Source organism: Loxodonta africana, chromosome 11 (assembly GCF_030014295.1).
Source record: "Loxodonta africana isolate mLoxAfr1 chromosome 11, mLoxAfr1.hap2, whole genome shotgun sequence".
NCBI lineage: Eukaryota > Metazoa > Chordata > Mammalia > Proboscidea > Elephantidae > Loxodonta > Loxodonta africana.
In genome coordinates, this window is record NC_087352.1 from 45,565,091 (window position 1) to 45,709,269 (window position 144,179).

The window sequence follows — 144,179 nt, forward strand, 5'->3', positions numbered from 1 at the left end:
AAACATTGCCGTCGAGTCAATTCTGACTCATAGTGACCCTATAGGACAGAGTAGAACTGCTGCATACGGCTTCCAGGAGCGCCTGGTAGATTCAAACTGCCAACGACTTGGTTAGCAGCCATAGCTCTTAACCACTTTTTATTTCATTACCCAACATTTACTCATCACTTTGTGTTGCCAGGAATTGTGTTAGGTTTGGGTGAGACACTGCTTTAGACCATCTCTCCTCTGTTCATACCTCTTAGGCAGCTTACTGCTTGTTATTTACATACATATCTGCCTCCCCAACAGACTGTGGGTTCCCTGACTCTGGGATCTGATTCAAATCTGTTACGCTCCATATATGCTAAACACATAAGAGGCACTCCACAGATCATAGTCAGGCACCTACTTCAGCTTTGCAGAATAAGGGGAGGCTGAACACCACAGGTTTGGGGTATAGAAGAGCACATTGAGCCACACGACTTAGGTAGAGTACATAGAGTGAGAAAAAAACTAAGATGGGGCCGTAGAAGCCACTGTTATTTAAGGGCTGAGGACAAGAACTGTGGAAATGAGACTGAAAGAAGAGGCCAGAAGGTATAATAAACTATAGAGACCAAAGTTTATTAATGGTTACCAAGGGTGGGCACAGGAGGGAGTGGAAAGGAGAAGTCAATGCTTTGGGACACTAAGCTTGTTAAAGGTGATGGTATAATTTGGGAATGGAAAAGTGTGATTGTTGAACAATATGAACATATTTATGTCACAGAACTTACATCTGAAGATTGTTAAAATGTCAACAACAAAAAACTTGTTCTAAAATAGGTATTCTGATGATAATAAATATCAATTATGTATTAAAAAAAAAAAAGTGGCCAGAAAGGCAGAAGAAATCAAGAGAGAATAGTACTGTGGAAATGAGAACAGCATCTCAGGAAAGAGGGAGGTCATACAGTATCAGATGTTACAGAGACATTGTATGAGAAAAGACATAAAAGTATCCATAGGATTGAGCAGCAATAGTCACCATGAGGAGCCCTGGTGGTGCAGTGGTTAAGAGCTATGGCTGCTAACCAAAAGGTTGGCAGTTCAAATCCACCAGCTGCTCCTTGGGAACCGTATGGGACAGTTCTACTCTGTCCTATTGGGTTGCTATAAGATGGAAACCACTCAACGGCAATGGGCTTGGCTCGGCTTTTGGTTTAGTCACTGTGAGCTTGGTTAGGAAAATTGCAGATGTGTGTGGTAGGACCCAGTATCAGATTGCTGCACTGAATCAGATCCACCGATTTCTAGGTCAGAACAGCAGACCAAAGATAATAATGTCTCCTCTCTCCCAAGACTCCAATAAAATAAACAAAACTAATGAAAGTAAAAAGAATAGGAGAAGGACCATCAGCAAATGTGACCTCAACAAATTATCAGAAGGTGGATAATCAGACAGTAAGCAGCAGCCCAGAGTCTAAAGGCTGGCACTGCCAAAAGAAAGAGAAAGCAGGACCCCAGAGGCTCCAGACTGTCAGTAATGTAGAGGGTAGGAGTGAGGAAGGGAAAACCAGATGGGATTAAGTGAATGTCTCTACTGAATGTGATAGTGTCAGTAGGCTGCCCAAGCCTCTCTCCTATCCTCCTTAATCCCCATGCAGAAAATGCTATAAAGCATTTTCACATGCTGTAAATTACTGAGAGATGAATGGGACTGCCTCTTTCACTTAGTGATGCTCTATTCCTGGAGATAGATAATGATTTTGTTAGAAAATTGCTTAGGCATTTTAAGCACATTTTTTTTCCTATTACCATTGCCATCAAGTAGATTCTGACTCATAGCAACCCTATAGGACTGAGTGGAACTGCCTGCCCCTTAGGGTTTACCAAGGAGCGGCTGTTGGATTCGAACTGTTGACCTTTCTGGTTAGCAGCTGAGCTCTTAACCACTGTGCCACCAGGGCTTCCAAGCACTGAATTCAAGGTTCTAATATATAACTTGTAAGGAACACTCCAACCCTGGAATTATGAGGCATGGCCTTTGCATTGAGAGATAATGGTCTAACATAGGATATAAGACATAATAACTGTAATACAAGGTAGCATGTAAGAGAGGACATCTGAATATGAAGACAGGCAGCTTCACTTCAAGCTTCAATGACTAAGGAAAGATTGTACAAGGTCTGGCATTTGAGCTGGCCCTTGAAAACAGGTCATAATTTCAATTAGAGGTCTTAGTGGATAGGAGAGAGAATGGACATGAGCAAAGCTAGTAAGGTGAAAAAGCACAGTGCATATGCATACGGAGTGTGATAAATATTTTGGATTTGAGAAACTCATAGGTTTCACATAAGACATTTCTAGAAAGATAACCTTAACTTGAATGTGGAATTCAAAGCTACAGCATAAATTCTATTGACATATGAGGATCTGTACTCTTTATTTTACTTGAGCTTTAGTATATCAAATATTACCTTCTACAAGTGGTCCATTGTCTAGAGATTAAGTCTTCATTGTCTTTTATATACAAATTTATCCAGTGGGGTGAATGGGTGGGATGGGTGTGTGCCTGGAAGTGGAGACACTAACCAAATCAGCCCTGTTGGGGTCATTCCAACATTGTCCTTGTGGAATGTGTTCCTGGCATTATACCTTGGCCATGAGAGTAACAGTAGTGTAAGGACTGCCACTAGATCTTGTGGATTAATGCATTATTAAGGAATTACATACAGTCAGCCCTCCGTATCCATGGGTTTGGCATCCGAGGATTCAACAAACCACAGATCAAAATATAGGGGGTGGGGGGAGTTTTCAAAAAACAAAACTTGAATTTGCCAGGTGCCGAGTACTACACTGAATCCATGAGGATGATGTGATGTGTAGGCATACCCTGCTGTAGCCTCCCGCCATTTCACTGATCCTCAGGCTCTCTCCAAGACTTGTTGTTTGAGCATTTTTCATCTACGGTCCTGTTTTTTCATTTGGTACTTGTGTTAATGTTATCCCGTTTCTGTAAAAAAATGGTTCCTAAAAAACAATGAACTAGTCAAAGCAGTCCCTCAAAGGCTAAGTGTGAGTTGCCTGAGGAGAACAAAAGGAAGGAGTTCCAAGCTAGTAAGAGATAGCTGGCTAGCTCTGTAAAACAGTAAAGCCTTCAGAACTGAAAGATCATGGGAGAATTGGCATCAGCTGATGCCCAGGCAGCATCCACATTCCCAGAAGAGCTCAAGAAACTCAAAGAGGGAGGCTACCTTACAGAGCAAGGCTTCAACTGTAATACTACTACTTATATAACATTTATATTGTATTAGATATTAGAAGTAATCTAGAGATGATTTAAAGTACATGGGGCGATGTGTGCAGGTGATATGCAAATACTACGCCATTTTATGTAATAGACTTGTGCATCCTTAAATTTTGGTATCTGTGGGTGGGGGGAACCCTAGAATGGATCCCTTTCAGATATCGAGGAATGACTGTATATTAATATATCACAAATTTGTTTAAAATGTTATCAGTATCACTTGTATTCTTGTATATTTTAAATATTATGCATTTCCAAATATTATTTATAACTGGACTTGCAGGTTTCACCACACTGCCAAAGAGGTTATGGCACAAAAAGGGTTAAGATTTTCTGCTCTATGTAATATTCTTACAGTGGTTAACAAAAACTGTCTTGTAGACTTAAAATGTTACTGAGATAATCCTTTGTTAATGGGTATAGGATTATTTTATGCTTTTCCTCTTAGATGTTCTCTCAGTTTTCAACATGTTTCTTTTTCCCGTTTTGCAGCATTACCAACTATGCAATGGTCCTGTTCATGACCATCTTCCTGGGATTGGTCAGTGGCCTGGCACAGCTGCTCACAACAAAGAAACTCAAACTATGGGAAAAACCCAAAATCCGTCTCATGTGATGTTGCTGAAGCTGCCATTCAGCACGTGTATCCCATTTCTTACTCTTTTTAAACTCTAAATGGATTGGTATGCCATACAGTCCCATTAGGGACTCAATAAACTTTAAGATGGATATTGATGTATAGCATTTTCTGCACCGTAAGGGAAATTACACTTGGAATTTTGAATTTACAGATTAAACTAGGAATAAAAGAATTTCCTTTTTGTGTTTTGCATGCAGGAAATAGTGATTAAGTCTGGAGCAGAGCATAGTAAAGCATTTCCGTTACCTGGCAGCTCTTCTCACTGATGTTTCATAGTTTCACCAGCAACAATCTATTCCCCACTGTACAGCTTCCCATGTACCACGAGAAGAATGTGGTCCTGTGGGGGCGGTATGACGCATCCCAAATCAGGGCTCTGGCTGAGCTTGAAGGGAATCTCCAGGTGGCGTCAGGAATATTCATCAACTCTCAGCACTAGATCTGCAAGTAGCTGTAACTACTAAACTCTATCACTAGAAAGACAACCAAGATTTATTTAAATTTACTAACGCTTCAGTAGAAAAATACTTGCAGGTGTTTGTCATTTTCTTCAGTATGCAATAATACTATCTTAGGCATCTTAGTTTTTTTTAAACCAAAACAAATTTAAAACAACACAAAATTTGCATCCCCTCTATCTGCGAGAACTTTATCCAAAGGGAATTATCTTTTCTCCCATTGCTAGGTGAAAACACAGAGGTTCTGCTTGTGAGGTCTGCTCACAGCAGGTATTAGCACGTTAAAAAAAGACCTTAAGTTGTAAACAGTGTCAGTAAGTCTATTCCAAGAATGTGAAATTTATACTTAATTGAGTGATAAGTTGTATTTACAATCTGCTCCAGGCTAGAAGCAGCTAGCGTTGGGAATCACAGATACGGGTGGCATCTCTTTAACCACTCTAGATTGTTGGCCAGTTTCTGACCCTCCAGGGCTCAAGGCAAGTGGAGAAGACTTATTAGTGATTTTATTGTTTATTGCGTTTTCACAGTCAGCAAACTAAATGCTCTACTATTTTTTTTTTCATTACTGAAATCTCATGGAATTCCTGGCAATATAAAAGTAGCAATTGCTGGATATTTTGTCTTGCTGATGGAAAACATTAACCAGGAGTGTTTTTTTTTTTAATTGTAGACTCATGTTATGCTTAATAGCTTATTTCTGAAGGTTGAATTGTTTTGACAGAAGTTAAGCCTAGGGTTAAACTTTCTCACACTATCATAATTAGCGTGAAACGTGCTACGTTTCTGACTGTGAGAGTCTAGCTCAAAGCACCAAAGTCCTCTCATTAAATTTAGATCCCTATTTGTAAACCAATTCGAAAGGACAAAATATTTTCAAATTTTTATTTATATTTTCCAGTAAGTGACCTTTACATACCAATATAGACTTGGCTTTTTGCCCTGGACATTATCTAGTAGAATCCATTTCATCTGATAATGAAAAATAAAAAAAGCCGTCGATTCTGACTCATAGCAACCCTGTAGAACAGAGTAGAACTGCCCCATAGGGTTTCCAAGGAGTGCCTGGTGGATTTGAACTAGCCGACCCTTTGGTTAGCAGCTGTAGCACCTATCCACTATGCCACCAGGGTTTCTGAAAGATAAATAGCTTTGCTTTTTCCCTTGTCTGACTATTTACAACTGAATTCTGCCTACTATCTTCAGAGTCTTTGTGGGAAGACTGATCCAAAGCAGGTTGAACAGAATCACAAATTACTGAGATGGCAAAATGTTCGTTTTTTAGCAAAATGTTGTGGATTGAATTGTGTCCCCCTAAAATGTGTGTCAACTTGGCTAGGCCATGATTCCCAGTATTGTGTGATAGTCCTCCATTTTGTGATCTAATGTGATTATCCTGTATGTTGTAAGTCTTTGAGGCAGGATTAGAAGCAGTTATGTTAACAAGGCAATATTCAATGGACAGGGTTAGGTCTTATCTTGAGTCAATCTCTTTTGAGATATAAAAAAAAAGAACCAGCAGAGAGAGGGCCATCATTACCATCAAGAAAGAAGAGCCAGTAGCAGAGTGTGTCCTTTGGACCTGAGGTCCTGGACTGAGGAAGCTCCTAGACCAGGGGAAGATTTATGACAAGGACCTTCCCCCAGAGCTGACAAAGACAAAACCTTCCCCTGGAGCTTGCACCATGAATTTGGACTTCTAGCCTTCTGGTGGCATAGTGGTTAAGAGATAAGCTGCTAACCAAAAGACTGGCAGTTCAAATCCACCAGCTGCTCCACGGAAACCCTATGAGGCAGTTCCGCTTTTTCCTATAGGGTCACTATGAGTCTGAACCGACTCCATGGCACCTAACAACGGCCTCCTACACTGTGAGAGAATAAATTTCTGTTTGCTAAAGCCATCTACTTATGGTATTTCTGTTATAGCAGCACTAGAAAACTGAGAAGTCCATTTCCCTGTAGAAAGAAAAATTACTGTATTTTTAAAACATTGGCAATAGTATAAATCTCAATGGGTTTAATGTTTTAAAAATTGTAACACGTTAATAGAAAATGCTTTGGCGACAATTAATTTTTTCTGTATCACATTCACTTTTGCTTCATATACATAGCTACAAACTCTTACCAATGAAGCATACAAATGGCCTTTTATTATATATGCTGTTTTGGATTAATGGTAGTTACTTTTCCATAATAAGATCATATCCAATAAAACAATTTAGATTTTAACACTTTTCCTTGTCTTCATTTGCAAAATGGGGATAATTCCATTTAATCCAAAGACTCATTGTAAATATTAAATGAAATAATGAACAGGAAACATGCACGACACTGATATGAAGGAGTTATTGATACTGACACAACTCAGGGGAAGTCAAAATATCTTATTCCTTGTTTCCAAAACAATCAATTGTAAGATCACTTTAATAATTTAATCCTTTCTTGGGAAAGAAAAAGAATTCCTATTACATTAAATATGTAAATCAACTATAAAACCTTCACTTTTACAATTAAAATGTGTAAAAATTGTGTCTTACAATTAAAATATTTATATAATCTGCCAATTTGAAAACTTTAAGGTTTTTGTTTTGAAATGATGATCGAGTACTTACAAATCTGACTTGCTCCATCAAAGACCATTTCTCATGATTTAATAAACTAATTTTATCCTCTAATTTCTGTACTAGAAAAGGAGGTTTAAAATCAAAATGTGAGAAAAACCAACTCAAGATCTCACATTACATATGCTTTTACATAAATACTTTTTATGGACATAACCAGTTAGCTATCTCTCACCTCTATAAACCGAGGAGTTTCAAAGTTTAGAGGAAGGTTGCCTAATTGGTTTAAGGGCCTCTAATTCATCTTCTTCTACTCCACTGGGCACATCCACAAGATCTTTACCAGTCACTCCAAACTCTCAGTAAAGTTGCATAAACCTGGAGGTTTTGAAGTGTTTAATATGACATTCCATAATTCAAAATCCTAAATGACAAAAATATTTAAAAAATCTAAAGCAATTTTATCCTGTATTTTTGAGATCGATGTTATTCATCACTAATATTTTTAATACACGACACAATATTGTTGGCATGTCAAAGTGTACATATGAATGTTCCAAGTGAGTAAGCATCATTCTTATTTTGTATTTCCCCGTCCAATATTCTTGAAAGTTGCAGGTCCACCTAAATTTTCTGATATTCTAAGTAAACAGGTTTAACGCTCTTAGATGTCAAGATAGAGACCGGCAGTCTGCCCCACATCTTCAATAGGCAAAGGGCTGTGTCTGCCATCTTCTATGAGTTAGGAACTAACTGCCTGTCTTTAACCTATCACCTTATTTAGGTATGCTTCCAGTTTCTGGCCAAGTTGAGGAAAACAAGACTGGGGTTGCAGAACCAGCTGAAACTGGCAAGAACTAGATCTGGCCTGTCTGACATGCACAGAAACATCTACCCTGTCCTCCGGGTGACCCCGGAATTCTCCCACTGGAGGGAACCAAACTTTAGCGACCCAAGATTAGGGAGAGGCTTTCAGAAGCGAGGGGTCGAAGCCCAAGATCGGATCCTAAGATCTGGTTTGAGAGGCTCCCCCCTTTTTAGGCTGAGCAAGTGCAGAAAGGCCAGACTGCTCTGGGAACGCCTTTTTGGGCCAGACCAATCAGCAAGCCGGCCCCACCTGGAGGCGCTCGTCCAGACCCTAGATCCGATTTGCTTCACACATACAAACTCCTTGGGCTATTGTTCTAGGAGCCTTCTTGGCGATGTCCCAGTGTGCTCCTTTGCTTGGCCAACCAAATAAAGCTTCTTCTTTTGCTTTCACCCATTTCGAGTCTCTATGGCCCCACCAAGCAGATCTGGAACAGTCCGGTTACAAGATGTTACAAGAAATATAAACTCTTTAAGGCTTGTATTAAAGCTTGTAAAACATGCTTAAATATTTGTATGAAGTAATAGAATATGTCTAGACAAGGAAAGTCATAATTCATAAATTGTACCTATTACAGGTTATAAATGCGCTCTGTGATAACATTAACTTTGTTTTACCTTTCTTTATATCCCAACCTATATATTTGGTGTCCCTGGGTGGCTCAAATGCTTAAATGTTCCACTACTAACAGAAAGGTTGGTGGTTAGAACCCATCCAGAAGCGCCTCGGAAGAAAGGCCTGGTGATCTGCTTCGGAAAGGTCGCAGCCTTGAAAGGCGTATGGAGTTCTACTCTGATACACATGGGGTTATCAAGAGTCTGAATCGACTGGAAGGCAACTGACGCCTGAAAGGCAACAAAGGGCAGCTACTCCCCGGAAACACGGCTCTCCCACCCTAGGCGGGGTCCCGCTCTGCCTCTGGAAGTTGCCCGGTTTGGAGAAAGAGTCGCGCAGCCGAGGCAGCTCACGGCCGCTCTCTAACAGCTCGGTGTGCAGCTCGAGGGCCGTCAGCAAGTATGATCGCGCAACACCTGAGCCGCGATCGCATCAATGGACAGTCGGGCCCGGGTCTCCCCAGAGCTCCCCAGCGCCGCCCTAAAGCCACGGATCTTGCGGCGACAGGGAGCCCACAGAGCTAGGATCCAGGGCACCCCCAGAACCCAGCCGAAGTCCTAACCGCCGCTCCTCAGTCGCCACTACCTCGTCGTTATCCTCGGCCGAATCGCTGAGGAATGGATTCACGCCGCCGGCACAACCACCTCCAGGCGCCATCGCTGTCATCTTATCCTGTTCCTGTCAGGAGTGTGGGTGCCTCCCTGACTTGGCTCTGACAGGCCGTGGCCTGAATCTCCCCTAAACCACAGCGGGCACTGCGCGCCTCCACAGGCCGGGCCTGGCCGGGTCCCGCCTCCCCAACTGGAGACCAGACTTGGCTCAGATGCAGAATATCCCGAAATACCATCTCCCGCGGCCTTAGCCGCGTCTAAACAGGCATCGTCCTGGTCTCCAGTCTCGCGAGATATCGTGCGTGTCCTCCCCCTCTCGCGGCCCCACCTCTCTCGGAGCCCCGCCTCAGTCCTGCCCATTCTCAGCACCAGAGCGCAAGGATTGAAGGCCCCGCTCCCTGCTCAAAAGAAAAACCCCGCCCCCAACTCCTAACTGATTGGTGGATGGAGGAGGGAGGGTGGAGCGAAGGGGGCTTCGTTCTAGAAGTATCGCGAGAGCAGCTGCGGAACCGGTAGGAGTTGGGGGCGTTCAGTGGTGGAGGGACGGTTGTGTGGTGTCTTGGGAGACCTTATTGGCTAGCGTTTAGGGGGTGAGAAGGGGCGCTGCCCGAGAGCTTTAATGGCCTTCGACTCTGAGGATGCCCCATTCCCGAGTCAGGCCTGACCCGGGTGAGCCCCAGGTAAAATCCAGGGGCTGAAGTGCCGAGACACCGAAACTGCAGCCTCGCTCCCGCGGGAGCTTCACCTTTCTCAGCGTTTGCTGCCAGTTGGTGACGTTTCTCGGCCCAGGTAGCAAGCGTCCAGGGCAGGAGTCAGGGCTTGGCTTCCTTTTCCTTACCTCCTGCCATGTGCCTGCTGCCCCTAGGGGCCTGGCGACAGCACCCAGTGCTTGCACCGCAGGGAGAGCGCCTTCCTGGGGTCAGTCCTCCACCAGTGGGACAAGGCGCTCAACGGCAAGTGGGGCCCTGAGGTCTGGAGTTTCCCGCACCTGTGAACACTCTGATAACCTCGACTGGGCTAACACACTCTTAGGTGCTCAATAAACACTTAGGGTTTAATACACCTTGAAAATCAGTTTCCACCCCATCCCTAGAGAGGTAAGTAAACTGAAGTCTAAAGACGTTCAGTGACCTGGTCAAGTCAACTGAACTAATCTGTGTTGAAAGGCCCTGCAGCCTTTCTGATGGCGTACATTTAGGCGAGAATCTAGGGTTTTATTATTTTAAAAGCTGGACGCTTTGGAGAAAGTTATTTGCTTTATCAAGCGTTATCAAATTTAGAAGCTCAGCGTTTTATCTTTTGTGTGGTTCCTTGATTATAGTCAGGTGGTTTAGGGGATGTTTTCCACTCAACAGTATTTGAGTGTTTTTCTTGATACCTTGTTTTCAACACATACACACTGACAAATTGTCACTTTTACAGATTTTAGATTCCCTTTCCTAGAGCTGCCAATAAGCACCAAAATAAATAGGTAGAAGTATCAGGTAAGTTACATATCACACTGTAGCAATAAAGTATCTCCTTCATTTTGTGGAAAAATTAGAGCATTGTATAGAACCTTAGATCAGCTTCTTGGTTTAGATGTAAAGGTACAGTTAAACATATGCTTTAGTTTCAGTTTACCAAGACTTAATAAACTGGAATTTGCATTTGGATGAGGTTCCCCCTCTCCCAGAAGCTTTTTTAAAAACAGTGTTGGCATCAAGGAGCCCTGGTGGTGCAGTGGTTAAGACCTTAGCTGCAAACGAAAAGGTCAGCAGTCTGAATCCACCAGCTGCTCCTTGGAAACCCAGTGGGGCAGTTCTACTCTGTCCTATAGGGTTGCTATGAGTCAGGATCTATTTGAAGGCAAGGCCTTTTTTTTAAGTATCAAGAATTCAAAGTAATATTTCATAGAGATTATAGAGCATTTTTTTTTTTGTCCCATATATTGAAGAAAATCTATGGGAAAAAAATCCCTAATAACAGGAAAATAGCATCAAAATAGTCAGCCCTGTATTATGTTAGATATTTGTTAGGAAAAGGGATTGCTGATTTTTATTTTAGTTGAGTTTGCCAGAAGGAACGGAGTAATGGGAGGGATTCGTGAATGGCAGGAAGCGCCATGAGTAGAAGTGGGTTGTTTGTACATATATTTCCATCTCTCTTAAAAAGAAGATTGGCAGTTCATATCCACCAACTGCTTCTTGGAAACACTATGGAGCAGTTCTACTCTATCCTATTGGGTCAGTATGAATCTGAATCAACTCAACAGCAATGGGTTTTTAATGGGAAATTTTAGAAATCTCCTACACTTAGAGTCCCTTAGTGCACTGAAGAATTATTAATAATTGCTGATGTCTAAAAAATTGCTGATCTCTACTTATAATTTATTCTTACTATTGTCGGAAAATGTTCTTTCTACTTTGTAAGATTTACATTGAACTAAGCTTTTACAGTTAATGTTTTAGCTGAATATTATGAATAGTAATTTAAGTTTACACCTTAGTGGTGAAAAAGATTTCCTTTTTTCCCAAGTACTCCAAATGTTTTATTGGTTAAAAAAATAATTTTTAAATTTTACTCGTCCTAAAATAATCACAGTAACATTTTAAATTCATGTGTCTGGTTCGCTTTAAGCTTTAGTAAGTGCTTAATGATTTACTGTTTCTCAGTGTGTGGTAAACATTCCACAAGTGTATGCTTGATAATTTTTCTTGGTACAGGGATATGTGTCTGTTTTAATTTTAATAATTACGCATTTATTTTGGAGGTTTCTTTTCTGATGGCAAGCAATTCAAAGTTTTCTTTTTAAATACATCTAAACCGAAATGCCATTTTATTTAAAAGAAAAATAGTAATAATATTGTTTAATATACATGTTCTTGGCAATAATAAAACAAATAGTATGTGAATGCTGACATTTGAAGATCACTGCAATTGTATTTATATTAAATGACTGCGATCACTTAAGAATAAAAGTTTTTTTTCGTTCAAGTCCCCCAACTCTTCACTGGTCCTGTATATGTTACGGAGGAACGGAAAAGAGAAGCTAGGCAACCTCTAGTGGCTACAGTTGCATGGTGCATGTACCTTAAAAAACAAAAAAAAATCCCACAGTTGCTACGGAGTCAATTCCAACGCACCTTAGAAATGATAATTTTAAATAATTTATGCACCAACACTTACATTCTTATTGAATGCCTAGGTATAGATAGATGCTGTGTTGTAGTTCTAGGAGAAAAAGGATACAAGCACCATCCGACTGTCGTGGAACTATGGTGAAGTGACAGAGACAGGCATTAATCGAAATGTAATTACAAACTCTACAAGTAAAGGTTTTGGTTTCTATCTTGGACTGCATTGAAGACTTCTCTGAAGAAGTGGTGCTTGAAAGCTTAAGGAGATTTTAGGAGTCAATGGGATTAGAGAGAGCAGAGGCCAGGTTGTAGACCGCATTGTACAGAGAGGAATCGCACCTATGAATATTTTCTAGGAGGTAAGGGCATAGGATATTTGAAATGAAAGAAAATCAATATGGTGTGATATAATAAAGCAAGAGGGAGATCTATAAGAAGAGGCTAGAAAGGGAGGCAGAGCCCAGTCTTTGTGATAAAGATTTTGATATCGGTTAAGATGAGGCTGGGGAGAACCATGGAAGGGTTTTATACAAGGAGTAAAAGGATCACATTTACATTTTGAAAAAAGGAAAACAGAACAAAAAAGCAATACTCTTGCTACACTGGAGGAAAGGATCACTGAATAACCAGAATGGATATGAAGAGATCTATTAGTGTATTGGAGCTCTGGTGGCACAGTAGTTAAGAGCTTGGCTGTTAACCAAAAGGATGGTAGTTCGAATCCAGCAGCTGCTGCTTGGAAACCCTATGGGGCAGTTCTATTCTGTCCTGAGTCAGAAATGACTCAACGGCAATGGGTTTGGGTGGCAGTGGGGATAAAGACAAATGAATGGATTCATGAAACATAAAATAATATTGCTGGATTAAGTATGGAAAGAAAAGGAGAGTACAGAGAATGGCTCCTGCTTCTTTGACTTACATACGTGGGTGGAAAGTGGTGCTATCACATGAGATTATGAACACTAAGGAAGTTAGGAGGGTAGTAGACAAAGGTTAGAGGGAACATAGTGAGTTTGGTTTTTGACATACTCAATTGGAGAGTCTTTGAAATATCTGTTGCACAGGTAATAACTGACATTCAAGGTTATGAACTAAACTGCTTGGAAGTCAAGAGTGAGATGACAAGAGGACATAAGAACAAACTTTGAGTAACTCCAAAATTGAATGACCAGAGACCCTTCTACATAGGTCAGAGTAGTAGAAGGAAAACTGAAGGAGTGATGTTCACAGAAACCAAGGGATGAGAGCTACTAGAAAAAGTAAGTGTGGTCAACAAGGACAAATTGAATGGAGAACTCAAGAGGAAAACTAAAAAATGGCCATTGAATTTTACAGTATTGGCTATCTTAGTGAAAGCCTTCTCTCTGAATTTTTATTGTGCTTTAAGTGAAAGTTTACAGTTCAAGTTAGTTTCTCATACAAAAATTTTTACACACATTGTTATGTGACCCTAGTTGCTCTCCCTATAATGTGACAGCACAGTCCTCCTTTCCACCCGGATTTCCCGTGTCCATTCAACCAGCTCCTATCTGTTTCTGCCTTCTCATCTCACCTCCAGACAGGAGCTGCCCATTTAGTCTCATGTACCTACTTGAGCTAAGAAGCATACTCTTAAGAGTATCATTTTATGTTTTACAGTCCAGTCTAATCTTTGTCTGAAGAGTTGGCTTCAGGAGTGGTTTCAGTTTTGGGCTAACAGTCCAGGGGCCATGCCTTCTGGGGTCCCTCCAGTCTCAGACCATTAAGCCTGGTCTTACGAGACTTCGAGTTCTGCACCCCACTTTTCTCCTGCTCCGTCAGGGACTCTTCTTGTGTTCCCTGTCAGGGCAGTCATTGGTGGTAGCTGGGCACCATCTAGTTCTTCCGGTCTCAGGCCGATGGAGTCTCTGGTTTAGCCCTTTCTGTCTCTTGGGCTAATAGTTTTCTTGTTGCTTTGGTGTTCTTCATTCCGCTTTGCTCCAGGTGGGTTGGGACCAATTGATGCATCTTAGATGACCACTTGCTGGCTTTTAAGACCCCAGATGCCACTTACCAAAGTGGGATGCAAAATGTTTTCTTAATACACTTTGTTTTGCCAGTTGACCTAGATGTCCCCTGAAATCATGGTCCCTAGACCCCTGCCCCTGCTACTCTGACCTTTGAAGTGTTTGGCTGTTTTCAGGAACCTTCTAAGCTTTTGGTTTAGACCAGTTGTGCTGACTTTCCCGGTATTGTGTGTTGTCCTTCCCTTCACCTAAGATAATTCTTGTCTGCTACCTAGTAAGTGAATACCCCTCTCCCTCCCTACTCGGGTAAACATCAAAGTATGTTTTCTTCTGTGTTTAAACCTTTTCTTGAGTTCTTGTGTTAGTGGTCTCATACAATATTTGTACTTTTGCGACTGACTTAATTCACTCAGTGTAATGTCTTCCAGATTCATCCATGTTATGAGATGCTTCGTGGATTCATCTTTGTTCTTTATCATTGCCTAGTATTCCATTGTGTGAATATACCATAATTTTTTTATTCATTTGTCTGTTGATGGGCCTCTAGGTTATTTCCATCTTTTTGCTTTTGTAAACAGTGCTGCAGTGAACATGGGTGTGCATATATCTATTTGTGTGAGGGCTCTTATTTCTCTAGGATATATTCCAAGGAGTGGGATTGCTGGATCTATGGTAGTTCTATTTCTAGCTTTTTAAGGGAGTGCCAAATCCATTTCTAAAGTGATTATACCATTTTACATTCTCACCAGGAGCGTATTAGTGTTCCAGTCTCTCCACGATCTCTGTGAAGATATTTTTTAATTACTTCATGGTTAAATGAAAATATTAAAAATACTTCCTGGGCTTGAGATTGTACTTTTAGAAGGTGTTCTACTCAATGCCTCATTTTCCATTCATCATATTTAGTTTGTTATGCTGGGATTATTTTCCCTGATTTTTTTTTTGCTAGTGGTGGAGTGGGGAGGAGAGGGGCCGAGGTGAGGGAATGGGAGATTAGGATACCTTTATGAAACAATAAAAAAGAGAAACACATATTGGCAAGTTCCTTCATTTATTTATCATTCCAAACCAAAAAACCAAACCTGTTGCTGTCAGGTCAGTTCTGACTCTTAGCGACCTTACAGGACAGAGTAGAAGTTCCCCTTAGGTTTTCCAAGGCTGTCATCTTTATGGAAGCAGACTGCCACATCTTTCTCTGAGGAGGGGCTGGTGGATTCAAACTCCTGACCTTTTGGTTAGCAGCTGAGTGCTGAAAAAGAATTTGTTTCAGCTGACAAAAGATTGATTCCATATGTATCAGAAGCCTTAAAGATGCTCATAGCCTTTGACTAACTGCATTCTATAGGCAGTATCATAGACAAATAATATGAAATGTCTAAAAAGTTAGCACATAAAATTTACACAAATTCATTTCATTGATGCTTTTAATAGTGAATGATTGGAAACAGCTTCAGTGCTTAAAAAGATGGAACTGAGTAGCAAAAGTATGATGGTTTCCATAGAATACAGTATTATATAGCCATTACTAACATGTATGAAGAGTTTTTGTTTTACTCACAGGGAAATACTAATGTTTGTTAAAAATCGATATATAAAATTGTGAACCTCTGTAAAAATGTAGGTAGGATGAAACTAAGAAAATATTAACAGAGTTTAGGTACTAGAATTATGAGGAAATTATACTTTTCTGTATTTCCTAATTTTACCACGTTAATGTTTTATTTTTATATTCAGAATACCATTATTAAGACGTGGTTTAATGTGTATTTGAATCTCATATATTACTAGAAAAGAAGCAGAATATTATGAAAATCCTGCTTAGATTGTAGAATTTTATATCCTATTTAAGGAATTTTTATACTTAGTGGAATATCTTTGATATTTAGTTGACCCTTGGTTCTCAGAAAAAAAAAGTGGTCTATAGTATGACCTTTGCTCTGTTGTATTTTTTTTTTATGATGTGCTTGCCTTTAATAAAAGTTTTACCAGAGTTTCATTTTTCGCAGGGTATTTTGCCATGGTGCTATTTTTCATGATATGATTTTTCAGGTCAGCATGAATAAGATGTGTCTGTAATTATAATACCTCATCTTCAGTGGTTCTCAGCAAAGGGGCACTGTATATAACTAATGCTACTACATTATGAATAAGGCAAGTTATTTTTATTTTTTCTTCTTTGTAGAGATATATTTACAACTAAATGCAAATCTTTAATTTGTGTTTTGAAAAGTGCTCCCACAAACAGCTTACTTGTGACAATTAATTGCTTACTGTATTAATAGTATTATTTAATGTTTCATATTAGTTAGCTTTTCCCTCCTAAGTACTTGTAGCCCGTTGCTGTTGAGTCGATTCCAACTCATAGTGGCCCTATAGGACAGGGTAGAAGTGCCCAATAGGGTTTCCAAGGAGCAACTGGTGGATTCAAACTGCCGACCTTTTGGATAGCAGCCAAGCTCTTAACTGCTGCACCGCTAGGGCTCCTGGCTATGAGCCAGAATTAATGCGACTGCATGCAACAACAAGTGCTTGTAACCTAATCAGATTTGTGACTGTGTCTTTTTGGTGTTCTCTGTGTAGTACCCCAGCACAGAATTACGCACATAGTATATGCACAGTATATTTTTGTGAATGAAAAAATATACAATCTTGTTCTTCTTTATGTTAGTTCAGGAAACTAAAAATAAGTGATTTCTTTATGAGTGTAAATTTTTGAAGTGCAGATAAAGCTTAACTGCTTTTTTTCTTCATAAGATTTAGCTAAATGAAAGAGCAAAATGCACATTATTAGCTCAAGTTAGTGATAGTCAAAAGAAGGCTGGATAATGTCTACCCACTGGGACCACCAGAGCCCTTAGATCTGTTTACCAAGAGTTAATCCACAAATATTTAAATGATTTTAAATTCCTTAGCATAGCAACGATTGCCATATGAGCAACCAAGAATACCATGAATTATGTTTTCTATTTTATATAGGATTTAATTTGACTGAAGTCTTACTTATTTTAAGAAAACAAACCAAATCAGTTACCATTGAGTTGATTTCAACCATGACAACCCCATGGAAATGTGCTCCATAGGGTTTTCAAGACTGTGACCTTTCAGAAGCAGATCACCAGACCATTCTTCCAAGGTGCCTCTGGATGGGTTTGAACCACTAGCCTTTCATTTAATAGTTAAGAGCTTAGCCTTTTGTGCCCCCTAGTTTCTCTATTTACTTATGTTAGGACTGACTTAATTCTTTCTTAGTTCTTTGATCCTATGCTAATTTTTACAACCTTCATATGCGTTTCTGTTTATCGCAAATAGTTTGTTATTCCTACTTGCTTACATATACTGGAACTTTTTTTTTCTCTTTTGAGCAGCTGCATATTTTATCATTTCAGTATTATCTTTTACTATTAAACAATGTTTATTCTTACCACAGTAAATGAAAGTAAAGTTGTAAATTATGTATGTATTAAAATATAAGGTCAAGCTATGTCATCAAAATATGTGAAAATATATATAATTGCTTTAAGATTTACCCAAATTTAATTTTGCTTTCTCTTTCAGTTTTTTTTCTTGAATGTTAATTAGTAACACTGGATATGCTGCTGTTTTTTATTTTGGGATTACTTGTGCATTTTGTGTTCTTCGCCTCCATCTTTGACATTTATTTTACGTCTCCTTTGGTTCATGGGATGACTCCTCAGTTTACACCATTGCCTCCTCCAGCGAGAAGGTTAGTGTTATTTGTTGCTGATGGCCTGCGAGCAGATGCACTTTATGAATTAGATGAAGATGGAAATTCCAGAGCACCATTTATCAGGTGAGCATGTCAGCTAGTGCAAAGCTGTCTCTTAAAAATGTTTTCCTGAGTTCAAGTAAACAGCAAAATATTTTACCGTTTCTGTCACATTGGGCACAGGAATGATGACGAGAAAGAGAATAGGGCACACATGTAGGTCTCATGAGTTAGCATTGTACTGCCACTTTATTTCCCCTAAGCATTATTTTTACAATTTTGGTAGCTGATAGGTGAATTGAAATGTATGGCTTTAGCTACTTGGTCTGATTTGTCCTAAACTTGGTCAGAATTCACTATATTATTTTTCTCTTAAAAAATAAGGCTATTAAAATTTTTAAATAATAACAAACATAAAAATTAACCACTAATTACCATTGATTGTGTAATCGGAAAAGATACTCAAAATACAACCTTCTGTAAAATAACAGAAAGTCCTTACTAGGTATACATTATTGTTTAATGTAACTTTGCTCGTGCTAAGTAACTAACAAAAGAAAATTTGGTATTTCAGACTTATGGTTCCCCTACAAGTGATTATTCTTCTGGTTAGAAGCAAATCCCTGAAAACCTAAATCTCCTCATGTGCCTCTGCCAATGTTGTGGTGGGGACATTAAAACTGAAATTTATATGGAAATTTATCTAAAACACTCTACAGCAAGCTACTCTTCCCTTTTTTTACCCACCACCACTGCTTTCTATACTGTAACTTTTATTTTTCTTTATAGCACTTATCACTTTGTGATATCATGTGATGTTCTTACTCATTCATGTGTAAATTCCATGAGGGCTGGAACGTTGACTGTTTTATGCACCACTTTATCCCTAGCTCTTAGAACATAATAAATGTTTAACAAATATTTGTTGACTGATAGAAGAATGAGTGAATGGCTAATGCTACATTGAATTTTCAGAAAATAGATTGTAATGGCTTAAAGAAATGCATGATGTACAGAATAAAAACAAATGAACAAATCAGGAAAATTGAAAAATAGAATAGGAAAGTAAAATCAAGCCAAGGTTCAGGTTAAGGTTAGTACACAAAAATTCATAACATAAACTTCCACAAATATATAAGATGTTTGGGTGAAACATTTGGATGTGGCCTAAAAAAAATGTAGTTCATTGTAGAATTAATAAAAATATACTGGCTCTTAAGGAAAAACCAAACTGCTTTGGTACTTAGCAGTTGTTTCTCCTTCAGGAGGGAGCCCTAGTGGTGTAGTGGTTAAGCGCTTGGGTGCTAACCTAAAGGTTGGCAGTTCCACCTCATCAGCCATTCCATGGGAGAAAGATGTGGGATTCTGCTTCTGGAAAGATTTTCAACCTCGGAAACCCTATGAGACAGTTCTAACCTGTCCTGTCGGGTCACTATGAGTTGGAATTGACTCGAAGGCAAGGGGTTTGGTTTTTCTCCTTTGAGCCTTACTAAAGGACATAACGTGTCATGTAGAGGATGGGGAGCTCAAACAGTTGATGTGCTTTGTGTTGTGTACCAGTGTATACTGACAATTTCAAAAATTGTATTTATTACAAAGTAAGTATTAAGAGGAGCTAAACTGGTACTTACACTTTTCTAAAGATGTACTGAGTCAAGCATTTATCTTGAAAATGTCATTGATGCATTCATTGTTTCATTCTCAGCCCTAACGGCCTTTCACTTACAGTTGCTTTCCTTCCAAAACTTTGAGAATCATTTTGTAAATCAATTGAAAGAATGTTGATACATTTTAACCAAAGAAACATTTTGCATGTTTTAATCTCAAATTTACAAATATAACTTCTAATCAGGAAAGTAGCTGTTTCTGCCCCTCTCAATTTTTTATTTTGAGAATTTTCCAATTACATAGAAGGTGAGGGAATTTTATGATAAACATCGGTATACCCTTAACCTAGGTATACCAATTTTTAACTTTTTCTGTTTGTGTTCCCTCTGTGTACATGCATGTACGTGAGCACACGCACATACTCTTTCACTTATTTTTTGCTAAACAGTTTGAAATCAAGTCATGACACTTGAACCCTGAACACTTTAGCATGTGTATCCTAAGAACAAGAGCATTCTCCGACATGAACACAATACCATTGTCACATCTAATAAATTTAAAATTGAGATAATAATATCATGTATATCAGTGACCTGTATGTGACAAACCACGTCAGTAGTTCGTGGCTTAAAACAGAAGTGGTGTTGGTGTGGTGTTTGGGAGGGTCTTTGCTGGTGTCACCTGGACCACTGCATTCAGCTGGTGGGAAGGCTAGGACTGGGCTCAGGATTTGAAAGATTCCTTTCTTCTTAAATTTTAACTCTTTTTGGTTTTGATTCCTTCTGTGATGATCTTATTTTTCTGAAGCCATATGAGAGCATTTAATTGTAGTCTGTGTTAACTATTCATCTTAATATCTTTTAGGAATATCATAGTGCATGAAGGCAGCTGGGGGGTCTCTCATACACGTGTGCCAACGGAATCTAGACCAGGGCACGTAGCCCTGATTGCCGGATTTTATGAAGATGTCAGTGCTGTTGCCAAAGGTATAGTCTATTTAGACAAGTTTATTACATGAAAAATTTAATGCTGAATCGTGTCACGAAGTAAGAAGTGTGCTCTGAAGTACTTTTGACAAGAATTTTTGCATGCCTTGCTTACATGAACACACAGTTGTATTCATTTTGGAATTAAGCTTTAGTGTTTTATCATCCTGTGGTATTGAAAGACTGTGATTGGTCTAACCCAAGGATCCGTGGTTTTCCTAGGTGTTACCCTCAAGAGTTCAAAAGTGATTCTGTATTTTTGTAAGGAGTAACTGCTCTGTTAATAGCTTTTAATCTATTATTAGTTTTATATCTGTTCTGTGACTATTTTTTGGTTGTTATTATTTGAAGAATACTTCTTTAGGGGTTTACTTCACCGTGTATAGATTACTATTGTTATATGTGCCTTTTTCCCCTCTATTATCTGAAGGATGGAAGGAAAATCCTGTAGAATTTGATTCTCTTTTTAATGAAAGCAAGTATACATGGAGCTGGGGAAGCCCAGATATCTTACCTATGTTTGCCAAAGGTAAGAGTCATTTATTGTATTCCCTTGTGTAGTAAATAGGCAACAAATTAGTATGCTAATTTGTAAAACAGTAGCTAATTACTGTCTTTTATTGATTTCGAGACACCTGTTTTCACATTTTAACATCTCTGAAATAGAGATCTTTATCATAATGGATAGATATGTCAATTTAATTGGCAGTATTTTTTCCTTCTTAGTTGTAATTGAATTATAGGACATCATACAGTTGCTAGTATCATGGATTCAGTGAAACAGTATATGGCTCTACCACGTATTAGCTGTATAATCTTGGACAAGTTAGATAACCTCTCTGAGCTTCAGTTTTCCTTTTTATAAAATATGATGACAATAATAATGTCTATCCCATAGGTTTGTTTTGAGGATTAAATTAGATGGACCATGTAAACATTTGCATAATACACTATTTAAGAAGTTAGCAGATAGTTGCATAAAGACATAAAAATTATATTTATAATTTCTATTTTAACATATTCAGGGTTTTTTCATTTGGATTTATTGTTTATGTGTGTGAATCTGCAAGTATTAGGACATACCTTGGTTAGGAAATTTATATTATTTTCTATAATCAGTTGGATTCCATTTCAGTTTTATGACATTAATTACTCTTTTAGTGGGAGCAGAATTAGTGGTTATTTCACTTAATGGAAAGGTTTTGTAACATTATACTTAGCCATGGATAATGCTTATGAGTAATTGGAATCATTGGAGAGTACTCAGGCTGAAAAACCTCAAATGGCTTTCCATTTTTGGAAAGCAGTTTAGCTTTGTGGGGGCTGATGCTGATAGGGAGGCATGAAGTTTCTATGGCTTGCCTTAACACCCTTCCTACTTCTGTCTACAATTGGTGGGACAAGAGTAATACCTGAATCAGAATCAACAGGAATGTTCCTTTTTTATGGTAACCGACATACCCACACAGATCTTCTTTACTGGGGATATGGGAAGAAGAATAGCTAAACCCAAACCAAACCTGTTGCCATTGGGTTGATTCCAACTCATAACAACCCTATAGGACAGAATAGAAGTGCCCCATAGGGTTTCCAGGAGCTGTGGTGGTGCAGTGGTTAAGAGCTATGGCTGCTTACCAAAAAGTTGGCAGTTTGAATCTACCATCCGCTCCTCGGGTTTAGTTTTTTTTAATAGAGTTTCCAGGGAGTAAGTAGATGGTGGATTCGAATGGCTGACCTTTTTGACTGGCAGTCTGAACTTTTAACCACTGCACCACCAGGGCTCCAGAGAATAGCTAAGCAGTAGAGTACTTGTTTGAGCTGAGCTGATGTTATGACAGCTTGTCGTCACTTCACTATTATCTCTTCCTTGTGACTTACAAGAAACTATCTAATCCAGAAATCCACTAAATTGATTAGTTTCTTAATAATATCTTGCAAATGTATATATATTTATTGACCCCTTCAATCTGTTTGGCAATAAAAAAAAATAAAAAAAAAAACCAAACCATCGAGTCAATTCCGACTCATAGCAACCCTATAGGACAGAGTAGAACAGCCCCATAGAGTTTCCAGAGAGCACCTGGTGGATTTAAACTGCTGACCTCTTGGTTAGCATCTGTAGCACTGTATTTATTCCCCTTAAAAAAAAAAAAAAAAAACCGTTGCCATTCAGTCAATTCCAACTTACAGCGATCCTGTAGGATAGAGTTGAACTGCCCCACAGGCTTTCCAAGGCTGTAAATCTTTATGGAAGTGGATTGCCACATCTTTCTCCTGCAAAGAGGCTGATGGATTCCCACTGTCAACCTTTCAGTTAGCAGCTGAGCATATTAACCACTGTGCCTTATTCCCTTGTGTTAAGAAAAATGCATATTTTTATGCATTTTCAGTGGATAAGAGAAGTGAAATATTTGAGTTCTTCTTGCTTTAGGAAGTTTTATAAAACAAATAACTTCATCTATTTTAGTTTATAATATCCTAAGAGACACAGATTCTTTGAGTAGTTTATTTTTTTTCTTTGGGTAGTTTGATCCAGGGAGACAAACCTTGATGCTTATTTTTGTTCTGTCAGTTATCAGCAGTGTGACTTTGCCAAGTTAGTTAACTTACATGTGCTTTGGCTGTAAAATTAGAATATGTTATTGTGAGGATGAAAAGCAGCAGTATATGTTAAAAGTACGTGGCCTGATCCATGACCCACAGTAGGCACTAAATGACTATTGGTTATTCTCCCTATCTTTCTCCTCCCCATCATAATGCAAAGTGCTTTGTGAAAAATTCTGGTTACTCACAAAACTCTTTAACTGACTATCTCGTATTTTATGACAGTTAAAAAAAAATTTTTTTTTTAAATTTTTTCCAAATTTTCAGGTGCTAGTGGAGACCATGTTTATACACACAGTTATAGTGCTGAAAGAGAGGATTTTGGTGCCCGTGATGCAACAAAACTGGATACCTGGGTTTTTGATAATGTTAAGGTGAGTGTTATTGTGTGGTATTCACAACACACATATTTGTGCCTAAAGTATCAAAAATTGATTTGTTAGTTAATATATCTTAAGTGTTTTTCTGTTTGCCTTAATGTGAAAGTTCTGTATTGCAGCAGGCTATTTTAAAAATATGAATTCTAAGAAATTATACATTCCATAGTAACCAATTGTAGAATAATTTTTCAAAGATACTTTTTAAAATACCTGTTTACATACAACATTGTCTACATACACACAGTTTAAATACTGTTTAATACAACAGTAGAAAGAAACCTACACTAGGAGTCAGGAAACCTGCATTCCATTCCTGTTTTGTTTAGTCACTGTAGGTAAACCTTCTTGATTCTTAATTGACTTATAGAAACAGCGTCTTGCAGTAGTGGGGCCATGTGAGATGTGCGAAAACCCTTTGAAAAGTGCTGTTCAAATGTAATGCATTTACAACAACATAAAGTAGATGATGTTTTTAAAAGAATTCTTATTCTAAAGAAAAAGATTAGACAAGCAGAATCACTGAATTGTACATGTAGAATACATGTAGAAATTGTTGAGATGATGTATGTTTTGTTACGTATTATCTCACAACACATACATACAAAAATCAAGTTAGCAAGTTAGTCATAATAAAACTTCTATGAGTTTAAGTAATAGAGATTTTTGAATTATTTGATAGTGACAGTTATCATATTTTCGCCAGGAATACAGTAGAATTTATGTTTTTGAAAATCCTGTGATAACCTCAATTGTAAATATTGGCCTTCTTCTTTCTAGCAATCCATTGTTCCTCATCTCCAAATTACAATGTATAATTCATCCACTGTAAAAAGCTTCCCGTGATTTACCCTTAATGCCTTTTTATCAGTAGTGCCTTTTGAACGCACGTTGTAACTTCTCCATAATACAGTCATTTTTGTTAATTTGTAAATGTACTTCTCAGTATATGTTTATGTTTCTCTTTATATTCACTTAGCATGAATTAAATGCTCAATAAATTTTTTGATATACTGTATTTCTATTATTAGGGATATTTCCCCTCAAAATTTTCTTTTTTCTCATAACAATTTTATCAACAGGAAAATGAAATGTCTTTAAGAAAATAATTAGCAAATTATTTTGCTAATTATTGCTTCTTTTTTTTTTTTTAAATATAAACATCGAGGATTTATTTAGCCTATCATTTGACACGTATTTTAAATATTACAATATTGTAGGGAGTACATAATATGGCTGGTGGAGTGAAAGTTGGAACAACTTATAATTATCACTTAATATGATCTACTGTGTTAACATCTGGTTAAAAAGCCTTGGTTTCTAATTTCATATACATAGACAAAAACTCACGAATCCCAAAATCATGGAGTTCATACCTTGTGGTTGAGCAGGGTAGGTGATATAGCTGTCTGACTAACCTGATATTCATGTTTTTTTTTCTTTCTTTCTGTATTTTAACACTGCTTGCATTGGGGACCCTGGTGGTGTAGTGGTTAAGTGCTACAGCTGTTAACCAAAGGGTTGGCAGTTCAAATCTGCCAGGCGCTCCCTGGAAACTCTATGGGGCAGTTCTACTCTGTCCTATAGGATTGCTGTGAGTCGGAATCAATTCGATGGCACTGGGTTTTTTTTTTTTTTTTTGGTTTTGCACTGGGGATGGAAACCCTGGTGAAGTAGTGGTTAAGTGCTGTGGCTGCTCACCAAAATATCGGCAGTTTGAATCCACCAGGCGCTCCTTGGAAACTCTATGGGGCAGTTCTGCTCTGTCCTACAGGGTCACTATGAGTCGGAATCAACTCAGCGGTGGTGGGTTTGTGTATGTTTGTGTGTGTTGAGGGTACACAGTGAACAAAAATATATTTAAAAATGATAAACCATTTTTATGCTTTTACCACTATTATTGTTTTATTTTTGGTTCTTGCAAAATAGTTTTTCTTTTCTGCTCCATTTTATTAAGTTAGATATGGGGTGAACAATATTATGAGATCAAGATCCCCTTTCTATAGCTTTTCTTAAGCCTAGTGATAACACAGAAAATAGCTCACTAATTGAGCACAAACATCTGAACTAAAAACAAGGGCTTTGAGTTTGGTAGGTCCTGAGGACAAATTTAAGCAATGTAAGGTAATTTAATTTTATAGTTATGTATAATTTAAATTAAATGTTTTCATCAATATCATTATTTTAAAAAATAAACTAATTTCTGAACTGTTCGTTACATTTAGGACTTCTTTCATGCTGCCAGAAACAACCAGTCTTTGTTTTCTAAGATAAATGAAGAGAAAATAGTTTTTTTCTTGCATTTATTAGGAATAGATACAAATGGGCATGCTCATAGACCCTACTCAAGGTAATTATAATGTTGCATTTAATTTGATTTTTTGAGGGACACAGCTGTTCTGTTTGAATTTTTTAAAAAATATTTATGATGTTTTCTTTGTAATTATAAAAATAGAACTAATATTTTAAATAACTGCTATAATGTAGAGTAAGTTCTCAGTTATATAAGATATAGTAGGATATGGAGCCCTCGTGATGCAGTGGTTAAAGAGCTTAACTACTTACCAGAAGGTCAGCAGTTTGAATCCACTGATTGCTCCTTGGAAACCCTATGGGACAGTTCTACTTTGTCCTTTAGTGTTGCTGTGAGTTGGAGTCTACTCGGTGGCAATGGGTTTGTTTTGTTTTTTTGGTAGATAGTTTTTAAAATCACATCTATTGAAGCCAAACTACATGTTAATATAAGTAAAATTTATTCTGTACATATATCCAATATTCTTCATTTATCAAGGTAGAAAGAAAATCTATGTATTTTTAGTAAATCTTGAAATAAAAAGCATTTTTATGATGTTAACCTTTATATCACATGCAATGTAGTTAGTGCTTCCATATAATTATTATTGTATCTAGCACATACTTGTATAAAATTTTGTATATTTATTTCAATAGCACTCCTTATGTATAATAGCAAGTATTTTTCTTACTTTTGCAACCTGTAAGTAAAAGGAAGAATCCATATTATACATTTATTCTTTGTTTTGCATTTTGTTTAGATCAGCCTGATTGTAATTGTAAAGCCCATTGGAGTAGCTGTCAGTGTTAGTAATGAGTACCTCATCCTCCCCTTTTTTAACATTATGCACTGTCTCCATTGATGGAATTCATACTGAACCAACCTTGTTCAACTGTATGGAAAGCTTAAATATAATTTGTTCAAAACTCTTACTACATTTCATATCGCAATTTAAGGGATAAAAATATCCTGTACTTGAAACAATGGTAGTTACCTATTAATATGTCAGATCAATATAGTTTGTGTTGTGAAAGATGTGAACCTGAAAGTCATCATATTATTACATTCGGAACTTAAAAGGGTTCATTAAAATGTGTTTGCTAATCCATACCCTCCTCTTTGCCTATCTCTGAAAGCTATATTAAATTCTTTTGTTTCTTTAAAAGGAGGAAAAAACTATTGTCAACAGTCTAAAGACTTCTGATTTTGAAATATTAAAGACGAAATTTAAAAGCATTTTAGGAGTGATTGAATTTGATGAGTTCATGTTGAATAAATGTGATTTCTATAAATCATTGTTATTCAATTTGCTCTTCTCTTTTTAAACAGGGAATACAAAGACAATATTAAAAAAGTAGATGATGGAGTGAAAGAAATCGTGTCCATATTTAAGCATTTTTATGGAAATGATGGGAAAACCACATTTATCTTTACCTCTGATCATGGAATGACAAACTGGGGTTAGTTTGTCTCTATATGATATGTAGTAAATTAAGCGTGCAAAGATCTTATAATGTTGAAACGATTAAATGACAGTATATGCAAACTGTCTAGCATATAATAATTGTATACTTATAAAATGTTAGCTTAAAAAAACTGATCTGTTAACAGTCTTTTTCTAACTATACCCAGCCCAATTTCTAACTATAAGAGGAATATATTCTCATTTAGAAAATGAGAAAGATAAAAGTGTGGAGAAGAAAATAAAAGTACCTAGAATTTATCTACCTAGAGTTAACTGTAAGTAATGGCAAAAGGGGGTGATGTTAAGATGGTATTACTGAGAGGGGTACCGAAATTCTATACTACATGAACCTGTTCTGCATGTAAGATTCCCAAGGCAAATACAGTGTGTGCAGAGAGAGCAAAGTAAGACAAAGGTGAGATTTGGGTTCCCAGATCACCATGCAGAATTTTAATGATCTAGGCTCTACCTTATAATGGGCTTTTGGCTGCAGTACAGTGGCCTGAAAGAAAGGACCTGGAGACCCTGCCTTCTTCTCCAGAACAGACCTGGCCTAGACTGCTTGCCCCAAGCATGGGTGGTTACTCTCCCAAAAGAGCTCTCCCCTATTCTTTCTACTTTGGGTGCTATTCTGACAGTGGTGGCATCTCCTCCATGTCTCCCACTCATGCCAAATAGGCCCCCCTGGTTCTAGCTTCTGCCAGGCCCCACAGTTTTTAGACTCCTGTAACTCCATTTTGTTGAATACATTCTACATAAGTCAGGCAGCCAGGCTTCTTTCCCTCCTTCCTTTGAGGAAAAGAAAGAGTATGCAGGCTTTAAGCTTCCTGGAAGTCTGCATGTTAGTTTAGTTGGTGTTATCAGGTTTTTTTCTTTTGTATTTTGATCATTTCACTATGTTATCAAATAACCATGAAACCATAATTTTAATGTTTATATTACAGTGTATTTGTCCTCTCTACAAATATTCTAAAAATTCTTTTCCTATTGTTAATTATGGTATATGTTAATCAGGATCCAGTAGTTGATGCCTTTGAGTGGCAGGCAACTCACAATATCAGTGGCTTAACACCATGAACATTTATTTCTCACTCATTCCACTTTACTCAGAATGAGTGGGCACAGGGCTGGCTCGTTGGAGTCAGCCAGGCACCGAGACTGACAGAGGCTCCATTTCAGTACATGCTCTCACAGTGACTGCAGCAGTGGAGAGCATGTGGCCCAGAGTGCATGGGCTCCTACAAATATCACTTCTGCTCGCACTCCACTGGCCACACCAAATCACGAGCCTGACTTCAAATCGGTGGGGTCCATGCAACCCTCCCCTGTGCCTGAAAGGCAGGGAACAGAAAGAGTTGGTGAATGTCACTAATGACTACAATAGTTAGGTGGTTTGCTGTTTTTCATTGTTATAGATAATATAATAAATGTCCTTGCACATACATTTTTGACCATATGTAGTGTTATTTTTAGGAAAGACTCCTAGAGTTAGAATTATCTATTTAAAGTATATGAATATTCTGAACTGTTTTCATAGTTACGTGGCTTAACTTAAAGACTGAAGCAGTTTATAGTCCAGTCTCCTGTTTAACAGTGGTGGCCATCTTATTGTACCTTTTTGAACAATGAATATTATCACGTTTAATCCTTGTCATTTTGATAAGGGAAAACAAATCTCTTTGGTTTAATTTACATTTTAATTAACGATGAAGTTGAATGCTTATTTTAAATATTTTTTTCTCTATATTGCCTTTTTGTGTCTTTTCCCTACTTTTTAAATTAAGGAATTAGCATTTTTCTTACTGATACTTAAGAATTTTTCACCATAGATTCAGCCTGTTAACCATTTGCTATGGTTTTTGTATTTCCTTTACTCTTTTAGTTTTGTTTATTTTTTTTTTTTGACACAACGTCATTCTGAATTTTTACATAGTCAACTTATTGAGCTCTTCTGTGATGGGCTCTGGTGTTAAATGTCTTCTAATCTTGTGAATATGTATTCACTTATAGTCTCATAATTTTATTTTCGTATTAACTTTTTAGCCCATCTGGAATTAACTTTGATATTTTCTCAGAGATGAGGATCAAGTGTAATTATTTTCCAAATATTTAACCATTTATATACAACAATAATTTTTTTGATACTGATTTTATCACTATATTCTTTTACTTAACAGGGACTTTTGATGGACTATCTTATTCTTCCTGATTTTTCAGGCATTTCTTATACCACTCTGTTTTGATTATTATAGCTTTAAAGTGCATGCTCACATCTAGTAGGACAACATCTCTCATTATTCATCTTTTTAAAACAAATATTTGATATTCTTGGTTATGTCTTTGTCTGGAATAAATTTAAAATCGCTATCAACTCTTTCCCTGACATTTTCCATCTGGAATTTTTTAATTGGGATTTAAAAAGCTGTAAATTTGAGGAAAAGTGACATCTTTATACTATAGAGTCTTTCAATCTAGAAATATGGAATACCAAAACCAAACCAAACCTGTTTCCATCAAGTTGATTCTGACTCATAGCAACCCTATAGGACAGAGTAGAACTGCCCCATAGGGTTTCCAAGGCTATAATCCTTATGGAAGCAGACTGCCACATCTTTCTCCTGCAGAGCAGCTGGTGGGTTTGAACCACCAACCTTTCAGTTGGCAGCCAAGTGCTTAACCACTGTACCACTATGGCTCCAGAAATGTGGAACAGCCCTTTGTAAATATGCATCAGTACAGTTTTTTGGTGTTTTATCTATCCCGAAAAAATTTTCAAGATCTTTTTGCTTTAAAAGAATAGAAACAACTTTCCACATGTTAGCAGAGGGAAGAGACCTGTATGATTCATATATCTATATATTACTACTGCTTTCTTACTCACTTGAGTGTGTTGCTCATAAAGTTGGTTTGGTAGTTATAGCTACTCACATTTACAAATCAGGTGAGATATATGTAAAGATTCTATTTTTGTTGTTCTTATTTTTTTTTCAGCCAGAGGAACTCAGCAGACATTCTCCTTTTTTTTGTTCTTGTTTTTGCCTGTTTGATGCTCTGATTTGCTTTCCAGGAATATTTTCAAAGTAATTGTTGCACAGAGTTGTAAGCATTTGGAAGCGTAGTGTCCAGGATTGGCTAAATATGGATCAACTGTTTAAAACATTTTAAAAAATGGATAAGGAGTATTTACCTGTAAGTTAATTTTTATTTTCTTTGTCTTATTCCTCGTGGTGTCTTATTCTTAGGTTCCCACGGGGCTGGTCATCCTTCGGAGACTTTAACTCCTTTAGTCACGTGGGGAGCTGGAATCAAGTATCCCCAAAGAGTGTCAGCTCAGCAATTTGATGATACATTTTTGAAAGGTATAAATACTTGTCTGTTTTTATAATGTATAAAAACAAAACCAAATAGTTTAATTTTAAATAATCACTTTTTAAGTTATAGTTTTAAATTTTTCATTTTGACATTTATGTCATTACTAGTTCTATGTATTGTTCTGTTGTTAGGTGCTGTGGAGTTGGTTCTGACTCATAGTGACCCTATGTTCAACAGAACAAAACACTGCCCAGGCCTGTGCCATCCTCAGTTCTTGCTATGTTTGAGCCCATTGTTACAGCCACTGTGTCAGTCCTTCTCGTTGAGTGTCTTCTTCCTTTTCGCTGACCCTCTACATTTTCTGTGTATTACTTTTACATATTTTATATTATACAGTGTTAGTTATTTGTCTTATAGAAGTTCTAGTATAAATTACACTATTGCTTTTCTTTACAAGTCTTATTATTCCTGGAATTTAGATAAAACCCTTGAGTCAAATCTAACCTGCAAAGAATATCAATCTGATAAATCACATATATGTCACTATTGATATTTCACAATGGAAATCAAGTTTTGCCCTGTTTCTGGTATTTTCTAACGCTCTCTGTGTCACCCAAACATCCCTTGCTTCACAATATATAAAGAAAAGGAATTCCTTTATTCTGGGGCTCTGTTTATTTTGTAAGGTTTGTTCAGAGTTCCTAAATTTTTGTTAATGAAACAAATCCCGCTCCAGTGCTGTTCTCTGAATTAGTTGCACTGCAGTCATCTAAAACACTTGTTAAGAGTACAGATTCTCAGACCTTGTCATGGAGATTTTGATTCCATGAGGCTCGGTGGGACCTAGGAAATTTCTTTCTAAAGCCTTCTCCAGGGATTTTGACACACACCTGGGTTTAGGAATCACCACCATAGAGAACTTTTTTTTGGTTTGTATTATAAAATTTCCTTAGATTCTTTTTTAATTTAATTTTTGATGGAGATATAATTCACGTACCCATAAAATTAATGTTTTTAAATTATACAGTTCAGTGGTTTTTAGTATATCCACTGAATTCTAGAACATTTTCATTACCCCAGTTCAGCAGTCACTCCCTGCCCCCAGTCCCTGGCAGCCATTAATCTACTTTGTATTTATATGTATTTACTTATTCTGAACATTGCACATAAATGGAATCATATACTATGTGGCCTTTTTGTGTCTGGCTTCTTTCACTTAGCACAGTGTCTTCAAGGTTCATTATGTTATAGCATGTATCAGTAGTTTATTCTGTTTTATGGCTAAATAATATGCCATTGTGTATATATATATACACCACATTTTATTTTTCCATTCATCAGTTGGTGAATGTCTTAGTTATCAAGTACTGCTATAACAGAAATACCACAAGTGTGTAGCTTTAACAAAGAGAAATTTATTCTCTCACAGTCTAGGAGGCCAGAAGTCCAAATTTAGGACGCTAGTTCCAGGGGAAGGCTTTCTCTCTCTTTTGGCTCTGGGGGAAGGTCGTTTTCGTCAATCTCCCCTTAGTCTAGGAGCTTCTCTGTGCAGGAACCCCAGGTCCAAAGGATGCGCTCTGCTCCCGGTGCCGCTTTCATGATGGTATGAGGTCCCTATGTCTTTCTGCTTGCTTCCCTCTTTTATATCTCAAAAGAGATTGATTTAAGACACAATCTAATCTTGTAGATTGAGCCCTGCCACATTAACATAACTGCTGCTCATCCCATGTCATCAACATCACAGAGATAGGATTTACAACTCATAGGAAAATCACATCAGATGACAAAATGGCAGACAGTCACACAATAATGGGAATCATGGCCCAGCCAAGTTGATACACATATTTTTTGGGGACACAATTTAATCCATGACATTCTACCCTTTGGCCCTGCAAAATTCATGTCCTAGTGACATGTAAAGCACATTCATCCCATCATGTCATAGCAAAAGTCTTAAATCAACTCCAAGTCCAAAATCTAAAAATTATTCCTCATCTGTGAAATCTAGAATACAGGTTATCTGCGTCTGAACTATAATGGTGGAACAGGCACAAGATAGACATTTCCATTACAAATGGAAGAAATTAGAGGGGAAGAAGGGTAACAGGCACCAAACAAGTCAGCAGAGCACCTTACATTAGTCCTCAAGGCTTTGAAAATAATCCTTTGTTCTCTGAGACCACTCACACAATGGCCCTGTCCTCCAGACTCTAGGTAGTGGCCACATTCTCCGAATTCTGAGTGGAGACACCTCGGCCCTGGGCTTCACCCCCGCCTTCCAGGCCCACTGGAACGCCAACTCTGCTCCTTCGGCTTTAGGCACACCCATCTCCAAGTCCATCTGAGTGGGGACTGCACCCTTTGAGACCCCAGAGGCCATGGCTTCACCCTTTGAGACACTAGAAGTCATGGGCATACCCTTTGAGACTGAGGCAGCTTGGATTCCTGTGTTCCTTGTCTCTTCAGCTTCTGCTTCCTGGTTGCTTGGCCTCTTGGCCCCTTGTGCCTCTGTACTGGGGCAAGTGTTCCAAAGCTCTATAGCTCCACCAGTAAGTGCCTGGAGGCACCCCACCCCACCAATAAACTTCCACCAGAAGGCACTCATCTCTCTTGCTCTGTGGGTTGACTCCAGCACTCTCTCCTGGTTCTGCTGCTGCTCATTCTCTGTGGCTTCTGGTTCTCTGCTGCTGCCAGTTCTTTGCTGCTGTTTCTTGCCATCTGCACAGTCACCAGTGTAACAGCTCTCCTTGTTTCCTTCTGAGCCCTCACCAGATTTGTCTGATGTCTGTAATGCCACCAACAGCCTCTTCAAGGCAGCTACTTCTACATTATTTTAGGTATCTGTTAGAGCAGCAGCCCACTTTCAGCACCAAATTTTGTCTTATTTAGTGGACATGTGAGTTGTTTCTACATTTGGCTATCATGAATAATGCTGCTTTGAATATTCATATACAAATTTTTATGTGGACATAAGTTTTCATTTCTCTTGGGTAGATACTGAGGAATAGAATTGTTGGGTCGTATGGTAACTCAGTTTAACTTTTTGAAAACTGCCCAGATGTTTTCCACAGCAGCTGTACCATTAAATCAAGCAGCAGTGTTTGAGGGTTACAGTTTCTCCCATTCTCACTAGCACTGGTTGTCTTTGTTCTGTTTTATTTTATCTATCCTAGTTTTTTTTAGTAGGTGTAAAGTGGTGTGTGTTGTCTTTCACTTTCTTGATAGTTTGTAAATTTGTTTAAGTCCAATTTATTTATTTTTCTTTAGGTTATTTATAGTTTTGGTGTCATATCTAAGTGAGATTGCCTAATGCAAGGTCAAAGGTTTACACTTATGGTTTCTTTTAGAGTTTTTTTTTTTTTAAAAAATAATTTTTATTGTGCTTTAAGTGAAAGCTTACAAATCAAGTCAGTCTCTCACATAAAAACTTATATACACCTTGCTACATACCCCCAATTACCCTCCCCCTAATGAGACAGCCTGCTCTCTCCCTCCACTCTCTCATTTCGTGTCATTTCGCCAGCTTCTAACTCCCTCCACCCTCTCATCTCCCCTCCAGGCAGGAGATGCCAACATAGTCTCAAGTGTCCACCTGATCCAAGAAGCTCACTCCTTACCAGCATCCCTCTCCAACCCACTGTCCAGTCCAATCCATGTCTGAAGAGTTGGCTTCGGGAATGGTTCCTGTCCTGGGGCAACAGAAGGTCTGGGGACCGTGGCCACTGGGGTCCTTCCAGTCTCAGTCAGACCATTAAGTCTGGTCTTTTTATGAGACTTTAGGGTCTGCATCTCCTGCTCCCTCAGGGGTTCTCTGTTGTGTTCCCTGTCAGGGCAGTCATCGGTTGTAGCCAGGTACCATTTAGTTCTTCTGGTCTCAGGATGATGTAGTCTCTGGTTCATGTGGCCCTTTCTGTCTCTTGGGCTCGTGATTACCTTGTGTCCTTGGTGTTCTTCATTCTCCTTTGATCCAGGTGTCTTTTAGAGTTTTATAGTTTTAGCTCTTATATTTAAGTCTTTGATCCATTTTGAGTTAATTTTTATATATCAAGATAGGGATTCATCTTCATTCTTTTAGTTGTGGATATTCAGTTGTCCCAGCACCATTTTTGAAAATACTATTCATCCCTCATTGAATTGTCTTGGTACCCTTGTTGTGAATCAGTTGACCATAAATGTATGGTTTTATTTCTGGACTTTGAGTAGGTTCCTTCTTAGGTCAGTACAGAACCACAGAATGTTTTTATTTGTATTCTTATTTTCTTTGATTTGTTTATTAGAACACTTTTTATTAATAGAAACATTGAAGAATTTTCATGACTCTTTAAAAGAATTATTGGAAGGTACTTAACTCATATCATTATGACATCACAGTCTTTTTTTTTTTTTGCCTAATACAATGTTTTTAACACTTTGGTTATTTTTGTATTCTTGAATATTGAAAATAAGTTCATTTTCTCTTTAGTGGTAGAATAGTAACTTCTTTGAATTTTGCTTATTTCTCAAAAGTAATTAATAGTAGTGTGCTTGAACCAATTCATTCTGACTCACATGAGCCAACTGGTAAATATTCAATAAATGGCACTTGGTGGGAGTGTTTCACATACAGAAATAGGCAGATGGTACAAATTAAGGTTATTGTGTTTGTTTTTTCTCTTCTTTGAGAATCAGTTGTTAAACATTTACCAGCATAGTACTGCTCATAACTATTGAGACCTTTCTAAATATCTGGCAAACAATTTTAAATCTTGTTGTATTGAATTAATTAATTAATTAAAATAGAGGTAGAGTAACCAAAGATATAAATAAGAAATCTAAGGTTTCTTAAAAGTAAATCATAAGTTTAAGCACGATTTTCCAAACCAAACAAAAGCATAAGTTATAAAATTCACAGTATCCACAAGATATAGCTGTTAGATAAAAAACTAGCTGCAGTACTAAGATATTTCTGCCTTGGGCCCTCATGAAGGCAGAAGGGCACAATAACATGTGTTCAATAAATAACAGTGAATTTTTCATAGGGCTCTTTCTTATAAATTTGCCAGTACTAGCAGAGCATCATGCCAAATCGCAGGTCTGTAGGAGGCATTTGACAACGGACCAGAATAATGCAGCCAGTATGCTGTCATGATATGTCCAGATTTATTTAAGCATAAAGTGGAAAGAATCTAGAGGACCCTTTTCATCTGCTGTACGTCTTTGGGATAGTCCTTGCTTTCACAGAGCTTCACATTCTAGTGAGAGACTTAAAAAATTATAAAGAACAGTTACAGATTATGATAACTGTTATTAAGGAAATTGGGGTGATGTGATCAAAACGTAGTGGAGGTAGGATTGGACTCCTTTTCCTCCCACATTTTTGTTGAGATATTCAGTAAAGTAGGTTATTGTTGTTGTTAGCTGCCATCAAGTTGATTTAGACTCATAGTGACCCCATGTGACAGAGTAGAACTGCCCCATAGGATTTTCTAGGCCGTAATCTTTACAGAAGCAGATCTCTAGGTCTTTCTTCCATGTAGCCACAGGAAGGGTTCAGACCACGAACTTTTCAATTAGCACTCGAGCACATAACCGTTGTGCCTCCAAGGCTCCTTAGTAAAGTAGGCAAAGTGCACTAATCTTAAATGTATGGATGGATGAATTTTCCATGTGTATGCACTGTGGGGAGTCCCTGGGTGGTCTAAACCAGTTAGTGTGCTTGATTGCTAACCAAAAGGTTGGAGGTTGGAGTCTACCAACGTATTGTTTTAGCACTCTTGGGTTAATGACTGTAGGAGCATCACAGCTACAGTTTTAAGTATTTTATGAGTAACTGCCATTAGAGAAAAAAAAGTTCCTTCAGCTGACTTAAAAGACTATCAGTCGCCTTAATAACTGTGTATAGCAGGATTGTAGTTGCTTGTAGTCATACTGACAGTTGTTACTATCGTGCCATTTACTTCTATCTTCCTCTCCATTAACCTTTTGATGCTGTTATGGATTGGGTTGTGTCCCCCCAAAATATGTGTTGTAAATCCCAGCTTCTGTGCCTGTGGCCATAATCCCATCTGGGATTGGGTTGCCTTTGTTATATTAATGAGATAGGATTAGTGTACGGTGTATCTTGAGTCAGTCTCTTTTGAGATATAAAAGAGATTAAACAAGCAAGCAAGAGAAGCAGAGATGGGGGAAGATTGATGCCAAGCCACATGGAGATCCCCAGGGAACCAGGAAATAAACTAAGGAAACAATGACCTTCCTTCAGAGATGACAGAGAGAGAAAGTCTTCCCCTAGGTCAGTGTCCTGAATTCAGACTTCTAGCCTCCTAAACTGTAAGAAAATAAATTGCTATTTGTTAAAGCCATCCACTTGTGGTATTTCTTTTATAGCAGTAATAGTAAGACAGATGCTTATGAGCATTTTAAAATGAGCATTTTAAAAGTTTTAATGAATCACCACAGAAAACATCAAATAATTACTTTCTGGCTGTTCTTTTAAAATTTGATTTAAAAAATGTACACCTCTGCACTTTTAAGTACCTTTTATATTCAATTGGAAACCCTGGTGGTGTAGTGGTTAAGTGCTATGGCTGCTAACCAAAGGGTCAGCAGCTTGAATCTGCCAGGTGCTCCTTGGAAACGCTATGGGGCAGTTCTGCTCTGTCCTGTAGGGTCGCTATGAGTCGGAATCGACTCGACAGCACTGGGTTTGGTTTTGTTTGGTTTTTTATATTCAATTAAAAAAAAAAAAATTTTTTTTTTTTTTGCTTAAGTTACAGAAACATTTCTAATACTTGGATTTTTCATTATGTATTGACCAGTCGCTAATAATCAAATGATTTCTTTTTAAAATCCTTATTAGCAGATCTTGTGTCTTTCAGAATGGAAATTGGAGAACTGGAAGAGGCTCGATGTCAATCAGGTATCCGTGTCCAGTGTAATTGCTTTGAAGTTTAATTTTATCTCCTATAAGAAGTTTAGACAAGGAAACTGATGGTCTAGGTGTGTTAATAATATTAATAAAGGATTTTCTAAAACATTTCAGTTACCCAGGAAATACTTCTAAAACATTTTACTCAAATAATCTTTCTTGTGTCAAAATAAAATCTCAAGTGAAGCTAAGAGGAGAAGACTCCTCCAGATAACACTGAATAATTAAAGACTTGTTATGTGATTTGAAATCTGCATGCTTAGTAGATTTCTGTGATTTCTTGTCATGGTTGCCTTGCTTAGTTACTTTAAGCACAGATCAAAATCAACCCCTGCTATTTTCTTACCTGTAGTATGTCAGTTATTGTTTCTTTTTCATTAACATACATTTTTACTTTTAATTCCATCCATCAGCCTTACAGTTGCAATGGGAAAAGTGACAATATAGATTAATTAGCTAGAAACTTTACTTTTGGAAAATGCATGGTGAACCTAGTAAACTTAGATCAGTAGCAGTAATTGAAGAAGCACAAAATTGTCATTGTTGAAGATATGCTAGTTAAGCACAAATAATCTTCACATCTATAGAAGGCACAGCTTCGTTGAGATGTGGCTTCCAAAGTGACCAGAGTATCCTGCCTTCTTCAGGCCACCACACTAGCTGGCATTCCTTACTGTGGTGGATAAGCCACAGTCTACGGTCATACCTTCTCAGGATAACAAAAACAAATTTTTCTCCCATGATGGATGTGTATTAGCCAAGTAAAGGAAAATGTATAAAAATCATAATACGGATCCAATTTATTAATTTACAATAAGAAATCAATGTTAAAGGACAGGAATAACTGAAGTCTACATCACAAGAACATCTTTTACTAATAGGGAGACTGGATCATAATAAGATAATTATTTACTGAACATGAATTCAGCTATTGCTACCTAAACACCCAAAGTCTATTGGCTAATACCCCTGCATTCAGATCTGCATTAAAAAAAAAAAAAAAAACCATTGCCATCAAGTTGATTCCAACTCAAAGTTACCTTAGAGGACAGAGTAGAACTCCCCTATAGGGTTTCCAAGGAGTGGCTGGTGGATTTGAACTGCTGACCTTTTGGTTAGCACTCTTAACCACTGTGCCACCAAGGTTAAGGAGATCTGTATTTAGAGATGAGAATTTCTTACTCATTTTTTTTAGCAATATTGTCATGTGTCTGCAGTGTGTCAGTGCCTGTGCTAAGTATAAGGGATATAATATGAGTAAAAGCAGACACAGTCCCCGCCCTGGGGAGCTTATAGTTTAGGGGTGAGATTCACTAATCAAATAATCAAAAAATGTAAAATGATAACTGTGATAAGTACTACAGGAGAGGCTTATGAAGCTATGAGAGTGTGGACTGGATGTATCTGACAGACTGCATCGTTGGGAAAGGCCAGCCAAGAAATGGAGGATGGAGTTGAGATTGAAGAGTAAGAAGGAATAAACCAGGTTAAGGTAGTAGAGGAAGGCTTTCCAGGCAGAAAGAGTGGTATGTGGCACAGGAAAGGATCTTAAAGAAAGCTGGTGTAAAGAGTAGCAGAGACTGTGGTGTGGTGTGAAGCAGAAGGCAGCACCAGACCATGCAGGGCCTTATGGGTCTTGCGGACTTCACGCTAAGAGCTCAGGAAGCCCTCGACATGTTTGAATCCTGGAGAGTGACATGATCAGATCTTTTTTGGAAATATTCCTCTAGCTGCTGTGTGGAGAACAGATTGTTGTTGTTGTTTTTAGGTGCTGTTGAGTTGGTTCCAACTCAGCAACCCTGTATACAACAGAATGAAACATTGCCCAGTCCTGTGCCATCCTCAAAATTGTTGCTGTGTTTAAACCCATTGTTGTAGCCATTGTGTCAGTCCATCTCGTTGAGGGTCTTCCTCTTTTTCACTGACCTTCTACTTTACCAAGCATTATGCCTTTCTCCAAGGACTGGTCCCTTCTGATAAAATGTCTAAAATACGTGAGACGCAGTCTCGCTGTCCTTGCTTCAAAGAAGTATTCTGGCTGCACTTCTTCACCAGCACTGCAATTCAAATGTATCGATTCTTGTTTGGTTTTCCTTATTCGTTGTCCAGCTTTTGCATGCATATGAGGTAATTGAAAATATCATGGCTTGGGTCAGGCACACTTTAGTGCTCAAAGTGACATCTTTGCTTTATAACACTTTAAAGAGGAGAACAGATTTGAGGAGGCCAACAGTGGATTTGAGGAAGGGGAGCAGGCTGTGGGAGTTACCCAGTTTTCTGGGGGATAGTACTTAGTAAAGATAGTTCGGATGGTAAAAAATGAGGATTGAGAGCCTAGGACCAAACTTGACAAATTCCAACTTTAAATGAGGGATGAGAGATGATATCTGGAAAGAAACCAGTGAAATTGAAGAAGGTCAGCAGAGGCCAAGAGAAGAGAAGGTTTCAAAAAGGAGTGGTCTGCACAGTGCTGCTGAGAGTTCAAGTGTCAACAACTACAACAATGGTAGCAAACATTTATTGCCTGTTTATTATGTGTCAGGTACTTTGTAAGTTGTATCCCATTTAATCCTGCTAAAACTATGTAAGGGAGAAACTTTAACCTTTTTTTAACTGATAAAGAAACTGAGACGTTGGAGAAGTTAAATAACTTGCCCAAAGGTGTCAGAAATTGAAGCAAAGGCATTCTGACTTGCAAACTCTTCACTACCTGTAAAATTATAAGGGCTATCAAACAATGAAGAAAGTTGATCCAACAGAATGTGAAAATTACCAAACAACATCATTAATACCGTATGCAAGTAAAATTTTGCTGAAGATAATTCGAAAGCATTTGCAGCAGTGCATCTGCAGCAGTACATGAACAGGGAACTGCCGGAAATTCAAGCCAGATTCAGAAGAGGACATGGAATGAGGGATATCATTGCTGAGGTCACATGGATCCTGGCTGAAAGCAGGGAGTACCAGAAAGATGTTCACCTGTGTTATATTGGCTATTGAAAGGCATTCGACCGTGTGGATCATGACAAATTGTGGTTAACATTGCAAAGAACAGAAATTCCAGAATACTTAACTGTGCTCATGAGGAACCTGTACATAGACCAAGAGGCAGTCGTTCAGACAGAACAAGGGGAAACTGCGTGGTTTAAAGTCAGGAAGAATGTGTGTCAGGGTTGTATCTGTTAACTGTACTTATTCAGCCTGTACTCTGAGCAAATAATCCAAGAAGGTAGACTATATCAAGAAGAATGTGGCATCGGGATTGGAGGAAAACTCATTAACAACCTGCGATATGCAGATGACACAACCTTGGTCGCTCAAAGTGAAGAGGACTTGAAGCACTGGTGAAGATCAAAGGCTACAGCCTTCAGTATGGATTACGTCTCAACATAAAGAAAACAAAAGTCCTCACAACTGGGCCAATAAGCAACATCATGATAAACGGAGAAAATACTGAAGTTGTCAAGGATTTCATTTTGCCTGGATCTACAGTCAACACCTATGGAAGTGCAGTCAAGAAACCAAACGACGTATTGCATCGGGCAAAGTGTTAAAAAGCAAAGTTGCACTTTGAGGACTAAGGGGCGCTTGACTCAAACCCTGGTATTTACAGTTGCTTTCATGTGCATGTGAAAGCTGGACAATGAATAAGGAAGACTGAAGAAGAATTGATGCCTTTGAACTGTGATTTGGCAAAGAATATTGAATATACCATGAAGCCAGAAGAACAAAATCTGTCTTGAAAGGAGCATAGCCAGAATTTTCCTTAGAAGCGAGGCTGGTGAGACTTCATCCTACGTACTTTGTACATGTTATCAGGAGAAGCCAGTCCCTGGAGAAGGACATCATGCTTGGGAAAGTGGAGGGTCAGTGAAAAGGGAAAGACCCTCAGTGAGTTGAAATGACACTGTGGTTGTAACAATGGGCTTAAACATAGCAACGATTGTGAGGATGGGGCAGTACTGGGCAGTGTATCGTTCTGTTGTACGTTGGGCCGCTATGATTTAGAAAAATGGAGGTTGTTAGCTTTCTTAGGGACAGCCCCTATGGAGCGATAAGGAATTAAGGCAAGTTTACGGTGGCATGAGGAGTAGTGAAGACATGAGGAAGTGGAGACAGAAAGCCTGAACAACTCTTCTGAGAAGTTGGGCTCTGAAGGGGAGATGTCTAAATGGAATTTGGGGTCTGCTGGCTAAAGAACCTCTTTTCTGAATTATATCTTTCCCAGACTTGATTGGCTGACCTAGTCTTCATATACACATTTTTTTCCTTCAGTTAACATGTACTGTTTTTTTGTTTGTTTGTTTTCTGTCTAGTTAGGGTATCTTTTTGCATAATACTGAAAAAAAGCTGTTACATAAGGTAGTCATGTTCTTAGCTGACAGACTACATAACTCTTTTCTGTAGTATTTAGTTTTGGGACTCTTAATCATTTCTTTCAAAATTATTTTTCCTAAATTCATGTACTTCTAGCAAATGGCATTTTTAGAGATCAGTGTTTAGTGTATATTAAATGTTTTAAAGATAATTGATTATAACAAGTGTTATGGTTATGCTCAAAAATATAGTTGGATTAAATTGTTTACTTTTCTTATTGGCATCTGTAAGCTTCTTAGAATTGAACTTTTTTTTCTGTTTGTAGGCTGATATTGCACCATTGATGGCTTCCCTTATTGGAGTTCCCTTTCCCCTTAATTCAGTGGTAAGGAATAAAATGTTTAAAAGTTTTAAAAAATGTATTGCCTAGTAAAATTTATACTTTTATACATGTTTGTTTCAGTATAAATTTTGATTGCATTTAGAACTGTATTTTCTTGTATATGTTTTTCCAAATATATAATGCTTCTTAATTATGGATTGTTTATTATTTACAGGGTACTCTTCCTGTGGATTACCTGAACAACACTGATCTGTTCAAAGCAGAGAGCATGTTTACAAATGCAGTCCAGATTCTTGAACAGTTCAAGGTATAGAAAAAATCTCACACACAAAAGCAGGCAGTGCTGCAATTTTATAATCAAATGTATTAAATGAAAATATTTTGTGTTTTAATAAATGATTTTCCGTAACAAATTACTTTAAATTTTGTATATAAACTGATACATTTCTAAGGTGCAGATTCCATGAGTCAGTTTTTAGGTATAGAATTACCTTTGAGGAGTGCCCCTAATTGTAAGATTACCACATATTTTTATGAAGACTAGCAGCCACATCTGTGTGGGACTTGCCCCATAGAAATAGAATTAGAGATTGTAACATTTCTTATTATTCCATGTGCATTTGTGTATACATTAGGGAGTTAAAAAGGTGGACCTTTACAATTGACATAACAAAATGTATTAAGAAAACGTCCTGCATCCCACCTTGGTGAGAGGCATCTGGGGTCTTAAACGCTAGCAAGTGGCTATCTAAGATGCATCATTTGGTCTCCATGCACCTGGAGCAAAGCAGAATGAAGAACACCAAAGATACAAGGAAAATATTAGCCCAAGAGACAGAAAGGACAACATAAACCAGAGACTCCATTAGCCTGAGACAAGAAGAACTAGATGGTGCCTGGCTACCACCAATCCCTGCCCTGACAGGGAACACAACAGAGAATCCCTGATGGAGCAAGAGAACAGTGGGATGCAAATCTCAAATTCTTGTAAAAAGACCAGGATTAATGGTCTGACTGAGACTAGCGGGACCCTGGAGGTCATGGTCCCTGGACCCTTTGTTAGCCCAAGACTGGAACCATTCCTGAAGCCAACTCTTCAGACAGGGATTGGACTGGACTATAAGATAGATAATGATACTGGTGAGGAGTGAACTTCTTGGCTCAGGTAGACAAATGAGACTATGTGGGTAACTTCTGTCTGGAGGGGAGATGAGAAGGCAGAGGGGGACAGGAGCTGGTTGAAGGGACACAGGGAATACAGGAAGGAGAGGAGGAATGTGTTGTCTCATTAGGGGGAGAGCAGCTAGGAGTACATAGCATGGTATGTATAACTTTTTGTACAAGAGACTGACTTGATTTGTAAACTTTCACTGAAAGCACAATAAATAAATAAAAAGGTGGACCTTTAACCGAAACTCTCCGTTAACCTTAACGCTGTTAATTCAGATTGATTTCTTTGTTTTTTAAGAGTTATGAGAAATACAGTTTTAGTTACATTACGGTATATTATTTTACAGACTTGGCATGCTAGTGTTAAATATTTTTAATATTGATAATATAGTAACACAAAATTCCATTTATTTTCAAAGTACTTAGCCGTCCCTGAAGAATGATTGTAATGGATCTTTGTATTCAAAATCAAATCAATTAATTTTTTTCTCATTTATAATATATTAAAATGTTTTCATTCTTGGTTTCTAGGTGAAAATGACTCAGAAGAAAGAAGTTACGTTATCGTTTTTTTTTACTCCATTTAAGTAAGTCTTTTACATTTTTTGATTAACTTGAGGGAAAGTATTTATCATTGAGTTAGTTGCAGATAGGATAGATTACTTAAAACTTTATCTTTTTGTATATATTACTACCAGCTCCAACTGGAAACTTTTGTCCCAAAAGTAAAACATACTACAGAAAAGAATTATATATTCTATTAGCTAAGAACTTGACCACCTTATGTTTTTGTTAAATAATGAGTCAGATGCTAGATACCTTTGAATAGCTGATAGAGGGGATGGAGAGATTTGGAGAGTTATGAGAATAGTAAGGAGATGAATTCAACAGGTCTTGACTGGTTGGCTGGGAAGGTGTGGGGCAATAAGGAAGAAGAGTACCACTCCCTGGCTCTTGGCTTGGTTGATTGGGAAGATAATGGTATATTTTGTATGACAGAAAGAAGAGCTGGTTTGAGAGGCAAGGATGAATGTTACTGAGTCCAACTTACATTTGAAGTTATCACTTGGTTGAGTAGAAAGCTCTGATCTCAGGATAGAGGTTTCAGTTGTTCATGAAGATTTTAGAGGCATCAGCATAAAGATGGTGGTTGAACCTGTAAGACATAGAAATCACAAAACGATTTTTCATAAAACACGGGAACATGATTCTAAAACTTATGTGGAAGAATAAATGCTCAAAAATGGTTTAACTAGCATCAAGAAAGAAGAACATGACAGAAGATTTGCTCTGTTATATAGTAAAAACAGTCTATAGCTATCATAATTACAATGAAGTAGTCTTAATATTGAAGACTGAACATTTAGTGGAACAGATTAGAGAGCTTAAAGATTTAGTTATGATTAAAGATGACATTTCAAATCAGTGAAACAGAGTTGCATTGGGAAAATTAACTATTTATTTGGAAGAAATAGGGCTAGACTGCCCTACCTTACATCATTTGCAAAACTAAATTTCACATTGATTAAAGAACTAAATATTTAAAAGTGTTAAATATTTAGATAAAACAGAAAATGCAGAAGTCTTTAAGAAAGATGAATAATTTGATTACTTTAAAATTAAATACTTCAATAAAATAAACCATACAACTCTTAAGCAAGTGCTAAATTAAGAAAAATGTTTGCAAAATATATAACAAATATTATGTAATTAGAATATGTAATCTTAGATATCAATAAGAAAAAAATTAATGACTTGTTGGAAATGGTCAAATGATAACTGAAAATTCACAAATGAGAGAACATAAATGGTCCGTAAATTATGAAAAGAAGATCTACCTCACAAGTTAATAACAGACATTTATTCAGTATTTACTGCTCACAATGATGAAGAAATTGAAGTTGTCAAGGATTTCATTCTACCTGGATCAACAATAAATGCCTATGGAGGCAGCAGTCAGGAAATCAAATGACATATTGCATTAGGAAAACCTGCTGCAACAGACCTCTTTAAAGTCTTAAAAAACAAAGACGTCACTCTGATGACTAAGGTGTGCCTGACCCAAGCAATGTTTTTTCAGTTGCCTTATATGCATTTGAAATCTGGACAATAAAATGAGAAGACCGAAGAAGTGATGCATTTGAATGTTGGTGAAAAATATTCAGTATACCATAAACTTCCAGAAGAAGAAACATCCTTCTTGGAGGAAGTACAGCCAGAATGCTACTTAAAAGTGAGGATGGTGAGACCTGTCTTGCTTACTTTTCAGTAGGAAAGACCAGTCACCAGAAAAGGACATCATGTTTGGTGAAGTAGAGGGTCTGCAAAAATGAGAGAAACCCTCCATAAGATGGATTAACATAGTGGCTACAACAGCGGGTTCAAACATACCAAAGAAAGTGAGGATGGTACAGGACCGGGCAATGTTTCATTCTGTGATACATAAGGTTGCCATGAGTTAGAGCTGACTTAATGGCAACTAACAGTACTACTTAAAAGGAACTGTTTTGTATGCTTCATGTGTATTAAATAAGTTATTCTTCAACCCTAAGAGGTAGTTGGTATCACTACCCCATTTCACAGGTAACAAAACTAAGACATGGAGAAGTTAAGTAATTTTCCTGAAATTATATACTGTTATTTTTACACAAATAATATGTGCATTCTACGTTTGCCAGCCGCACCCTCCCCCCACAAGGTATTTTTGTAAGCACCACTATGCCAATTTTATTTTTACATGTTGCTGTTAAAAAAAAAAATTAGCATAGCATGCTTACGAAAATACCTCATGAAAGGGCATGGTTGCCAAACAAACGCAGAGGATGCATGTTATTTGCATAAAAATTCAATAGCCTATAAATAGCAAAGCGAGGCTTTGAAACAAGCAATGAATTAACTCTTAATTGGTACAACTACTTTGCAGAGTAGTTTCATAGACCCCCCCCAAACCATGTGCTGAAGGAAATCCATGTCTCAAAAGTCTGTTTCCACAGAAATACTTGTATGTGTGCAGTATTGTTTATTACAGTGATAACTGGGAACAGCTTAAATGCCTGTTGTTACAGGAGAATGGTTACCTTAACAATGGTAACAGCCATACTGTGAATTGGCATGTGACAGCTTAAGAAGAATGAGGTATAACCTATACATGCTTCCATGGGGAAGTTTATAAGATGGATTGTTGACTGAAAAAAGCAAGTACATAAATATACATATCATATCATTAACCTTAATCTTAAAAATACGGGATAATATTATTGGTACACATGTGTGACTATTTAGAAAAGATCTGTAAGGCCACGTGCCTAATGGATAGAGTGCTAGCTAGCATTATAATAACTTATTAATTAATTTATTGTATAATTGAATAAAATAGGTAAAGAACTCCAAAACCAAGTGAGATAGTAAATTGAAAATTAATTTGCTATCATTTGGGGAGATGTGAATGGCTTAAAATTGTTGTGTTAAATTATTTTAAAAAGTATTTACTTTTACCCACAAAAAACTTTATTCCTCCTTTGCGATATTTTGAAATAGAAATATTTGGGAGCATCGATTAAATGTCAACTCTGCATTACAACTCTTTAATCTTCGATATATTGGGAGAAACAGTTATCACCATTTATCGTCTGAGTACAGTGGACCCTTTTTATTTCTCCAGTCCAATGAATTTTGTTCATTTCTACATCATCTGTTTCCTTCTAATCACTTTATATCTACACCTAAGTCCGCATTGTCTGCTTATAAACTGTATCAAGTAAATGTTGGCACATAAACAGCATAAGAGATGGAAGAATACCGTCACACATCCTTTTAGCAGGACAGCACAGATTCTTGCCAGACTATTGTGTGAAGTCCTTCCCTCTTGAATGAGTAACTGGTTAAGAATATCATACTTACTTTTTGTTCTTGGAAATATATTATTCATTCATCAATTCTTAAGTTTGAGAAAATTTATTAGAATATTGCCATCTAAAGATTCATAGTTTGAGATTTTATTGATAGGAACTATTTTACCATCATCACTAGATTTTATATTAATATTATCTCTTCATTATTCTTTCATTGTCTTATTTAGTCTTTTTTAGACATAGTTGTGGATAATTAAATGAATGATAAAATAATCCCTAGGGTGATGAAATAACAAATATTTCAGCATATAGAAAAAAATAAGATCACTAAAATGCTATTATGTTGGTACAGCCGTTGTGGAAGACAATTTGGTGATTCCTCAAAAAGTTAAACTACTATATGACCCAGCAATCCCAATCTTAGGTATATAACCAAAAGAATTGAAAGCAGGAACGCAAACAGAAACTTATATACCAATGTTCATTGCAGCAATATTCACAAAAGCCAAAAAGTGGAAGCAACCTAAATGTCTATCAACAGATGAATGGATAAACAAAATGTGGTACATAAATACTATGGAATATTACTTAGCCTTAAAAAGAAAAGAAGTCCGTTCTACGACATAGATGAACCTTGAAAACATGCTGAGGGAATTAAGTCAATCACAAAAGGACAAATATTGTGTGAGTCCATAAATACGAAATAGGCAAATATATACAAAATTTGTTAGTGTTACCAGAGATGGGAGGGAAGGGGAAAAGGGGGAGTTATTGGCTAGGGAGCACTGAGTTTCTATTAACGGTGGTGGAATAATTTGGAAAAGGATAGTGGTGATGGTTGGTTGCATGGCATGGTGAATGTAATCAGTATCATTGGATTCTACATTTAAAATTGTTGAGTGGCAAATGTTTTGTAATATATATATTTACCAAAATTGAAAAAAAATCCTATTATGTATCTCAGATTTGTAAACAGTTCCAGTGGATCCATATGGTAATTGCATATCTATTTATTTTAATAAGTAAATTGTGCCTTTGATATTTTGAAGTCCTCTAAGAAAGAATAAAAGTCATGAAATATTCATTCTGACAAACAGTTACAACTACTCAAAAAAAACAAATGCTAAAATTGAATTCTATGGACTCTGAAAGGAACCCTAGTGGCACAATTGTTGAACACTGAGCTCCTAACTGAACAGCTGATGGTTCGAACCTACCCAGTGGCTCAGTGGGAGAAAAGACTTGGTGATCAGCTGCCATAAAGATTACAGCCTAGAAACCCTGTGAGACAGCTCTACTATGTCGTGCAGAGTTGCTATGAGTCGGAGTCGACTCCAAGGCACACAGCATCAACCACAAATGAACCTTGATGGTGTGCCAAGGAATGACCACCAGGTGGAGCTGGAAGACTAGGAGAAGCATAAAAGGTTTGACTACATGTGAAAAAACCTTTTAAATGGAAGAAAAACACTTTATACTGGAAAAGTGTGTACTCTGGATATCAAAGTGGAACAAGAAAACATTTAAAACAAATAACTTTCTATGTTAATGAGAAAAAAAGAAGCAGTATTAAAAAAAAGAAATAGGAAGCAGATATTAAACCTTGTTAATAGAACTTTTATTTGAACATCGTTATGTAAATTCAGGAAACAGAGAAATTGTAACAAAAAAGTTTTTAATCTATTTTTTACTAAAATGACCAAAGATATTTTGGTTCCTTTTAAGTTCTTCCCTTAGGCCAAATTTAAACATTGGATTTAATGTGAATCTTTTCTACCACTTTAACAGTGAATTGTTTAAAAGAAATGTAATTTTCTGCTTCAAAACTAAAACTCATAAAAAAAAGAAGCTTTATAGATCCCATGTATACATAGGAAAACATTGTTATTCATTTATGGAGTTATGACATGAAGATGATAGTCCTATAAGATTCTACGTCATTGATGAGGGTAGAGGAATGTAAATTATTCCAGAAATAATTTTTTATCCTAGTTTCTCTCTCTATATCTTCTTGAAATAATTTTTCTCTTCAATCTAAATAGGCATTCTAGATTGAAATGGGTAGATTTTATCATTAAAATAGCAAGTCATATGTATATTCAAGTGGAATATTCTTTGTAATACAAATCAGAGCAAGGAAGATGTAATACTTCTCATAGAGTAGCAGTTGAAGGAGATCTTGGAACTATGGTGGTGTAGTGGTTAAGAGCTTAGCTGCTAACCACAAGGTCAGCAGTTCAAATCCACCAGCTGCTGCTTGGAAACCCTATGGGCAGTTCTACTCGGTCCTATAGGGTCACTGAGTTAGAATCAGCTCAACGGCAGTGGATTTTGTTTGGTTTGACCTTGTTCCCCAAACACTAGTTTACCCTGAAGAATTGATGAAAATTCTTGATAACCTCAAAACATGGTTTACTTTCTTCTTCAGTGTTTATGTAGCCATAAAAGCAGGTGGAATAATAGCAATGAAATCAAAGTACACAATTAAGATCACACATACTTGTTTCTCTTTTTGTTTTTACTTAAGCATAGTGTCCTGATTAGGGATTCTTTAAAAACTTGATGTTTTCAACATAAAAGATTTAGTCAACAAAGGAAATTTTTCCTCACGAATTACTATGTAGGTAAGTTGTATTTCAAGCACATTACCTTTGAAATCAGCAATTTATTTGTTTATTCATATCTGTAACCGTGCATAGATTAAGGGGAAAACTAACATTGGAAAAACCTTGACTTTTCCTTTTGGGCAACCTGCGTGTATATTACCATCCTAGGGCTGCTGTGACACATTACTGCAAAGCCGGTGGCTTAATACAACAGAAATTTATTCTCTCACAGTTCTGGAGGGTAGAAGTCTAAAATCAAGGTGTCAGTACGACTGTGCTCCATCTGAAATCTCTAGGGAAGGATCCTTCTTTGCCTCTTCCTAGCTTCTGGTAGTTGCCAGCAATCCTTGGCATTCCTTGTCTTGTAGCTGCATCACTCCCATGTCTGCCTCCATCACCACGTGGCTTTCTTCCCTGTGTATCTGTTTCCAAATCTGCCTCCTCTAATAAGGACATTGGTCTTTGGATTTAAAGCCCACGCTAATCCAGTATGACATCGCCTTAACTTGAATATATATATATAAAAACCCTATTTCTGAATAATGTCACATTCACAGGTACCGTGGGTTAGGTTCAACATATCTTTTTGGAGAACACAGTTCAACCCACAAAAGAGGGTAATAGTTGACATTTGTCATCACTTTAGCCATCACAGAGAAATTATCAGCAATGCTTCATTTATTCACTTAACCAATATTTATTGTGTTCCTGCTGTGTGCCAAGCACCCTGCTGGATATTAGAAAATAAGATAGACACAGTGCCTGCCCTAATGAGAAAATACACAGAGTTTAACAATAATTACAATGCAGTGTAATAAGGGATAGTTCAATGTGGCATGAGTGACAATTTGTTTTTATAAAAACACACAAGAGGAATATCAAACCCACTGATGAGAGATGCAAATTTATAGTGTCAGAGAAGAAAATCTCGTAGTCTGTTAGGAGTGAAAGAAAAGGAGTTTTATTGAGGATTAATACAGCTCAAGCTCACTCAGTTGTCTCTACGGAGTTTGAGGTTTTTGTGCATAGAGAACAAGGGAAAGGTAGGGGTTTAATGATTGATTCAGCCTCAGCTTTGGAGTCCTTTGAAATGTAAAGGTTGGCCATTTAGCTGCAGGAGAATGAGTTTTACCTTCTAGATGAGTAGCACCAGCAGGCTCGGCAATACACATCGTTCGGCAATACACATTGTTCGCAGGAACAAATTGTTTATATCCTGACCTTTTTGCTTCCTGGGAATGTATGTTGATTCTGCCATTTCTGTCCTGAGATGAGCACCTCCATGTTTGAAAATTTCATCTGCAGTAGAAACCGGAAAAGTTAACGCAAGACAACGCCAGTGAAGACAGTGTTGGGAAGAGGGCTTTTGTTTTGCTGTGGCTTCCTCAGAGAAAAATATGAGATAACAGGCAAGAAGTCTTCATTCACCTCAGCACATGTCTGAGGCAGTAACAGCCAATTACCTGCTCATGTTTATTTGACACTAATTGCTATGGACTGTAGTGGGTCTGAGGTAGGTAATAATATGGGCCATATAGTAGAAAATCATGGCAATGCTACGCTGGTAAATGTTTAACAAGGGGCTTGGTTCTCTAAGGAAAAAGGTCTGATTTGTAGCATTTGCCGATCTCTGTGTTATAAATACTCTGTTGTTGTTAGGTACCATTGAATCATTTCCGATTCATAATGACCTGTGTACAACAGAACTTAACACTGCCTGGTCCTGAGCCATCCTCACAGTCATTGTTATGTTTGAGCCCATTGTTGTAGCCACGGGTGTCGGTCCATCTTATTGAGGGTCTTCTACTTTTTCACTGACCCTCTGCTTTACCAAGCATGATGTCCTTCTCCAGGGACTGGTCCTTCCTGATAACATGTCCAAAGTATGTGATGTCTCGCTATCCTTGCTTCTAAGGAGCATTCTAAGTACTTTGACCATGGCCAGTTTCAAGCTACCGAAGTGATGTCACTAGGAGTTGGGAAGACTTGTGCACAGTCAATTCTTGTGAGGCAGTGTAAGTACCCCACTGATGGAGGGGCAGAGGGAAGGGAAAAGTTGAGGTATGAGGAGAGAATGCATGGGGTGGGGAGCTAGTAGGAAATGCTTTTCAGTGTTGGTTTTGAATTGCCCTTTAAATAATAATATTGCGGGGAATGGGATAAATCTGCATTTTAAATGAAACACCTTGGTGTACTTATGTTTTAATAATATTTATTGATGATGACTTCCTGTTTTAAAGCTACTTGGAAAAAATTTAGCAGCTTTTTTTGCCTTATGTTTTTTCGTATTAAATATATTAAAGTATTTTAGTCAAGGGGACAGCAGGTCAAGATGCAATAATGAAATATTGTAACCTTCTAGAAATAATGGGGCTTACAGATTTTAGTGAATATGTTAAACATTTTATTAAAATATTTTAATGATTCAAAACCCACCTTGGTTGGTAATGCAGGAACAAAGGAGAATCCCCCCCACCCATCAACCTAAATGAACTCTTCTACCCTTTCCTTTTTTTCTCCTTCTCAACTGCCCCAGGGTGTGCCTCCAGCTGACCCTGACCTGTATTCTGTAAGGACTATGCACTGATTCCTGAGTTGGGTACTTTTCCTCCCTACCAGTCTCTTATGGAACCCATCTGTTCTAAAGTTCCGTGTTTAAATATAAAATGCCTTGTGTGGTCCAGTGGTTTTAATTATGTTTCTAGCTCTTTGATCTGATCATTTAGGAGTTTCTTTGGCATTCCTCCTGCCTGGCTTCCTGCCACTTCTTTATTTACATGCTTTTTGCCACAAGCAAATCTCTTTATCTCCATAGATGGTTTCTCTGAAAGCCTTCAGTTTGCCAGAGCATTCAAAGTGTCTGATAGAAGAGGGAGAAAACACACACACACACACAAATTTCAAAATTCAGATATATTACATTTTTGCTGAGTTGTCCTGGATTATATAGTGTTTTTTTTTTATGTATAATGATCTTTATTTGTGATTAAAAAAAAAAAAACAACTTCTGGAGGAGTTACTTTAAAAGAATAATGAAATATTTTTGACATTTAGAAAATCGATTAAAAATATTTTAGAAGATAAATCTTTTAACCCAAGAGTTAGAAATTAAATAAGGATTTTTAAAATGTTTGTTGATACGTTTTTCACGTGTAGTATAGTTTTATTCTTTTATTTGTAGTTAAAAAAATTTAAAGCACCAAGCAGATTTTATAAAACCTTCTCACCCTAAATAAGAACCCACTGAATAGCGAAGAGATGAGTTTAGTACCATAGCTGAAATTTTTAGAAATTCTTAGAATTAAAAGTATTTGTATGTGTGTTTTTAATTGCCATTCCCATCAGCTCTCCTTCCACCATTAAAATAAGAGTCCACACCTGTGAATAGCTAGGGCAAATGGAGTAAATAGAATACAAGAGTGTGTTGTTGCCTCAAGTCAGTTCCAACTCATGGTGATCCCGTGTGCGTGAGAGTAGAACCGTGCTCCTTAGGGTTTCAATAGCTGATTTTTCCAGAGTGGGTCACCAGGCCTTTCTTCCAAGGTCCCTCTTGGTGGACTCAAACTGCCAACTTTTTGGTTAGCTGCCAAGCATTTTAACTGTCTGCACTACCCAGGGAATTTTTACATATATTAGCTCTTTTAATTCTTCTAACAATCCTATGCAGCAGTTACTATTATTATCTCAAATTCCATGTGAGGAAATTGAAGGAGAAAGAAACTTTCCCCAAATGATAGAGTTAGTAAGTGTTGCAGCTGGATTTGGAACCTAGGCAGTCTGACTCAGAGTCCATCACTAAGCAGGATAGGAAGACTCATCCTGCTTGGGAAATACTGCTCTAGGGCTGAGAAGGTAGAAATGGAAAAAAAAGAGATGGATTTAAGGTATTGTGGAAGTGGAATCTTTTAGCCCTAGACAGTGGCCAGGTATAAGGGAAAAGGGAAGTTGACACTGAGCAAAATTTCCAGCTTGTGAAATCTATCGATATTCATATGATTTACCAAACTACTGGAAGAAGGGCAACTTTGTTTGTGAATATGTTGATTTGAGGTGTCTGTAAAGCAGCATCATGGTATGCAACCAACAGACAATTAGAAACCCAAGTCTGGAGCTCAGAAGCAGGAATTGGGCTCTAGATGTAGATTTGGAAATTGTCCAGAAACTAGTATTAATTGAAGCTGTGGATCGAGGTGAAATCCCTCAGTTAGAGACTAGAGAAGTAAAAAGTTGAGGCTAGAATGCTGGGTAAGGACAGAGAAAATTGGAGAAATGCTTATATTTAAAGTTAAAAAAAAAATCGTGACGCTTCTAAGCTCATCACCATAGCATTTCATCACACCAATTTTTATCCTTCTCAATCACCGCTCTCACTGGTTCTCTTTTCCAAAGTTAATAGATCACTCAGAACCTGTCATTTTCTGTGCTAAATTCTCACATTTGTGTGCTAAAGTTTAGGAAGATGATACAAACTTACAGTGTTTATGATGAGTTCTTGGCACCAGTATTTGTTTTATTTATATGGGAGAAGATAGAAAAATGCATTGATCAACACAAAGCATGATAAATTAATCATTATCTAAATTCCATATATGCTAAGAGGATCTTCAGATAGACGAAGTCTTGTGATAACTTTTCATCTGATGTACATTGCAGCATTTCGAAAATGCTTTTATTCATTAATAAAAGCTAAATTTGTATGGGCAAAAACCAAACATAATAACTGATCTAGATATAGTTTCTTGTGAGATTTTTGTCTCTTGCTATTTTAATTGCTGGTATCAAATGTAGCCCTTTATGATTTTTAGTAATCACCAACTAGTAAGTCATAAAACTTTTGTAACTTCATTATATCTCAAAATTTTTACTAATATTTTTCAAAATAGACTTTGTGAGTAATGTGTGATGCGATGAAATCACTAATTTTTCAAGTGTACTCAAGGCAGATTAATTTCTCACTAGAGATTATTTATAAGCATAACTAGTCCACTATTCTGCTTTATAATTATATTTATATGGAGATGACAAGTATTAATCATCTTTGATTTATGCAGACAGGAAATAAATTTTTATTATTAACAGTAATTTCAGCGTTGTGGCATTTTAAGAATGGCAGTCATTGTACCATGATTGAATTGAAGGAGTCTAAGTTATAACATTCATAACTATCCTAGAAAGGTGAATTTATACTATCTTAAAATATTTAAAGGGACTTTTATTTTACAGCGTTATTAATCATTCCGTTTTAAATCAAAAAGCTTGAATAAGTATTTTGTAACAGAAAAAATATAAAACACAACCTTACTAGTCATCAAAGAAAAACACATTAAAATTGGAAGTACTATTTTCCATTTTAGAAATTAGCAAAAAAAAAATTTTTTAATGGTGTGGCTAAATAGTTACTTCTGCAAGTTGCTGTTGGCAGTATGAATATGTATAATAACCTTTTGGAGGCTATATGTCACATTACCAGACACCTCGAACTGTTTATAATCTCTAACCAATCAATTCCATTGTGGGATATATGTCTTCAGGAAATACATGTAGAAAAGTCTTTGTTATAAGATATTCATCACAGTGTTATTTATAATCAAGAAAGATGGAAAACAATGTAAATGAGCAACAATAATATGACTACTAGATGAACTATAACAACCATTAAACATTCTGTTTACAGAGACTAATAATATATTTTTACACAAATAACACACGCCTTCTACATCTGTTTTTCAACCACTGCCTCCCCCGCGAGTTATTTTCACACAAGCTCCACTATGCCAATTTTTTTTTTACGTGTTCCTGTAAAAAACATTAGCATAGAGTGCTGATGAAAATATCTCACAGTGGGAGGGAGCATTGGCAAAAAACAGAAGACGCGAGCTATTTGCAAAAAAATACTTAGAAAATGTTTATGTTATAAACAAAATGCATGTTATGAAGTATATTTGGTGTGATTACAGCTACATTAAAAATTCATTCATATAGATAGTAAATTTAATATATATAGTAAATGTAACCAAAAATGCTGACAGTAGTAGGATTTGTGTTCTGTAAATTATTTTTTATTTTCGTTATTTTTCTGTGTTCACCAGTTTTTAAAAATAATTACATTGTTTTTAATGAGAAAAAAGATTCTTTATAAGAGAAACTTTTGTGTACAGTTTTCTGAAATAGATCCTATGTGAAGGCACATAAAGAGAAGTAAAGCTTTACAGCAGAAGGGCAAACTTTAAAATAAAAAAATATGATTATGCCTGTTTTGGAAACCGTGGTAGCATAGTGGTTAAGAGCCACGGCTACTAACCAAAGGGCCAGCAGTTCAAATTCACCCATTTTGAACATAGGTTTGTGCTGGGGACATAAAACTGAAAGGAAACATAATAAAATTTTCTGTAGTATATGGAAGAAGGCTGTAAGGCAGGATGGTGTCTGACATTTAAAGAAGTATAGGAAGAGCAAAGGAGAGCAGTAGGTGGTGGCCAGCTTATCCTTGCAGGCAGATTAAAGATTTGTACTTTGTCCTGAAAGTAGTAGATTTTAAGACATGGTCACATTTGTATTTTACAGACATCATTCACAGCAACCTTTAAGCTGAGTGAAAAAGGTTCTCCATTTTATAGATGATGAAACTGAGCCTTCAGGTCCTTAGTCACCTTGCCAGTAAGATGTAGCAGGAACGAGGTCTCCGTTCTGTAGCACAAGAGGGATGTGCGCAGACCATCATCCCTGCATCAGTTGCTGTGGGGAGAGACCCGCTGGCTATGGGAGACTAAAGCCTGCTATTGAAGTGACATTGCTCTGTCTCTTCTCTGGTTGAGTAAAGAATTGTCACATCCAAAAAAAGATATAGAGCTAGACCTTGAATCCAGATATTCTCACTCCTAATCTGCTGTGCTTTTTACCACTCCTGCCTCAAAGGCTGTACAATTTAATACCTTTATTTTTTTAAAGGGAGTGTTGTCAGATTTTTTAATAAGTTAGTAAATTTAGTAAATATTCTTTTAAGCAAGTTTAGGTCTCATATACGTCACTAACGTAATAAATAAAATAATTTTAGTTTTGTGGATTGCTTGGTCTTTAGGATGTGAATCTAATACTGCTGATGTTGTTATGGTTTATTTAATCATTTTTCTCAAAGTCTTGATCTTAATGGTAGTTTAACGTTATATAGACATAATAAATTTTCACTCTCAGGAAATTATTCCATTTCCGGATAAGGAATTGTTAGTGAGAAAAGCAAACAAGTTTTATGTCATAACAACTTTGTAAATTGATTATTTTTTTTAAATCTTATTGTGGTAAAATACATGTAACATAAAATTTGCCTTCTTAACCATTTTTAAGTATACGATTCAGTGACGTTAATTACATTCACAATGTTGTATAACCATCACCGCTATCCATTTCCAAAAGTTTTCATTACCCCAAACAGCAACTCAGTACCCACTAGGCAGTAATTTTCCATTCCTCTTTTCACCTAACCTCTTGATCACTAATACACTTTTGCCTCTATGCAGTAGCCTATTCTATATCTAGATATTTCATATAAGTGGAATCCACAATATCTGTCCGTTTGCATTTGGCTGATTTCAATCATTGTAGTGTTTACAATGTTCATCCATGCTGTGGCATGTATCAGAACTTCATTTCTCTTTATGGCTGAATAATATTCCATTTTTGGTAAATACTATATTTTGTTTATGCATTCATCTGTCCAAGGGCACTTTAGTTGTTTCCACCTTAAGACTACTGTGAATCGTACTGCAGTGAACATTTGGTGTACCGAGTATCTGTTTGAGTCCTTGCTTCGTTGAGTCATATGCTAATTCTATGTTTAACTTTTTGTTTTAGTGCCAAACTGTTTTTCCACAGTGGGTGCACCATTTTACATCCCTACCAGCAATGCACAAGGGTTTCCATTTCCCCTCATCCTTGCCAACATTTGTTATTATTGACAATCCTAGTGGGTATGAACTTATTTCTGTTTGAATGTTTAAATCCCTCTCTATTCCATTGCAGGAGCCCTGGTGGCACAGTGTGGTTAAGAGCTGCTAACCCAAAAGTCGGCAGTTCAAATCTACCAGCCGCTCCTTGGAAACCCTGTAAGGGCACTTCTACTCTATCCTGTAGGGTTGCTATGAGTCAGAATTGACTTGACAGCAATGGATTTGGTTTTTTTTTGGTTATACCATTGCAGGAGCCCTGGTGGCACAGTGGTTAAGCACTTAGCTACTAGCCGAAAGGTCAGCAGTTTGCACCCACCAGCTGCTCTGCAGGAGATATGGCAGTTTGCCTCCATAAAGATTACAACCTTGGAAACGCTATGGGACAGTTCTACTCTACCCTGTAGGGTCATTATGAGTTGGAATTGACTCAACAACAGTGGGTTTTTGGTCTCTATAATTGCATATGTCAAGGTTCATAATTAATTCACAAAAATAGGGTGTAAAAAAATCTTTTCTCTAGAGTTTTGTCCATGTTTTCCACTTTTATAGTCACAAAAGAAGTGATGAGTTTTAAGATGCAACAGAAGAGTAGACCTCCTTTCTGTGTCCTTCCAAGTTCCTACTCTTCACATTCAAATATCCCTTTCTGCCTGAAATTTCCCTATCCCAACTAGTTACCCTAATTTAGGAACTAAATAGTTAAGATACTTTTTAGATATCCCTCACTATCCAAACTGTCCTTTCTTAATATCTAAAAGTTAAAAAACTAATTAGCTTTGGGTAATGCCATTTTCCTTGCTAAATGGACTTGCTATCAAACCCTCACTATCTTAATTCAAAAACTGAAATAGAATTGGATGTTCATTGTGCAATGGTACTTTCTAAATCCCTCAATTCCTTACCTCTCATTTTTATCCCAATTTTAGAAAATCCATTTGGTATATGGAATAAATAGTAATACTCTTTGAATGTCCATATCAAGAAATTAGCATCAGCATAGGCTTTTCAGCCATTTGGTTCTTAATGTGCCTTGTCATTTACTCGACATGGGTTGTTTTTTCTCATCTATACCACCATGCCCCTCCTTTCTGTGTCCTTCCAAGTTCCTACTCTTTATGTTCGAATATCCCTTCCTATCTGAAATTTCGCTGTCCCAACTAGTAATCCTGATTTAGGAACCAAACAGTTAAGAATTTTTTTTTAGATATCCCTCACTGTCCAAACTGACCTTTACTAATATCTAAAATATTAATATCTAACAATATTTTTTTATCATCCCTGTATTCTGCCATCTTGTGGGCTTTTTTTTTTTTTTTCAGTGCTCATATGACCACCCATATAACTTTTCAGCAATTAGTAAGGTTTTAAGAGTTTTTTTTGTTATAGTCGTTTATATTCATCATACATAACACAAGATGTTTATTCCACTGCTGTCTTATTCTTTATAAGGGCATGAGAACTAATTAATGCTACAAATATTCGAGGGACTTTAAAGTTTAGATGAGTAATTTATTATTATACTGTATTATTCAACTTACACCAGAAACTTGTATTATGACAGGAAAAGTAAAAATATAGGCCTAGAGGGAACTTGAAATAGTCTGTATCAGTGTGTGAACCCCTTAGATGCCAACGTTTAAAATGCTTTCTTTAAAAGAAAAAGTATTCTCCAATAAGAGGTTCTTATACCAAGTAAGTTAGTTTACTTTTTTAGGAGTAAGAACAGCTGATCAAAATCTTCTTTATTAGCATCTAAGAACATATTTTCATCCCTGAAGCCTTCTCGTTTCCATTTTAAATTATGTAGTTTCTTCAGCCTTCCCTTAAGGAAAGTTAATTTTCAACCCTTTAATGGATCTTGCTACTATTCTGAATCTTCTCCAAATGCTCTTTGTCACTGCATTGTGCCATGAACCTGGAAGCAAGCAAGTGCTAAGCAGATGGATTCATTAAGAGGAAAATGATAAAGTCCCCGTTACTGTGTTCTAAGAGTTTCATAAAAGAAGTATCAGTTGAAATACAAATAATGTAGAATACTAAGGAATTCCAGTAGAAATTTAACTTTTATAAGCAATGTAGGAATTTTAGATTGAAAATTCTCTGACTATCCATTCAGATAAGGTTGTGACCTCCAGAAGGTGATATTTTTCTGAACCATGAAATAATCTATGTGTTAACATTCATGTATAACAACAAAATAGTGTTCAAATAGGCCTGCCTTCTAATGATAAAAATGTGGTAAAATGCTCGGATTTACTGCCTGAATAAGGTTTACCATGGGCGTTTTGGTGAAAATATATATGTATGTCTGTTGGTTATGTACTAAGGATTTGCTGAGTCATTGGATGTTTTATGTTCAGCTTCAGCACATACCATTGAATAGTTTTCCAAACTGGTTGTACCAGTTCACACTCCCAGCAGTCCATGCAAATCCCAGTGCTTCCACGTTTCACCAGTATTTGGTGTTGTTTGTCTTATTTATTTTAGCTACTCTGGTAGGTATTCTGTGATATCACCTTGTGGTTTTAATTTGCACAGCACTGAGAACCAAAGAAATTGAGCACATTTTCCTGTGTTTACTGAGCATTTGGAAATCCACTGTGTGAATGCATGTTCACTTTTGTCTGTTTTTCTCTTGGATTGTCTGTCACTTTCTTAATGGTTTGTAGGAGTGCTTCATGTATTATGGACACAAGTTCTTTGTTGAATATATCTACTGTATAAAGTTTCTCCCAACCACTGGTTTGCCTATTTTCTCTCTTAATGATGCCTTTTGATGAACAGAAATTCTTAATTTTAATGTAGCCTAATGACCAATTTTTTTCTTTATGGTTAATGCTTTTTGTGCCCTGTGTAAGATATTACTTTCTCCCTAGGTAGTCCCCTGTGTTTTATTCTAGAAGTTTTGTTGTTTTACCTCATACATTTAGATCTATAGTGCATCAAAATTGACTTCTGTCAATGGTAAGAAGTTAGGATTAAGATTTTTTTCTCCCATATTGACCAATTGACCCATCACCTCTTTCTGAAAAGACCTTACTTTCGCTACTACAATATAGTCATTGTGCTCCGCAGTTAATCAAATTCTTAATGATGGCCTGTATGTTAGGGATCTGTTTCTACATTCATTATTCTGTTCCATTACTCTATTTATCTGTTGTTAGCCTAGCACAACAGTCTCTTCATTGCTATAGTTTTATAGTAAGTCTTGACATCTATATGTTTCCCAGCTTTTTTGTTCTTCAGAATTGTCTTGACTCTTCATGATCCTTTATATTTCCATTTTAATTTTAGAATCAATTTTTCAGTTTCCACACATACAAAAGAAACTGCCTACTTGGCTTTTGATTGGGAATACATTGAATACATCTATCAGTTTGACGAAGCGACATTTTTTAAATACTGCTTCTTCCAGTCCATAAAGGTGGCCTGTCTATGCTTTGTTTTATTTCGGTCTTCATTAGTTTCTCTCAATGTTTGTTTTTACCACAGAAGACTTGTACATCTTTGCTAGGTTTATTCCTAGGTATTTGATTTTTTTCTAGTGTTATTGAGAATAACATTTAAAATTCTAAGTATGTATTTTTAATTTTATCGTGATAAAGTATATGTAAGTAAAATTGCCATTTTAACCTTTTTAACTATACAGTTTAGGGACATTAATTATATTTACCATGTTGTGCAACCATCACCACTGTCCATTTCCAAAAGTTCTTTATCACTCCAAATAAAAGCTCAGTACTCTTTTAAGCAAGAACTCTCCATTTCTTCCTCCCTGATAATCACTAATAAACTTATGTCTGTGTGTACTTACCTGTGCTAGATATTTCATATTAATGGAATCATTCATTATTTGTATGTGTTGTGTATGTAACAGTTTATCATATTTCTTTAGATGCTTTTTTTTTTTTTTTTTAAGAAATTAATAAAACAGTACAATGCAGTTGAATCCCTATACCCCAACCTCCATCCTGTTCTCCTCTGTCATCATCCACGGGTAACCACTTTAATGAAGTAGGTATTTATTCTTCCTGTCCAGGTTTAAGCCATGTATAAATTTAGTTGTACGTGTATATGTATATAAACTATAGATACCCTGATGACGTAGTGGGTAAGTGCTGTGGCTGCTAACCAAAAGGTTGGCAATTCGAATCCACCAGGCACTCCTTGGAAACTCTATAGGGCAGTTCTACTCTGTCCTATAGGGTTGCTATGAGTCGGGATCCACTTGACAGCAACGGGTTTAGGTTTTTTTGGTTTATGCATATAAACTGTATGTTGTTGTTAGGTGCAGTCGAGTAGGTTCCAACTCATAGCAAACCTACGTACAACAGAACAAAACACTGCCTGGTTCTGCGCCGTCCTCACAATCAGTACTATATTGGAGCTCATTGTTGCCGCCTCTTTGTCAATCCATTTCATCGAGGGACTTCCTATTTTTTTGCTGATCCTCTACTTTACCAAGGTTGATGTCCTTCTCCAAGGACTGATCCCTCCTGATAACATGTCCAAAGTACATAAGATGAAGTCTCATCATCCTTGCTTCTAAGGAACATTCTGGCTGTACTTCTTTCAAGGCAGATTTGTTCCTTCTTCTGGCAGTCCATGGTATATTCAATATTCGTCGCCAACACCATAATTCAAATATATCAGTTCTTCTTTGGTCTTCCCTATTCGTTGCCCAGCTCTCACATGCATCTGAGGCAATTGAAAATACCATGGGTTGGGTCAGGCACACCTTGGTCTCCAAAGTGACATCTTTGCTTTTGAATGTTCTAAAGAGGTCTTTTGCAGCAGATTTGCCCAATGTAATATGTCATTTGATTTCTTGACTGCTACTTCCATGAGCATTGATTGTGAATCTAAGTAAAATGAAATCCTTGACAGCATCAATATTTATCATGATGTTGCTTATTTGTCCAGTTGTGAGGATTTTTGTTTTATGTTGAGGTGCACTCCCTAATAAAGGCTATAGTCTTTGATCTTCATCAGTAAATGATTCAAGCCCTCTTCACTTTCAGCTAGCAAGGTTGTGCATATCACAGGTTGTTAATGAGTCTTCCTCCAATCCTGATGTCATGTTCTTCTTCGTATAGTCCAGCTTCTCAGCTGTTCAGTATACAGATGAATAAGAATGGTGAAAGAATACAACCCTGATGCACGCCTTTCCTGATTTTAAACCACACAGTATTCCCTTGTTCTGTCCAAACAACTGCCTCTTAGTCTATGTACAGGTTGCTCATGAGCACAATTAAGTGTTCTGAAATTCCTGTTCTTCGCAATGTTATCCATAATTTGTTACGATCCACACTGTCTAAGGCCTTTGCATAGTCAATAAAACCCAGGTAAATGTCTTTCTGGCATTCTCTGCTTTCAGCCAAAATCCGTCTGACATCAGCAGTGATATCCCTCATTCCTAGTCCTCTTCTAAATCCATCTTGAATTTCTGGCAGTTAACGGTTGATATACTACTGCAACCGTTTTGAATTATCTTCAGCAAAATTTTACTTGTGTGTGATAGTAAACATACTATATGATAATTTTCATATTCTTTTGGGTCACTTTTCTTCGGAATGGGCACAAATATGGATCTTTTCCAGTCAGTTGACCAGGTGGCTGTCTCCGAAATTTCTTGGCATAGACAAGTGAGCACCTCCAGTTTTGCGTCTGTTTGCTGAAACGTCTCAATTGGTATCGGTCAGTTCCTGGAGTCTTGTTTTTCGCCAGTGCCTTCAGTGTAGCTTGGACTTCTTCCTTTAATACCATCTGTTCTTGATTACATGTTACTTCGTGAAATGGTTGAATGTTGACCAGTTCTTTTTGGTACAGTGACTCTGTGTATTCCTTCCATCTTCTCTGATGCTTCCCGTGTCAGAATATTTTGCCCATAGAATCCTTCGTTATTGCACCTCGAGGCTTGATTTTTTTTCTAAAGTTCTTTCTGCTTGAGAAATTCTGATCATGTTCTTCCCTTTTGATTTTCTAACTGCAGTTCTTTGCATATTTCATTATAATACCTTACTTTGTCTTGTGGAGCTGTGCTTTGAAATCTTCTGTTTGGATCTTTTACTTTGTCATTTCTTCCATTTGAAGCTACTGTACGTTTAAGAGCAAATTTCAGAGTATCTTCTGACATCCATTTTGGTCTTTTCTTTCCTTTTTTTTTTTAAGTTACCTTTTTCTTTCTTCATTTATAATGTCCTTGATGTCATTCCACAACTTGTCTGATAGTTGGTCATTAGTGTTCACTGTGTCAAATTTATTCTTGAGATGGTCTCTAAATTCAGGTGGGATGTACTCAAGGTTCTAGTTTGGCTGTCATGAACTTTCTCTAATTGTCTTCAGTTTCAGCTTGAACTTGTGTATGTGCAATTGATGATCTGTTCTGCAGTCGGGTCCTGGCTTTGTTCTGACTGATGGTATTGAGGCTCTCCATAGTCTCCTTCCACAGATGTAGTCGATTTGATTCCTGTGTATTCCATCTGGTGAGATCCACATTTATAGTTGGTTTCCATTTTGTTGAAAAAAGGTATTACCAATGAATAAGTCATTAGCCTTGCCAAATTCTATCATGTGATCACCGACACTGTTCCTATCACCAAGGGCATATTTTTCAACTATCAGTCCTTCTTCTTTGTTTCTAACTTTTGCATTCTAATCCCCAGTAATTATCAATGCATATTGATTGCATGTTTGACCAATTTCAGACTGCAGAAGTTGGTAAATATCTTTAATTTCTTCATGTTTAGTATTCGTTGTTGGTGCATAAATTTGAATAATAGTCATATTAACTGGTCTTCCTGTAGGCTCATGGATATTATCCTATCACTAACAGTGTTGTACTGCAGGATAGATCTAGGGCTGTTCTTTTTGACAATGAATGCAACACCGTACCTTTTCAATTTGTCATTCCCGGCATAGTAGACCATATGATTGTCCAATTCAAAATAGCCAATACCAGTCCATTTCAGCTCCCTAATTTTAATGCCTAGAATATTGATCTTTATGTGTTACATTTCATTTTCGATGGCTTCCGTTTTTCCTAGATTCATACTTCATACATTCTGTGTTCTACTTAATGGATGTTTGCAGCTGTTTCTTCCCATTTTGAGTCATGCCACATTAGCAAATGAAAGTCCTGAAAGCTTTACCCCATGCGTGTCATAAGGTCACCTTTATTTTGAGAAGGTAGCTCTTCCCCAGTTGTCTTTTGGGTGCCTTTCAACCTGAGCAGCTCATCTCCCAGCACTGTATCAGTGCTCAACTGCTATTCTTAAGGTTTTCACTGGCCAATTTTTTAGAAATAGATCAACAGATCCTTCTTCCTAGCCTGTCTAGTCTGGAAATTTTGCTGAAAGCATTCCAGCATGGGTAACCCTGCTGATACTTGAAAATACCGGTGGCATAGTTTCCAACATCACAGCAACAGGCCAGCCACTACAGTATGACAAACTGACAGGGGAGTAGTGTAAGGTATATATATATATATATATATATATATATACACACACACACATATATACATATATATACATACACGTATGTATGTATATGTACATATATGTATGCATACACATACGTATTTATATATAAAATAGTAGCATTGTACCATTTATATAACATGAAAAACACAATAACTATATAATTATATATGTTTTTTTGTATACGTAGTTTTTTATGTGTATAAAATTGTCTGGCTATTGTGTTTTTAGTGTTACGTAAATGGTACCATGTTACTAGTTTTTTTTCAATTCTCTTTTTCCATTCAGTGAGGTATTCAGGATTTTTCTTTGTTGATACATGCAGAACCCTTTATTCATTTTAATTGTTATATGCTATTCCTTTAATTATAGAGCTCTGGTAGTGCAGTGTTTAAGTGCTCAGCTGCTAACTGAAAGGTTGGTGGTTCGAAACCACTAGCTGCTTTGTGGAAAAAGATTTGGCAATCTGCTTTTGTAAAGATTACAGCCTTGGAAACCCTGTGGAACAGTTCTGCTCTGCCCTACAGGGTTGCTCTGAGTTGGAATTGACTCAACGACAATGTGTTTTATTCATTTAATTACTACCCTTTTGGCCCCCCTTCTTGTATTATTGTCATTGTTTTTTGTATGTTTTTTTTTACACAAATATGAGCATACTGTACCTCTGTTCGGAACTTTGTTTCACACAAAGCTCTTTGTTTAAAATATGTGATACCAAGCAGATTTATTTTGCACCCTTCTCTACGTGATGGAACACCAAAAGAGAAATTTTTCTATATTGGAGGACAAGTTTATGAGAGTTTTAATGTCATGGGTGCTGAAGTGAGGTTTGTACAGAACATATTCTAAATGTCCTTTGGTATGTCTGAAGATTTATAAATAGTCCACTTACAAAAAATTATGTTAGCCTAACCCCTGTTTCTCTACCTGAGTGCTTCATATGTCTCCATGTGTCATATCATACCTCATAACACAGTGTATTTCTTTTTAAAAAGTCCTTCTCTCATTCTTCTTAAAACTTCACCTGAAAATATGCAGTAAGTAGTTAAGTATTTAGCTCTAAACAAGCTTTCTTTTTATCTTTTTATTTAATTTAGCAAATCCTTAGGTGCTTTAAGGATGACCATGTATAATATTCTCTTATTTTTCTTACTGTTTTAAGTCTAGTATTTTGATAGCATTTTAATCAGCTAAAATTTATTGACTCATTTTATGCACCTAGCACTTTGCTAGGTATTATTATAGATATAATGGAAATATCAGACATTTTCTTGGCCTACATGGAGGATAAAATTTAATTGAAGAGAAATAAACTGATCATTAGACCAGAATAAAGTGCTAATGGCATGAGGTGAGATTTGGAGTAGACCATAAAGCATGAGAAAGATTTTATTTTGGAAAAGGGAGGGGGAAGGATCTTTACAAGCAGTAACTCAGAAGTGAGTATAAGATAGGTGAAGAATGAAGAATGTAACCATTGTATAGCTGAAGCTGTATACATTGGGGATAATGAGAAATTAAAAAGAATAAAAGAGAGGGCCACCAATAGTTAGTCCAGGGAGTTTGGAATTGATGAAGTAGACAGTAAGAGGCCCATATCAACTGCAAGTCAGTTAGAGAATGAAATCAGTATTTTAGGAACCTGAGTGAATCAGAGTAAGGTGGGAGGGAGAGACCAACTGGAAAGTTTTTACAGAAATTTTGCAAATCCAACTTAGACATATATAGCTTTCTTCTACTTTCAAAAAATGCCTTTGACTCAGTAATCCATTTCTAAGACTTTTCTTAGGAAAATATTTCAAAATGTGTGATGTCTGCAGGACAGAGAACTAGGTCAAGGCAGCATCTGAAGTTGTTTTTCTTTCGTGTGTCTCTGCCTCTTAGCACTCTTTTCCTCTAGATCCCGGTGAGTCCAGTGGTGGGGCATTTTCCTACCACCTGCAACAGTGAGAACCCAGTGATTGGGTTCCCCTGAGTGGAAGGATCTGGGAATCCTTAGAATAGGCACAAGTTCTTAGTCAGGGGTTCCCAAAGAACTCTAGGGGGTCTGTAGATAGGTTTCTGGGATTCATAAATTTTATGAAATTCTGTGTAAAATGTTGGGGGTATGTGCATTTTCTAGATGGAGTTTCAGATTCTGAAAAAGCCTGTTACACCTCCCCGTCCAAAGTAATAACTATTGCTTTAAAAAAGCGCATGGCACCAAATTGGTAAAATTAGTAAACAGATTAGTAACCATTGCTTTACTTCTTTCAGCTTTCAGTCTTACCTCTTCAGGGACTGCTAGAACCAAGTAGGAGAAGACTGGTGATTATATTAGGTTGAACTGTATGAAATTGCTAATATTTAGTAGTTTGTCACATAAAAAAACATCAATTTTATGTAATCCAACCTAATATATCCTTAAATAACTGTTTATACACTTTTTTTTTTTAATAATTTTTGTTGAGCTTTAAGTGAACGTTTACAAATCAAGTCAGTCTGTCACATATAAGCCTATATACACCTTACTCCATACTCCCGCTTACTCTGCCCCTAAAGAGTCAGCACTTCCAGTCTCTCCTTTCGTGGCAATTTTGCCAGTTTCTAACCCTCTCTACCCTCCTATCTCCCCTCCAGACAGGAGATGCCAACACAGTCTCAAGTGTCCACCTGATACAAATAGCTCACTCTTCATCAGCATCTCTCTCCTACCCACTCCCCAGTCCCTTACATGTCTGATGAGTTGTCTTCGGGAATGGTTCCTGTCCTGGGCCAACAGAAGTTTTGGGGACCATGACCGCCGAGATTCCTCTAGTCTCAGTCAGACCATTAAGTCTGGTCTTTTTATGAGAATTTGGGGTCTGCATCCCACAGATCTCCTGCTCCCTCAGGGGTTCTCTGTTGTGCTCCCTGTCAGGGCAGTCATCGATTGTGGCCAGGCACCATCTAGTTCTTCTGGTCTCAGGATGATGTAAGTCTCTGGTTCATGTGGCCCTTTGTGTCTCTTGGGCTCATAGTTATCGTGTGACCTTGGTGTTCTTCATTCTCCTTTGATCCAGGTAGGTTGAGACCAATTGATGCAACTTAGATGGCTGCTTGTTAGCATTTAAGACCCCAGACGCCACATTTCAAAGTGGGATGCAGAATGTTTTCATAGTAGTATTATTTTGCCAATTGACTTAGAAGTCCCCTTAAGCCATGGTCCCCAAACCCCCGCCCTTGTTCCGCTGACCTTTGTAGCATTCAGTTTATCCCGTAAACTTCTTTGCTTTTGGTCCAGTCCAGTTGAGCTGACCTTCCATGTATTGAGTATTGTCCTTCCCTTCACCTAAAGTAGTTCTTATCTACTAACTAACCAGTAAAAAGCCCTCTCCCACCCTCCCTCCCTCCCCCCCTCGTAACCACAAAAGTATGTGTTCTTCTCAGTTTATACTATTTCTCAAGATCTTATAATAGTGGTCTTATACAATATTTGTCCTTTTGCCTCTGACTAATTTCACTCAGCATAATGCCTTCCAGGTTCCTCCATGTTTGTTCATATACTTTTTAAATACAAAAGTATTCAATTTAGAAGTATAAGTTTTATTTAAGGTGTGTATGTTCAGTTTTGTGTTTACTTGTGCTTATTTATTTTAATAATGTAACTGAGTTCTGGTTGTATTTTCTCAATTTCTGCATTCCATAAACTTAATGCCTTTAGGTAGATAGGTAGGTAGGCAGACAGTTTCAGGTTGCACATTGTTTCTCAGGAGTATTTTCTTTGTTTACTCCAGGTTTCTACTGTGGTAAAATAAGCACAGGGAAATGATTGAAAAACAAATGAAATATAGGAAACCCCAAACAGTAAACGATATAATATAGGAATGGTCAATAAGTTCAAATTGTACCCTAACTTTGATTGCCGGCTAGGCTCTGCCTGGAGTGTTTTGATGATAAGAACTCATAGACCTCGCCCAGACTGAGGAATAAAAAGCACCAACCATTATGGATTTGCCCTGTCTGCCATAAACACAGGAGGCTAAGGGGTTGAACTCATACCACATGTCTGCTGTTCCTTTAATTATTTTGGTTTAGTTAGAATTGCTTTGTTAATCAGAGTATTACATCTCTTCAACATGAATAAGTATATGACGTTCATAAGTGTAATTTGGCAGTTTAAACTTCAGCTCAAAAAAACCAAGTTTAACTATAAGCAACTCCTTGGAAAAGTTCTGATAACAGGCAACAATACAATTCAGTTTGAAATCTATTTCTTTCATTTTTTTCTCAATTTTTACCATCTTTTCAATTCAGCTATATATATTATGTATATATATATATAAATAATGAAAATGAGGAAACTTTGAAACCTATGATTTTTTTTCCTTTGTAGGTTACTTTCTGATTCTAAACAGCTCAACATTTTAGGAAAAGCAAGATCTTACATAAAACAGCAAAAATATGATGAAGCAGTAAGTACACAGACCTCCTATGTGTAAATTGCTGGTCATCAATTTGGGGATAGGGTGAGGTATGGAGATGAGCGCAAAGAGGGCAGGCCAGCGAGCTTTCTTGAATCCTCAAGAAAGGATTGAATATCCTGAGTGGCTGCTTTAGCCTTCGACATACTCCTCTTATTTCAGATAGTATTATGGGTAAATTTTCCTGGGTAAATATTGGAAATGAACTTCTATGCCATTTTTTAATATTGAGAAAATATATTCTCAGATTCTGTCACCCTACTTAATGTATGGTGCCCTCGTGGTACAGTGGTTAAAAGCTTGGCTGCTAACCAAAAGGTGAGCAGTTTGAGTCTACCAGCTGCTCCTTGAAAACTATATGGAACAGTTCTACTCTCTCTGATAGAGTCGCTGTAAGTCAGAATCAATTTGATGACAATGATGGCGATGGGTTACTTAGTATGTATTTTGTAACATGACATATTTGTATATTTGGAATTACCTATGTACTATAAGAAGTCTAATGGTTCATATTGGAACTTTCACCCTTCCTACCTCCTACCCTAGTCTGGTTTCATTATTTGTTTCCTTTTTATTAAATGGTCTCATGATTTTAAAGAAAGAAAGAATTTTATGTTTAGTTTCTAAAATGCCTACGTAAAACTATGTATTTCTAATACTTATTTTTTTGTTGTGGTTTTAAAGCAGTAAGCCACTCTTCTCCTCTAAAACATTAAGTGCTATTTTATAACTGATTTGGGTAATATGAGAAGGTAAAAATGATGTAAGCATTGGCATCTCAGTTATGTGGGACCTGTATTAGAGAGCTTTATTTCTTTTCTTGTGCCATGTGAAGATCATTTCCACAAAAGTGAGTAACTTTAAAATACTGCATATAGAAAGATCATTTACATTTAAAATGCCCTTTCTTATGAAGATTGAAAAAAAGTTCATTTTATTCAGGAGTTTTTCTTGTACTTTGCAAGACCCTTGAACAATTGAGACCTGTTCTTGGTCTATCATCTATAGTTATTCACTCTAAATTTAATACAGTGATCTGTAGGAACTTTACAATGTTGCTTTCTTTGAAATTTAGTTTTTCTTATTCTTTCCATGTAGCAAGTTATATTTTCCTTTCTCGTAGGTCTCCCTTTGCAAGGAGCTGATTCATCTTGCATTGAAAGGATTGTCCTATTATCACACTTATGACAGATTTTTTTTGGGCATCAATGTTGTTACTGGTTTTGTGGGATGGACATCTTATGTTTCTTTGTCAATCATCAAGTCTCATTCCAACCTTACAAGAGGTGTCAGTAAAGAAGTTAAGGTAGGTTCAGAGAATATAATAAACATTCAAGTAATAATATGAAATACTAGGAGTAAGGAAAGGGATTTAATCAAATCAATTGTGATGCATTCACATAACGTACAAGTCGTTATATTAAGCTAACTCTTATCTATCTCTTATTTGCTTTTATTGTTTTGGGTCATTTCTTTTTCTCAGTTATCTCTATTTCTTCAGTTGGGAAGAAGTTGTATTAAATTTATTAATAACAATGGCTCTGTAACTTAAAAGGGCTATAATAGCTGTATAAATAATTTAAATTTTCCTGTGGTATTAATAGTGTTTATTTTTTGTTATAACCATTTAGTACGTTATAAGTATTCCATAACTTTCTGTTATAGGTGGTCACAAAATTGTCTTAGCACAATATATTTAACTTTATCTGATATTAAAAGTTTAGGAGCTAGAAAGTGATAAAATCAATGGCTCAAAATATTCCTTTTTAAATAAAGTGTATATTTTTTGTAGTTATTCTCATCTTCTTTCAACTTTCTGATATTCTTATATACGAATTTCCACACTTTGTACTTATCCTCACTGTAAATATTAGCCCATAGTTCATTGTATTTTCAGTGCAAAAAAAAAAAAATCCCAAAACACACAAAGAAAAACTCCTTGGTATGGAACTCCCATTGCTTTCTTTTTTAATCTCCATTTCCAGTGCTATTCTCTGATAGGTTTCTCTAGTCACTGGTGAGGCTAATGCAAGGGAGAACTAGGAGGGAGAGAATAAAAATAAAAGTAATAGTAGCAAACATCATCTATTAAGGAGTAGCATGTTCTGGGCATTTAAAAAAAATCTTTACATAATGTCATCAAGCATTACCAACCTTGATAAGTAGGTATGGAATTATTATTTTCATTTTATAGATGGGGGAAACAAAGTCTCAGAAAAGTTACTCGATTTGCATATGGTTACACAGTGAGCAAGTGGCAGAGCCAGGATTTCAATTCTGATCTATCTGGCTTCAAACTCTTAATCACAACCCTCCTTTTTGCAGCTGTTCCCTAATTGATCCTCATTTCTTACTTCCCTTCTGGTGACATTTTATGCTAATGGAGAGGAAGTAGAAAAAGGAAACCAGCCTCGTGCTTTTCCTCCCTAAATCCCCCTACTCCCAGGATGCAGTTCTTAATCCTTATCTTACTTAGCTTTGGTTAGCAAAGCAGAGAGAAAATAGAGAAAACAAAGAATAGATGCAAAGGGCTGTCACATCACCTCTCCACTCCTGGCTCTCCCCTTTTTTGCCTTCAGGTGGGCTCAACATCTTCTAGAGTTCCCAATTATACTTTGTACCCATTTCTAACTCCTGTGTCATAACCTAGAAATCTTGTTCTTAGAATCACAACTTCTGCAAATATGTGTCCTTATCCCAGTCATTTGTGTTTCTGTTTCTGACCCAGAGCATCCATGAGCTATGCAGGTCCATGGAGGCCGTCTAGTGACTTACATTGAGGAAAACCATTCTTTGTTCCCTGAGTGGTTAGGTGAATGAACCTACTGTAGTTGAGCAACGGAGACAGCAATGTAGATAGCAGGTCAGATTGGAGCTTGAATAGATAGAAGTATTATCCCAAGTGAAGATTATGCCCCTCAGTTTATTGTAGGCTACATAGGCATTTGTGAGCTAGCCAGGGAACTCAATCAACATTTATAAAATTATTTCTAAGGGGAAATGTGTTCAGAGTTCTGAACAAGTTACTTGCAAACAAACTTTAAGAACATAGTGCACTTTTTTTTATTTATTGTACTGTAGATAAGGGTTTACAGAACAAGCTAGCTCCTTATTAAACAATTAGTACACATACAGTTTTATGACATTGGTTACTGACCCCACGACATGTCAATACTCTCCCTTCTCAACCTTGGGTTTCTCATTATCAGCTTTCCTGTCCCCTCCTGCCTTCTAGTCCTTGCTACTGGGCTGGTGTGCCCCTTTAGTCTCGTTTTGTTTTATGGGCCTCTCTAATCTTTGGCTGAAGGGTGAGCCTCAGGAGTGACTTCACTACTGAGTTAAAAGGGTGTCTGGGGGCCGTACTCTCAGGGTTTCTCCAGTCTCTGTCAGGCCAGTAAGTCTGGTCTTTTTTTGTGAGTTAGAATTTTGCTCTACGTTTTTCTCTAGCCCTGTCGAGGACCCTCTATTTTGACCCCTGTCAGAGCAGTCAGTGGTGGTAGCCGAGAGTGATCTAGTTGTGCTGGACTCAGTCTGGTAGAGGCTGTGGTAGTTGTGGTCCACTAGTCTTTTGGACTAATCTTTCCCTTGTGTCTTTGGTTTTCTTCATTTTCCCTTGCTCCCAACAGGGTGAGACCAATGGAGTATCTTAGATAGCCACTCACAAGCTTTTAATACCCTAGACGCTACTCACCAAAGTAGAATGTAGTACATTTTCTTTATAAACTGTGTTATGCCAGCTGAGCTAGATGTTCCCCTAGACGATGATGGTCCCCACAGCCCTCAGCCCAGTAATTCGGTCCCATGGTGCACTTTCAAGTTGACAATTGCCTAATTGCAGAAGTTCCATGCTGTTCAGCTTTCTTTTCTGTAATGGGCTTCTCAAATGACAGATACTTAGATTTTTTTATTTTTTGAATGCAAATCTTTGATTAATCATTTAGTTGTAGAGCCACTGGAAGAAAGTAATGTTTTTTCTTCGCTTTATAAAATCTCTTTAGAAAAACTGTCAATTAGCATGGGTTTGGAACTGTTTCAATGTTTTGTTTGATTTTCAGAAACCAAGCCATCTCCTGCCATGTAGTTTTGTAGCTATTGGCATTTTAGTAGTATTTTTCCTGCTGATTCAAGCCTGTCCCTGGACTTACTATGTGTATTGTTTGTTGCCAGTGCCCATATGGTATGCAGTTCTAAGAGAGTAAGTAATGCATCTTGCTACCTCAGTTTGCATTTCATTTACAGTAAAATCTGTATTTAAAATAGACTAGATTTCTGTAGCATAGTCAGCAAAGACATATTAATGAATGTCTTGATACTCAAATTGTCAAGTTCCCTTTATCCATGTATAGGTATGTAAAACGTTATGTATAAGCATCCTTTTTGTTTTATCTTTCCCTTTTAATGTCTTCTTTATTGCCCTGAGGTAGCAGTGACCTTGTTCCTTTCTTAGTGTATCTTTTATAAGAAAAATCTGGAATAAAAGTAAAATAATTAGTATTGATCGTGCTATGCCTAGAGTAACTTATATTTTGAACTTGCCTCATCATCCCAGATTCCAGCAGAATGTTTAACAAATATTTGCATATTTTATTTCCATACATTTTGCCCTTCCTTTCCTAGCCATTGTGTCAGCCTGGATAAATGAAACCTTTATAATTAAATCCTTTATAACCAGTTGCCGTCTAGTTGATTCCGACTCACAGTGACACCATAGGACAGAATAGAACTGCCCCATAGGGTTTCCGAAGAGTGGCTGATGGATTTGAACTGCCGAACTTTTAGTTAGCAACCTAGCTCTTAACCACTGTGCCACCAGGGCTCCAAATCTTATATAAACCCATTGCCATTGAGTGGACTCCAACCCACAGTAATGTGTAAATACAGAGATTAGTCGATACATATGCTGTGGGTCTACCTTTAAGGGCTTTCTTACAAGTTGGACTAACAGTGGATTCTTAATGTTGTAGACGACATCAGAAGTAAGGGTCTCAGGCAAGTTTCAAGCTCTTTTTAATAACACCACTGAAGTATAGGTGGTTAAATGGTAAAATTCTTGCTTTCCATGAGGAAGACCCAGGTCTCATTCCCCACCAATGCACCTCATGCACAGCCGCCACCCGTCTGTCAGTGGAGGCGTGTGTGTTTCTGTGATACTAAACAGATTTCAGCAGAGCTTTCAGACTAAGAGTGGGAAGAAAGGCCTGGCAATCAATTTCCAGAAATCAGCCAATGTAAATCCTATTGATCACAACAGTCCAAACCCCAGCCAATCATGGGAATGGCACAGGATCAGACAGTATTTAGTTCCTTTGTACTTGGGGTCACCATGAGTTGGGGGCTACTTGATAGCAGCTAATAACAAAGCATGGTACTGATCATCTTCACAGGGAGCCAGGATCATATTGGAGATCTTGATGATTTTTATATTTGCATCATTAATGTAGCATTCAAAGGTTAGTCTTGGACATCCAAGAATCCTCGGAGAAAACCAAACCCCTAAAGCAGAGCAGGTAGTGAGAGGCCAGAATAAGGGTATTTTTAAGGTTGGCTAGCATGTGCATCCTGACACTGTATGTATTTTTTATCCTGACTTTTGTTAACTACAGCTTTGACCACTTCTTTTGTCCTCTGAAAACAGTAGGTATCAAAAGAATTAAAATTTTTGTTTACATAAAAAAATATATTGAAATGTTTAAAATACTAACTTTTTAAATATAAGGCAAAAAAGACACTGACAAAAGAACATACTTCTGCTTCTCCATCTGAAAGAATAGGGTTGTTGGATATGGATATTTGAATCAGATATTTTTCTATTGTTATTTACTCTAATTTTAAAAATTTTTAGAAGGAAAAGTTTTATCATTTTAGAAAATCCTACCCCACTGAAGAACCCCTCCTGAATTTTTAAATGTCCTAATTATGAAGATGACATGCGTATTTAAATCTCAACGGAAAATGCAATTTTGAAAGTGTATTGTTTTCTATCTTCATCTTCTTCATACTTTATACAGAAAATAAAAGATAAAAATTTACTTTTCTTCTAGAAAGAAAAAAAAATCTCCTAAATGATTTTATAAAATCCTGTCTTATTCCTCTGTTCTAATTCACTGTTGAGAGCAAAAGAAACATTCTCCTTTTGACTGGAGTTAGTGTTTCTTCTCTACGTGGCACCTTAATAGCTTTGATAGCATTATGTAGCCATTCTTTTCAATCAGAGAAAGGTCATAAACCGATACTGACCTTTTATAATTGTGCATTTAATAATACACTAAAAATGCTAAAGTTTCTTTTTTTCTAGTGATGGAATATAAAAAGTACTTAAGTATAAAATACATTCGTAATGATCATAAATTTACATTTAATCACAATTAGTGTACAATTAGTGATATATTGGGTTTGGAAAAAGTTATTTAGCTCAGTGAAAAGGGGAAACTAAGATTTCCCCTACTTAGATTAGGAAAATCTATCTTATTTCATTGAGATAGGTGAGATTAAAATATAAGGTTAACCTTGGTGAGTTTTTTTTTTTTTTTCAAGTTTTCAATTTGTATACTTTTGGGCTCATTGTATTTTATTTCTGATATTCTATCTGTAATTGTACGTATCTACATTTCAAATAAGATCAGACAAGACTCATTTACTGTCAAAACCAAGTAAACCTTTGTAGTCATTATCAAATTAATTCAGAAATTAAAATTTTCCTGAAATACTTCCAGAATTCCAAAAGAAAGTTCAGGTAAATAAAACAAATTTATTAGAGTTGGGAAGCCCTGGTGGCATAGTGGTTAAGAGCAATGGCTTGCTAACCAAAAGGTTGGCAGTTCAAATCTACCAGGCACTCCTTAGAAACTCTATGGGGCAGTTCTGCTCTGTCCTATTGGGTTGCTGTGAGTTGGAAACGAATCAATAGCAATGGGTTTCTTTCTTTTTTTTTTTTTTTTTAGAGCTTATCTTAGTTTTTGAATAATCTATAAATTGAAATTTCCTTGGTTTTTAGATTTGCTCAAAAATTTTATACTTCACTATATATGACGTAAGATTTTTTTTTTTTTCCCTGTATGGAGCATAAGTAGTCTCTTTCTGTAATCTTTTAAACAGATTTCGAGTTATTCAGGACCTTGTTGCATCACTGTTGACCTTTCCTCCGAGTCATTTTGTTGGCTATCTGTTAGCCTTTACCTTGGGAATTGAAGTATTAGTGAGTAATTTACCAGATTACTATATTTTCAGATTTCTCTCTTATTTATGTAACTAGTATTAAATGACCGCTTTTTTAATTTCTCGTTTGCAATTCATGACTAGGTTCTCAGTTTTTTCTACCGCTATATGCTTACAGCTGGACTCATTGCATTTGCGAGTTGGCCATTTTTCACCCGGCTGTGGACTCAAGCAAAGGTATAAGTACTATGTTTTTCATAGGACAGACTAGCAGCTACTTTGTTTGGATGCATGTTTAACTCAAGGAAATGTTCCTCTCTTTCCCCAATGAGGGTAGAAAGCGTCCTTATGTAAAGAGCCTGGTCCTTTTGACAGGAGGACTGAGGCTGTCTTTAAAGTTTCAACGATTCATAGTCTTTCATATCAGAATGAGCCAGTGATGTGATGATTGAAATAACTATAGAAGCAGAGCTGATATGTTATTCTCTGAAGTACTTCCTGAATTCCTTGAACCTCAAATATCTAGATGATGGATCAGTGGAGGAACTGCCAAGAGAAACCCCGAGAGGTGCAGTCTCATAGGCGGTCATTCTGTGGCCTCAAGGCAGAGGCGTCACTCCCTCCTGGCTCTGTGCCCCTTCCCTAGCTCTCTAACAATTTAGCCTTTCTTTTTTTTCTCCTGTAAAGTATGTATTCACGATAAACTATATAAAAATATTTTTACATCTGATTTTCTTTCTTTAACTAGTAGGGAATTATAACGTGCTCCCACAAAGAATACTCTCATGTTTCCAGTTTTTGATGGAGGTAGTGCTGGTGGCGCAGTAGTTAAGAACTCAGCTGCTAACCAACAGGTGGGCAGTTCAAATCCACCAGCTGCTCCTTGGAAACCCTGTGGAGCAGTTCTACTGTGTCCTTTAGGGTTATTATGAGTTGGAATCAACTCAGTGGTACGGGTTTGGTTCTTTGGTTTTAGCGGGAAGATAGAAATACCTTCTTTCTATGTTTGAGAATTTAAAATGGTCTCCAAGTAATGGAATTGCTGATCATTTTTGTCTTAATCTAATTAAAAAAGTATTTTTAATTAGTTCCCATCTGGGCTCAAGTGTTTGATTACTTTTGCAGGCCAGTTTTCTTAGAGATGCCGTTAATAACATAAATTGAATGAAGTACTTGCTTTGAAGTATCGGATCCAGGTTTAAGTCCTGGATGTTTCATTTACTAGTTACAGGCCTTGTATCATACCTTAACTTCTCTGAGCTCAGTGTCCTCATCTGAAATATTGTGAATAATAAAACCTGTCCCTTAAGGTTGTTGTGAGAATTAAATGAGACAATGCTCTGTTATATCCAGTATACTATGTAGTATATGATAGTCTTCCATCAATAGTAACTATATATTACTTTTTCAAATAAATAGTTGTAAGGTTTTGCATTTTCCTTGGACTGGTGTTGCTGGTTTTCTGTACCGTATGTGTCTGAAGATAACTTTTTTCTCTATTTTAGATCGCTTCACTGAGTTGGACTTTCTTCTCTTTGCTTCTGGCGGTGTTCCCGCTGATGCCTGTTGTAGGACGAAAACCAGATATCTCCCTCGTGTATGAACAGTATTTTAACTTTTATTCCTTTCAACACAATTATTTTTCTCTACCAGTACTATGAAATATGAACCTAATCTTAATCATGAGTTTAAAATCACTTGAAGACACTAGAAGTTAAAATACTATCAAACTACTACTCAGGAGTTTTGGCATTAAGGATCCCTGGAGATGCATCTGGGCCTTCACAAACAATTTGTGCCAGATAGTGATAACAGAAAATGTCAGGAAAGAAAAAAATAGTAGATTTTATTTCTTTTATATAGTAGGGAATCTGGAAAAGGTTTTATATGAAAAAAAAATGTTCTGTTACCAAAAAAAAAAAGTTCTAAAACCCGTGATAGAATCCCTATCTCCTCTGCCTTCAAACATGTCCACACTTACAATGTCTTAGAAAAATGAAATTTTCTACTCTCCTCATCCGAATGTAAAGGTCTTTATGGGAGGAAAATTTATTTACCTTGACGCGCAGCTCCTTTCTGTTTAGTCACTCAAACTGCTGCAGAATCCTTCATACCTGAATTCCCTATGCTGCTGTTGTATTTATTTCTCCTCAGCATGACCCAAATAAGTCTATAATATAGACTTTTAACTTTACTCTTAAAAGAAAAAAATACATATAATGTAGCTGTAATATTCCTGGTACTTCAGTGCTGTAAAGTAAAAACGTATTTGCTAGTGAGTAAAATTCCAAATTATTTAAAAAAGAAAAATAATCTTAATCATACATGGTTATTTTTCATAAAATTTCATAATAGTCTGTTTTGAATATATAATTTTTTTTTCCTTATGATTCTCAACAAGAGTATTTAAAGAATCAAAAAAAAAAAAAAAAGACAAGTGTTATCCTAGGGTTTTCTGCTTCATATGCTCCTTAGGTGCCCACTCCTGCCTTTTGCTCTTATTTTTCTTTTCTATGAACCAGCTCCTTTTCTCTTAGTTCTGTTATATTGCTAGGGTCCAAAATCTGTCCGAACATAATTTGGGTTGTTCTATAAAGGTCAGCAGTTCAAATTCACCAGCCACTCCTTGGAAACACTATGGGACAGTTCTACTCTTTCCTACAGAGTTGCTATGAGTTGGAATCGACTCGACGGTAACAGGCTCATATTAGATTTTTAGGAGATAATAGAACTTAACAGTAGTACACTGTTTCTTTGATATTGGTCACCTTTGACTTCGGGAACCATACTATGCCTGGTGTGGTCCCATGACTGTACAAATGTCTCATCTTCCTGCTGCTCTTGTGAGGAGATGCTGGTAGTCAAGCCCTGACTGTGTCCTTTCCTTCCTTTAGCCAGGGCACAAGGTCAGTGACAGAAAGGAGCTGTGTGTCCTGCTAGAAGTAATTATTTTAGGTGCCATCGAGTTGGTTCCAACTCATAGAGACTGTACGTACAACAGAACAAAACACTGCCTGGTCCTGGGTCATCCTCACAATCATTTCTTTGTTTGAGCCCCTTGTAGCCATTGTGTCAGTCCATACCATTGAGGGTCTTCCTGTTTTTCACTGAGCTGCTGCTTTACCAAGCATGATGTCCTTCTCCAGGAACTGGTCCCTCCTGATAACATGTTCAAAGTATGTGAGACCAAGTCTTGCCATCTTTGTTTCTAAGGCGCATTTTGGCTATACTTCTTCCAGGACAAATTCATTCCTGCTTCTGGCAGTACATGGTATAGTCAGTATTCTTCGCCAGCATCATAATTCAAAGGCATCAGTTATTCATTGTCTGGCTTGCCCATGCATATGAGGTGATTGAAAATACTATGGCTTGGATAAGGTGCCAGTTCACCCTCAAGGTGACATCTTTGCTTTTTAACACTTGAAAAAGATCTTTCGCAGCAAGTTTGCCCAACACGATACATGTTTCTTTTTTTTTTTTAATTGTACTTCAGATGAAGGTTTACAGAGCAAATTAGTTTCTCATAAAATAATTAATACACATATTGTTTTGTGACATTGGTTGCCACCCCCACAACATGTCAACATTCTCCCCTTCTCGACCTCGGGTTCCCTGTTACCAGCTTTCCTGTCCTGTCCTTACTTCTCATCCTTGCTCCTGAGCTGATGTGTCCATTTAGTCTCGTTTTGTTTTATGGCCCTCTCTAATCTTTGGCTGAAGGGTGAACCTCAGGAGTGACTTCATTACCGAGTTAAAAGGACATCCGAGGACATACTCTCGGGGCTTCTCCAGTCTCTGGCAGACCAGTAAGTCTGGTTTTTTTTGTAAGTTAGAATTTTGTTCTACTTTTTTTTCTAGCTCTGTGTGGAACCCTCTATTGTGATCCCTGTCAGAGCAGTCAGTGGTGGTGGCTGGGCACCATCTAGTTGTGCTGGACTCAGTCTGGTAGAGGCTGTCGTAGTTGTGGTCCAGTAGTCCTATGGGCTAATTTTTCCCTTGTATCTTTGGTTTTCTTCATTTTCCCTTGCTCCAGACAGGGTGGGACCAGTGGAGTATATTAGATGACCACTCACAAGCTGTTAAGACCCCAGACACTACCCACCAAAGTAGGATGTAGAACATTTTCTTTGTAAACTACGTTATGCCAATTGAGCTAGATGTTCCCCAAGACCATGGTCCCCAGCCCTAAGCCCAGTAATTTGGTCCCTCAGGGACTTTGAATGTTTCAGTGAAGCTTCCGTGACCTTGCCTTGGTCAAGTTGTGCTGACTTCCCCAGTATTGTGTAGTATCTTACCCTTCACCAAAGTTACCACTTATCTATTGTCTAGTTAGTGTTTTTCCCTCCCCTCCCTAGGAACTATCAAAGATTGTTTCTTTTTGTGTGTGAACCTTTTCATGAGTTTTTATAATAGTAGTCTCATAGAGTATTCATTATTGTGTGATTCACTTATTTCACTCAGCGTAATGCCCTCCAGATTCATCCAAGTTGTGAGGTTTTTTGCAGATTTATCATTGTTCTTTATTGTCACTTAGTATTCCATTGTGTGTATGTACCATAGGTTGTTTATCCATTTATCTGTTGATAGGCACTTAGGTTGTTTCCATCTTTTTTTTTCAAGGTCATTTTTTTTTTTTTTTTAACTTTTATTGAGCTTCAAGTGAACGTTTACAAATCAAGTCAAACTGTCACATATAAGTTTATATACACCTTACTCCATACTCCCACTTGCTCTCCCACTAATGAGTCAGCCCTTCCAGTCTCTCCTTTCGTGACAATTTTGCCAGCTTCCAACTCTCTCTGTCCTCCCATCCCCCCTCCAGACAGGAGATGCCAACACAGTCTCAAGTGTCCACATGATACAAATAGCTCACTCTTCATCAGCATCTCTCTCCTACCCACTCCCCAGTCCCTTCCATGTCTGATGAGTTGTCTTCGGGAATGGTTCCTGTCCTGGGCCAACAGAAGTTTTGGGGACCATGACCGCCAGGATTCCTCTAGTCTCAGTCAGACCATTAAGTCTGGTCTTTTTATGAGAATTTGGGGTCTGCATCCCACAGATCTCCTGCTCCCTCAGGGGTTCTCTGTTGTGCTCCCTGTCAGGGCAGTCATCGATTGTGGCCGGGCACCAACTAGTTCTTCTGGTCTCAGGATGATGTAGGTCTCTGGTTCATGTGGCCCTTTCTGTCTCTTGGGCTCTTAGTTATCGTGTGACCTTGGTGTTCTTCATTCTCCTTTGATCCAGATGGGTTGAGACCAATTGATGCATCTTAGATGGCCGCTTGTTAGCATTTAAGACCCCAGACGCCACATTTCAAAGTGGGATGCAGAATGTTTTCATAATAGAATTATTTTGCCAATTGACTTAGAAGTCCCCTTAAACCATGGTCCCCAAACCCCCGCCCTTGCTCCGCTGACCTTTGAAGCATTCAGTTTATCCTGGAAACTTCTTTGCTTTTGGTCCAGTCCAATTGAGCTGACCTTCCATGTATTGAGTATTGTCCTTCCTTTCACCTAAAGCAGTTCTTATCTACTAACTAATCAGTAAAAAACCCTCTCCCAGCCTCCCTACCTCCCCCACTCATAACCACAAAAGTATGTGTTCTTCTCAGTTTATACTATTTCTCAAGATCTTATAATAGTGGTCTTGTACAATATTTGTCCTTTTGCCTCTGACTAATTTCGCTCAGCATAATGCCTTCCAGGTTCCTCCATGTTATGAAATGTTTCAGAGATTCTTCACTGTTCTTTATCGATGCGTAGTATTCCATTGTGTGAATATACCACAATTTATTTAACCATTCATCCGTTGATGGACACCTTGGTTGCTTCCAGCTTTTTGCTATTGTAAACAGGGCTGCAATAACATGGGTGAGCATATATCTGTTTGTGTGAAGGCTCTTATTTCTCCAGGATATATTCCGAGGAGTGGGATTTCTGGGTTGTATGGTAGTTCTATTTCTAACTGTTGAAGATAACGCCAGATAGATTTCCAAAGTGGTTGTACCATTTTACATTCCCACCAGCAGTGTATAAGAGTTCCAATCTCTCCGCAGCCTCTCCAACATTTATTATTTTGTGTTTTTTGGATTAATGCCAGCCTTGTTGGAGTTCTTGGAGTGAGACGGAATCTCATCGTAGTTTTAATTTGCATTTCTCTAATGGCTAATGATCGAGAGCATTTTCTCATGTATCTGTTAGCTGCCTGAATATCTTCTTTAGTGAAGTGCGTGTTCATATCCTTTGCCCACTTCTTGATTGGGTTGTTTGTCTTTTTGTGGTTGAGTTTTGACAGAATCATATAGATTTTACAGATCAGGCGCTGGTCGGAGATGTCATAGCTGAAAATTCTTTCCCAGTCTGTAGGTGGTCTTTTTACTCTTTTGGTGAAGTCTTTAGATGAGCATAGGTGTTTGATTTTTAGGAGCTCCCAGTTACCTGGTTTCTCTTCGTCATTTTTGGTAATGTTTTGTATTCTGTTTATGCCTTGTATTAGGGCTCCTAACGTTGTCCCTATTTTTTCTTCCATGATCTTTATCGTTTTAGTCTTTATGTTTAGGTCTTTGATCCACTTGGAGATAGTTTTTGTGCATGGTGTTAGGTATGGGTCCTGTTTCATTGTTTTGCAAATGGATATCCAGTTATGCCAGCACCATTTGTTAAAAAGACTATCTTTTCCCCAATTAACTGGCACTGGGCCTTTGTCAAATATCAGCTGCTCATATGTGGATGGATCTATGTCTGGGTTCTCAATTCTGTTCCATTGGTCTATGTGTCTGTTGTTGTACCAGTACCAGGCTGTTTTGACTACTGTGGCTGTATAATAGGTTCTGAAATCAGGTAGAGTGAAGCCTCCCACTTTCTTCTTCTTTTTCAGTAATGCTTTACTTATCTGAGGCTTCTTTCCCTTCCATATGAAGTTGGTGATTTGTTTCTCCATCACATTAAAAAATGACGTTGGAATTTTGTTTCCATCTTTTTGCTGTTGTGAATAATGATGCAATGAACATGGGTGTGCATATGTTTATTCGTGTGATGGCTCTTATTTCTCTTGAATATATTCCTAGGAATGGGATTACTGGATCATATGGTATTTCTGTTTCTAGCTTTTTAAGGCAATACCATATCACTTAATAAAGTTGTACCATTTTACGTTCCCACCAGCAGTGCATAAGCGTTCCAGTCTCCCTGCAGCCTCTCCAACATTTGTTATTTTCTGTTTTTTTGATTCATTCTAGTAATGTTGGGGTAAGATGGTATCTCTTTGTGGTTTTTGATTTGCATTTCTCTAATGGCTAGTGATCAGGAGCATTTCCTCACGTGTCTGTTAGCACCTGAATGTCTTCTTTGATGAAGTGTCTGTTCATACCCTTTGCCCATTTTTTAACTGGATTTTTTTGTTGTTGTTGTAGAGGTATTGGGTTTTCCTGTAGTTTTTAGAAATTAGACCTTAGTCGGATTTATCATAGCCAAAAAATTTTTCCCAGCCTGTAGTTTTTCTTTTTACTCTTTTGGTGAAATCTTTTGATGAGCATAAGTGTTTAATTTTTTAGAAGATCCCAGTTATCTAGCTTATCTTCTAGTGTTTATGTATTGTTAATTATGATTTATATCCAATTTATGCTATTTATTAGGGCATCTAGCATTGACCCTATTTTTATATCTATGAACTTTATAGTTTTTTGTTTTATATTTAGGTCTCTGATCCATTTTGAATTAGTTTTTGTGTATGGGATGAGGTATGGGTCCTGTTTCATTTTTTTATAGATGGACATCTAGTTTTGTCAGCACCATTTGTTAAAAAGACTGCTTTTCCCCATTTAGTGGACTTTGGGCCTTTGTCAAAGATTAGGTGACTGTAGGTGGATGGATTTACATTTGGATCCTGTTCCCTTGGCCAGTGTGTCTGTTGTTGTGTCAGTACCAGTCTGTTTTGACTGCAGTAGCTGTATAGTAGGTTCTAAGATCAGGTAGTATGAGTCCTCCTCCTATATTCTTTTTTTTCAGTAGTGCTTTCCTTATCCGGGGCGTCTTTCCATTCCATATGAAGTTAAGGATTAGTTTTACCATCTCTTTGAAGAATGCTTTTGGTATTTGGATCAAGATTGCATTGTATTAGTAGATTGATTTAGGTAGAATTGACATTTTCACAATGTTGAGTCTACCCATCCATGAGCATGGTGTGTTTTTCTGTTTATATAGGTCTTGTTTGGTTTCTTGCAGTAGTGTTTTGTAGTTTTCTCTGTATACGTCTTTTATATCCCTGGTTAGATTTATTCCTACGTATTTTTTTTTTTTTAATGGCTGTTATAAATGGTTTTGCTTTGCTGATTTCCTTTCTGAGTCCTCTTTACTGGTGTATAGGAATCCAACTGATTGTTGTATGTTTATCTTGTATCCTGCTGCTCTGCTAAATCTATTAGTTCCAGTAGTTTTCTTGAGGAGTCCTTTGGATTTTCTACGTATGGCATCATTTTATCCACAAATAGGGACAGTTGTACTTCTTCCTTACCAACTTGAATACACTTTATTTCTTTTTCTTGCCTTATTGCTCTAGCTAGGACTTTCAGCACAATGTTAAATAGAAATGGTGATAAAGGACATCCTTGTCTTCTTTCTGTTCTCAGGGGAAGTGTTTTCAGCCTCTCTCTGTTACTAATGATGTTGGCTGTTGGTTTTGTAGAAATGCCCTTTTTTTATGTTGAGAAATTTCCCTTCTATACCCACTTTATTGAGAGTTTTTGTTAGGAATGGGTGTCCGACTTTATCAAAAACCTTTTCTGAGTCAATTGGTATGATCGTGTGATTCTTTTGTTTTATTTATGTGGTGGGTTACGTTGATTGGTTTTCTAATGTTGAACCATCCTTGCATACTTGGTATGAATCCCACTTGGTCATGGTGTATTATTTTTTTGATATGATGGTGAATTCTATTGGCTAGAATTTTGTTGAGAATTTTTGCATCTATATGCCTATAGGATCACTATAGGGTCACTATGAGTCAGAACCAACTCAATGGCAGTGGGTTTGGATTTTTTTTGTTTTTTAATATTCATGAGAGATATTGGTCTGTATGTTTCTTTTTTTGTGGTGTCTTTGTTTGGTTTTGGTATGAGGGTTATGCTGGCTTCACAGAATGAATTTAGAAGTATCCCTTCCTTTTCTGTTTTCTGAAAGAGTTTGAGTAGTCCTGTTGAATTCTCCAGTGAAGCCATCTGGACCAGGGTTTTTTGTTGTTGTTGTTGTTGGGTTTTTTTTTTTTTTAATTGTACTTTAGTTGAAGGTTTACAGGTTAAACTAGCTTCTCATTAAACAACTACTACACATATTGTTTTGTGGCATTAGTTGCCACCCCCATGACATGTCGATACTCTCCCCTCCCTGACCCCGGATTCCCTGTTACCAGCGTTCCTGTCCCCTCCTGCCATGTATTTGATTTTTTTTTTTCTTGCTCTTCCTGTTATTAATTTCTACTTCTGTGGTGTTGTGATCAGAGAAAATACATTGTATTATCTCAATGTTTTGAATTTTGTTGAAAGTTGGTTTGTGGCCTAAGATGTGGTGTATTCTGCAGAATGTTCCACGTGCATTGGAAAAGAATGTGTACTTTGCTGCTATAGGATGGAGTGTTCCATATATGTCTGTGAGGCCAAGTTGGTTGATTGTGGCCTTTAGGTCTTCTGTATCTATGTTGAGTTTCTAGATGTTCTGTCCTTTATCGAGAGTGATGTGTTGAAGATTCCTACAATTATTATGGAACTGTCAGTTTCTCTTTTCAGTGCTGTTACGGTTTGTTTCATGTATTTTGGAGCCCTTTCATTGGGTGTGTAGATATTTATTATGGTTATGTCCCCATGGTGGATTGTCCCTTTAATCATCATATAATGTCCTTCCCATGTCTTGTATGGTGGATTTTGTTTTGAAGCCTATTTTATCTGAGATTAGTATTGCCACTTCTGCTCTTTTTTGGTTGCTGTTTTTTAATTTTTTTTTCCATTCTTTAATTTTTAATGTATTTATGTCTTTGTTTCTGAGGTGTATCTCTTATAGAGAGCATATTGATTGCTTCTGTTTTTTTTTTTTTCTTTTAAATCCATTCTGTCACTCTTTGTCTCTTTATGTGTGCATTTAAATCATTTACATTCAGTTTGATTATTGATGGGTGTTCTTTTTCATGTAGCCCAGCTTCTTTGATTATTTGCTCAGCATTCAGATAAAATAAGTATGGTGAAAGGATACACCTCTTCTGATTTGCATTAGAAATAATATGAGTTATAGATACTTTTTGTATGAATAAGTGCTCATAGTCACAAAATGTATGTTTTTGATATTGATGATTTATTTTAGTTAACTTTTGTGTTGCTTTTTGGAAATTTGTCCAAGTCAGACTAAGAATTATGGTAGGAGTGTCCATGAAATGAATGGAGCCCTGGTGGTGCAGTGGTTAATGGTTTGGCTGCTAACTGAAAGATCAGCAGTTTGAACCTACCAGCTGCTCTGCAGAAAAATGTGGCAGTCTGCTTCCGTAAAGATTTATAGCCTTAGAAACCCTATGGGGCATTTCTACTGTGTCCTGCAGGGTCCCCGGGAGTTAGAATCTACTTGAGAGCAATGGATTTGTTTTTTTGTTTTTGTCCATGAAATATTTAAAATAAATGATCGAAACAAGGTAAAGATATTTTAAAAATTGTGTGGAGAGATTACAAATAACCTTATCCCACAGTATCTTTATCCTCAGATTTTTATTTGTATTATACCCATAGGGCCGCTATGAGTCAGAATCGACTCAATGGCACTGGGTTTGGGTTTTTTTTTGGTTTTATACCTTATGTATCCATTTTGTTGGAAACCCTGGTGGCATAGTGGTTAAGTGCTATGGCTGCTAACCAAAGGGTCGGCAGTTCGAATCCGCCAGGCACTCCTTGGAAACTCTATGGGGCAGCTCTCCTCTGTCCTATAGGGTCGCTATTAGTTGAAATCGGCTTGACGGCACTGGGTTTTGGTATCCATTTTGTTCCTTCATCTTGATTAAGCTAAATGACTGAGATGTTCTGTTAGAGTAAAATGTCTTATTTTGTCATATGTGCTCAATAAATATCTTATGAAAATTATAAATTTTGAATTGTGTTTTGAAACAGAATGGGTGCAGGCTTGCTGGTTCTTCTGCTATCTCTGTTTGTCATAACGTCTCTCATAAAAAGAAAAGATAATTTTGTTAATGAAGAGCTATTGGTACATCTATTACAGGTCAGTAACATTTTCAATGCTGTGTTACAGTAACAATATACCAAAATTTATCTTAAGGTTGTCTCTAATTAGGTTGTTCTTACGATGTCATGGTGTTTAAGTCACCTAATTCCTGCCAGCTGAAAAGAAAGTTTTCTGTTAAAGATATTATATGGAAATAAATATGTTCTCTAAAAAGTATGAAATAGCAAAGTGGTCATCAGGAGAAAGCCTAAAGCAGCCGAGAGAGCAGAGGTTAAAGAGTCCTAAGAGGGAACTGCACCTGACCAAAAAGTTGAGCTGAAAAGGGCCTTCCCTAGACTGAAATCTGCATTGTCCTCTGTTGAGCTGTAAAAGTTAACTTGAACTTGAAAAAGTTAAGTCTTTTTGAAATAAAAGCAGCCTCTAGGTGTGTTTATATGAACAGTAGCCAGTCAAAGCTTCAGATGATGTTCAAGGAGAAAGTAAACTTCAGCTTGGTTGGTGGCTTTGGTGTAATAGAAAAAGCTTTGAACTAGATCTTTCGAAATTGAGTCACTTCCTAGCTATGCTTCATAATAGCTGTGCCATCTTAAGTAATTTAATTCAGTTGTTTTTTTAATATACAAAGTATAGATAATATCTAATAGAGTTGCTAGAATTAGAGATTATATAATGTAATATTCTGTAAACACATCGCTTTTTTGGTAGATAAAAGTGGAACCACATGTTTTTCTTTTAAACAAACAAAACAAAACAAAATAACACATCTAAAACACTGACAAAAGGCAAAACTCATAAAAGTCTTCTCAAAGCATTTATTTCCTCAGGGCTACTTGGGGATAATACACAGGATTTCCAAGAATATTCTGAAAAAAGAAACAAATACAACACCTAAAAGGTGATGTCTTAAATTTATTCTTGTACAACAATAGGAAAATTATAAAAAGAAATGAAATATTTTGTCAGAGAGCCTGTGAAACTATTGGAATATATATGTTATTTTATATGGCGCACTGACTGGCTTTACACTAAAGTGCACAGTTGCTTTCACAGAATTCTCAGATAATGAGTACTTTGACAGAAGAAAATATTTCTAAATTTCACATGATAGGAACGAGGAAAATATTAAAATTTTTATGTGCTTTGTCCAAAGTACACCTGAGTATAAAATAAATCCATTACAAAATTCCTCTTTGTATTATCTTTATTAATTTCCATTTAATTCCTGTTGACAAAATTTTTCCTCTTTATTCTTATTTTCTCAAAAAATAAATGCGCTACATATTCTTATATCTCTGTTTTGAAGTTAAGCATTTACCTTCACAATTACGGATGCTCAAAATTATGACATTATTTTTGTTAATATTAACATAATTTTCAGTCACTCCCACTCACCCTGTTGACCTGACCACAATAAATATTTATCATATTTTTCTATACTATAAATCCCATTTATTATTGTATCCTATAATTGTGCAGTCATTCAAGAAGTATTTACTGTGTGCTTTCTATGTGCAAAAACAACTTTTAAGCTACAAAATTTTTCAAATATGACCTGCTATATAGCTCAACACTGTACTGTCAAATTTTTAAAGGTATTTCTGTTTATTTGGTTTCTCTTTTTTTTACTTTTTTTTTCTGAACAGGTACTTTTTATTTTCTTTCGACTGAAATGCATACCTAATTTACCAAATACTGTATGAGAAAACAGTTTCCTTCGTCTAGGCAATTCTCCAAAGTGTACTAATCAAACTGTACACTGTATTTCATCCCTTCCAAGATACACGTCTTTCACATCTTAACATCTCTGAAATGAGAATATGTCTTAAAATTGAGGGATCTTATATGATTGTGCCATAATTTATTGACAGCAATTTCTTCTTAATTAGCTGATAATATGAGAGTACATTAAATGTATCTCTAAGATTGAGTACTAAAACTCCTGATCTGATCTCTGAGGAATTTACTTTGTTCACAGCCTTAGCTAAGCTCTCAAAACCAAACTCACTGCCCTCAAGTCGATTCCAACTCATAGCAACCTCATGGGGTTTCCAAGGCTATGAAAACAGACTGCCATGTCTGTCTCCCACAAAGCCACTGGTGGTTTCAAACTGCTGATCTTTTGGTTAGCAGTCAAACGCTTCAACCACTGTGCCACCAGGGATCCTTTAGCTAAGCTCATTTATTTAAAATAGCAGTTCATCCACTAGTTCAGGAGTCAGAAAAGTTTTTTCTAAAGAACCAGATAGTGTATATTTTAGGCCATATGGTGTCAGCCCCAAATTTTCAGCCCTATCACTGTAGCGCAAAGGAAGCTGTAGACAATGCATAAATGAATGAGGGTGACAGTATTCCATTAAAGCAGTATGTATAAAAATAGGCCATCAGCCTGCAAGCTGTAGTTTGCCACCTCCTACACTAGTTTATAAGGTGCCCTGGTGGTGCAGTGGGTAAGCACTTGGCTGCTAACTGAAATGTTAGTGGTTTGAACCCACTAGCCACTCCATGGGAGAAAGATGTGGCAGTCTGCTTCCATAAGATTTACAGCCTTGGGAGTTCTATGGGACAGTTCTACTCTGTCTTACAGGGTTGCTTTGAGTCAGAATTGACTCCACTGCAGTGGATTTGGTTTTGGTTTGACACTAGTTTATAAGTATTCCCTAAAGAGTATTTATACTCATATTTTCAGTGCTAGGTACATACTCAGGTCACAAGTATTTCAATAAATGATGAATGAAAAAATGGATTTTATAGTAGAGGAGGGCCAGAGGTGGAAGGCACTAAACTTTATACACTACACCATATACATCTCACTCTTCGTTTCCATGATTTAAGAAACCTTTAACATTAGTAATGAATGCTTCTAAATAAAAGCAATGTGATAGTATATGCCAAAATACTCTTGAAAGGGTAAAATGTATCATCTCATGCTTATGAAGGAGCACCTTTGTTTGGTACAACAGCACTAACTTGCCTTGGCCACAAGAAGGTGAGTTTGGTCCAATTTCAGTGGCAATTTGGCCATATTCTGTTTGTTCACATCACTTTTCTAGACATTATTTCTAGTATATAAGCTATTCTCACCACCCTCTAAATTATATATCTTTTTTTGGTATTTGTTTTCAGATGCTGAGCACAGTGCTTTCCATGCTTGTTGTGTATAGCACTCACAGCAGTCTACTCAGGAAACAAGGACTGCCCCTTCTGAATCAGATTGTCAGCTGGACAATTCTAGGTGAGCGGTCACACGAACCAAAGGAGAGAACTTTACGTCAAGTCAGTTACCTTGAAGTTGCCCATTTATGTCTATATTATTGTTATTGAAAGAAATAATTTTATTTTAAGAAAATAGTAATAACCAGCTATTATTTCTATCTTGTTTGAATTTGACAAAGAGAGTTAGAACTGCTGTGAGTATGCATATATTAATAAGAATTACTTGAGAAAATATTCCTGACGTGAGAATAAGGCTGTGTATTTAACATCTGATATAAATCTACTGTGTGATTCCAGAAGAGAAGAGTATTTTATGAAGAGGTTCTTATGGTTAATTTTCATGTTTGTTCATAAATTCTCAGTTTTTCTTCCACAGGGACTAGGAAACAGTTAAAATTTTCTTGTTAAGAATAACATTGATTAGGCACTTCCCAACACATCACACATTTCGTAAAACCTGTTAAATGTTTGAAAACATATTCTTATAGGTAGTACTCTTACTTAGGAAGAGGAGCCCTGGTGGCACAGTGGTTAAAGTGCTCAATTGCTAACCAGAAAGCACTCGGCGGTTTGAACCTACCAACCTGCTCCACAGGAGAAAGATGTGGCAATACGCTTCCATAAAGACTACAGCCTTGGAAACCCTATGGGGCAGTTCTACACTGTCCTAATAGGGTCACTATGAGTCAGAATCAACTTGACAACAATGGATATTTACGAAAGCTGGAATGTGTATGTGTGGTGCCTTTTAATTTCCAGGTTGAAAGGGCTTTTTATTTTTTAGTTTCATTTTTAATTTTCTAGTTCTGTTGCATCGTGATCTGCAAGTATTGTTTGTAATATTTCTATTTTATGGGACCTACTGTTTGGGACTAGTCTTTGTGCCCCAGTATTTGTATCAATTTTGTGAATGTTCCATGTGTACTTGAGACTACCCTTTATGAAACAGTAACAAAAAACCAAACCCTCTGCCGTCAAGTTGATTCCAACTCATAGTGACCCTATAGGACAAAGTAGAACTGCCCCATTGGGTTTCCAAGGCCGAAATCTTTGTAGAAGCAGACTGCCACATCTTTATCCCAAAGGGCAGCTGGTGAGTTTGAACCGCTGACCTTTTGGTTAGCAGCCAAACAGTGTTTAATATATATATTGAAAATCTCTACTTTGCTGATTATGTTGTTTTATATTTTTACTTATTTTTTGTCCATCTGTTCTGTCTAATATTGAGAGTGGTACATTCAAGTTTCCTATTATTAGTATGTTTCTGTATATTTATTCTCTTGGTGACATAGTGGTTAAAAGCTTGGCTGCTAACCAAAAGGTCAGCAGTTCAAATCCACCAGCCACTCCTTGGAAACCCTATGGGGTAATTTTACTCTGTTACTATGAGTTGGAATCAACTCAGCGGCAACAGGTTTGGTTTTGGTTTTACATCTCCTATGGTTTTTATTTTATCTAGGTTAACAAACTTGCCCATGACCACACAGTTGATGAATGATTGAGGTAGGATCCGTCCCAAGTTGTCTGTCTCCATGTTCTGAGCACTTCCCCAGCATACATATTGCCATCCTAAATAGAGAGATTAACTAGAAAAGTAAAAACGAAGCTAAAAAATAAAAGCAGTGATGGGGAGAGTTTACATTTTGCTGTCCCCTTTCACGTACCCTTCCCCCACTGAAATAGTTGCTTTTTTCTTATCTTCTGGAGAAAGATTAAAAATGCTCTTATTACATCTTTTGATCATAGTGAAGTTATTCTCTCTTGCCTCTGATTTCCCAAGTGACACGCTGTAACTGTCATTGCATACTTTGTAGTACAGAGAACTTTTTTCAGGAGGAGGTATACTAGTCAGGGTTGCTCATGTGATTGTGGGGCTGGCAAGTCTGAAATCTGTAGGGCAGGCCAGTAGGCTGGAAGCTCAGGCAGGAGATGACGCTGCAGTCTTGAGGCAGAATTTTTTATTCTCTTGAAACCTTGGTTTTTGCTCTCAGGGCCTTCAGCTGATTAGATAAAGCCCACCCACAGTGTTGAGAATAATCCCCTTTACTGTGATGTCAACTGTAATGTTAACCACATCTTCTAACTTTCACAGCATCACCTAGACTAGTATTTTATGAAATAACCGGGTACCATAGCCTAGCCAAGTTGAAACAAAACTAACCTCATAGGGCAGTTTAGGGAAAATCAGTTTCCAGGGAGTGAGTTGTCTTTGAACTAAGATATAAATTCCTAATAAAGGGAAAAGTTGCTGGATCTTGAGTAATATTTCATTAGAAAATAATGAATTATTCATTTAGCCATGAATATTATTACAGTGAGCTAGGCTGAATAGAAACTGAGAAAATCTGAATTATTTAAGCCAAAATACACTTAAAATAATTAAATGTAATTTTAATCAAAGTTGTCAAGTATCAGATTTCTTAAAAAGTGATTAAAAAAGTGATTAGGGTAGATATAATTCATGTTAAAGGACCATAACCAAAAAAACCAAACCTGTTGCCATCGAGTTGATTCTGACTCATAGCGACCCTGTAGGATAGAGTGGAACTGCCCCATATGGTTTCCAAGGAGCACCTGGTGGATTCAAACTGCCGACCTTTTGGTTAGCAGCCGTAGCTCTTAACCACTGTGGCACCAGGGTTTCGTAAAGGACCATATAAACAATAATAAACTATTCAGTGGTTCTACAGTAGTATATTTTCTGTCTCTTGTACTGACATAGGACCTGGTTTGTTTTATTGCAGCGTCCTCCTTGGTTGTGCCACTGCTGAGTCCCACGATTCTCTTTCAGCGACTGTTTAGCATACTGCTTTCCTTGATGTCCACCTACCTACTACTAAGCACAGGGTATAAACGTTTAAAAATTTTTAATCTAATGGTAGCAAATTTTAAATGAAATATTGACATTTTCTCTACCAGCACTTAACCTCTAGAAGTAAAAAGTGTTCAGTAAATCTTGAGAAACTATAAATTTTTTTTACTCTGTAAGAATTGCACATGACAGTCCATAGTCTTCTAGTTTTGTTTTTCTCATCATTTTCATAGTATTGGTTTTTGTCTTTGTCTTCCTATTTATTTCCTGAAGTTGCTAAAAATGTCATTTTGCTACAGTGTTAGAAAATTCTGATTGATTATGCAGGAATTTTAAGTTTCAAACAGTGACTTAGAATGATTTTAGTTTATGTTGCATTCTTTTCATGCACTTTGAATTATGGCTTTGATTTGTTCTTCAAATTTAATTTTTTATTTTTTTATTTTTATTCTTACATGTACAAATATTGCTTTGATTCAGGATACTTTCAGAATATTTTTTCCCAAAGTTAAAGAACCAATTTTTATTTACTGTTGAAACTTTCTTAAAACAAAGAGCAGCAACTTGATTTGGGCTAGACCTTGAAGCATTCCCTAGGGTTCAGTGAAGATAGCAGTCTATTCCCTCCATTTATTTTGAACAGTTCTTTGCTTGCTTTTGAATTTTACTTCATCCCTTTTTAAATCTTTATGAGGGTGAAAAATATGCACATTATAACAAACACTGACTGGGTCAGACAGATTGAATAAATACTACACATCGTTTGAATTTTGACCCAAATATGGGATCTTGGTCCAATTTAGACTAAACCTAAGAAGTTAATCACTGTGCTATCAACAGATTATTCTCAGTTATTTTTTATTTTGTAAAAATATTTGGGTTCAAGACTTGCATTGACTCTGGGAAACTTAGTTGTCCTAATTCAGGATCAGTATGTTCTCAAAATCTTCTGCTATTGTTGTCGAGTGCTGTCAAGTCAATTCCAACTCATAGCGACCCCATGTGACAGAGTAGAACTGCCCCATAGGGTTTCTTAGGCTATAATCGTTATGGAAGCAGATTTGTGGGCCTTTCTCCTGTGGAGCCGCTGGATGGCTTTGAACTGCCAACCTTTTGGTTAACAGCCAAGCACGTAGCCACTGCTCCAAATCTTCTAAGTGACCTAGACCCCAGGCATTTTTGTAGCCCCCGGATAGGAGATGATCCAGAGGGGCACTACACCTCCTTCCCTCACCAGAGCTCCCCACACCTCCTGTCTTTTGCCTTCTCCCTGCATAACCAGATCTGGGCCACACCTATGAAGGTGTGATATAAACAACATGGAAATTTTTCCCAGTTTCCTAATAAGATCTTAAAATGGGCTTGCCTTGAGATTTTGAAATTTGAGTTTTCAAATAAAGCCTGAAGTCTGTGAGCATCCAGCTGTTCTTGATCAAGTGTGGTAAACATCCTGAGTCCTTAAAACCCTTTAGTCTTTTCTTCTTTACTGGTGAAATTTCAGGATCCCAAAAACCAACCCAGTGCCATCGAAAAATTTCAGGATAAATAATTTTATTATATTAGAATCCATTATCAAAATATATGTAATTTAGAATTTATACACACTTTTTTGTGGGGGGGGGGTTAGTCTAGATAAGAAAGCCAGATGATAAACTCTTCTAGTCTAACCCATCATTTTGGGGTGACACACAAGTTTCATTAAGAGATCACATCCAGGGGTTGGCTTAAGGAAATAAATGTTTGAAGGGTTCTAGAAGTATGTGCTAACTTCTGTGCCCAAGCCAAGCCCAGTGCCATTGAGTCGATACCGACTCATAGTGACCCTATAGGACAGAGCAGAGCTGCCCCATAGAGTTTCCAAGGAGTGCCTGGTGGATTCAAACTGCCGACCCTTTGGTTAGCAGCCATAGCACGTAACCACTTATGCCACCAGGGTTTCCAAACTTCTATGCAGTCACCTAATAATCAATTTAAAAAAGGAAAAGAAACCTTTTGCCATGAAGTTGATGCTGTCTCAATGCAACGTATAGGGCAGAGTAGAACTGCCCCATATGGTTTCCATGGAGCAGCTGCTGGATTCGAACTGCTGACCTGTTGGTTAGCAGCCATAGCTCTTAACTACTATGCCACCAGGGTTTCCAGTAATCAATAAGCCCTTTTCTTTTTTGAACCTTCATATTCTAAAGTAATAAATAAATAGATCCAAAGAAATATATAGTAGATTTAACAATATAGCAAACCTAGCAATGGATCTGGTTTCCTGAATTAGAAAGAAAGAAAGAAGGAAGGGAGGGAGAGACAAAAGCAGAGAGGAAAGAAGGTAGGCAGGCAGGTAGAAAGGAAGGAAAGAAAGAAAATTATGAGTGGAAAAAATATTTCATAATGTGCAGTGAGTTAATCATGTAACTTACATTGAGGATAAGTATTAGAGTATTTTAAATAATCTAGTAGTCATGAGTGATACTAAAACAAATTATGAACACATTTAACTTGTTTTAAGCAAATCTAGAAAATGAAAAGTCAAGCCAAAGTTAAAATATTAATGCTGAGTATGACCCTACTAATAAATGCATTAAGGGATATATTATTCAACATCAGAAGGTATACTTAGCTTTACAAAAAAATCAACAGGGGTACTAACTTTAAATAAAAAAAAAAACACAGTCTAATAATTTCAATTAGTGCGTTTTTTTCAGTGTCAGATCAGTTTTGCAAAATAGAGTCCACCTGTTATGGTTCAGCATCACTATTTTGGATGGAGGGATATTTATGTAAATTAGTGAAATGCAGTTTTATTACTTTTCAGAACTACAGTACAGTAATCCTGACAATACACCCTTGATTTGATGAATAAAGGAGATTCATTTTTAATCAGTACTTAATCATTTTTATGCAAGTGGAGCTACCATAATACTTGAAAATAGTTTGTTCTCTTAAGTTGGTTAAGCATTTCCCTCTGAAATTTTGTTTCCATTATCCATCTGCTTAGCAAACTCTCCAAAGCTAAATGCTTTTCCAGCCCTATTCAGTTTGCACAGAGACCAAATAGATCCTCATTTAGTAGGGTTTCATTGTATACTCTCAGAGCCCATAACATTTTATTGGTATTTCAGTTTATTAATTCAGATATGCAGACGGTATGCAAGGTATTGTCTAATAAAGTACAGGTTGTCTGATTTGTCCACCTACATTTTACAAAAGAAAGCGATCATAATTTATAGTTTTTTGAAAGGGAACTAAGTCTGTAGCATTATTTGTAGAACTATGAAAGTTGCGTTTTTATATGTTAGAAAAGAATTTCGTATATCATTGCAAATGTTTAAAAAATCATGGTCCCTGTTTGCTCGGAGTATACCTTCTTATTTCAGTTAATCAACAATTGTGTTTTCTTTAACCTGTACTGTCCTAGGAGCCCTGGTGGCACAGCATTTGAAGAGTTTGCCTGCTAACCAAAGGGTCTGTAGTATGAATCCACCAGCCCATCCTTGGAAACCCTATGGGGCAGTTCTGCTCTGTTCTGTAGGGTTGCTATGAGTCAGAATCAACTTGATGGCAATGGGTTTATAGTATCCTAAGCACTATATAGGCATACGGACAGTACCATCAGCACCGCAGGCGTGTAAAAGAGTTGTAGGCTGCTGTAAAATAAGAACTATATTTTACAGTGTTAGACAATTACAAAATGAAACAATTAAGTTATTGTGGGTTAATGAAGTTTTGAGTTGGATGATATAAAGAAAGAGTAGGAAGAGTTTGAGTAGGTGAGCTGGATTGGTACCATCAAGGATTCATGTCGGTCTTGAAATAAGCTTTAAAGAATGCCAGGATACAGGCATTCTAAGTCTTTGTTTTTCAATTTTTTTTTTATGATTGTAAAAATCATATAATCACATTTTGGAAGGTAGGGATAAGTGGGAAAAATCATTTATTAACCCTACCTCCCACTGACATTTTGGTCTATTGTACTTTTTTTTTTAATTTGGCGTGTTATGTTACTCTTCTACATATATTTATCTTAACTCAAGAGTTGTCTTCCTGCCTTTGTCTTAACTTTTTCTTTCTTTTTGGTGTGTATCTGTGATTTTATGAATGATTTTTAAATTCATACTATTTTAAATATATAATGATCTCAATAAGTTTCAAAAAAAAAACAGTATTGAAGTTGAAATTCAAATGTTAATTTCCTTTTCTATTCTCTTCTCCTGGAAAGCCTAGAGAAAATTTAGATTTTGTGATATTGTGACCTAGAAGTATTACCAAGATTATTCTAATTTTGAGAAAGACCTCTCAGTATAAATTTGTAGGTTTTATTTACTTAAGTTTTTTTTTTTTTCTTTCCATTTCTTCACCTTCTCTCCACAAGCAGATATGAAGCCCTATTTCCATTAGTATTGTCATGCTTGATGTTTGCCTGGATATACATGGAACAGGAAACCCTACAACAGTCTGTTGTTTCCCATAGACAGAAGGTAACTTATCAAAATCATTGTCTAGTTTACCTGAGAATATTAAAATATTCTCTGTCTTATAAGGAAATTGCAATGTTATTTCATCAAATATTTTTTCTTCTAAAAGTTTTACAGTGTATAAGAAACTTGAGTAAATTTTATTTGGCATTGGCCATTAAGTTAAACAATTTATAAGGAAATTTTTCACATATCACAGAAAAGGGCACTTTTATTATTTTATGGGCTTTTTTTTTTTTTTTAAATAAGTTGAGCTTTTCTTTAGCAATCACTTAGGAGAGTCACTAATATGAAAAACATCAATATAGGTGAAGGAATGAAGAAAAAAAGAAAGCTCTTCATCTTATTTTCCTCTATTTTCATGTCCAGTTATTCCTTCACTCAATTTATTTTAGTCAGAATATTCATGTTGTCACATTTATGAATTTGATCATAAGGTGACATATAAATTCCCAGTATTATTTTTTTCTCTTTCTTTTTTTTTTTTTCTAGTCATATTAATCTAAGATGTTTATTCTGTCACCTCAGTGATTGTGGCCTTGGTTCATTCTTTAGACCCCTGTTCAACGTGGTATGCTTTGAATTTGTTAAAACCCAACTAGATTTTAAGGGTACCTTTATCATGTTATGCTAGAGAGTAAAACTGATGTCTCTTGCTTTTTTTGTTATTGTTTTCCAACTATAGGTTATTATGAGGAATTCATGATAGAATATTTACAATTTTCCTGGGGTCAGATAAAATTAATATTGCAGAAAAACACCATACTTTATCCTTAACTGGTTCCAATTGAGTTCACTGTAAATAATAATTCAGAAAAAGTTAATTTCAATTAATAAGAAACTTAATGAAGTATATTGAATAATTACTGTTTTTTAACTTGCAACCTTAGAATATTAAAACAATAGGTAAAAAGCAGTTTCGATCAGATTCAAATAAATTGTTAGAGCCTGTGTCCTTAATATTAAATATTTCAGTAGGCTAGCTGAGATTCATTGTGTCACTTGATAAATTTTTTTTCAACTGAAAGCAGATCTATCTTTCTCAAGAAAAGAGTAGTAAGGCATCCTAGGACCTTGTTGTTATTGTTGTTGTGTGCCATTGAGTCAATTCCAACTCATAGCGATCCTATGTGACAGAGTAGAGATTCCCTAAAGGGTTTCCTAGGCTGTAGTCTTTATGGGAACAGCTGCCAGGTCAATGTGGTGTGGCAGATGGGGAAAGTCTCCCTTTTACACTCACCCATGATTCTTCTTTTTTCAGGAAGTGGGGTTAAGTAAGAAGTACACCTATCTTGTTGGATTGAGTAGTTTTCTATTTACCAAAGACAAGAATATTTTGCTTTTTTATAGAGAGAAAATAATTTCTCTGCAAATAGAATTAACAGAAGAACAAAGAAATAGAGTTTTATTTTATTTTATTTTACCATGGTTTTCAATACCGTACCATACTTTGAGAAGATCAGGATACTCTCTGTGAAATTAGAGTCTTTGAAAAGGGAAGAATTATATAGGGAATTAAAAAGAAGCATTTGATAAAAAGTTCAATTCTCACTTTTGTTACACATATAGCAGTATTACAACAACCATGATCAGTTTATTATTAGCAACATATTTTACCTTTTGGCAGATTTTACTTAGGGGTAATTAAGCTATAGGAAAAAAATTATCGTCAGTTTGTTTGTCAGTATGAGGCATCTTTCTAGCCATTTTAACTTAGACTAAGTTTTCCTTTAGAGTGTAGAAGTAAGCCAACTTTTATTGAGTATTAATATTTTTCTTATTATCTCACAGCTCACCAGTATTGAATTTTCCTGTAATATGGATATAACTCAGTTTCGACAGCTCTATCTGGATGATATCCGCAGGGCCTTTTTCCTTGTATCCTTTGTTGGGACTTTTATTTTAAGGAGCTGCTGCCTCCCGTTTAATGGAGTAAGAAGACATAGAAGGGTGTTTCTGCCCATTCACTGTCTTCACAATAAAGTTTGAGGCTTTTGATTAATATTTCACAAATCTATATTTATATCCTTCGATAAACCTTAAGCTTTAATCAGACTGGTATGCTGTTCCTTGAATGTGCCACTTACTTTCCCAATGTTTCTTTACCTTCAAATCCCTTCCATCTACTTCTACATGTTATCATAATCTTAGTCACCATATGAGCAATTCAAGACTATTTTATTCACATTTGTGTTCTTAGTGCCTAGCTCTGTCTCTGACGTATACTGGGCAGTAAGTGCTGGTTGGTTAGTTGATTGGCTGAATGGATGTATCCATGAATATTTTTAAGGCTCAACTCACCAACTGAAATGCCAGTTTTTCCTTGAAAGTTTTTATGATTCATAGTGCCTCTTGATGTTTCTGTACAACTTCTGTACATGTGCATGTTTGTGTGTATGTATGATAATAAAATAACATTATTGAGCCCTTTCAATGGGCCAGGCAGTATTTTAAGTACTAGTAGGAAGTTCTTGGCTATCAAGAGGATTAATGTCTATACCTTTTGTTACTGTACTAATACACTTGTAAGTTTAAAAAATGTTGAAGAGATGTTCAGCATTTTCTTATGTCCCATTTTCTACTGAACTATTTTAAAACATGATATCTTATTTCTGATACTTCCAAAGAGCCTAGCATGTGATTCACATGTAGTGGGCACACTAGCAATTAACACAATTAATACAGTACAGGCAGTTGGACTTACAGACAACTCTTACTTGCCCTTTAATGTTACATAAACTTGCCCTCACTTGGAAACGATTGAACTAACCCCTTTGCAACAAATTCTTCATCGCAGTCACCTTCAGTTGCTGCATATGCAGCTTTTAAATCATTGAAAAGGCTTCAAGCCTTTTCTTGCTCTAAAGTAAGGCTTAATAAGAACCTATGTACCTGTTGTGACTTTCCTACCAATTCAACTTGAAGACTTAAGCCACATTTAGGAACGGATCTCATTTGCAACCTGGGGACTCCTGTAGTGCAACTCTCCATGTTAGAGAAGAAGAAAATAGGAACCTTCCTAAGGTAACTAGTGACCAAGTGAGTACAGCCTCCCAGGCCTCATTGTCCTCAGTACATTGTCTGTTCTGTCTGGCTCTTACAAAATGCATTTACAAGTAGATGCAACAGAACCTTCATTTAAAACAATTTTCAGATCAACTGTAAAGGTTAAGAAGCAAATTACCCTCATGACAGGGTTGGTATATCTTCTATAATTGGAAAGGAAATTTGTTACGAATTCTGACTTGTTTTGGCATTTCCTTGACTCTATTTAGGTTTTCTTCCTAGTGACAGCATTTTTTGGAACTGGTAATATAGCATCTATTAACAGGTAATTTTAAATGAATATATCATATATATTTACTTAAAACCAAAAATATGCAAATTAAAATCTTTAACCTTTTATTCGTACCTAGCTTTGTACACTGTAGATGTGTTTTGGAGATTGTTATATATTGGCACATACAGATCTACTTCATTCTTTTGAGAGACTTCATGATATTCATTGATATGATGTGTGTTGGTGTTTTAGTGAGACTAGATTTCAAAAAATTCATTTAAACTTCCCTTTTAGAACAATGTTCTTTTAAAGTTACGGTGTAGATTCTAATGTCCTTTTTCTTCATGTTATGACTCCTTAGCTTCGACCTTGCCTCTGTCTATTGCTTTCTGACCGTGTTTAATCCTTTTATGATGGGAGCCCTGATGATGTGGAAGGTTAGTTTTCCTATTTGTATTAAAAGAGTGATTGATTAACATTATGAGCCCATTGTGACATTAAGACTATGTAATGTTATGTGACATTAAGATCATAAAGTCATTGTGACAGAGACAAATAGCAATGGAGAGAGACAGTGTCAGATTTGGCTTTGATACCACTGCTGGATTGGAGATGGGACTCCCTAGCCCTTACCTCAACACACAATTAATCTTTTTACTCTTAAACCCATTTGACTTCAAGAGAGTAAGGATTTCATATTAGTCCCAGAAAGTCCTGTTAAAATTGACTAAAGCCTATGGGGAAGCTGTGGTCAAAACTGCATGTTCTGAGACATCCTAAGGCTCCCTGAACCGATGTTCCCCACCCACAAGACTACCAACATGTTATAAACTCACAGTCTTTTCTCATAATCCATGTACCTAGAATGGATTCATTCATTCAACAAATGTCATTGAGTGGTTTCATGCAATAATGTGCCAGGCACCCTGTTGGGTGCTGAGAATACAAAGAAGATAATGACTCATTCTCTGCTCTCCAGGGATTCAGACTCTCCACTGGAACATAATTCATATTCTTCCCCTTTGTCTTAGGGTCATTGTGCTCATCTTATTTCCTCCATTTACCTCTACCAGATTATCTCTACCATTGTGCCTTCACTTTTTATGTGGTTAGTACATATTTGCTTAAATAAAGTAACTAATCCCTCCCTAAAAATCTGATTACCTGCTGTTTAGATCACAAGTAATTATTGTTAAAGAATATGCCTTTCTTAATAGGATCAATATCTACTTTTTGTTACCACACTAATGGAAATGTAAGTTTAAGAAATGTTGAAAAAAGATGTTCAAAATTCTCTCATGTCTCATTCTTTATTGAATTATTTTAACAACATTATCGTTTCCTTTATTTTCATTCACAGTCTTTTTGGTAGTTCTTTTCTCAATTTATTAAAGACTATCAGTCTTTAATTAAAAGCGAGAGAAAAGGAATAAAAAGAAAGCCTTAAATTAGAATGCTAGTAGATCTTTAATCTCTAGCATAGTTCAGTGAACTTTAATGATATAATGTTGTTGATGACTTCTGTTGACTGATGTAGAAGGGAAGGTCCTCCTGAACTCTATTTTATTCATGTACCCTTTACTTGAAAAAGATTTGCATGCAACTTTGAGTATCAGTTCTTTTCCATATTTTCCCTCCCTTTTTTGAAACATCAAGGTATATATATGTTTTAAGAATTGATCATTGAAAAGTATATCTCAAAATGTTAATAGTATTTCTGAATTGTGGATTTTCAACCAGTTTAAATTTTAATATGCCTTTCTGTATTTTTTCAGAAGTTTTACAATGAGTATGAATTTTATAATCAGACATAAATTAGTATTTAAAAATCCAAAAAGCAATATAAAGCAGTTGGATCATGTTTATAGTGTTCTAGTATCAAATAGGGAGCCCTGGTGGTACAGTGGTTAAATATTCAGCTGCTAGCCAAAAGGTTGGCAGTTTGAACCCACCAGTCACTCCTGGGGTGAAGACCTGGTGATCTGTTCCCATAAAAATTATAGCCTAGGGAGCCCTATGGGGCAGCTCTACTCTGTCACATAGGGTTGTGATGAGTCAGGATCAACTCGTCAGCACACAACAGGAAGTATCAAATAACCAGATGGGTTCAGGGATCTATGAATCAAGTTATCAGGCTACATTATTATTTTTTTTTGATTTGGGGATGCTGAGCCATTCACACCCTCTTGGAAACATTTGAACATTGTCATTAATTATTAGAATGAGTTAAAAAGAATAAAATTTTATAATAGACTCGTTTGAAATGTGTATTTTTTTTATATTCTATATGTTATTAATGTAGATTTTCTGAATCAGTTTTGTTGCTGTTCTGTATGTCATTGGTATCATGCTTTTATTTCATCCAGTGTTTGCTGTTCACTAATATACAAGTTATTTGAAAAGTTGAAAATATTTCTATAAGCAAAAATAGTATTGTTTCAATAAGTTTCAAATGCTTCATTTGCTCATTTACCATTCTTTTAAACAGATTTTAATCCCGTTTGTTCTTGTGATGTGTGCTTTTGAAGCAGTTCAGTTAACTACACAGTTGTCATCAAAAAGGTAAGGTAAATGTTTAAGAAGCATGTGGTATGCCCGTTTTTAGGAAATGAGAGTAGATATTTGAGGGTATTTCCTGTGATGGCTGTTAAATCACTGTAACATAGATTGTTTATTACAAAAATGAGAAAAAGTTTTACCCTTTTAATCAGAGTTTAGTTGTCATTAGAGGAATTTAGTTGATTAGGGCCTCTCACAGACTAGTATGCTTTCTCAGCAGTAATATATTATTAGAATATTATTAAAGAAAACAGTGAAACATGAATGTTAAATTATTGTTATAGATAGAACTATGCTGACAGAAAACAAGGGTTATCATTCTAACTTATCTTTTGACTTATTTCTTAAATATATATTGGGCAAATGTATTAACATTTATTTCATGCTACATGGCTTCAAATTAACTTTTCTAAATGTCAATAATTTACATAGTCTCTCAGTCTTGATTTCTACACACTTGACAAATGGAAGTCTTCAGAGTTTTGAGGAATTTCTGGAGCAGTCAGTTGTAAGCAATCAAGACTTTTAAGGAAAAGCTGTCAACTCAGCTGTTTGCTCTTTTTAAACAATGAAATTGCCTCATCAGCACACAGGACTGATCAGCCTCCCTGAAAAACACTTTAGATAAATATGAAGCTTCTTAGCAGTTTTGTTATTCTTGAAATAAATCAGCATATTTAGTGCTGAAAGGAATAACTAATATCAGTGTAAATTTGCATGTTCTTCTTGATGAATTTAAGCTAGAACTGTGTCACATATTATTATCATATGGCATAATTTTTAAAAAATGTTTTCTTTTACTAAGAATAGTAGAAATCTCATTTCTATTTTAATTTAGTGTATTTTGCAGGATAGTTTATGAATTTAACATTGAAAGCATTTAGACCTTGCCCATATCACATAAAAGGTATAGTCTCTTCCCCTTAGTTACATAGGTACATTAAAAACTAGTGTTGTTCTTTGAAATGTGGCGTCTGGGGTCTTAAATGCTATCAAGTGGCCATCTAAGATGCATCAATTGGTCTCAACCCACCTGGATCAAAGGAGAATGAAGAACACAAAGGTCACACGATAACTAAGAGCCCAAGAGACAGAAAGGGCCACATGAACCAGAGACCTACATCATCCTGAGACCAGAAGAACTAGATGGTGCCCGGCCACAATCGATGACTGCCCTGACAGGGAGCACAACAGAGAACCCCTGAGGGAGCAGGAGATCAGTGGGATGCAGACCCCAAATTCTCACAAAAAGACCAGACTTAATGGTCTGACTGAGACTAGAGGAATCCTGGCGGTCATGGTCCCCAAACCTTCTTTTGGCCCAGGACAGGAACCGTTCCCGAAGATAACTCATCAGACATGGAAGGGACTGGGGAGTGGGTAGGAGAGAGATGCTGATGAAGAGTGAGCTATTTGTATCAGGTGGACACTTGAGACTGTGTTGGCATCTCCTGTTTAGAGGGGGGATGGGAGGGTAGAGAGGGTTGGAAGCTGGCAAAATTGTCACGAAAGGAGAGACTGGAAGGGCTGACTCATTAGGGGGAGATTAAGTGGGAGTACGGAGTAAGGTGTATATAAACTTATATGTGACAGTTTGACTTGATTTGTAAACGTTCACTTGAAGCTCAATAAAAGTTAATTTAAAAAAAAAAAAAACTAGTGTTGTTGTTATTGTTAGTTGCCATGATCAGTTCTGACTCATGGCAACCCCATGTGTTACAGAGTAGAACTGTTCCATAGGGTCTTCTTGGCTATAATCTTTATGGAAGCAGATTGCCAACCTTTTCAGTTAGCAAAAGAATTGTAGGAAATAATGTTGGAGAGGTAGGCAGAGGTCAGAGCATATGGCGTGGATTCTGGTTACTGAAAGAATTAAAGCTAGTGCTAGACAATGCACTCTCAGGATTGATACATTGGAAATTCACACTTTGAGTGTATTTGTTTCTAGATGACATTGCATTCTTTCAAACCTCTAGTTAGAAAGACAGTTATTTCTTAAAGCAAATCATGAACCACCACCAGAACCTCATACTTTATTAAAAAAAAAAAAATTCAAAATGGATCATGAACTTAAGACTTTTAGAGAAAACCTCTGGGTTCTAGAGCTGGGCAGAGTTAAATGTGACACCAAAATAACGATCCATAAAAGGGAAAGTCAGTAAATTGAGTTCATCAAAATTAAAAGCTTTTGCTCTGCAAAAGATCCTGTTAAGAGGATGAAAAGACAGTCACAGACTAGGAGAAAATATTTGCAAATCATGTATTTGATGGAAGACTACAATGTATAAAACCTCTGAAACTCAACAGTAAAAAACAAATAATTCAATTAGAAAAATGGACAGAAGAACTGGAAAGGATATATAAATGGAAAATAAGCTGATGAAATGAAGTTCAGTATCATTAGCCATTAAGGAAATGCATATAAAACAACAATGAGATATCATTACACACTATCAACATGGCTAAAATGAAAAAGAGTGATATCACCAAATGTTGGCGAGAATACAGAGAAACTGGATCATTTGTACATTGCTGATGGGAATGTAAAATGGTACATTCATTCCGGAAGAGTTTGGCGGTTTCTTAGAACACTAAACATGCAGTTGCCATAGGATCTAGCAATTGCTGGATTTTTCCTAGAAAAATGAAAACTTAAATTTATAGTAAAACCTGTACACAAATGTTTATAGCAGCTTTGTTTGTAAAAGCCACAAAGTGGAAGCAACCTTGATGCCCTTCAATGGTTGAATGTTAAAAAAAAAAACTTAATACAAGCAACAACCTGGATGAATCTCCAGAGAATTCTGCTGAGTGGAAAAGCCTATCTCAAATGGTTACACACTGTATGATTCTATATAATATTTTTGAAATGACAAAATTAAATTTAGAATAGACTAGTGGTGGCCAACGAGGGTGGTAGTGGTTGTTAGAGGATGGATGTGTCTGTCAAAGGAGATCCTGAGGGACCCTTGTGGTGATCAAAATGCTGTGTATCCTGACTGTATCAATGTCAATGCCCTGGTTGTAATGTTTATGGTATAATAGCTTTATAAGATGTTGCCACTGACAGAAACTGGGAGAAGGGTACATGGGATCTCTCTGTATTATTTCTTACAACTTCATGTGAATCTAAAACTATCTTAAAATTAAAAATTTAAGTAAAAAATCATAACTCATGTCCTTTGTGTCCTACTGAAAAAAATATTCAAAGTGTTCAATAACATATTTGAAGTCTAGCCCATCACACAGGGTAATGTAAAAATAGTTCTGTTGAAAGTAGTATTTTCAGAAGCAGAAATACTGGGTTATTTGATTATTCTTACTTGATTTTAATGTGTTTGAAAAAAAATGCCTGTTGTATTACACCTAATTTTTGTTTTGTTTTGTTTTGTTTTCAGCCTTTTTCTCATTGTTCTCGTTATATCGGACATTATGGCTCTGGTAAGGCTTTATTGGATATACAGGGTAAATACGATCAAGAAACTAAGTGCTGAGTTAATTTAATCATGAAATGTGACTGCATTTTTATACATGAAATCTTTAGATATTAAGTTATAAGTGTTGGCATAATTTACACATACAAATTACTTCTTTATGACTTATCATACAGTAAGTGTTCTCCTTCAGGTGTCAAAGGCCTTACTACTTGATTTGTTCTCATCCATCATTTTCGTATTCCATGTTGCTTTGAGGTCATGAATAGAAAAAAGCTAAGTTTAGCTTTAGGTAAATACCTCATTTTCCTACTTGAGATGTTGATTTTTAAACCATTCTTTCAGATTAAAAAAGAAGGAAAAAGGAGAGAAGAAGGGAGGGAGAAAGGGAAAGAGGGAGATGGAGAGGAAGGAGGGGAGAAAGGAAAGAGGAAATACAGCTTTTCAAGTGAGTAGATGTTACCAAGGTGATAACTATATTAATTGAGTTCTGAGTGAGGAGCATGTAGGTAGGCTCTGTTATATGCAGTGTATCACCAAATTTGGGAACCTTTTTTTAACATCTGCAAGTTTGAGAAGGCTCCAAGACCACCTTGGGTCAGAAATCTGAAACACACATTCTTAGAACAACTTTGTTTTTAGGCTTAATCTAAGCTACTTTTAATTAATGGAACCATGTTTTTTATCTTACAGCATTTTTTCTTCTTGGTCAAGGATGAGGGCAGCTGGCTTGACATTGGAACAAGGTATAGTATATATTCACTTAAAAGTTCTTAAGAGTACAGTGAAGAAAAGTAACTTGGTATCTTAGTATAAAAGGTACTAAAATGATTTTGAGGGAAGCATGGCAAGTAGAAATTGTTTGAAGCCTCTGAAGGTGAGACTTGTCATCTTCTCCATTCTTCTTGCTATTGACACATTAGCAAGTGTTTTCTTGGGATGATGTGAGGAGGAAGATAGATGCTAAGTCTGGAGAGGACAGCGGGAAGGTACAAGAGGAACTACCTGAACTGAGGTTTCAGGGTAGATCACTCCACTGTCCTTGTGTTCTCTCTCTGCCTCTCTCTCAAAATGAGGCTGTACAGATTGCAGCATGAATTTTATGTGGTGACTTAAAACCCATGTAATCATTATCTACCTCTCAGAATCTTTAATATGGGAACATTTTAACATGTGATACCTCGTTATTTAAAGTATATCAGAACAGTCACTGTTTCCTCTTTATTGTGATTTGAATGTCAGTAATTGCTATAATCTGTTAAATTTATTTTCTTTGAGAAGAAAGCAGATAGATTTGATTCTTTAGCTTTTTTGTTTTCAAATGTTTTCTGAGACAAAATACATTTTGACAGACCTGTTTTATTTCATTAACTGATATTTATTCATCACTTTGTGTTGCCAGGAATTTTGATAGGTTTGGGCGAGACACTCCCTGTCAGACAGCCTCTCCCCATTCATACCTTTCTCAGGCAGCTCACTGCTTGTTATTTGTGCACATATCTGCCTCCCCAACAGACTGTGGGTTCCCTGACTCTGGGGTCTGATTCAAATCTCTTACATTCCATACGTGCTAGGCACGTAAGGGGTACTCCATAGATCATTGATTTGTTTTCATAGTCTCTTAAGTTTGAAAGCTTAGAGAAAGTTTTGATATCTCCTCCTTCATATCAGCCATCCAATCCCAAAAGTGTCCAGTCATATGGTGGGTCTGAATGTGGGCTTTACATCAGATCGCCTGTGTTTGAATCCTGGTTCTGCCACTTTTTAGCTGTGAGACCACAGGCCAGTGACTTAGTCTCCCTAAACTCCCCTTTCCCTTTTACGTAGTCGATTTGAATGAATTCGTCTGTGTAAAACATTCAGCACGGCGCCTGGCATCTAATAGAGTGAAAAAAAAATTTTTTTTTTCACTCTATTAAGCACTCAGTAAATATCAACCACTACTACTGTTGTTACTCAACAGTTCTTTTTTTTTTTTTTTCAATCCTTTATGGTATTTCTTGGATTTGATGTACCTCTCTTTACTCTCTCTATATTTTAATTAATTTATTTTCATCGTAGACATAGGTCAGAATTTTACTTGCTTGGAAAATAATTCAGATAAAATAAATCAATTTTGTGTGTGAAACTTTTTTGACAAGAGAAATCTATTTTGGCTTTTATACTAAAAAGGTGCCAAGGAATAAAAAGGACATAATTTTCACTTGAAAGTGTACATCATTAATTTATGCACAGCATCATTAATTTCTATTGCACTAATTAAGAATTTCAGATTTTCTCTGAGTAGCTTGAGGTTTATCTTGGAAAATTTTTTCTTTAAAGTGCACATTTTTACTGTAATTACTATTAATAACATATAAAATGCAAAGCATTTTTTTATATCAATGATCTCAGTTATATCCAGCAAGTTTTTATTGAGTTCCAACTGTGTGCCGGGGGTGTTGCTGGTGAGGAAAAGCATGCAGCCCTGGGCCCTCAGGGAGTTGAAGGCTGGTAGAGGAAACAAATACATGAGTAGGCAATGTGGTACAGTGTGAGAAGTTCTAGTATAACTCTTAGTTGCTATGGGAGTGCTTAGTCCAGGGCACCTACCTCACCCTTGCAGGGTAAGGGAAGACTTCTCAAGGGAGGGTCTGGCTAAAACATCACAGGTCTGGGCTTTAGAAGAACACTTTGGGTCACAAGATTTAGGAAGAACTTGTAGAATGAGAAAAGAAGATCTAAGATGGAGCCTTAGGAACCACTGATGTTTAAGACAGAGTACAGGAAGTAGGAAATGAGACTGAAGGAAGTGGCCAAAAGGCAAGAGAAAACCAGGAGAGAATAAACCAAAACCTGTTGCCACCAAGTCATTTCCTACTCATAGTGACCCTATAGGACCGAGTAGAACTGTCCAGTATGGTTCACTAGGCTGAAATCTTTACAGAAGCAGGCTGCCACATCTTCCTCTCGCAGAGCTGCTAGTGGTTCGAACTGCAGACCTTTTGGTTAGCAGCTAAGCACTTAACCATGCACCACCAGGGCTCCTAGGAGAGAATAGTATTGTGGAACTCGAAGAAGTGTTTCAGGAAGGAGGGGGGTTATACCATATCAGATGTTACAGAAAATTTGTATAAGACATAAAAGTGTGCATTGGGTTAAGCAGCAGTGATCACTCTATTTGTGGTGAAAGACAGGCTGGAGGAGCATTATGCTGCTCAAACACTAAAGGACTTTTGCTAGAGCTGTAGACCAAAAACCAAACCTACTGCCGTCGAGTCGATTTTGACTCATAGTGACCTATAGGACAGAGTAGAACTGCCCCATAGGGTTTCCAAGGAGCACCTGGTGGATTTGAACTGCTGACCTTTTGGTTAGCAGCTGTAGCTCTTAACCACTACACCACCAGGGTTTCCAGAGCTATAGAGTCAGGGCAAATTCAAGCAAGTAGTGATAAAGCAAGATACCCATAAGCCAGAACCTAAACAGAAGTTTCCCTTAGCTGGAGCATCACCTTACTTACCCAGATTATTTTTATACTCTTACCACCCAGGACTCAAGAAGAAGAGGTTTCTTTTCAGCAGCTGTATACCTGAATTCATGGCGGTTTACCTCTTACTGACTTTAGTCTTTCTTGCTTTCATTCAGTGACTATTGAGCAACTACTGTATGCCAGTCTTTCTAATTATATGCATACTGTTCCTTATTCAGTTCTCTAAATTAAATAATCAATCTCTTGTCAGTTTATCATGGGTTCCATTCTATTTATCACTGTTTTTTCTTGTTTCCTTTCTGTTACCTTCTGTCTTTCATATAAAACTTCATTGCCAAAATTCTCCTCAATACCAGATCAAAACTCATCTTTCCTTTTTCTACCTCTCATGTATTATCCTGTTTCATCAGCAAGAAGAAAGGATGAAATATGGATTAGTGGATAGTTAGAAGGGACGGAGGAAGGGATAAAAAGAGAACTTCTTTTAGCCTTCTGTTTTTCTACCTTCTGGCATCATCATCAGCCTTTGATCCATTCTGTAAGTTCTGCATCTGTCTTTGCCCAGAAGAAGTTACTTACTTAATCCTCTTCATGGTCTTTACGGTTGCGTATTTAAAGATAGTACCATTTCTCTCTGGAAAGCTCTGGAATGTCTTTCTTTAGAAATGTTAAGGTAAGCAGTTTTAAGTGATTTAATACAATCCTGTTTATCTCTTCTCCCTTCTGAGACCACCAGAAGTTTCCAGATACTGTTTTGCCACAGAAAAAGTTCTACCCAAACCTGGGAAATCTCCAGGTTAAACAGTGATTAAGGAAAATTAAGGATTACTGAAAAATTTAATAACTACTATTAAAATAATATTTATCGCATGCAATGTTTCAGAAGTAGTACATGTTATTTCATTAGTTCTCATGATAATGATGTGAAGAAAATATAGCTTCCATTTTGCAGAAGAATCTGGCTTAGAAAGACTAAGATTACACAGTAATATGGCATAGCTAAATCTCATTTTTTTATTGTATATTCGTTTGTTATATAGCTCATTTCCTCAGGAAAAAATAGATATATACCGAGTACTCACCATACATACAGCATTGTGAAGCGCTCAAAGGTGAATGGGATTGCCTGCCTAAGACTTAATGATGCCCCATCTCTGGAGATAACTCTTTCATCAAAATATTGGGTAGGGAATTCAAGCACTGTGTGGAAGATCCCAATATAAAACTTGGAAAGGACACACCGGTCCTGGAATTATGGCCCCTGCATTCAGCGAGATTGTAGTCTAACACAGGATGTAAGACATAATAATAACTATAATACAAGACAGCGTGTGGTTAAGGGCTAGATGAATACAGGTGGGAGGTGGCTTCACCTCAGGCTTCAGTGACTGAGGAAACATTGTACAATGTCTGGTGTTTGAGCTGGCCCTTGAATGAAGGGTATAATTTCAATCAGGGTACTTAGTGGTTTGGGAAGAATATTTTAGACAGAGGGAATGGACATAAGCAAAGTTACAGAGGTGAGGAAGTCCAATGTATATGTATATGTGATAAATAATTTGGATTTCAGAAACCATAGATTTTAGATGAAGAAGTTTCTAGAAAGCAGTCTTTTGGTCCTCATCTTTGAGTACTTCACAACACTTAGGAATGCTTTATGCATGGTGAGTACTCAATATGTATATTTTTTCCTGAAGAAATGATCTATATGGTAAATGCATAGACGGTGCAAATAATGAGATCTAGCTGTGCCACATTACTATGTAATCGTAGTCTCCTTAATTTGGAGAACCTTGACTACAAGCCACAGAGCACATCCTTTTGACATATAAGTAAGGAGCCGTATTCTTTGGTTCCACTTTTTTAGTATGTTAAGTGTTGCTTCCATAAGTGGACCACTGTCTAGAATTTAGGAATCTTGATTGCCGTTTTTACGCAAGTTTATCCAGTGGGGTTAGGGCGTGGGGTGGGTGCGTGGCTGGAAGTGGAGGCACTAACCGAATCAGCCCTGTCATGGTCGTTGTGTATTCCTGGCATCATACCTTGGTAACCAGTCTTCAATTCTCTCTTGATCCCCGGAAGTCATTATGTGCCTCCAGGCATAGTTTTTTTTTTTCCTGTTCCCTTCAAGTTCAGTCTTCCCAGGCCGCAGTGAGGTTGAAAATGCTCTTCACAATGTCATAGGACTTTGCATGAAGCCCAGATTGCCAGCTCTTACCTTCTTTTTCCTCGATAGCTTTTAAAAGATTCTCTAAGCTCTTGTAAAACTTGCATTTGGCATCCAGCATGACATTCTTGGCACTTTTGTGGCACCTCCAGCCCCATTCCTCGCATGCCTTTACACATCATCATGAGAATAAAGTGTTCATCATAGCACAAAATAGTAGTAAAACAAAGAGACTAGAGAGGCATGGTGAGTGACGTCATTCAAACTAAAGAAAACAGAATGGTGCGTTCGCACTTACTGGCTGAGAATTTTGATAATGCCCACTCTGCAGTACTCTCTGCCAGCTATCAGACAGGTATGTTAACTCCATGATTTAGTTCCAAAATTGATTTGTGTATTTATATTAAAATGTTATATAATTAATGTATTATGAGATAAATAAAAAATACTATGGAAACATTTTGTGGTAGTAGTATTTTTTATAATTGGAGCTGCCATGTACATACAGCGACCGTATGTCCTGGTTTACCTGGGACAGTGTGCCTGTTATCTTGATGTAATTATTATGTCCCCATCTATACAACATTAAAAATCTAAAGTGGATGGGAAGATGATAAAGGCATAACCAGTTAATAAGTTATGTTAAACCTTAGTTTATCTCCATCAGGGATCTAACTCCCAAGGTTAAATGGGTGCTTGCTTTGGGAGACTCCTAGAAGCCAGGGGCCCACAGAGCTCTGTTCTGTTCATCAGGCTGAGGGCATTGGACCATCCTACATACATTTTCCACATATTCTTCTGTTATTTCTGCTGAAATATATCTATTCTCTGTTTATCTTCTTTGTCTCTTATTTTATCATCCAAAAGATCCCATTTTAAGAAAGGAAGCTGACAACTGGACTGGACCAAAAGCAAAGAAGTTTCCGGGATAAACTGAATGCTTCAAAGGTCAGCGGAGCAAGGGCGGGGGTTTGGGGACCATGGTTTAAGGGGACTTCTAAGTCAATTGGCAAAATAATTCTATTATGAAAACATTCTGCATCCCACTTTGAAATGTGGCGTCTGGGGTCTTAAATGCTATCAAGCAGCCATCTAAGATGCATCAATTGGTCTCAACCCACCTGGATCAAAGGAGAATGAAGAACACCAAGGTCACACGACAACTAAGAGCCCAAGAGACAGAAAGGGCCACATGAACCAGAGACCTACATCATCCTGAGACCAGAAGAACTAGTTGGTGCCCGGCCACAATCGATGACTGCCCTGACAGGGAGCACAACAGAGAACCCCTGAGGGAGCAGGAGATCAGTGGGATGCAGACCCCAAATTCTCACAAAAAGACCAGACTTAATGGTCTGACTGAGACTAGAGGAATCCTGGCGGTCATGGTCCCCAAACCTTCTTTTGGCCCAGGACAGGAACCATTCCCAAAGACAACTCATCAGACATGGAAGGGACTGGGGAGTGGGTAGGAGAGAGATGCTGATAAAGAGTGAGCTATTTGTGTCAGGTAGACACTTGAGACTGTGTTGGCATCTCCTGTCTGGAGGGGGGATGGGAGGATAGAGAGAGTTGGAAGCTGGCAAAATTGTCACGAAAGGAGAGACTGGAAGGGCTGACTCATTGGGGTAGAGCAAGTGGGAGTAAGGAGTAAGGTGTATGTAAACTTATATGTGACAGACTGACTTGATTTGTAAACGTTCACTTGAAGCTCAATAAAAATTAAAAAGAAAAATTTGGAAACTTGTAAAAGAAAAAAAAGAAAGAAAGCTGATTGGGGAGGAGAGGGTGTGGGGGGTACAGAAAAAAAAAGATATGAATTAAGTTAGGCTTTCTAAATGGAATTGCCCAGATTAGTGCTGCAGCATGAGATTTTGTTTTTGCTGCTGCTCTTGTTGGTGAGTTAGAATTCTAAAACCTTCCCTTATAGCCTCTGAAGCAATAATGACATACATTGTAGCAGCTAACCATGTAGTTAACTAATGGGCAGGAATGGTTCATACATCTTCATAAGCATCTAATTTATTGTCAGGAAAGGGCTTGGATAGTGGGGGAAATATACTCCAAGAGTCAACACGAAAGCACTACATGATATGGTTCCTCCATTGAAAACTTCATTATTGTGTATTTTTTCAGCTTTCTATTTGTGAGAATGTTACTTTTAAGTTTTGAGTTTCTAATTATCCCTATATGAAAGTATATTCGAACAGCTAGGATGTTTCTTGTCATGTTGCTAATTTTGTTTAACTTGCTAAAAAGCAGAGTTCTTTTAATGGGAATCAGATTTACTTGAATTGTGTTCCTGCAGTGATTTTCCTTTGTGAAAAATTTTATTTTTAAACTCCTTTGTTTTGGTAATATAGTGAATAACTTCAGCCACTCTATGCCTCTTACTCACAGTACCGGAATGATGTCCTTTTGTCCTTGCTGTTTTATTGCTTTATGAATACTGAAATGGTAAATATCTATCCCAGAATTTTAAAGAAGATTGCAGATAGCTAACTCCATGAATATAGTCTGGCATATTTTATAATGTTTATACTGTCATGGTGGCGAGTGCAGTGGGTTTTCAAAATAATTTTGAGAGATTCCTCACCCACCGGTTTCAAGTTAATAAATACATAGCAGTTTATTTAAAAAAAAAAATTGCATTAGTAGAACATGAGGCAGTATTTCTTCACGTGTATTTTAGTCTGTTTAAAATGCATCTTCAGAGCAGCTTTACCAAAGTTAAACTGGGACTCTTCAGGGATTGTTCTGGAGTCAGTGTGTTCTACTGAAGCTGTGCAGTTCCAAGTGGCATCAGGTTTTGTGGTGGCAGCTGTGTGAAAAATATCCTGCTCAGACCATAAAACTGTGTAGGGATGACAGAGCTGATTTAGTATTTTCTTCTTTTGATCTTTTACACTTTATCTTCATCTATAGCAAGAAGAGTATTTTTACAGAGTATTGCCTTTTATATGGCATACTGAAAGAAGTGCATTTTTAAGTCTAGAGAAAAAACTTCTTTGAGGTAATTTTCATAACTGTAAAAACATGTATTTCATTAAATTTACGTTCTGTAGTGAGATGAGTAGAATCAACATCATCAGTTTGATTGAGCTGCAGTTTCATTTGTTTTGTTAGTGTTGTTCATTTGGGCTTTAATTGCTTCCTATATGGACTCTTATTATACCTTATTAAAATAGAAATGATAACTAAAGTATTTAGCATTTCTCTTTAGATATGATGAAAACTCAGGATTCTGTTCAATAAATTTTAAATATTCTCTGAAAAGTAATTAATAAGTGTCATAAAATATCTTTACGCTTATAATGAATATCAAGCTTCATTAAAATCGATGATTCGCCACCTTTTTTCTGCACTGGTACTTCTGACAGGTATGAGGTATGACCCACCTCTATTGCCCATCATTCTGGTTGGGAAGAGGTACAATCAACCTTTTATCACCTGTTGTACAACTTGAAAAGGCCTCCTTGGTGATTCTGTTTGCACCTCTGCACCCCTTTCTACCAGCACACAGGCACACCTTGATATTCGCTGCTTTAAATGATATTAAAGCTGTGATGGGTGTGGTGTAGGAGCAGCTAGGCCTGTTTCAAGTTGAGATTTGATGGTCCTTTTAAGTCTGCCATGCTGAGATGACACCAACACTTGACTGATGAAAAGTTTCACAAGCTGAATGCCTTAGGGCTCAATTGCATGAAGATGATGAGCTTCGTAACTGTTTCCTGCCAGTAATGTCAGCTTAAATAGCCAGGAGTCAGTAATTTCAGCCTGTTGTAAAAAAAAAAAAAAAATTTTTTTTTTTTTTGTAAGACTGTTGAGACTTTCCATTATATTTGAGAATGGGTCACCTACTGGCTTTACAAAACTTATTTTTATTAAGAGATCAAATCAAATTTAATATTTTGGCCTAAAAGTGGTAACAAAATTTAACAGAACAAAAATCTGCTAGAATGTAATCTTTTTTCTTTGTTTTAATAATGTTACTGAGGTATAATTTGCATACTGTAAAATTCATCCATTTTAAAGGTACAGTTCAATTAGTTTTAGCAAATTTATAGTTATGCAACTATCACCACAGTCTAGTTTTTGAACATTTCCACCAACCCCCCCAGAAAAAATCCCCCATGACCAATGTATGCTCTAGAAGAGAGGGGAGAAGTAAAGGTAAAGGAGAGGGAGGGGATAGTTGGAAAACTCCTTTAGTAAGGAAGTTTGGATGGAACCCAATATGGAAGTAGAGGGGCTCATTTTAGACAGGAGCAAGGGTAGGGATAAATATGAGCACAGATATGGGTAGGTTTCTGCCCTCTCATAGTTATTAAAACTTATTTTAGAGTGCTGACACATTGCAGGGATTGCAGCCATTGTCACAGAACAATTTGCATGTAAAGTTTTGAATGAGAAACTAACTTGTGCTGCAAGCTTTCACCTAAAGCACAATTTAAAAAAAGAAAATGTGGAAAACCAAAAAACAAGATAAAACTTATTTTAAAGCTTAAAAACCTGTTATTAAAATGTAATCCTTTGTTAATGGATAAATGATTATACCTTTCCTCATGTGTATTCTCTTTGCCTATAACATGTTTCCTTTTCCTCTTTTGTAGCATCAGCCACTATGTGATTGTCATGTCCATGACCATATTTCTGGTGTTTCTCAATGGCCTGGCACAGCTACTCACGACAAAGGAACTCAAACTGTGTGGCAAATCCAAAAGCCATCTTATATGATGTTGCTGAAGTCATCATTCAGCGTCTGGATCCTATTTTCTCATTCTCCTTGTAAACTCTGGCATGCCATAAAATCCCATCTAGGATTCAGTGGGAAGATGGATATTGATGTGTATACCATATTCTGTTCCTATAAGGGAAATTGTGTTTGGAATTCTGAATTTACAGTTTATGGGCAATAAAGGAGTTTCCTTTTTCTTTCGTGTTTTGCGTGGAGGAAATAGTAAGTCTGGGCACGAGCATAAGAAAGCATTTCCTATTTTCCTTTACCGGGCAGCTCTTCTCACTGATGTTTCATAGCTTCACCAGCAGCAATCTATCCCCCACTGTACAGCTTCCCATATACCCCGAGGAGAATGTGGTCCTGTGGGGGCGGTATGATGCATCCCAAATCAATGCTCTGGCTGAGCTTGAAGGGAATCTGCAGGTGGTGTTAGGAATATTTATCAGCTCTCAGCACTAGGTTTGCTGGTAGTTGTAACTACTAAGCCATATCACTAAAAAGACAACCAGAGTTTTATATTTACTAAAGCTTCAGTAGAAAAAAGGCTAGCAGGTGTTTGTCATTTTTCTTCAGTATACACTTTTTTTTATACAATAATACTACCTTATGCATCTTAATGCTGTTTAATTGATGAAATTTTCATAGTTAACCAGCCGAACAAAGGTTTTACCTTCACTTCCCCCCCCCGCCCATTTCTGGATTCTCAAGGAATTTTTGGCAATAGAAGAGTAGAAAGTGCTTGATATTTGTGTTTAGCCCACTGGGGGAAAAATTAAAAAAGAAGAAGTTTCTAGTTGTAGACTCAATATCTGTTATACCTATAGCATTGTTTCAACAGGATTTTTTAAGTCAATGCTTAAACTTTTTGACAGTATCCTAAGAATTAGTATTAAAATTGCTTTTTTTCTGGTTGGGAAATTCTAACCGAAAGCCCTAAAATCCTCTCATTAAATTTAGATTTACATTTGTAAAACAATTCTAATAGACATAATATTTGGAGAGCAATTTTTCTGTGAATTTTCCATAAAGTGACCTTTACATATCACTGTAGACTGGCATTTTGCCCTGGTGGTGGCATTGTCTGACCTCCTCTAACTTCAAGAGGGGGAACCATAATCAAGATCAACAGCCCAAGGCTTATTCCCATGAGGCAGCGGTCAGACGTGCCTTTACTCTCCAACACTTTTACTAATTATGACACCAACTGTCCCTTCCATGGCACTCTCTACTTCTCTGCTGGGTTCGATAAAATTGTTACAACGGCCACACAGAACTCACAGACAATACTCACAATTATGGGGTTTATTAGGGAAGTAACAGGTTACATTTTAGGTTTAGGAATGCTCAGGATACAGTTCTTTGATCAGGACAGCCTCTTCTTAGCTGTGCCCACAGACAACGTCTCTCTCTGGCCCCTCAATCTCTGCCCTGAAAGTGTTACAAGGCTCTTTTAGCTGTGCTGATAAACGCCTGGAGGCACCCTGCTACACCACCAGTAAGCCTCGGCCCGAAGGCGCTCAGCTCTCCCACGGTCGGCATACCCACCCCCTGTAACTGCCTTGCCCCGAGGGCCAGGAAGCACTGTGCATCGCCTGCTGGTCTTCTGGTTTGGCTGCCTCTGCTGTAGCTGTTTCTCTTTTGCTGCTTCTCGTCTCTCGCTGTCTCTGGTGTTACAGCTCACTCTTTCTGTCTCCTTGGTCTAGGAGGTCTTGGCACCGGGATCCCAGACCCAATGGACATGCTCTACTCCTAACTTTTCTTTCTTGGCCATGCTCTACTCTTAGCTCCACTTCCCCTCTGCTCTGGGATTGACTGCTCTTTTAAGCCTAGCAGGATGGCAAAACTGACCAAATAAGGGTTCCATATACCTTATTTGCATGGCCCCACCCCCACATGGGTGCCATGCACCTAATTTACATTATTAGTAATCTATCTAATCCCCTTGGTGGGCCACGAGTGCCTAATTTGCATAGACCTCACTCTGTCATTTGGTGAGAGTTACGACGACTATGGTTAAAAAAGGAGCTATATTAAGTAATTGACTGTACCACACCTGGGCATTTATTGTTTTTCTGGCACAACATATGTAGAGTGCTGGTAGCTTTCTGCTGATGCTAAGCTTTGCTGGTATGAGTTCCATTTTTTAAAAATAATTGCTTTTGAATTAAATTCTAGCATTACTAATTCACATTAATGACTAGGAAGCTCTCTACAAATTACTAGATTTTTCAAATTGGTGGGTGAGTGAACAAATATAATTTAAAAGACTCAAAAGATCAGTTTTACAAAATGTGCTGTCTTAATTTCTAGTTACGATGAAGTTTAGTTGTGCATTATTTGTGTTAATACTTTATGATACAGCAGTGAAACGTAGTACAAAGAAAGGAAGACGTGTTGATGTTACTGTAAGACTTCATGCATCAGCCTGTAATATAAAATCTAGGTGGACAATTAAGAAGCTACTGCAGCAAACAATGACATTGGCAGATAGAGAATCTGTGAGCTTTTATATTAAAGGATTTTTTATTAGTTTTTCACAAGCCAGAAGAAACTAATTTTATAAGCACTTACTATTTAACTCCTTTTACATCTAGTTTTCCCTTTTGTCTGTTCCCAGATTCTCACACAGGAATTTTTATTGCCACATTGTACATGGTGCTCAGCGCTCTTCTATATTTTGCTTCTTGAGGCATGCTTTGTCTTGGAATTGCTGTGTAGACTTCGTGTGAGTTTACAAAAGGAGAAAACATACCTGCAGCGACAGCCTGGCCTTGCTGCACTGTTACCAGACCTCTCAGACTCACTGGGGAACAGAGCTTGCTACAGGGCCTTTGCTCTTACATTGTTTATCAAATACCTTAACACGTTTTGCAATGTCTATTTTTATACTGAATACAGAGAAAAATAAGATTTAGGTAAACTTTATTTCTACTTAATTTTTTATTCTGTGTCATATTAGATTTCCACATCAGGACTTAAGACATCTGCTGACTGTTTTTATGTTGGAATTAAAGTGGGCATATCAAATTGAAAAAATACTGAACAACAACAGACTCATGCTATATCGCATGGGCCGTGGATAAAAGAACAACAGGATCTAACTGCAGCCTGTCTATAATTTACCAATGGGTTGAGAATCTGTATTTTATAGTTAATGTACAATATTTAGAACACAAAATGCTTTTTTTATTATTAGGGAAATAGTGTTATACATGGTCATAATATTTTCACAATCATCTCTTCAAAATGATTTATCTGTGATGGAACTGAACTATAGGAGTTTTAGACATCATTTATAATATTCTTTCTCATGGAAAATTCATTCCAATTTCAGCTGACCAAACAAAATATTAGGAACATATATGCCACCAGGGTTTCCTTTTTTTTTTTTCTATATGTCAACCCTCATCCCCCCTATACACACATTTACACACTGGGTTTAGCACAATGGGGACTCCTTTGTGGTCTTTCTCAAAACCAATGTTGTTGTTGTTGTTGTTAGTTGCCCTTGAGTCGGCTCTGACTCATGGTGTAAGGAAACAAGGGTTCTTGTCCTGTCCTATGAGCCAATGGAAATAAGATGGACGCCACATCACCAGTTGCAAGGGAAACAAAATGGAAATTTATTGTTTGTGCAAACAAGGAACAACATGGGGCCTAGCAGCTGAAAGACCCCAAGCTCCTTGTCTGAGGGAGTTGGGGAGCTTTTTATTTCCAGTGGCGTCTGGGGGTTGGGTTTGGTGCCCGGAACTCTCCGCCCTTACCCCTCCCATGTCCACATTTGGAGGTCTGGATGCTGAATCATGTCTGCGATGCTCAGGTCCAAGGACCGATTGAGGACACAGCTCTTCAAGTCCTGCGCATGCTCCAAAATCCTGGTTCGCACATGCATGGGATTCTGGCGCCAAGTTAAAACTGTGGTTAGGGCTGTGGTGTGGTCCAGCCAAACCGCAGTTAGAAGCTGTGGCTTGGTAGGGCTGTGCGGGTTCGGGGGGGAACCGCGGTGGAATGGGGGAAGTCTCTGTGGAGACTTTAATGGAAACCTTATGTATAACGTTGGCTGATTCTGCACCGTGAGAAAAACAGACAAATCCCAATACGGGGTAGTCTACAAAATACCTGACCAGTAGTCCTCAAGACTGTCAATGTCATCAAAAACAAGGAAAACCTGAGGAATTGCTATAGCCAAGAGATTCCTAAGGAGACCTGACAATTCAATGTAATGTAGTATCCTGGATGGGATCCTGGAAGAGAAAGAGACAGAAGGTAAAAGGAAAACTGAATGAAGTATGGGCTTTAGTTAATAAAAGTGTATCAATAGGAGTTCATTAACTGTGACAAAATAAATCTCAATAATGTAACATATTAGTAATAGGGGAAACTGAGTGAGGGGGTATATGGGAACTCTTACCATCTTCACAATTTTTCTGTAAACCTAAAAATTTTTAAATGAAAAGATTGTTTTAAAAATTAATTGTAATTTTATGTTTTTAAAATGTATACTATATGCAAAAATTTTACATATATGCATCCAAAAAACAAAAACCAAACTTATTGCTATTGAGTCGATTCCAACTCAGTGACCCTATAGCACAGAGTAGAACTGCCCCATAGGGTTTCCAAGTAGTGCCTGGTGGATTTGAACCGTCAACATTTGGTTAGCAGCCATAGCTCTTAACCTCTACGCCACCAGGGTTTCCAATATATGCATTAAGTGGTATCATATCAGATAAGCCTGGGAGTTGAGAGAGTAGTTTGTGCATGCCTTGGTTTTTCTGTTTTACTTATCTCCCTCTTCCCTTCTCTCTCTTTTCTCTCATCATCCCCCTGACTTAGCTATATTAGCAATCCTGTACGTATAAACCAAAAGACCAAACCTGTTGGCATCGAGTTGATTCCGACTTAAAATGACCCTATAGGACAGAGTAGTACTGCCCAGTAGGGTTTCCAAGGAACGACTGGTAGATTTGAACTGCTGACCTTTTGGTTAGTAGCAGAGCTCTTAACCAGTGAGCAACGAGGGCTCCCCAGTACATATACTAATGTATTTTCTTCGTGAATTAGCATCCATCAATTATTATGTTCAATATAAATATAATGTGGGTCTGTAGTGTCAGCTGTGCGATTGTCTGCTTAGTACTTCTCTTTTCTTGAGGTAGCTGTTCCTCCATTCCTAACGTTGTGTCTCTGACAGGGTATAACACGATTTGGTAAGACTTCTCTCACCACGGTTCACTAATTTAGGTGTGTACATCTGACCCAAGCCCCGCCAGTCTGAGTTCTTTGCAAGATTTTCAAGTTGAAACTGAGAGAAAACTTCTAAGATGCAAAGAGCAGCGGCTGTTGGTGGCCAGGTTCTCTATCATGTGCAGGAAGCGGGGCTGGAGAAACCAGTATGCAGGCAAAAACAGAAATGACTCCTGGTGGGGTTGGAGTCACCGACTTAAGTTGTTCACCTAACTGCATCTGTGACTTTCTTATAGTTTGGTTGTTTATTTCTTCCTTTAATTAAGTGAAATACTCAAGTAACCTTTTGATAATGTCCCCTTTTCTTATGCTAGTTCAAGTTGGATTTCCATCACTTGCAATTTAGAGTCCTAAGCAATGGAGAATGCATATAGGCTTACTTGCCACAAGGGAAATTTCTTGTTCTTCATAATTTCTGGTGGTGTGACGTCCTTCTTCTAGATGTAAACTTGGGAGAAAAAGAAGCAGTGAGGGCAAGGAAATAGGAAGACAGATTTTATGTTTGAGGCTGAGTTATTGAAAATTTTTTAATGTTCCTGAGCCAAACATAAAGGAATGTATGCATATTTCAATGGAAAAATAAGCCTTCTAGGTCCAGTTAATAGTTAATGTGCAATACTTAGAACACAAAAAGCTTTTCTATTTATTAGGGAAGTAGTGCCATGCCTATCAGTGTGTATTCCTTAGTTGAGTAACAGAGATCATACTGATCACATACTTACCCAATAAGGAGAGGGAGATAGTTTACGGCTCTTTCTAACACCTTGAGGAGATGATGATACATTCAGAGTTCCACCTAAAATGTTGATTTTAGTGTATGCTCATTTTATTTTATGCTGCGTTGGAATTGATGGGGCAGAATGGTTCAGTGAAAGCCAGTTCAAACTTCACAGCCCTGACTCCGTATTACAATCATACCTAATATTTTAAAAAATGTTTAAGTACCCTCTTTTGATATTATATAGTGCAAACAGTAATTAAAAACCTTTGCTTTACAGAGCTTCTATCTCCAACAAATGTGAAGAGCTTTTACACATCCATCCCTACAAAAACAACAATTCTGTCATTCTTCCTAAACTGGAGGAAAAAATCTCATGAATAATCACTTATTTATGGAGAACCTACCGGTACCAAGTGCTGTAACAGGAGCTTTACATTCATTGAATCATTTAAATGAGTCATTACAACCACTGTGCTCAGTCAGCCCTCAGGGAGTCTGGTTTGGGCTCCAGACTGTCAAGAGGGCATCTTAGACTCTGCTCAAGTTTGGTTTTACCCATACATATCTAACTTGGTTATAGCAAACATTGCTGGTTATCCGCCCAATATCCATTCTTCCCTTTTTGACATTTAGGACCCTGATTTTGTTTACAGCAAAAATGTACCAGATTTTAAAAATTCCCAGCCTCCTTTGCAGTGAGGGATGCCAAATGTAACAGCTCTGGTCAATGGGAGGTAAGCCGAAGTCTCTGGGCGGGGTGTCTGGGAAAGCTCGTAAGTCAGTTGGTGTTCCTTTAAGCCCTTTGCCCATCTTTTTCATGTCTGTAATAGACATGATGCTGGAGGTGGAGCAGTTATTTTGTGACCTTGGCATCCACAGCAGCGGTGGTCATGGCTGCAGTGATATTCCCTGCAGGTCCCCTTGGCTGTGTCCTTGGCTGCCTGGCTTCCCTTGGTTCCCATTTTTTAAGCTTTCTCAGTTTCTTTATGAACATTTCAAGGTCCTCAACAATTTTTCTGCATCTCTGTTGCTGGCAACCAAAAGGTTTAATTGATATGCAACCCTGGAATGTTTTTCTAAGTGTATCTCTTCAGTGTTTAGTGTTGTTTCTGATGGCTTTTAAATTTTTTATAAACACTTATATAGTAGCCCTGTTTTAGTGGGTTACCATGTGCCAAATGTTGTTTTAAATGCTTTACAAACACTGACCTATTTAACCCTCTTAACAACCCTGTGAGGTAGGTGTTATTATGACATTTTGTTGTTAGTTGCAGTTCTGACTCATGGTGACCCCATGTGTGCAGGGAAGAACCGTTCCATAGGGCTTTCAAGGCTGTGGTCTTTCAAAAGCAAATTGCCAGGCCTAACTTCCAAGGCACCTCTGGGTGGGTTTGAACGACCAAGCTTTTGGCTCGTGGTTGAATGTTTAACCATTTGCAACACCCAGGGACTCCTTATACCATTTTACAGATGGGGAAACTGAAACACAAGATGATAATAAATAACTTGCCCAAGTTCACACAGCTAGTACATGATGGGTTTTTTTTGTTTTGCTTTTACTGACCACTACGCCACCAGGGTTTCCTTATGCCTGTTACAGGTAGAATATTTGGAGAAAATATCCATTTCAAGGGACCCTTGTGGCACAATGGTTAAGAGCTTGGCTGCTAGCTGAAAGGTCAGCAGTTCAAATCTACCAGCAACTCCTCGGGAACCCTATGGAGCAGTTCTATTCTGTCCTATAGGGTTGCTATGAGTCGGAATAGACTCCACTCCAATGGGTTTGGTTTTTTTGGTTTTTAATCTGCATGAGGACCTTTGTTGATTTTTGCTGCTGAGAACATAGTCCTGTACCTAAGCAGGAGACGTATAAACTACTTTTTCAGCTGTGTGTATAACCAAATGTACACAGTATAACTAGAAAACATGCTTTTGATGCTGCTACATGTGTGCGGTCTGCTTGGGGCCATGCGCACCAGATTCTTAGCATTCACCTTTGAGGCATTGCTCAGCTGTCTTCCAAAGGGTGTGTGAAGCAAAAAAAAAAAAAAAGAAGTTTTCCTCATTTATCCTCTGATTACCATTAAGGAATAAAGGTAAATATTGGTAGTCTATTTTCAAGCAAAGGAGCCATAGTGGTGAGTGGTTAAACACTCAGTTGCTAACCAAAAGGTCAGCGGTTCAAACCCAGCAGCCACTCCATGGAAGAAAAGGCCTGGCAATCTGCTCCCCTAAAGATTATAGCCTAGGAAACCCTCTGGGGCAGTTCTGCTCTGCCCTCTAGGGTCACTATAAGTTAGAATTGACTCAACAGCGTACAACAACAATTTTCAAAAAATTGGAATTTTGTAAAGACCTGGAAATCCATAGTATACTTGATGTAGTGGATTGAATGGTGGCTCCTCCAAAAGATGAGTCTACATCCTAACCTGCAGGCAAGGAAGGATTCAGGGGTCCTCCCATGCCTCTGGAGGGAGTGCGGCCCTGCCAACACCATGATTTCAGACTTCTGGCCTCCAGAACTATGAAGAATAAGCTTCTGTGGTTTTGACCCACCAATTCTGTGGTAATTTGTTACAGCAGCCTAGGAAACTAATGTACTTAAGGAGGTGAGTTTTACAGAATAGCCAGCCACTCTTCTGACTGTTAAGTGCTTTGACACATATCACTCGAGTTCTTACCATAACAGATGACTTATAGAAACATGAAAATAGAAGAAGAGGAAAAAAAAAAACAAAACAATTTTTCCCCATTTCTTTCGAATATTCATTTTGAGGCAAGATCTGAATTGTGTTTGTATGTTTGGGAAACATTGTCCTTATTCTCTAGACTGCATCTGGAGAGATCGTTGACTTTTAGGAAAGCCAGCCTTCTTCCTTGAGCCGAAGCATCACTCAAGTTTCTAATTCCTCTCAAAGAAACTTCCATCTGCTCAACCGTGTTTCAGCGGACTCAGAAGGTGGATTCTTACTTTCTTTTCCAGTGTTTCCATTAATATTTTTGAACAAATTTGTCCCATGAAGTTTTCCCAGTCCTGGTTAAAAAGGTATGCAAAAAATCATGTGTCTACTTTTTTTAAAAAGCCATGTTTAGTGCTTAGAATCCTCAAATGCACGTGTGGAACCACACAGAGAGGGGAAATCCATTATCTTTTTCTCTCGTTTTGAAACCATGAATCATAGCACTTGCATGGCTAACTTACAAAGTTTACAGAGCCACGAGTTTAAGTTGTATAGTTCACCTGGAAAAGTGAATATTATAAAAATATTAGCACACAAAGCTGAAGGTGAAGTTAATGACTCTTTTATGTCAAGATTTCTGGTGGCTTGGCTGTTCTGGAACATCCCTGCCATAGTTTTCTGGAAGAGGTAAAGAAATCTGGAGATTCTCCTTTTCCCTTCAATATTTTTGGTATCTATCTATGTGTCTGGATTCACTTGAAACTAGAAAGTTAAAAGCTTGCGATGAACCTGGTTGTCCTTTAAATCCTTGCTCTCAGGGGTTTACTTGAGAAGAGCAGCACCCTTGATAATTCCTTGCCATCTATGACCTAATCCAGAATGCAGGAGGAAATTTTCCCACAGGAGCCTGCACAGGGCCTCTTAGTCCAGGTCCAGACTCGGCATAACTTAGACATGCTACTGCAGGCTGCCGAGACAGGCCCTGGCGCCATGACAAGAACATTCCCTGAATCTTGGAGTGAAGAAGCCTTTGAGTGGCTTTTTGTGTGTTCACCCACAAGTCTTGTGTAATACTAACTGACATTCTGGTTTAGGAGATCCTATCACACGTCAGGCTGATGGCTGGAGCTGCTGTTCTTAATGATTCCAGGGCCTCTGAGGCTGACAGAACTTGTTGCAATCTGGGGCAGGAGAATAATGAGGTGAGGACCTGTTATCCATACCCTGGGTTTCCTTGCATTGAGAGCTTGTGCAGCTGGTGGTTCTCAGGGCCCCCTATTTTATCTGATAGACCTGCTCCTCCAGCAGGCTGCTGACATCGGGAACAAAGCTGATGAGGCCTGAATCTGGCTTTATGAGATTGACCCAGTGCAATTAATGCTTTGATGTGAACTGCAGAAGCGTGTGACTCCTGCCACTGCGTTAGATGAAGTCTAATAAAGGCCAGTATTTCGCTCCTGATAGTGGCTCTGTTCCCATTTCCCACCCCCATCTCTGCTTTTATTATTGCTTTTCTGACTGACAATTTGAAGTTCTGACCTTGCTCCCCAATGTATCCTGGGGTGTGGCAGACACCAGTAGTACTAAGCAACCCACTCCTTTCCTCATCAAATTTAACTTTTTCAGATAGAGGTGGTTCAACTGGCTGTCAAAGGAACAAATGTGTTTTTCTCCCCAAAAGGAGTTTCACTTCCTTTCACACATCCATCTACCCAGCCATCCTTCCCTCCCTCTCTCTGTCCTTATCTCCCTTCCAAAAGCTTTATTGGAGCCCTTGTGTTTCAGCTCTGAGGTTGGATAAGGGGACCTGAAGTTGTTAGGGACCCAAACACTGGCCCCTGCCACCACATTCTCTCCAGGCTTTGCAGGTGGGGAGAAAGGATAGGATTCTGAGAAAGAAAGAAAAAGAGGGTGAAATCCAAAGGGTCCTCTGGGTCAGTTTGTTTACCCAAACGAGGCATGAAAAGTGAAAAGTAGTATAAAACTGCCAGAAGAATGGAGCAGTCCTTGCTCTTCTTCCAATGCTTCTTACTCCCCCTGCCTCTGTCCCCTGTCAAAATGTTACCACTACACAGGAGAACTCTGTGGGAGGAAGACTAAGAGGCAGCAGATTCATCAAAAAGACTCTCGCCAAAGCCACCAGCAGCCTCCGTATTGCTGGATCCAGTGGCTTTTCCTTGTTGGTGTCTTACTAGAACATTCTGCGACTTTTGACCTTGGTGGCCATTTTATAGCTGCATGATGTCTGTGACGTTTTTCACATGGAGAGATGATGTAGCAGATCTCCTGACCCAGGAGATGCACACATTTAATTGCTTTTTAGGAAGCAGGGTAGTATTTCCTATCGCTATCAGTGAAGATTTCTTTCTTTCTCCCTCTAATGGTGACTTCCTTACCTAGGAAGCAAACCCAAAACCTTGGCCTTGTCAGCTCCATATTTGAGGGAACTAAGAAAAGTAGGCAGTTGCTATAAAAGGAACAAATGACATCTCTTACTTGGAAAACTGATTTTGATCTACACTTTCCTTTCCAAATGGTACTTTCTTCAGAATTGTTATCCTTAACTGCACAATGCCTTTCAGTTTGAATAATTAGAATCATAATATGGATGAGTAGAAACTTGCTTTATACCCTTCTAAAAACATTAAAGAAGTCCCGACGTTTTGTTAAGTACACTATTTTTGCTTGCTACTGCCACCTAAATAATAGCATTTCCCTCAACTAAAAATATTTTAAAGCCTACCTATTTTCATTTCTTCAGTTTTACAGCAGATGGTCTCAGTGGCCTCAGCCAAGATGGTTAGAGTCATTTTTTCTGAGATGCTGGCACCTTGGAAGAATGAATAGATGAAAGGCTCAGAGTTATAACGCCAGTGGGTGTCCCTCTGCTATATTGATGCTGTTGCGGATTTCTGTTGTCACAACTGGCAAAGAGACATTCTGCCAGGAGGATCAGGTATGTAAAGGCATGAAGCACCTTACATCTGTCACACATCCTTGTCATCACCATCGTCGTTACTAGGACAGAGCAAAGGAGTTGAAGTGCATTTGCCAACTGCTCTGGACTGTAGAACTCAGTGCTAGCAATGGTCTTGCTGCAGAAGAGCAAAGTTTAAGGGATGATATTGAAATGCAATATGTGCTGATGGAAAAAAAATTTTTGTTTAAATAGAAATAAGTATTCATCATTGTACTGTCTTTTTTAAAAGCTTGACCCTTAAGGGAAAATCCTTCTCAGACCACACTGATTCGCCCATTTGCAATATTTATGGTTCCACATCGTTCTGTGATGGCAAAAGTGCCACCTTCTTCCTACTTCCCTGGCAACTTCCGATGTGTCTGTCAAATCCCCAAAGCAGATTCATTCTGGAATGTCTTTTGACAGGAGTGACAGTTGCAGATCCAGAGCTATGAGGGCTGTTGGGATTCTCCGTGTGAGGAAAGCATATTAGGTACATTTTAAAGTAATAACACACATCAAACTTTTTATAACTGTTACCCAAGACATTTTTTAAGTAGATTACTCTCCAACCTGAAAGAATTGGCTTTTTAAGAGGCCTGTAGGCTGCTATTTTTCTTTGCTCTTGTAGCAGTATCAAAAAAAAAAAAAAAATGTGTCATTGGTTAGTTCTTGGGGCTGTAGAGCTTGTAGTAATCAGACACAATGAAATTTTTCGTCGGCTTTTGAAATTCAAGACAGACTCAGATTGCTTAAACATATACCATTCTTTAGAACTTATAACTCTGGGTCTTGTTCAAATTGGTCCTTCCGGTCTTTTGTTTTCTGCCTACTTTTAAATTATGTATTGAAAGGGGATTTAAATAGCATAAATATTATCCTATCATTTATATCTCAATATTCACATTTCTGGAACCTAGAATACTTCCTTATTATCTAAGTATTCTGTGTAATTCTCCTATTTGTTCCTTTAACAAAAATTTACTGAGCTCTTACTACGGGCCATGCACGTTCCAGTGAATGACAGGATCTATAAACAGGTAATTGGCTATCATGATACAAGTGATATAACAGATATAGGTCCCAAGCTCTGTGAGAGCCCAGAGAGAAACTCATAACTTCTGAGAAGGTGGGGAAACTGGAGGAGATTTCACAGCTGTGATATTTGAAGTAGGCCTTGTTGGAACAGTGATCATTAACTTGGAGGGATTAAAGACCAGATACATGGAAACCAGCAGTGGTCCAGGCAAAAGTTGAATTGAACTCGAATTAAGACAGAGGCAGTGGCAGAAGGTGTATTTGAAATATTTTGCAGTCTGGTTGAATTGAATGGATGTAGGGGTTCAGTGCCGGGGGGTGGGGGGAGGAGGGAAAGATGGTAACTATTTCTACTTGCAGACTGAACACTGAAGTTTGAGGAAAGAAACCCAAGGGGAACAGGGCATTTGAGGGCAAGATAATGAATTTCATTGAGGACGTGCTGAATGTGAGGTGTCTAAATGTAACCCTGGAGAATGCCCACTGGGGGTTTTCATACTTAGGACTTAGGAAACAAGACTGGGCTGAATCAGCACGTATGGGCATCGTCCTAAACACGGCATGTAAGACCTTTTGTGAAATACTCTCTGACTATGTTTCTGGAGTGATCTATTGCTACTCACCACTCTCACTGAGTTTTCCAGGCTTACTCAATCGCTGTGGCTACACCCTCTCTCCTCTGGTCTTGACATGTACCCTTCATTATGCCTGAAACCCCCTATCTCTGTAATTGAGAAAAATTAAAAAAGGAACAAATCAGGGAAATAAATAAATAAACTGGTTTCTTCGTGTAGTGGAATACTATTCAATATTTATACATTTATCAACATGAATAAATTGCAAAATCAAAATGTTACTTGAAAATAACCAAGTTATACCAGATTTATACAGCATGATAAAAATTTTTTAATTGCAATAAAATATATATAGCATAAAATTTGCCGTATTACCCATTTTTAAGTGTCCAATTCAGTAGCATTAATGTTGTGCAATCACCACTACTGTTTATTTTCAAAACTTCAGACAGAAACACTGTGCCCCTTAAGCAATAACTTCCCATTTTCCCTTGCTCTCAGCCACTGGTAACCGCTGATCTACTTTCTCTATGCATTTGCTTATTTGATTCCATTTTTACGGTATCATGTACAATACATATGTAGTAAATACATATACAGTAAAAGTACTGATGACTTTATGTTAAACCTTCTCATCCACGAACATAATGTTTCTATTTATTCAGGCCTATTTTTTTATGCACTTTAATAGAAATGTGACATTTTTCAATAGAAATCTTGTGCAATTTTATTAGCATCCATTCCCAACCTCCCTCCATCTATCATAGGCTCAGACCACATGTCTTCCTCTGGGAAGGTTTCTCCCACTTGTACCCAAAAAAGTGGTTGAGGTTTCTCACCTCAGTGTTTCCATGGCATCTCAAAAATGGTGGGCTCTGTCTTATGAACTGTGACTTTCCAGCATTGTAACCATGGTCTGGCACATAGTCAGATCATAATCAATATTGAATGATGAGCTTAAGGGTGATAATTGAAGCCATGGGAGTTGATGAGCTCTTCTAAGGAATGTGTATGAATACAGCAAGAAACAAGGAGGGTATTATTCAGCCATATGGAAAAATTCAGCTCATATGTGCTTACAACATGGGAGAGCCTTGAAAACATTACACACAGTGAAAGAAGCCAGACACAAAAGGGCAAATATTATATGAACCCACTTACGTGAAATATCTAGAATAAGCAAATATATAATCACAGAAAGTAGTTTAGTGGTTATTAGGGGCTTGGGGGAGAAGGAAATTATTGCTTAAGTGATACTGAGTTTCTGTTTGGGGTAATGAAAATGTTTTGGAAGTAAATAGTGATGGTTGTCCAACATTGTGAATGTAGTTAATGCCACAAAACTGTGCACTTAAATATGGTTAAAATGGTAATTTTTTTTTTGTTATATGTGTTTTACATAAGAAAAATTTTCAAAGGAAAAAAACAAAGTGGAACCCTGACAAGTACCAAAATTGGGAGGCGAAGGCTGGAGTTGTTTTGTTAGTGTGGTTAAAACAATGTCTTAAAGGAACAGTTAAGTTTGAAAATAATGTCCATTTCTGACAAAAAGTAGAATTTAGTCCCTCCAAAGTACTACAGGCAGCAGTTACTTAGGCTCTAGGCTTGTGTGAAAGAAGTGAGATAGGGACTCAGGAGACGATTCAAATCTTTGCCGTGGTTTTTCAAACTATGTGCCTTGGACAGATCCCTTGACAGCTGTGGGCCGTGTGTGTGTGTCTGGATGTGTGTGTGTGTCTGGATGTGTGTGTGTGCTCATCTGTAAATGAAGAAGTCAGACTAGCTCCTCTCTGACTTGAAGGCATTGAGTAGAGAGCTTACGTTACCTGCACCTAGTCCCAGAATCAGTCAGGCTGACATAGATTTGAACCAGGGCTTCAAACTGTTTGTTCTGGTTAGAACCCCTGCTGAGAATATTCATTTCCACCCCAGATATACTGAATCTATAGTTACACAAGATCCCCAGGTGATTCTTATGTATAATAAATTTTGAGAACCACTGCTCTACTAGTGGTTCTCAGAATCAGTCCCTAACCAGTAACATCAGCATCTTCTGGGAACTTTTAGAAATGCAAATTCTCAGCAGGGGTTCGAGCTTGAAGGTAAGGGTTTGAAGCCCTGATTTAAACATTGACTCTGCCACCCATAATCTGTGAGACTTTGGAGAAAGCACTGATCCCTCTGGAGCCCCAGGTTTCTCATCTTTAAACTGGAAACATGTTCAGGTTATGAATATAAACGATATAACAAGAAATGTGTCAGTCCAGGGCCTGGCTCAAGGTAGAAGTATGAGATAGGCCACAAAAATGAAACTCCTAGAATTTAAGTGATGAGTAAGCTCTGTAGGAGGATCCTTGGTGGCACAGTAGTTAAAGTGCTTGACTGCTAACAAAAAGGTTCAAACCCACCAGCTGCTCCTCAGAAGAAAGATGTGCCAGGCTGCTTCTGTGAAGATTTACAGCTTTGGAAACCCTGTGGGGCAGTTCTACTCTGTCCTATAGGGTTGTGATGAGTTGGATTTGACTTGATGGCAGTGGGTTTGGTTTTGTGTTGAAAGCACTCTGCAGGTTTTGTTTGCACTGTCATGTGGTGATTCTACAAGCTCAAGCCGATACCCCTGTGTTGACCAACGAAAACTAAATCCAAACCCACTGCCATTGAGCCAATTCCGACTCATAGCGACCCTATAGGACAGAGTAGAACTGCCCCATAGAGTTTCCAAGGAAGGCCTGGCAAATTTGAACTGACAACCTCTTGGTTAGCAGCCATAGCACGTAACCACTACACCACTGAGGTTTCCCTGTGTCGACCAAGTGAGTGTAAATCTTAAATAGAGAAAGAATTCCAAGCATCTGAAAAATGTAGTACACAATGATTTTCACATGTGTATGGATCAAATGGAATTGTTCCACAAATGTGCGTAATCCCCGCGGGGCTGCAGAGGCAGCCAGCAGCTATTTCTATTTTAGGTCTTCAACTTGCACTCTCCCACTCTAGCCTCCCAGCTGTGCCAGACCCACTGGAGGTCCTCCGGAGTCTTTGGTTAAACTCCCTTTCCCAGGGAAAGCAGGAGCTTATTCTGCTTTCCTCATATGGTCTCTTGACTCCTCTGTTCTTGACTTAATGCTTTTAGTTTCCAGACAGGCCAGAGTTGACCTTTGAGCTTTGAGCTACTGGTCAAACCTCTGATTGCTCCTCTTTCAATCTGGGAAGGAATAAAACAACAGTTGCTGTTGAGTCCAGTGGGTGTTGCTGTGGGTGACCCCATGAGTGTTAGAGTAGAACGGGGTTTCACTCCATTTGGTTTTTAATGGCTGCTTTTTCAGAAGTAGGTGGCCAAGCCTATCTTCTGAGGCACTTCTGGGTGGCCTCAACCTCCAATACAACCTTTCAGTTAACAGCCAAATGTGTTAACTGTTTGCACCATGCAGGGATTCCCATGGGAAGGAATACATATGGGGAAATAGGGTGAACTGTTGTGGAGCACACTGTGGGTTGTTGGCTCACTATCCATTGTCCTTGTTTTACTAATGGAACCTCTGCGTTGTTCAGGGTTGTTTCATGTGTCTGATAAAACATTCACCCCTTGTGGCTTGGCATTTGTTGCTGTTGTTAGTTGTGGTGCACTCTCTTGTGACTCATGCCATCCTTACATATAACAGAAAGATGAGATCCTGAGCCATCTTCACAAATGTGTGTATGTGATAGGTGTGGCCAAGTGAGATGCTGCCCATGGAAGATAGAAGAGGAAGTTGGGGAAAATTTTTTATAATGGGTCACCTCCAAAGGCCCATTTCCAGCACTTTCCCTTCACCAGCCTGGAATGCAGATATGAAAGTCCCTCTTGGAGGCAATGGTGAGTTCTTACACACCTCGGGCTGCAGGCCATGGTCTAAGAAGGAAGGTGCAGTATAATGGTTGACCTTATGTGTCAACTTGGCCAGAAGGTCCAGTTATTTAATCATACACTAATTAGGTGCTGCTGGTAAGGTATTTTGTAGCCGTGGTTAACATCTACAATCAATTGGCTTTAAATAAAGAGATCAGACTGTGGGTGGGCTTCATCTAATCAGTTGCAGGACTTACAAAAAGCCAAGGTTTCAGGAGAAGGAGAAATTCCTCCTCAAGACTGCAGTGTCACCTCCTGCCTGAGTTGTCCTCTATATCCTTGCCAATACTTGGTATGATCAGTTTTTTTAAATTTTACCCGTTCTAATAGATGTGTAATACTATTTCATTATAGTTTTAATTTGCATTTCCCTAAATAGGAAACCCTGGTGGTATAGTGGTTAAGTGCTATGGGTTAACCAAAGGGTCGGCAGTTTGAATCTGACAGGCACTCCTTGGAAACTCTATGGGGCAGTTCCACTCTGTCCTATAGGGTCGCTACGAGTCGTAATCAACTCGACGGCACTGGGTTTGGTTCGGTAATGACAAATAGGAGCCCTGGTGACACAGTGGTTAAGAGCTCAGCTGCCAACCAAATGGTCTGCAGTTTGAATTCACCAGTCACTCCTTGGAAACCCTATGGGGCAGTTCTATTCTGTCCTTTAGGGTGGCTATGAGTCAGAAGCAACTCAATGGCAACGGGTCGGAATGACAAATAGTGAATCAATTCGATGGCAACTAGTAATGACAGATAACGTTGAGCATCTTTTCATGTTCTTATTTTTTATCTCTATATATTCCTTGGTGAATGAGTGTTCATATCTTTTGACCACATTTTAATGGGGTTGTTTGTTTTCTTATTACTGAGATTGATATTTATGTATATTCAAAACACAAGCCCTTCATTGAATATATGATCTGCAAATATTTTCTCCAGTTTGTGGTTTGTCTTTTCATTCTCTTAACAATGTCTTTCTTTTGAAAAGCAGAATTTCTTCATTTTGATGAGTTCCAATTTAATTGTCCAATTAAATTGTTCTCTTATAGATTGTGCCTTTGGTGTTGGATCTAAGAAATTTTTGCTTAACCCAAGGTCGCAAAGATTTTCTCTTTCCTTCTATAAGTTTTATCATTTTTGGTTTTACACTTAGATTCATATTCCATTTTAAGTTAATTATATGGATTGAAGTTCTTTTTTTGCACATGAATATCCAATTGTGCCAGCATTGTTTGTTGAAGATTATCCTTTTTCCACTGAAACGTCTTAGCATCTTTGTCAAAATCAGTTGTCTAAATATGTGTTGGTCTATTTCTGGACTTATTCTGTTCCACTGATTTGTCTGTCTTGAGGCCAGATCCACACTTTCTTGATTAGAGTACCTTTATAATAAGTTTTGAAATCGGAAAGAGATGGCACTGGGTCTGGGATAATCAGTTTTGAAATCAGAAAGAGACAGTCCTACAACTTTGTTCTTTTTCCAAGTTATTTTGTCTATTTTAGGTCCTTTGAATTTCCACACAAATTTTAGAATCAGATTGTTCAAAAAGGCCAGCTGGGATTTTGATTTGAATTGAACTGAATCAATAGACCAATTTGAGGAGAATTGGCATATTAACAACATTAAGTCTTCTAATCCGTAAACAGCAGTATATAGCTCCATTTATTTAGGTCTACTTTAGTTTCTCTCAGCAATGTTTCCTAATGTTTAGCACACAAATCTTGTAAATCTTTTGTGTTTATCCATAAATATTTCATATTTTTGATGCTTTTCTAAATGATGTTTTTCTTGAATTTCCTTTTTAGGTTGTTCATTGCTATTATGTAGAAATACATATGATTTTTTAAAGTGATCTTATATTCTGCAATGTGGTTAAACTCACTTTTAAGTTCTAGTAGCCTTTTTGTAGATTGCATCAGATTTTCTCCAGAGATGATCATGTTGTCTGCAAATATAGTTTTGCTTCTTCCTTTTCAGTCTATAGAAAAGTATCAAAGATGGGTATTTATACCTGCCTGCTTTTTTGGTGGGTGGGCCCTCCTAATAGAACTGGGAAGATCAAATGAAGTAATGAATAAAAATAAGCTTTAAAAATTATAAAAAGTTATATAACTCTGAGTTGTTTATTATTGTTTTTTGGGAAGTTTTGTTATAGCATCAAATCTTTTCTATCAAACTATAGCTTTTTGAGGGCAGAGCATAAAGTGGGTATTCGATAAATATTCATCAAAGAATGCATGTTGGCATTTCTAATGATATTAGATATGCTTTGGAACTCCTAATTGTGAAACCTGCAAAATTGTGCCACTTAAAAGACCTCTCTGATGAGAATTCTGTTCTCTAACTGAAGCGTAATTTTATTTATTAGGTGATGAAATCTGTAACTCATTCATGAGCTGCAAAGATTTCAATTTGAGTCAACAAATACACTGTCATTGTTTTTTTCAACACTGGGATTTCAGTTCAACAATGATAGCAAATAGTAGAGTCATGTAAATATACTATTTTCTCCAAATTAAAAAAAGAAAATTAAACCCATGGTGATTGCTTAAGATTCATTTACATGGAGAAAAAAATAATTTGTTAAACCAATAAAAATCATGGTATTTTATTTCTAAGTTTTCTGTGTTAGTGATTAAAATCTTTTGTGATTACTTTTGCAATTCTCCATAGTTGTTTTTAAAAAGATGGAATTAAAAACATGTTTATTTTCTGTCTCTGACAGAAAATCACAATGTTTATTCATAAAAGAAAATTATTTGAGATAAAGGTGGCTTATGGCAGGTGAACTAAAAATGCAATTCCAATTACTGTGAAATATTTTTTTAATTATTTTAGCACTTAAGGAAGCTATAATTCTATGTGTATGATGTATTTCTTTTCCCCACATTTTGCTAATTTATGAAGATTAAAAAAAGTTTTTAAAAATCTGCTAGTTTAGGAAACACAGCACAATTTTCATCCAGTGTATCATGTACCATGCAAAAAAAAACCAAACCCATTGCCATCAAGTCAATTCCAACTCATAACGACCCTGTAGGATAGAGTAGAACTGGCCCATAGGATTTCCAAGGCTGTAGTCTTTACAGAAGCAGGCTGCCACATCTTTCTCTCTCGGAACAGCTGGTGGGTTCAAACCACTGACCTTTCAGTTAGCAGCTGAGAGCTTAACCACCGTGTCATTGGGGTTCCTATCAAGTACACCTTAGTTAAAAAATGGATCGTTTCATGTCTACCCTTGTGAGATTTCTAATTAGGTATGGTAGGTCGAACACATGTTTATCTTGATTCCTTCTTGAAACCTCACTAAAATTAAATAACAAATGTATACACCAACAAAGATAGTATAAGAAGTGAGAAGAGCAGGTAACAGAAGTTAACAAATTTATAGAAGATGGAGAAAGGAGGGAAGAGTAATAGTAAACTTAGTAGAGGAGACAACCTCCCCACCCAAAAAAAAAAAAAAAAAACCCAGACCCATTGCCATTGAGCCGATTCTGACTCATAAAGACCCTGTAGGACAGAGTAGAACTGCCCCATACAGTTTCCAAGCAGCACCTGGTAAATTAACTGCTAACCTTTTGGTTAACCATTAGGCTACCAGGGTTTCCAATAGAGGAGAAGGAAGTAAAAATTAGTGTCTGCAGAAAAGAAGTCTACAGTAACCATACAGATCAGTGCTGTAAAATCCAGCAAAGCCTTAGGAATTGGAAATATCAGAGATTGTGGAAGATGGGTGAGTTGTAGTACTGAAAATGGGAAGTTTGACGACAAAGCCCTGAGACTGCCAATTTCCTTTTTTTTTTAACCCAGTGCAGCCAGGTGACTATCCTGCCCAGCAGCTACGAAGAGGAGCTGGATGCAGATGGGGAAGAGCAAGAATAAGCTGGAATCCACAAGCACTTCCGTGTCTGCCTCTTTCAGCAACCAACCAGACACCCTTCAGAGAGTAGTAACTGGGGCTTCACTTCCACCTTCTGAGCTCATGCAGATTTCTTTTTCAGCCAACTCTAACCTGGAACTGGGGGCAGTGGTGGTTCAGTGGTAAAACTCTCGCCTTCCATGTGGGAGACCCATGTTGAATTCCCAGCCAGTGTACCTCGTATGCAGCCCGCCCCTCTGTCAGTGGTGGACTGAGTGTCGCTAAAATGCCGAAGACATTTTAGTGGCACTTCCAGATTAAGACAGACTAGGAAGAAAGGCCTAGCATTATACTTCTGAAAATCAGTTACTGAAAACTCTATGAATTGCAATGGTCTGCTCTGCAACTGATCATGGGGATGGCACAGGACCAAGCAGCATTTCGTTCTGTTGTCCGTGGGGTCACCATAAATCGGGGGCTGACCTCTTGGCAGCAAACAATAACAATGTGGAACTGTACAAGGAAAGAGATTCCAGTTTAGCCATATTTACACAGTTTAAACCATTATGTGATATAACTTCATTTTGTGTCATGGCTTTAAATTCCACATGTATCGTGATGACTCATGAATGTATAACCCTTGTCTAGCTTTTAGAAGTCCTCTAAAATCTAGATTTATACCTAATTTCCTATTTAAATCACCACTTGAATAATTAATAGGATTTTCAAACTATATATCCAAAACTAAGATCCTTCTTCTTCGATCTTATTCTTTCCAAAATCTTCCTCTGAGGAAGATTCTTGGTGCCCAGGCCAAAAATCTTGGGACCAACATTGATACTTCTCTTTCTCTCCCACCCTACAAGTAATTTATCAGAAAAATCCCACTGGCTTCCTTCAAAGTATACAAATTCCTTCAAAATATATTCACTATCTGGCCACTTCTGTGGTAGGCTGAGAAATGCCTCCTCCCCACCCTCCACCCCCCCAAAAGTTATCCGTGTCGTAATCCCTGGAACCTGTGAATGTTTCCTTATACAGAAACAGAGTCTTTGCAGATGTGATTAAGTTAAAGATCTTGAGTTGAGGAGATTATCCTGGATTATCTGGGTGGGACCTAAATGCAATCACACGCATCCTTACAAGAGGAAAGCAGAGGGAGATTTGACACACAGAGAGGAGAAGGCAATGTGAAGATAGCAGAGTAAGACTTAGAGATGCTGGCTTTGAAGATTGGAATGACGATGCCACAAGGTAAGGAATGCCAGCCACCACTAGAATTTGGAAGAGGCAAGGAACGGATTCTCCCCTAGAGCCTCTGAGGGAACACAGCCCTGTCAACACTTTGATTTCAGTCCAGTGATACAAAGTTTGAACTTCTGATCTCCAGAACTGTGAGAGGATAAATTTCTGTTGTTTTAAGTCACCAAATTTGTGGTAATTTATTACAGAAGCCACAGGAAATGGATATAACTTACTAACTCCTCTATGATAGCTGTGCTTCAGAGCCCCATCATCTCTTGCTTGGATTATTGCAATAACCCCCTGTCTATCTGGTCTCCCTGCTCTGCTTTTGTCCCACTCCCTATAGCCTAGCCTCAACACAGCAGCCAGAGTGAACCTTTAAAGATACAATCAGACCATGTCACTCCTAACTCAAAAATCCCATCTTATACAGAGCAAAATCCGAAGTCCTCATGCTAGATACAAAGCCCCACATGATTTGACTTCCTTTTTTATTTTTTCAGGCATACAATTTAGTGATATCAATGACATTACCATGTTTTTTTCCGCAAATAATGCATCCACGTAAATAACCCGGGCACACATATAACACACATAGTACACTTAGGAAAACAATGCACAAGAGGGATGTGCTGTTGGCAAAAAAAAGTATAGCTTGCATAAAAATATGGTAATCATTTTATGCAACCATCACACATAATTTGGCTTCTTTTTTACCTGTCTGACTTTGTCTCCTACTTTCCTCTTCAGTAACATTTCCTTCCTTGATGCTTCTCCAACAACTGTGTTACTGCCTCAGGAATTTTGTACTTGCTTTTCCAGCTACTTGGGGTGTTGTCCTTACCCCTCCCATAGCTACATGGCTCACTTCTTTATCTGATTGATGGGACCTTCTCTGATCCTCCTGTTCAAAATAACAGCCTCCCATATTTCCTGTTCTCCTTTCTTACGCCCTTTGTGGTACATGATAAATTCTGATGTATATATTCTTGCTTACTTGTTTAATTGTCTGTCCTTCCCCACTAAAATGTAAGGTCCATAAGGGCAGGGATATCTGTTTTTTTCACTACTTTATCCCCAGTAGGGTCGCTATGAGTTGGAGTTGACTCGATGGCACTGGGTTTGGTTTTGGTTTGGTATCCCCAATGCCTGGAAAAGACTATGCCCCGTAATAAAAACAAAACAACAACAACAAAAAATCCATTGCTGTCAAGTCAATTCTGCCTCATAGTGACCCTATAGGTCAGAGTAGAACTAACTGCTGATAAGATTTCCTAGGTTGTAATCTTTATGGAAGCAGACTGCAACATCTTTCTCCCACAGAACAGCTGCTGGGTTTGAACCACTGACCTTTTGGTTTGCAGCCTAACACTTTACCATTGTGCCACCAGGGCTCCTATGGCTCATATTTAAAAAAAAAAAACTCGACCTGTTGCCCTCGGGTCAATTCTGACGCATACTGACCCTATAGGACAGAGTAGATCTGCCCCATGGGGTTTCCAAGGGGTGGCTGGTGGATTAGAATGGCCAACCTTTTGGTTAGCAGCCAAGCTCTTAACCACTGTGCCACCAGGGCTCATACTAGATGCTGAATAATATTTTTTTAATAATTTTTTATTGAGCTTTAAGTGAACGTTTACAAATCAAGTCAGTCTGTCACATATAAGCTTATATACACCTTACTCCATACTCCCATTTACTCTCCCCCTAATGAGTCAGCCCTTCCAGTCTCTCCTTTCGTGACAATTTTGCCAGTTTCTAACCCTCTCTACCCTCCCATCTCCCCTCCAGACAGGAGATGCCAACACAGTCTCAAGTGTCTACCTGATACAAGTAGCTTACTCTTCATCAGCATCTCTCTCCAACCCATTGTCCAGTCCCTTCCATGTCTGATGAGTTGTCTTCGGGAATGGTTCCTGTCCTGGGCCAACAGAAGGTTTGGGGACCATGACCATCAGGATTCCTCTAGTCTCAGTCAGACCATGAAGTCTGGTCTTTTTATGAGAATTTGGGGTCTGCATCCCACTGCTCTCCTGCTCCCTCAGGGGTTCTCTGTTGTGCTCCCTGTCAGGGCAGTCATGGGTTGTGGCTGGGCACCATCTAGTTCTTCTGGTCTCAGGATGATGTAAGTCTCTGGTTCACGTGGCCCTTTGTGTCTCTTGGGCTCATAGTTATCGTGTGACCTTGGTGTTCTTCATTCTCCTTTGATCCAGGTGGATTGAGACCAATTGATGCTAGATGCTGAATAATATTTGCTGAATGAATAAATCACTTAAGAATGTCAAGTTAGTTTAATATTCCAAACGTTTTCCTCTATTAAAAGGTCATGCACTGAGTTATAATAAGCAGCAGAAGATATCACCCAACTCATTCCTTGATCTCATTAATACTCTCTGGAGACAGTGTGCTTCAACTTTTTGAAATGTCGCCCTGGTCAGCTACTGCACCAGACATAGGATTCAGTTGTAATGTAAAAAATGGGACTATCCTGCATTCCTGAATTGGAGGCCTCATCTCCATTTCTCTGCTTTCTCCACTCTTCCCTACTTTGAACTGGAAGGAAGGGATCCTTTAAAGGGCTTTTCTAATCCAACAGTCTTTGAGTTCCATCGGTGAGTTTAATAAGTAGCACACAGCTCATCTATGGCCCTCAGTTCCCTGGTCTCTCTCTTCAGTCACTTACTGTCACAGCAACAGCTTCAAAATTAAACTCCAATTTGAAAGCAAATGAAGCAAAGGCAGGAGTGGGGAATGAATCACGAACATATGGGAACAGTTTTGTTTGGAAGCATGATCAGCATTCTTTGCAAACAAGCTGTGGCCATATGTGGTAGGGTGGGAGTAGAAGGATTTTTAAAACACAAGGGATAAACTGTGGTAAACGTCTGAGTTATAAAGAGAAAGCACACTAATGACTGGCTTGCTAGTATGAAGGGATACCTTAAATGTAGGCTCTGTCTAAGGAGACAGGGTATTTCTGTCCCTCCCCCGCCCTTTTTTTTTTTTTAAATCAAAAGATTCCCTAAGAGGTAGCCCTGTGGTGAGCTGAAATTCTTCCCATATATTAGATAAACTGTGGACAATTGGTTGGGACTTGTTTCTTGGCTAAAACTTAAAAAAAAAAAAAAAAAAAATTAGGCGCCTCAAGTTCAAATGTATTGGTATATCATCAGGAAGTTACTTGTAGGCTGATCTATTGGTTCTAGGTACTCATCCCTAAAGGAAGAGAGGAAGACATGTAAGAGAGATGTGTGTGAATTTCATTTATTGATTGGTTCATTCAATAAATGTAGAGTTCTGACCAAATGCCAGGCACAGTGCTAAGCCTGGGGAATTAAGTGGTGAGCAAAAATTGTCACAATTCTGCCTTCATGGAGATTACAGTCCAGTGGGGACATAGTCATTAACCAAATGATCATAAAAATAAATAAAAAGTAACTGTGGTTTGTGCTACCAAGGGGCACAATAGGCGGTTACATGAGAGACAGCCATGGGAAGCCTGCCGGAATCAAGGGAGTCAGGAAAGGCTTCTCTGAGGTGATGATTGACTTGCAGCTAGAAGGTGAGTAGTTTAAGCCAGGAGAAGGGGGTGCATGGAAAGTGTTCAGGGCAGAAGGGGCAACACAAGCAATGGCTCCTGGACGGGAGGGGTTGCAGTGTGTTCAAGGAACTGAAAGAGGGGCAATGCACCCAGAGTACAGAGTATGACAGCAAGTGTCAAGAGATGAGGAAAAAGAGATAAGAAGGGGCATGACCATGCAGGGTCTTGTAGGTAATGTTAAGGATTTTTAATAGCAATGAGAAGCCATAGGAAAGGAGGTAGGGCAGCTAATGAAGAGCACCCCTGTGCTGTCTCCAGCACCTCTCCATTCTGGAGTGCAGAGAGATGACTTTA

At 37.5% G+C, this 144,179-nt stretch overlaps 1 protein-coding gene and 1 long non-coding RNA gene across 13 annotated transcripts; one reads left to right on the forward strand and one right to left on the reverse strand.

Annotated features, from left to right (window-relative positions):
* Positions 1-4,962: 4,962 nt before the first annotated feature.
* Positions 4,963-10,494, reverse strand: LOC135232846 (uncharacterized). Its single transcript, XR_010323441.1, has 2 exons — positions 8,999-10,494; positions 4,963-8,225 (listed from the first exon to the last, which is right to left on the reverse strand). It is a non-coding gene; the product is annotated as an uncharacterized LOC135232846 (long non-coding RNA).
* LOC100676115 (GPI ethanolamine phosphate transferase 1) lies at positions 9,498-118,263 on the forward strand. Of its 12 annotated transcripts, XR_010323440.1 has the most exons (31): positions 9,543-13,402; positions 16,135-16,279; positions 17,684-17,939; positions 20,328-20,449; positions 20,880-20,978; positions 23,321-23,427; positions 25,656-25,780; positions 27,053-27,183; positions 30,431-30,547; positions 37,358-37,398; positions 42,050-42,109; positions 42,282-42,374; positions 43,769-43,824; positions 69,473-69,551; positions 70,684-70,866; positions 73,616-73,755; positions 76,656-76,755; positions 76,860-76,952; positions 78,221-78,312; positions 87,853-87,961; positions 91,049-91,157; positions 93,883-93,985; positions 98,317-98,419; positions 100,208-100,294; positions 101,692-101,747; positions 102,058-102,133; positions 104,185-104,258; positions 107,654-107,696; positions 108,383-108,435; positions 114,196-114,276; positions 117,942-118,037. XR_010323440.1 is itself a non-coding variant. In XM_064294444.1 (30 exons), exons 3-30 carry the CDS (start codon positions 17,719-17,721, stop codon positions 118,063-118,065), a joined length of 2,796 nt encoding a protein of 931 aa, XP_064150514.1. In that variant the 5' UTR covers positions 9,514-9,536; positions 16,178-16,279; positions 17,684-17,718; the 3' UTR covers positions 118,066-118,263. The 12 variants fall into 12 exon arrangements, 11 of the variants coding, with proteins under 11 accessions (XP_064150515.1, XP_064150514.1, XP_064150513.1 ...); XM_064294444.1 differs by lacking the exons at positions 9,543-13,402; positions 114,196-114,276 and adding an exon at positions 9,514-9,536 and having other exon boundaries at positions 16,178-16,279; positions 117,942-118,263; XM_064294443.1 differs by lacking the exons at positions 9,543-13,402; positions 114,196-114,276 and adding an exon at positions 9,519-9,536 and having other exon boundaries at positions 117,942-118,263.
* Positions 118,264-144,179: the final 25,916 nt, after the last annotated feature.

What these genes read in the sequence shown, in the direction of transcription:
- LOC100676115 (XM_064294445.1), top strand. Translation starts at nt 17,719, where the DNA reads ATGCTGCTGTTTTTTATTTTGGGATTACTTGTGCATTTTGTGTTCTTC. An exon ending in GGGTTTTTGATAATGTTAAG is followed by an intron (nt 23,428 to 25,655) that starts GTGAGTGTTATT and finishes CGTTACATTTAG; the next exon opens with GACTTCTTTCATGCTGCCAG. An exon ending in GCTCATAGACCCTACTCAAG is followed by an intron (nt 25,781 to 27,052) that starts GTAATTATAATG and finishes CTTTTTAAACAG; the next exon opens with GGAATACAAAGACAATATTA.